The 112200-nt window shown below is 46.4% G+C and overlaps 3 protein-coding genes across 3 annotated transcripts; all 3 read left to right on the plus strand.

Moving 5' to 3' along the window:
- Positions 1–5092: 5092 nt before the first annotated feature.
- LOC133339189 (zinc finger protein 91-like) lies at positions 5093–46735 on the plus strand. Its single transcript, XM_061547343.1, has 13 exons — positions 5093–5170; positions 5479–5646; positions 9875–10978; positions 14130–14220; positions 15782–15815; positions 19922–19994; positions 22235–23024; positions 26427–26496; positions 26805–26865; positions 31316–33170; positions 36201–36243; positions 36487–36559; positions 40310–46735. Exons 3-13 carry the CDS (start codon positions 9903–9905, stop codon positions 41751–41753), a joined length of 5610 nt encoding a protein of 1869 aa, XP_061403327.1. The 5' UTR covers positions 5093–5170; positions 5479–5646; positions 9875–9902; the 3' UTR covers positions 41754–46735.
- A 4283-nt stretch (positions 46736–51018) lies between these two features.
- Positions 51019–54454, plus strand: LOC133339190 (gastrula zinc finger protein XlCGF71.1-like; the record flags this gene model as incomplete). Its single annotated transcript, XM_061547344.1, has 2 exons — positions 51019–51063; positions 54004–54454. A coding segment is annotated over exon 2 (441 nt), but the record flags the coding sequence as incomplete, so codon positions are not given.
- Positions 54455–65471: 11017 nt separating this feature from the next.
- On the plus strand, positions 65472–70304 carry LOC133339191 (gastrula zinc finger protein xLCGF3.1-like). Its single transcript, XM_061547345.1, has 2 exons — positions 65472–66606; positions 70267–70304. The coding sequence occupies exons 1-2, from the start codon at positions 65472–65474 to the stop codon at positions 70302–70304; spliced, it is 1173 nt and encodes a 390-aa protein (XP_061403329.1).
- Positions 70305–112200: the final 41896 nt, after the last annotated feature.

The raw sequence follows: 112200 nt of genomic DNA on the forward strand, positions 1-112200 counted from the left end.
CAACCCACGAGATAATACAGCGCAAGATACCCGACGCTCCCAAGTTAATAATTAACTTCACCATCAAGATAACAACTCCACGCAGCAGCGCACACACACAATTTGACACTCAGCAAATACAGCAGACTCTCCGTCCATTCTCAACACACGCACACACTTACATTGACACCATTAACAAGCAGATAGCGCGTTCATCGTTATTACACACACATACACACAGTCCGAACCGCGCTCCGCACAATCGAGTCATAAGAGAAAACCAAAATAGCCCCCCCGGCCCTCGAAAGATGAGTGAGGTGTGTGTTAAGGCCGGGTGCGTATCGTTATGACTCGCCCGGGGCTGCAGCAAGAAGAGGACAGCAGGGTGGCAACTTGAGACGCCTCGCAGAACTCGTTCGGCGACTTGACGGCTCCGTTGTCACGCACCCGAGCCAGGACGGGAAGCTCCCGCCCCAGCAGCTGCAGCATCGGCGTCTTCTCCTCGCAGCACCCCCTCGAAAAACAGCAGCTCACAGCAGGCTGCTCACCCCGCGGCACCTCCAGATGGCAGCGCAAGGCTGCCTCTCCGCCGCGATGTTGAAGATGGCGGCGTCCTCCCGCCGCGGTGAAGACAAGATGGCGGCTTCCCGCCGTTTCTCCCCTGCCACGCCCAAGATGGCGTCTTCGTGCCACGTGGCAATGGCGCTGGCAGCGCAGGAAAGGCAGAGGCCTGCGGATCACCACCGGGCCTCCCCGACGTCGTCCTCGGCGTGGTGAACTCACACAGTTGCGCCAGCACGATTTTCAAGGTCCCCATCTGCATCACCATCTGTCTCCATCGTAAGTTGGCATCCTCCGGCACAGACAGGTCCACCGACGCGGCGACACCTTGCTCACCCGGACCCGTACTCGTTCCAGAACGGATCTCCTCTTCCATCGCAGGCAGGTCCACTGTCTGAGGAAGGTCGTCGTCGTCGGATGATGTAGCAGGAATATTTTTTTTTCTTCTTTCTCTCAGTTGTTTTGAGATGCCGTTTCACTTCTGACTCCAGTGTAATAAAAGGACTCAGACACTTCTTTCTGTCTTCGTGTCCTTTATTTGGGGTTCGCGTTCTCCTTCCCACACGGCACTCCTCCTGAGACTCTCTCCCTGGCAGCCCCACATCTGCCTTCGCTCCCGTAGCCTTCCACGCTCCTGCAGCTCCGCTGCAGGCTCTTGGTACAGCCCTCTGGCTGCTCCCCCAGCAGCTCCATCGCTGCTCCCTGTTCCTCCGTGCGTGGCGATCTCGCCACCTCCCAACGTCAGCCCTTCGTGGCCTCTATGGCTATCTCGCCATCTCCTACCTCAATCCTCCACTCTCTCTTCCACCCCGCTGGCTGGCGCCGTCATGAGCCCCTCAGCCACCAGGCTGAGGCACGGCGACCACCCAACGTCTTCACCACCCTTCACTCCCCCGACTGCCCCAGATAGCTTCCTGTCTCCCCGCTATAACTTCTCCCCCACGTCACCCTGACTCCTCCCTCTCGGATCGTCATATCCGCCCCGCCCATTTACGCCCGCATTACACTAGGATAATGAGACACTGACAAGTAACATTAGTAGCTACTTGTGTTACTAGGATAATGAGACACTGACAAGTAACATTAGTAGCTACTTGTGTTACTAGGATAATGAGACACTGACAAGTAACATTAGTAGCTACTTGTGTTACTAGGATAATGAGACACTGACAAGTAACATTAGTAGCTACTTGTGTTACTAGGTTAATGAGACACTGACAAGTAACATTAGTAGCTACTTGTGTTACTAGGATAATGAGACACTGACAAGTAACATTAGTAGCTACTTGTGTTACTAGGATAATGAGACACTGACAAGTAACATTAGTAGCTACTTGTGTTACTAGGATAATGAGACACTGACAAGTAACATTAGTACCTACTTGTGTTACTAGGTTAATGACACTGACAAGTAACATTAGTAGCTACTTGTGCTACTAGGATAATGAGACACTGATAAGTAACATTAGTAGCTACTTGTGTTACTAGGATAATGAGACACTGACAAGTAACATTAGTAGCTACTTGTGTTACTAGGATAATGAGACACTGACAAGTAACATTAGTAGCTACTTGTGTTACTAGGATAATGAGACACTGACAAGTAACATTAGTAGCTACTTGTGTTACTAGGATAATGAGACACTGACAAGTAACATTAGTAGCTACTTGTGCTACTAGGATAATGAGACACTGACAAGTAACATTAGTAGCTACTTGTGTTACTAGGATAATGAGACACTGACAAGTAACATTAGTAGCTACTTGTGCTACTAGGATAATGAGACACTGACAAGTAACATTAGTAGCTACTTGTGCTACTAGGATAATGAGACACTGATAAGTAACATTAGTAGCTACTTGTGTTACTAGGATAATGAGACACTGACAAGTAACATTAGTACCTACTTGTGTTACTAGGTTAATGACACTGACAAGTAACATTAGTAGCTACTTGTGTTACTAGGATAATGAGACACTGACAAGTAACATTAGTAGCTACTTGTGTTACTAGGTTAATGAGACACTGACAAGTAACATTAGTAGCTACTTGTGTTACTAGGATAATGAGACACTGACAAGTAACATTAGTAGCTACTTGTGTTACTAGGTTAATGAGACACTGACAAGTAACATTAGTAGCTACTTGTGTTACTAGGTTAATGAGACACTGACAAGTAACATTAGTAGCTACTTGTGCTACTAGGTTAATGAGACACTGACAAGTAACATTAGTAGCTACTTGTGTTACTAGGATAATGAGACACTGACAAGTAACATTAGTAGCTACTTGTGCTACTAGGATAATGAGACATTGACAAGTAGCATTAGTAGCTACTTGTGCTACTAGGTTAATGAGACACTGACAAGTAACATTAGTAGCTACTTGTGCTACTAGGATAATGAGACACTGACAAGTAGCATTAGTAGCTACTTGTGTTACTAGGATAATGAGACATTGACAAGTAACATTAGTAGCTACTTGTGCTACTAGGTTAATGAGACACTGACAAGTAGCATTAGTAGCTACTTGTGTTACTAGGTTAATGAGACACTGACAAGTAACATTAGTAGCTACTTGTGCTACTAGGTTAATGAGACACTGACAAGTAACATTAGTAGCTACTTGTGCTACTAGGATAATGAGACACTGACAAGTAACATTAGTAGCTACTTGTGCTACTAGGTTAATGAGACACTGACAAGTAACATTAGTAGCTACTTGTGCTACTAGGATAATGAGACACTGACAAGTAACATTAGTAGCTACTTGTGCTACTAGGTTAATGAGACACTGACAAGTAACATTAGTAGCTACTTGTGCTACTAGGATAATGAGACACTGACAAGTAACATTAGTAGCTACTTGTGCTACTAGGTTAATGAGACACTGACAAGTAACATTAGTAGCTACTTGTGCTACTAGGTTAATGAGACACTGACAAGTAACATTAGTAGCTACTTGTGCTACTAGGATAATGAGACACTGACAAGTAACATTAGTAGCTACTTGTGCTACTAGGTTAATGAGACACTGACAAGTAACATTAGTAGCTACTTGTGCTACTAGGATAATGAGACACTGACAAGTAACATTAGTAGCTACTTGTGCTACTAGGTTAATGAGACACTGACAAGTAACATTAGTAGCTACTTGTGCTACTAGGTTAATGAGACACTGACAAGTAACATTAGTAGCTACTTGTGCTACTAGGTTAATGAGACACTGACAAGTAACATTAGTAGCTACTTGTGTTACTAGGTTAATGAGACACTGACAAGTAACATTAGTAGCTACTTGTGCTACTAGGATAATGAGACACTAACAAGTAACATTAGTAGCTACTTGTGCTACTAGGATAATGAGACACTGACAAGTAACATTAGTAGCTACTTGTGTTACTAGGTTAATGAGACACTGACAAGTAACATTAGTAGCTACTTGTGTTACTAGGATAATGAGACACTAACAAGTAACATTAGTAGCTACTTGTGTTACTAGGTTAATGAGACACTGACAAGTAACATTAGTAGCTACTTGTGTTACTAGGATAATGAGACACTAACAAGTAACATTAGTAGCTACTTGTGTTACTAGGATAATGAGACACTGACAAGTAACATTAGTAGCTACTTGTGCTACTAGGTTAATGAGACACTGACAAGTAACATTAGTAGCTACTTGTGCTACTAGGATAATGAGACACTGACACGTAACATTAGTAGCTACTTGTGTTACTAGGTTAATGAGACACTGACAAGTAACATTAGTAGCTACTTGTGCTACTAGGATAATGAGACACTGACACGTAACATTAGTAGCTACTTGTGCTACTAGGTTAATGAGACACTGACACGTAACATTAGTAGCTACTTGTGTTACTAGGATAATGAGACACTGACAAGTAACATTAGTAGCTACTTGTGTTACTAGGATAATGAGACACTGACACGTAACATTAGTAGCTACTTGTGCTACTAGGATAATGAGACACTGACACGTAACATTAGTAGCTACTTGTGTTACTAGGATAATGAGACACTGACAAGTAACATTAGTAGCTACTTGTGTTACTAGGTTAATGAGACACTGACAAGTAACATTAGTAGCTACTTGTGCTACTAGGATAATGAGACACTGACAAGTAACATTAGACGTAGGGGAGGCTCAGGACCGGCTCAGAAAGTGTCTCTGGCGGCGTTGGCCACGAGCGGGAATGGAACTCGGCTGGTCGGTGCGGAGCGCTGCGCTCAGCACGTCACTGCCAACAACAACAAACTTGAACTCTGACCCCGCCCTCTGACGTCACCGCTCAGCGTGACCTCATCGGCGTCAAACGCCACGGGGAGGTGTGCCTTGTTAGTGACGTCATGTGACCAAGGTATTCACCCAACTCACGCGCTCTTGAGCGTGACGTCACCTCCGCTCGGCCGATGTCTGTTCCAGTACTAATCCTTATTTGGGCAAAGCTACGCCCGGTGACTGGCGGCTCATTAACATAATTTATTTAAGTTGCAGAGCCGCTCGTTGTGGGAGGAGAGTGTCTTGTCCTGCAAGTGACGTCATGTCACCTCGTGACGTCACGAGGGACCAGGAAGTTGCCGCTCCGCGCTCGCACTGCAATCCGAGGTGAGAAATTCTCATCGCGGTTGTTGTGGTGGTTGTTGTTGTGGTGGTTGTTGTGGTGGTTGTTGTTGTTTACCGAGGTAGAGCCTTGCTCTCTCTCTCGTAGGGATGTCAATTGAGTAGCAGCGAGCATGGAAGCGATGTGCAGGGTGGAACTTTACAACGCGGGGCCTAGTGCCTCCTGCCCTCGCCTGATGGCGTTCGCTTCAATTCTCTCGCTTAAGTTTAATTTGTCTTGACCCGGATCGCCACTTTGTACCTTTGTTTAAATATTCTATACTAACACAGTTTCTTTTTTCATTTTTTACCAGGCCACGCCCGCTTGAGCTGCTGTACCGCTCTTGTTTTCAGAAGCGACCTGCCAACAACAACAACAAGGCAGAGGTGGGACAAAGTCATTGTTATGCAAGTCCAAGTCGAATCTGAAGTCATCAAATTCATGACTCGAGTCTGACTCGAGTCCACACCTCTGCAACAAGGTGAGGCTCGTCAACAGCGTGGCGGTGTTCACTTTAGACGCGTGGCGGTGTTCACTCTAGACGCGTGGCGGTGTTCACTTTAGACGCGTGGCGGTGTTCACTCTAGACACGTGGTGGTGTTCACTCTAGACGCGTGGCGGTGTTCACTCTAGACGCGTGGCGGTGTTCACTCTAGACGCGTGGCGGTGTTCACTTTAGACGCGTGGCGGTGTTCACTCTAGACGCGTGGCGGTGTTCACTCTAGACGCGTGGCGGTGTTCACTCTAGACGCGTGGCGGTGTTCACTCTAGACACGTGGTGGTGTTCACTCTAGACACGTGGTGGTGTTCACTCTAGACGCGTGGTGGTGTTCACTCTAGACGCGTGGCGGTGTTCACTCTAGACGCGTGGCGGTGTTCACTCTAGACGCGTGGCGGTGTTCACTCTAGACACGTGGCGGTGTTCACTCTAGACGCGTGGCGGTGTTCACTCTAGACGCGTGGCGGTGTTCACTCTAGACGCGTGGCGGTGTTCACTCTAGACGCGTGGTGGTGTTCACTCTAGACACGTGGCGGTGTTCACTCTAGACGCGTGGCGGTGTTCACTCTAGACGCGTGGCGGTGTTCACTCTAGACACGTGGCGGTGTTCACTCTAGACACGTGGTGGTGTTCACTCTAGACACGTGGTGGTGTTCACTCTAGACACGTGGTGGTGTTCACTCTAGACGCGTGGCGGTGTTCCCTCTAGACACGTGGCGGTGTTCACTCTAGACACGTGGTGGTGTTCACTCTAGACACGTGGTGGTGTTCACTCTAGACGCGTGGCGGTGTTCCCTCTAGACACGTGGCGGTGTTCCCTCTAGACACGTGGCGGTGTTCACTCTAGACGCGTGGCGGTGTTCACGCTAGACGCGTGGTGGTGTTCACTCTGGACGCGTGGCGGTGTTCACTCTAGACACGTGGTGGTGTTCACTCTAGACGCGTGGCGGTGTTCCCTCTAGACACGTGGTGGTGTTCACTCTAGACACGTGGTGGTGTTCACTCTAGACGCGTGGCGGTGTTCACTCTAGACGCGTGGCGGTGTTCACTCTAGACGCGTGGTGGTGTTCACTCTGGACGCGTGGCGGTGTTCACTCTAGACACGTGGTGGTGTTCACTCTGGACGCGTGGCGGTGTTCACTCTAGACGCGTGGCGGTGTTCACTCTAGACACGTGGTGGTGTTCACTCTGGACGCGTGGCGGTGTTCACTCTAGACGCGTGGCAATGTTCACTCTGGACGCGTGGTGGTGTTCACTCTAGACGCGTGGCGGTGTTCACTCTAGACGTGTGGCGGTGTTCACTCTAGACACGTGACGATGTTCACTCTAGACGCGTGGTGGTGTTCACTCTAGACGCGTGGTGGTGTTCACTCTGGACACGTGGTGGTGTTCACTCTAGACACGTGACGATGTTCACTCTAGACGCGTGGTGGTGTTCACTCTAGACACCTGGCGGTGTTCACTCTAGACACGTGGCGGTGTTCACTCTAGACGTGTGACGGTGTTCACTCTAGACACGTGACGATGTTCACTCTAGACGCGTGGTGGTGTTCACTCTAGACGCGTGGTGGTGTTCACTCTAGACGCGTGGTGGTGTTCACTCTAGACGCGTGGTGGTGTTCACTCTGGACGTGTGGTGGTGTTCACTCTAGACGCGTGGTGGTGTTCACTCTAGACGCGTGGCGGTGTTCACTCTAGACACGTGGTGGTGTTCACTCTAGACGCATGGTGGTGTTCACTCTAGACGCGTGGTGGTGTTCACTCTAGACACGTGGCGGTGTTCACTCTGGACGTGTGGTGGTGTTCACTCTAGACGCGTGGTGGTGTTCACTCTAGACGCGTGGTGGTGTTCACTCTGGACGTGTGGTGGTGTTCACTCTAGACGCATGGTGGTGTTCACTCTAGACGCGTGGCGGTGTTCACGCTAGACGCGTGGCGGTGTTCACTCTGGACGCATGGTGGTGTTCACTCTAGACACGTGGTGGTGTTCACTCTGGACGCGTGGCGGTGTTCACTCTAGACGCGTGGCAATGTTCACTCTAGACGCGTGGCGGTGTTCACTCTAGACGCGTGGCGGTGTTCACTCTAGACGCATGGCGGTGTTCACTCTAGACGCATGGCGGTGTTCACTCTAGACGCGTGGCGGTGTTCGCTCTGGACGCGTGGCGGTGTTCACTCTAGACACATGGCGGTGTTCACTCTAGACGTGTGGCGGTGTTCACTCTAGACGCGTGGCTGTGTTCACTCTAGACACGTGGCAGTGGTCACTCTAGACACGTGGCGGTGTTCACTCTAGACACGTGGCGGTGTTCACTCTAGACGCGTGGCGGTGTTCGCTCTGGACGCGTGGCGGTGTTCACTCTAGACACGTGGTGGTGTTCACTCTAGACGTGTGGCGGTGTTCACTCTAGACGCGTGGCGGTGTTCACTCTAGACACGTGGCAGTGGTCACTCTAGACGCATGGCGGTGTTCACTCTAGACGCGTGGCGGTGTTTGCTCTGGACGCGTGGCGGTGTTCACTCTAGACGTGTGGCGGTGTTCACTCTAGACGCTTGGCGGTGTTCACTCTAGACACGTGGCAGTGTTCACTCTAGACGTGTGGCGGTGTTCACTCTAGACGCTTGGCGGTGTTCACTCTAGACACGTGGCGGTGTTCACTCTAGACACGTGGCAGTGGTCACTCTAGACACGTGGCGGTGTTCACTCTAGACACGTGGCGGTGTTCACTCTAGACGCATGGCGGTGTTCACTCTAGACGCGTGGCGGTGTTCGCTCTGGACGCGTGGCGGTGTTCACTCTAGACACGTGGCGGTGTTCACTCTAGACGTGTGGCGGTGTTCACTCTAGACGCTTGGCGGTGTTCACTCTAGACACGTGGTGGTGTTCACTCTAGACACGTGGCAGTGGTCACTCTAGACACGTGGCGGTGTTCACTCTAGACACGTGGCGGTGTTCACTCTAGACGCGTGGCGGTGTTCGCTCTGGACGCGTGGCGGTGTTCACTCTAGACACGTGGTGGTGTTCACTCTAGACGTGTGGCGGTGTTCACTCTAGACGCGTGGTGGTGTTCACTCTCTACATGTGGAGGGGAAACCCGGGGATCGGCAGCTGTAGAAGTACGGCGCGCGAAGAGCCATGTGGTAGGGGGGTAAGCATTGCAGAGCGCTTAGCTCAGGTGTGATGCGGGTTGATGCCACATACGTCATGGTCATTTCCCCCCCCCCCCCCCCAAAATACAAAAGTCTATTTTTCTTTCCTGAAGGCATCAACACGTTCAGCGAGCGCGATGACGATCACACACGTCGAATGAAAAGCAAGGGACAAGTCCTTTCTTACTAACAACTCCTTTCTCACTAACAACTCCTTACTTACTAACAACTCCTGTAATTTTTCATTGCTGGAGGGGTTTCCCCCCCCTACCTGAAAATCCTGGCTCCACCTCTGAGTGTGTGACAGTGTCAAGTTTGTATTTGCAGTAAAGTCTATTAACTCTATTGAGCACAGAGGTTATATCAAAACAGTAGTTTATTTTATTTTTCCTCTGGAACTATTCTTTGGTTCTTTCGGTTAAGTCACGTCTAAAGATAAAATAATAAATTAAAATAAAAGCAGTATGCTTTTATTTTCATTCATTATTTTATCTTTAGACGTGACTTAACCGAAAGAACCAAAGAATAATTCCTGCAGTCACGAAAGCTCCATAATTAAGATTCCTCTGGAACTCTTTGTAAGAATGGAGTCAGGAAGTGATCACAGCACACACGTGCAGCAGCTGAAGTCGGAACTGCTCATCCCAGCAATCAAGGACATCTGTGCCTGGCTTCACACCTTTAAGTTGCGATTGAACATTAATTTATGCATTTGTGCGTGACACAAATAGTATTATTTTCAACACCCTTTGCTATGTCAGCTGAATTTAGCTTTCATAAACATTTATTTAGAAGCCAGACAGCTGAAATTGTGTGCTGAGTTTTGGGTTAACGTTCATTTTGAAGATACGAGGGCTTCCAGGCATGTTTATGACCATTTGGCCTCTCTTTGTGTGCCATAACAGCCCGTGTGATGAATTTGGGACACTTTTTTTTTACTATATCATAAATATATGAATAATTATAGACGTGTAAGTCACGTGTGACTGTGTATATGCATTCCTCTGGGCCTCGATACTGACGTGTAGATGGTGTGGATATTCTTTGTTTCTGTCTGCAGCTGTCGCTGCCTCTGCAGAAGTGGTCTCATGGAGCAAAGGCACTCGGCGCAGCTCGGTGCAAAAAGGCATCAATGCGACCGGTGTGCATACAGCACGGATCGTCCTGCACATTTGACACTGCACCAGAGAACTCACACTGGGGAGAAACCCTTCAAGTGCAGTGTGTGTGGGAAGGCGTTTGCACGGTCATCTACTCTTGTAGAACACCAGAGAACACACACGGGAGAGAAACCCTTCAAGTGCAGTGTGTGTGGGAAGACGTTTGCACATTCATCTGCTCTTGTAGCACACCAGAGAACTCACACGGGAGATAAACCCTTCAAGTGCAGTGTGTGTGGGAAGGTGTTTGGACAGTCATCTGCTCTTGTAAAACACCAGAGAACCCACACGGGAGAGAAACCCTTTAAGTGCACTTTGTGTGGGAAGGCGTTTTCATATTCATCTGCTCTTGTAAGACACCAGAGAACACACACGGGAGAGAAACCCTTTAAGTGCACTTTGTGTGGGAAGGCGTTTTCAGATTCATCTGCTCTTGTAAAACACCAGAGAACCCTCATGGGAGAGAAACCCTTCAAGTGCAGTGTGTGTGGGAAGGCGTTTTCACGTTCATCTGATCTTAAAATACACCAGAGAACACACACGGGAGAAAAACCCTTCAAGTGCGGTGTGTGTGAGAAGGCGTTTACACTTTTACCAAATCTTCAAAGACACCAGAGAACACACAAGCATCAGAAGATCCACCAGGAGTGGAGTCTGAAATCAGCTTGTGAAAGTCAAAGTTCTGCAATGAGCCCATCCCTCATGAAACAAGAACCGGAAGAACATCCCAGCCTGGACACTTTCAAAGAAATCGAGGTGAAATATGAAGAGGTGAAGGTGGAATGTGAAGACGTGATGGTAAAGAGCGAAGAAGTGAAGGTAAAATGTGAAGATGAAGATTCAACTCCAAAATCGGACTTTCACATCGATGGAGGCAACGTGAAGCAGGAGGAGAATTCTGACTGTGAGGCAGAGCGAGGCAACTCCCAGCAGTTTGTGGAAGTGGAGGTGTGGGTGGACTTCCTCCGAGACAGTACAAAGTCGAATGGAGACCCGGTAGATGTGTAAGCCTGAAACGATGTCGCTCCAATAGATGCACCTTTGTCACAGGCCTTTAATGACAATAATGTGAAGTTGAACACTCAGTTCCTAGGTGCAACCTGCAGGGTAAGAGCGGCCAGTCTTTGTGGACCTGTGTGTTGGGTAGATCTCTAACTAGGAGCGAGAGCCAATAAGCTCCCAAGCATTCACTATGTTATCATAATTGCATTTATATGGTGCTTGCTTAATTGCCTCGGCAATTCGGAGTTTTGTATCGTATCTCTTTTCAAACACTCTAAGAGCATCCCCAAGTAGCAGCTGCCCCTGTGTGGCACAAGGTGGTGGCCATGCACCGGCCTGCACGTGGACAAGAGCCTGTCAGTAGGGGGCGATGGTTGATGTGGCATCTCGGTTGTGGAGTTTGTAGGTAATGTTTAGAATTTTTTGATCAATTTTGACCCAGACGCCAGCATGCAATGGCCTACTCGTTTTGAATGGTGCATTAGTATGTTGTACATACACTGTTAAGCAGACGGTGCGTATTTTTTAAATTAGCTTGTTAATGCGATGTAACCTAATGCAGTATATTTCAGTGCAGTCATTAAATTTTGTTAATATGCCTGTCACGAATTTAGAATGAATACTTGTCTGATGGTGTGCGTACATGTAACCTTTTGTCTACAAGGGTCAAACTTTGAATGAGTCATGTTAGGACACAGTGTGTGTTTTGCAAGTAACCTGTACAGATAACTCAGGTGAGACTCATTGTTCTTGTGATACAGGTCAAAGGGTATTTTTGTGTTTTCAGGAAGCATCTCCCTCTGGAGCAACTCATTGTCTTTAAAATAGCGAGCACACTCGTATCATTCATCAGTTACAAGGCAAACCACTTAAAAGTTACACGTAGAGGAGATACATTCTCAACAACACGAATTATAATTTTGCATTACGTGTTGACGTAGATTTTGTCTAACTAGGACGAGAAATACTCCTTACTGATTAATGTCTGGATGTCCCTAACTATCGGTTGAAACAAGCCCGGCTGCTGTTGAGACGCTGTGCACCAATAAGGGTCCACATGTGGCTTGCACTGAATCAATGACGCGCTCCCAGAAGTCTGTGCTAGTTATAGTTTGTGTAAAACATTCATTTGTTTCGTGGAGAGATCGATAAATGAAAGATGTCGTGTCTGCTGATCTGCTTCATAGCAAGGAGGTCATTTTAAGAGCACATTTGGAATGCATTTTTGGTACAGATTTGTATTCGGTTACAAGGCAGAGCACATCTAGTAGATACATTCTCCACAACAACACTCATTAGAATTTTGCATGACGTCTTATATATGTTGGCGAACTAGGACAAGAAATGGTCCTTGCCGATTAATGTCTGGATGTTGACAACCATGGGGTTGAAGCAAGCCGGACCGCCTGCGGTGCCCCTCAACCGTTTACGGCCTTGGGCCAGGAAAGTCACGAAGAAAATTGTCCACGAACGACGCATCCACGCAAACACCCGATGCTCCGTTTTGAAGTTTTAAAATGAAACAACTTTGAATTGTATTATGTTTTTGAATTAGATAATTGTACTTAATTAAAAGCTTATATTTTACATCTGGAAGACTTCATTGAAAACGACATTTCGTGTGAATTTTCTCTAGTCGTGAAGTAGATGGCCTTGCCGGGGATTCGGTTCGATGCGGACTTTCACCTGGTTGGGATCGCGAGGTGGAGATGAGGCGACACAGAGCTGGCCGTGCCAGAAGACCGCCGTCTGCAGATCGATTCCAACGTGATCGAACGTCTGTCACTGTGCCTCCGTCGTTCATGCAGGGGGCGCGTAGGGTTACAGCGCCCCCTGCATGAAAACGACGGAAAGTGCAGCATTCATCACAGATAGATAAAGTTGTGCGCTTATATATAAGAGCATCGCCAGTGGGTTTTCAAAGTACCTTCGTCTTACAGAAATCAATTTCGCGTGAGCCCACCGCATTACAACAATGCTCAGCTGTAGCTCACGTGACTTCTGCCGCGACAATGTCTGGATGTTGTCGCCTGAGGACGACCGCTCGTGTTGCGATTGAAACTTCGTGATTTATTTATTATTTTATTTGTTCTACATATGTGACTTTACTGAAAGAACCAAAGAGTATGAAAGACGTCTTGTCTGCTGATCTTGTTCATGTCCGTGTACATCGATATCCCACATTGCTTACACTACACACCACACACAATGAAATTAATAGAAACGAGAACGACTTCTGGGGATGGGCAAAGATCGAGGAATCTCTTTCAATGGAGCGAGTTCAGTGAGTTCGATTCAACATCTCGCTGTCCGTCTGTGTCTGTTCGCCTCTATGTGTCTCTCTCTCTGCCTGTCTCTGTCTATGTCGTCTCTGTGTCTCTCTGCTCCTCTTGGCTGTGTCTGTCCGCCTGTCTTGTCTGTGTGTGTGTGTGTCTATCAGCGTCTTTCCCACCGGAGTCAACGACAGTCAGTAGCAGCAGGCGCCCGTTCAGCTCCCACGACTACACGCCACTCAAACTTGCTCCCAATACACAAAGACAAAGATCCCCAATACAGCCTTAACAGACTGTCGGGTCAAGTGCTGTTAGCGAGCACCTATGGACTAACACACACACACACATCGATGTACATACACACATCAACTGACACAGATAGACGCACACACAGTGACTCACATGAAGCCATGCACACACATGGACTAATATGCACACTTGGACTTACACACACATCGACGTACACACACAAACATCTGGCATTGCCTGGGCAAAAAAGACACAGATACTCCGACTTACACACACACATTTACCTAAACACACATATGGACTCAAATACACACACACATCGACTTACACAGCAATCCCCTGTGATGCCACAGCTAGAGCAATTTTCTCTCTCTGGCAAGCCTTTGCGAGGAGCAGTTTTAAAACAAAGGTCTTCCCAGTACTGGCAGGTGCATCAAGGATAAAAATGACTCGATTTGTAGTCTCAATGTCTTCCAAGATTTCCGTGTAGGCTTCTATTTGTGCATCCATCAGCTTTGGTTAATTTTCCTAAAGTTTTTAAGAATCTGTCAAGCATAATAGCATATTTCACGTAGTATCTCTTGAGCAAGAGCATGCAGGTTGTCCCTGTAGGGTGTTGGTGGTCCCATAGACGTGAAGTATTTCCCAGCAATGGAGTGCAGTTTGTCGTGAAGGAGGATGAGGGCCTGTTTGAAGATAACATCAGAAAAGTTGACGTCCAGGTTAGTATTTTGTTATTGAGCTCCGTGGAGGATGTCCTCTCTCATGCCCTCTTTGTATTTTTGCCAGAGTCCCATGGGGTTAGATGGGCTGCAAACTTGAAGAGTCATGCAGAAGAGCAATGTCAGTTGGAAAGGGGACTGACCAACAGAAGCTTCTGTCAAAGCTTTATGAATAAGGTGATCATGCGCAAGAATTGCACGAAGATTGCAAGCTTTCCTGTATGTTTGACAGACAACTCGTTCCACTGTTTATAGGTCTTGAAAAGATTTGTGCCCTTTGGCAACATGGAGAAGCATTGGGAGAAAGTAGCACTGCTGATTGTTGGGATGAACTGTGTAGACTCGTCCTAAGGCATCCGATTCACCGTCAGCAGCACTTCGCTTCCATGTTTTTAGCAGTCCGTGTATAGTCGGAGGGAACTTAATGGTAGAGCAGGTTGGCAGCAAATGTGTCACTTGGGCACAAAACCAAGAACGCCATCAGGTATCTTGTGGAGCCAGGGCCTGTTGTGGGGCATTTCCTTTGGTGACGTAGATGCGTTGACCATTTTGGAGGTGAAGTGCCAAATGGACGACTGTGGGGGGACGGTGATGGATGGGGAAGCCAAGAATTCAGCAAATGGCCTCATTGTTGCCGATGTATTTTGCTTGGAAAAAAAGTTTTGGGTCATGCACACTTTGCCCGTCTGTTTTGTAAGGCAAAGACATCCATGTCAGAGCCTTTTTACTTTTTTACGTAATATATAGGATACTAAGGCTAAGCACACCCGAGGATTGCACTTTTGTTGAAAAATGAAACTGTAAAAATTTGGCCATTATTGGCCAAAAACGGCACAGGTTAGTATGCCGATTTTCTGTTTGGGACGTGAACATTTCATCGTGAAATTTTCCACTTTTAATCTAATACATGGCATACTAAGGGTAAATACAATAGAGGAATTAACTTTCGTCCAAAAATAAAGCTGTGAAAGTTGAGCTTATTGAGCCTAAAATCGGCACAGTATGCCGATTAACTTTTTATATTCGAAAATTTAATGCATGAAATTCCCCACTTCTTAAAGTTATAGGCTACTCAGGCTAAACACAACCAAGGAATCCACTTTGTGTTTAAAAATAAAAAAAATTGGGCCAATTTTGCCAAAAACGGCCTAGGTTAATTATGCTGATTGTTTATGGACGTGACAATTTCATCGTGAAATGTCGCCAGCGGTGTGCTGGAGAGCCAAGCCACGACATCTACAAAGTGCTGCTCATAGCGAGCAGCACCGATCGATGGAGGTCGTCACGGCACACACGAGGGGGTGGGTGGCCAGCACCACGCCCGGCCGCCTTTGTCTCCCTAGTGGCGATGTTGACACACCGCACCGGGTACTCGTTTGAGGCTGAGTCGACGTAGGGGAGGCTCAGCACCGGCTCAGAAAGTCGTCACTGGCGGTGTTGGCCACGAGCGGGAATGGAACTCGGCTGGTCGGTGCGGAGCGCAGCGCTCATCACGTCACTGCCGCTCCTCTGCTGTCAACAAACTTGAACTCTGACCCCGCCCTCTGACGTCACCGCTCAGCGTGACCTCATCGGCGTCAAACGCCAGGGAAGGTGTGCCCCGCAAGTGACGTCATGTCACCTGCTGCCGCGTGACGTCGCGAGGGACCAGGAAGTTGCCGCTCCGCCCGTGAACTGCAATCCGAGGTGAGAAATTATCATCGCGGTTGTGGTGGTTGTTGTGGTGGTGGTGGTTGTTGTTGTGATGGTGGTGGTTGTTGTGGTGGTGGTGGTGGTTGTGATGGTGGTTGTGATGGTGGTGGTTGTGGTGGTGGTGGTTGTGGTGGTGGTTGTCGTGGTGGTTGTGGTGGTGGTGGTTGTGGTGGTGGTGGTTGTGGTGGTGGCGGTGGTTGTGGTGGTGGTTGTTGTTGTGATGGTGGTTGTTGTGGTGGTGGTGGTTGTGATGGTGGTTGTGATGGTGGTGGTGGTTGTGGTGGTGGTGGTTGTTGTTGTGATGGTGGTGGTTGTTGTGGTGGTGGTGGTGGTTGTGATGGTGGTTGTGATGGTGGTGGTGGTTGTGGTGGTGGTGGTTGTGGTGGTGGTTGTCGTGGTGGTTGTGGTGGTGGTTGTGGTGGTGGTGGTTGTGGTGGTGGCGGTGGTTGTGGTGGTGGTTGTTGTTGTGATGGTGGTTGTTGTGGTGGTGGTGGTTGTGATGGTGGTTGTGATGGTGGTGGTGGTTGTGGTGGTGGTTGTGGTGGTGGTGGTTGTGGTTGTGGTGGTGGTTGTCGTGGTGGTTGTGGTGGTTGTGGTGGTGGTGGTTGTGGTGGTGGCGGTGGTTGTGGTGGTGGTGGTTGTTGTTGTGATGGTGGTTGTTGTGGTGGTGGTGGTTGTGATGGTGGTTGTGATGGTGGTGGTGGTTGTGGTGGTGGTTGTGGTGGTGGTTGTGGTGGTGGCGGTGGTTGTGGTGGTGGCGGTGGTTGTTGTGGTGGTTGTGGTGGTGGTTGTAGTTGTGGTGGTGGTGGTTGTGGTGGTAGTTGTGGTGGTGGTTGTGGTGGTGGTAGTTGTGGTGGTGGTTGTTGTGGTGGTGGTGGTGGTTGTGGTGGTGGTTGTTGTGGTGGTGGTGGTGGTTGTGGTGGTGGTGGTGGTTGTGGTGGTGGTGGTGGTTGTGGTGGTGGCGGTGGTTGTTGTGGTGGTTGTGGTGGTAGTGGTTGTGGTGGTGGTGGTTGTTGTTGTGGTGGTTGTTGTGGTGGTGGTTGTGGTGGTGGTGGTTGTGGTGGTGGCGGTGGTTGTGGTGGTGGTTTTTGTTGTGATGGTGGTTGTTGTGGTGGTGGTGGTTGTGATGGTGGTTGTGATGGTGGTGGTGGTTGTGGTGGTGGTTGTGGTGGTGGTGGTTGTTCTTGTGATGGTGGTGGTTGTTGTGGTGGTGGTGGTGGTTGTGATGGTGGTTGTGATGGTGGTGGTGGTTGTGGTGGTGGTGGTTGTGGTGGTGGTGGTTGTGGTGGTGGTTGTCGTGGTGGTTGTGGTGGTGGTTGTGGTGGTGGTGGTTGTGGTGGTGGCGGTGGTTGTGGTGGTGGTTGTTGTTGTGATGGTGGTTGTTGTGGTGGTGGTGGTTGTGATGGTGGTTGTGATGGTGGTGGTGGTTGTGGTGGTGGTTGTGGTGGTGGTGGTTGTGGTGGTGGTTGTGGTGGTGGTTGTGGTGGTGGTTGTCGTGGTGGTTGTGGTGGTGGTGGTTGTGGTGGTTGTGGTGGTGGTGGTTGTGGTGGTGGCGGTGGTTGTGGTGGTGGTGGTTGTTGTTGTGATGGTGGTTGTTGTGGTGGTGGTGGTGGTTGTGATGGTGGTTGTGATGGTGGTGGTGGTTGTGGTGGTGGTTGTGGTGGTGGTTGTGGTGGTGGCGGTGGTTGTGGTGGTGGCGGTGGTTGTTGTGGTGGTTGTGGTGGTGGTTGTAGTTGTGGTGGTGGTGGTTGTGGTGGTAGTTGTGGTGGTGGTTGTGGTGGTGGTAGTTGTGGTGGTGGTTGTTGTGGTGGTGGTGGTTGTGGTGGTGGTGGTGGTTGTGGTGGTGGTTGTGGTGGTGGCGGTGGTTGTTGTGGTGGTTGTGGTTGTGGTGGTGGTGGTTGTTGTTGTGGTGGTTGTTGTGGTGGTGGTTGTGGTGGTGGTGGTAGTTGTGGTGGTAGTGGTGGTAGTTGTGGTGGTGGTTGTGGTGGTGGTAGTTGTGGTGGTGGTGGTAGTTGTGGTGGTGGTGGTAGTTGTGGTGGTGGTGGTGGTAGTTGTGGTGGTGGTGGTTGTGGTGGTTGGTGGTGGTGGTTGTGGTGGTGGTGGTGGTTGGTGGTGGTTGTGGTGGTGGTAGTAGTGGTGGTGGTGGTAGTTGTGGTGGTGGTGGTTGTGGTGGTTGTGGTGGTGGTGGTTGTGGTGGTGGTTGTGGTGGTGGTGGTTGTGGTGGTTGTGGTGGTGGTTGTGGCGGTGGTGGTTGTGGCTGTGGTGGTTGGTGGTGGTTGTGGCTGTGGTGGTTGGTGGTGGTTGTGGTGGTTGGTGGTTGTGGTGGTTGTGGTGGTGGTTGTGTTGGTTGTGGTGGTGGTGGTTGTGGTGGTGGTGGTGGTTGTGTTGGTTGTGGTGGTGGTTGTTGTGGTTGTTGTTGTTGTGGTGGTTGTTGTTGTTGCTTACCGAGGTAGAGCCTCGCTCTCTCTCTCGTAGGGATGTCAATTGAGTAGCAGCGAGCATGGAAGCGATGTCCACGTTGGAACTTTACAACGCGGGGCCTTGCCTCCTGCCCTCGCCTGATGGCGTTCGCTTCAATTCTCTCGCTTAAATTTCGATTTAAAGCTTTCGTGACTGCAGGGATTCATCTTCTTGGTTTTTTCGGTAAAGTCACGTCTGAATGAAACACCCCAGGGTCTTCCCGACAGACCTGGTCTTCACCTGAGGACGGCTGCTTGCGTTGTGGCCGAAACGTCGTGAGAATTGTATTTTATTATGTTTTATTTTTATTATTTCCCTTCTACGTGACTTTACCGAAATAACCAAGAAGATTATCTCGCTTAGTTTTGCAATCTGTGGAAGAAGGTAATCAGCCAGACGATGCGTTAGTTGTGTGTTGACCGACTCTCTGTGTTGTATTGCATTTCAAATTTGATTAAGTTTGTTTGATTAAGTGTCTCTCTCTCTCTCTGTGCAGTCACCAAACCTCCAAATCTCTCATTGACACAAGGCCGTAATTATAATATGTTATAATAATGTCATAATAATTATATGTTATAATAATTATAATAATCAATTATGCCCCTCCAATATGTTGCTGTAAAAATATTTGTAAATAATAATTGCGATGCTCTGTTAATAAAAACAACAATTTGCTAAACCTTGGCCACGAAATCTGGACTTGTTTTCATATAACAATACATAGATTTCTGTTTACATGATTGCGTTGTACTTTGTTAATTCCTAATCTCTGCCATTACATACTATAAAACAAGAAAATGTAAAAAAGAAAAAACAGCAATGTAATACAATACACTATTAGACATTATTGTATCAAATAAAACAAAGTCCATCCCATGTGCTAGTGAACTTTTACAAATATTTTAGGGAGGAAATGGCAGGAAATTAGTTTTCAAATTTAGATATTTTTCTGGGGGGGGGGACCCCAGACCCCCTGGAAGAATTGGTCCCCCCCAATGTTGACTCCATGGCTACGGCCTTGCATTGACGTGCTAGTTTCTCTACCCCCCCCCTCTCTCTACCCCCCTCTCTCTCTAAGGCCTCGACACAGAGGCGTTGTTTCTCTGTGTGCCTATGTGTGTGTCTCTCTCTGTGTCATATCTCTTTGTGTGTCTATGTGTGTGTCTCTCTCTGTGTGTCTTTGTGTCATCTCTCTCTGCTTATGTGTCTGTCTATGTGTCTCTGTGTCTCTCTCTCAAATTGAGCAATCTTTGGAAGAACGTTTTTAACCAGGTGGGGTGTTGACTGTTATGTTAGCCGACTGTTGTATTTCATTACATTTCTAAGTTTACTAGGTTTTTTTTCTCTTTCATTTGTGCCTGATGATGATTGCTTGTGTTGCAATTGAAACGTCGTATGCTATTATTTAATTTCTTTATTTATTCTACGTGACTTTACCGAAAGAACCAAAGAGTATCTTGCTTAAGTTTTAATTTCTCTTCACCTGGCTCGCTACTTTGTAACTTTGTTTTATTTTAAATATTCACAGTTTTTTTTCATTTTTTACCAGGCCACGCCCACTTGAGCTGCAATACCGCTCTTGTTTTCGGAAGCGACCTGCCCACAACAACAATAACAACAAGGTGAGGCTTGTCAACAGCGTGGTGGTGTTCACTCTAGATGCGTGGCGGTGTTCGCTCTAGACACGTGGTGGTGTTCACTCTAGACGCGTGGCGGTGGTCACTCTGGACGTGTGGCTGTGTTCACTCTAGACACGTGGTGGTGTTCACTCTAGACGCGTGGCGGTGGTCACTCTAGACGCGTGGCGGTGTTCACTCTAGACACGTGGCGGTGTTCACTCTAGACGCGTGGTGGTGTTCACTCTAGACGCGTGGCGGTGTTCGCTCGAGACGCGTGGCGGTGTTCACTCTAGACACGTGGCGGTGTTCACTCTAGACACGTGGTGGTGTTCACTCTAGACGCGTGGCGGTGTTCACTCTAGACACGTGGCGGTGTTCACTCTGGACGCGTGGCGGTGTTCACTCTAGACACGTGGTGGTGTTCACTCTAGACACGTGGTGGTGTTCACTCTAGACACGTGGTGGTGTTCACTCTAGACACGTGGCGGTGTTCACTCTAGACGCGTGGCGGTGTTCACTCTAGACACGTGGCGGTGTTCACTATAGACACGTGGCGGTGTTCACTCTAGACGCGTGGCGGTGTTCACTCTAGACACGTGGCGGTGTTCACTTTAGACACGTGGTGGTGTTCACTCTAGACGCTTGGCGGTGTTCACTCTAGACGCGTGGCGGTGTTCACTCTAGACACGTGGCGGTGTTCACTCTAGACACGTGGTGGTGTTCACTCTGGACGTGTGGCGGTGTTCACTCTAGACGCGTGACGGTGTTCACTCTAGACGTGTGGCGGTGTTCACTTTAGACACGTGGTGGTGTTCACTCTAGACGCGTGACGGTGTTCACTCTAGACGCGTGGCGGTGTTCACTCTAGACATGTGGAGGGGAAACCCGGGGATCGGGAAGGAAATCAACGCGACCACGGGGAGAGAGAGAGAGAGAGACACGCAGCCTCGGCTGTGTTGGTTGATCCTCAATGAATTACTTGGTGGAGTGAGGAAGCATTAATACTGAGCAGGTAAAGGTGGCCAGGCGTGGGTCTGGACACACCACCACCTGTGAACCGTGCCAGTGTGTGACAGTGCTTCAGCCAGTGGGGGTGGGGTGGCATGTGCCCCCCCAACGATCATTGGGGTTTATTAGTAACTAGCTTCACTACCCGGGACTTGGATTCTTGTCTTGGATTAAAACACGGCCTACGTGAAGTGTTTGGGGGGGGGGTGATGTCAGCAAGTATGGATTGTGTACAGTCTGGAAGCTATCCACATGCCATTTTTTAAGTTTGTTGCATGTCGGGAAGTATGCTAAACATTTATAACAGACACATTCACAAATTTCCCTTTTTTTACGACCCCCACCGCCACCGTGTGGCATGTTATTACGTGCCAGGGACTCTAAGAGGACAACAGTCCATGTCCATAATTGGCAACAAGTAACGGCAAAGCAGTTACAAGCGACTAGCAAAATTGTGCGCAGTTGCGTATACAGTACACGACTTCCCTGAAGACACCTTCAGTGAGCGCGATGCCAATCACACGCGTCGAATAAAAAGCAAGGGACAAGTCCTTAGTTACTAACAACTCCTTACTAACAACTATCATTTTTCATTGCTGGAGGTGTTACCCCCCCCCCCCCCACCTGAAAATCCTGACTCCGCCTCTGAATATGCGACAGTATGAAGTTTGTATTTGCAGTAAAGTCTATTAACTCTATTGAGCACGGATGTTATATCAAAACACTAGTTTATTTTTTTTTCCTCTGGAAGTCTTTGTAAGGTTAGAGTCTGGATTTTATCACAGCACACACGTGCAGCTAAAGTCGGAACTGCTCATCCCAGCAATCAAGGACATCTGTGCCTGGCTTCACACCTCTAAGTTGTGATTGAACATTAATTTATGCATTTGTGCATGACACAAATAGTATTATTTTAAACACCCATTGCTATGTCAGCTGAATTTAGCTTTCATAAACATTTATTTTGAAGCCAGACAGCTGAAATTGTGTGCTCTGAGTTTTGGGTTAATGTTCATTTTGAAGATACGAGGGCTTCCAGGCACGGTTATAACCATTTTCCCTCTCATTGTGTGCCATAACAGCCCGTGTGATGAATTTGGGACACTTTTTCACTATATCATGAATATATGAATAAGTATAGACGTGTAAGTCACGTGTGACTGTGTATATGCATTCCTCTGTGCATCGATACTGACGTGTAGATGGTGTGGATATTCTCTTTTTTCTGTCTGCAGCTGTCGCTGCCTCTGCAGAATTGGTCTGATGGAGCAAAGGCACTCTGCGCAGCTCGGTGCAATAAGGCATCAATGCGACCGGTGTGCATACAGCACGGATGGTCCTGCACATTTGACACGGCACCAGAGAACTCACACAAGAGAGAAACCCTTCAAGTGCAGTGTGTGTGGGAAGGCGTTTTCAGATTTATCTACTCTTGTAAAACACAAGAGAACACACACGGGAGAGAAACCCTTCAAGTGCAGTGTGTGTGGGAAGGCATTTTCACAGTCATCTACTCTTGTAGCACACCAGAGAACACACACGGGAGAGAAACCCTTCAAGTGCAGTGTGTGTGGGAAGGCGTTTGCATGTTCATCTACTCTTGGAGCACACCAGAGAACACACACGGGAGAGAAACCCTTCAAGTGCAGTGTGTGTGGGAAGGCGTTTGCACGTTCAGCTCATCTTGTAAAACACCAGAGAACACACACGGGAGAAAAACCCTTCAAGTGCAGTTTGTGTGGGAAGGCGTTTGCACTTTCACCAAATCTTCAAAGACACCAGAGATCACGCAAGCATCAGAAGATCCACAAGGAGTGGAGTCTGAAATCAGCTTGTGAAAGTCAAAGTGCCTCAATGAGCCCATCCATCATCAAACAAGAACCGGAAGAAAATCTCAGCTTGGACACTTTCAAAGAAATCAAGGTGAAATATGAAGAGGTGAAGGTGAAATGTGAAGATGAAGATTCAATTCCAAAATGGGACCTTCACATCGATGGAGACAACGTGAAGCAGGAGGAGAATTCTGACTGAGGCAGAGCGAGGCAACTCCCAGCAGTTTGTGGAAGTGGAGGTGTGGGTGGACTTCCTCCGAGACAATACAAAGTCAAATGGAGACCCGGGAGATGCGTAAGCCTTAGACCAGTGGTTCTTAACCTGGGTTCGGTCGAACCCCAGGGGTTCGGTGAGTCAGTCTCAGGGGTTCAGCGGACGTTAAGACACACAGCTGACTCATGATTGTGCACCAGTAAAACATGTTTTGAATTTGAAAAAATAATTTTCATTTTTCCAATTAAGAAGGGTTCTGTGAATGCGCATATGAAACTGATGGGGTTCAGTACCTCCAACAAGGTTAAGAACCACTGCCTTAGACGATGCCACTCCAATAGATGCACCTTTGTCACAGGCCTTTAATGACAAGAATGTGAAGTTGAACACTCAGTTCCTAGGTTCAACCTGCAGGGTAAGAGCGGCCAGTCTTTGTGGACCTGTGTGTTGGGTAGATCTCTAACCAGGAGCGAGAGCCAATAAGCTCCCAAGCATTCACTATGTTATCATAATTGCATTTATATGGTGCTTGCTTAATCGCCTCGGCAATTCGTAGTTTTGTATCGTTTCTCGTCTCAAACACTCCAAGAGCATCCCCAGTAGCAGCTGCCCCTGTGTGGCACAAGGTGGTGGCCCTGCACCGGCCTGCATGTGGACAAGAGCCTGTCAGTAGGGGGCGATGGTTGATGTGGCACCTCAGTTGTGGAGTTTGTAGGTAATGTTTAGAATTTGCTCAATTTTGACCCAGATGCCAGCATGCAATGGCCTACTCGTTTTGAATGGTGCATTAGTATGTTGTACATACACTATTAAGCAGACGGTGCGTATTTTTTTAAAATTAGCTTCTTGTTAATGCAATGTAACCGAATGCAGTATATTTCAGTGCAGTCATTCAATTTTGTTAATATGCCTGTCACTAATTTAGAATGAATACTTGTCTGATGGTGTGCGTACATGTAACCTTCTGTCTATAAGGGTCAAATATTGAATAAGTCATGTTAGGACACAGTGTGTGTTTTGCAAGTAACCTGTACAGATAACTCAAGTGAGACTCCTTGTTCTTGTGATACAGGTCAAAGGGTATTTTTGTGTTTTCAGGAAGCATCTCCCTCTGGATCAACTTATTGTCTTTGAAATAGGGAGCACATTTGGATCGTTCATCTGTTACAAGGCATACCACTCAAAAGTTACAGGTAGAGGAGATACATTCTCTACAACACGAATTATAATTTTGCATTACGTGTTGACGTAGATTTTGTCTAACTCGGACTAGAAATGCTCCTTGCTGATTAACGTCTGGATGTCAGTAACTATCGGTTGAAGCAACCCCGGCTGCTGTTGAGACGCTGTCCACCAATAAGGGTCCACAGGTGGCTTGCACTGAATCAATGACGCACTCCCAGAAGTCTGTGCTAGTTATAGTTTGTGTAAAACATTCCTTTGTTTCGTGGAGAGATCGATAAATGAAAGATGTCATGTCTGTTGATCTGCTTCATAGCAAGGAGGTAATTTTAAGAGCATATTTGAAATGCATTTTTGGTACAGATTTGTATTCGGTTACAAGGCAGAGCACATCTGGTAGATACATTCTCCACAACAACACTCATTAGAATTTTGCATGACGTCTTATATGTTGGCGAACTAGGACAAGAAATGGTCCTTGCCGATTAACGTCTGGATGTTGACAACCATGGGTTGAAGCAAGCCTGACCGTCTGCGATGCCCCTCACAACCATTTACGGCCTTGGGCCAGGAAAGTCACGAAACAAATTGTGCACGAACGACGCATCCACGCAAGCACCCGATGCTCCGTTTTGAAGTTTGAAAATGAAACAACTTTGAATTGTATTATGTTTTGAATTAGATAATTGTATTTCTTCATTAAAAGCTTGTTATTTTACATCTGGAAGACTTAATTGAAAACATTTAGTGTGAATTATCTCATCTTGAAGTAGATTGCCTTGCCTGGGATTCTGTTCGATGCGGACTTTCACCTGGTTGGGAGAAGACCGCCGTCTGCAGATCGATTCCAACGCGATCGAACGTCTGTCCCTGCACCTCCGTCGTTCATGCAGGGGGCGCGTAGGTTTGCAGCGCCCCCTGCATGAAAGCGATGGAAAGTGCAGCGTTCGTCACAGATAAATGAAGTCGTGCGCTTATATATTTACATATAAATTGTACACCAAAATCGGTCCACAGTTGACTTGCACTGAATGCTGCAGTAATTATTATATTTTGTGTAAAATATTCCTTTGTTTCGCGGAGAGACTGATAAATGAAAGTCGTCTTGTCTGCTGATCTTGTTCATATCTGTGTACATCGATATCCCATATTGCTTACACTACACACCACACAGGGAAATAAATAGAAACTAGAACGACTTCCGGGGATGGGCAAAGATCGAGGAATCTCTTTCAATGGAGCGAGTTCAGTGTGTTCTATTCAACATCTGTCCGTCTGTCTCTCTGTTTGCCTCTGTGTGTCTCTCTGCCTGTGTCTCTCTGTCTATGTCGTCTCTGCGTATCTTTCTCTGTCTCTGTGTTCCTCTTGTCTGTGTCTGTCCGTCTGTCTTGTCTGTCTGTGTGTCTATCAGCGTCTGTCCCACCGGAGTCAACGACAGTCAGTAGCAGCAGGCGCCCGTTCAACTCCCACGACTACACGCGACTCAAACTTGCTCCCAACACAAAGATCCCCCGTATAGCCTTAACAGACTGTAGGGGCAAGTGCTGTTAGCGAGCACCTATTAAGGGTGGGACAGCACACGAGGGGGTGGGTGGCCAGCACCACGCCCGGCCGCCTTTGTCTCCCCAGTGCTAGCGATGTTGACACACCGCACCGGGGACTGGTTTGAGGCTGAGTCGACGTAGGGGAGGCTCAGGACCGGCTCAGAAAGTCGTCACTGGCGGTGTTGGCCACGAGCGGGAATGGAACTCGGCTGGTCGGTGCGGAGCGCAGCGCTCACCACGACACTGCCGCTCCCCTTCTGTCAACAAACTTGAACTCTGACCCCGCTCTCTGACGTCGCCGCTCAGCGTGACCTCATCAGCGTCAAACCCCACGGGGAGGTGTGCCTCGCTAGTGACGTCATGTCACCAAGGTATTCACCCCACCCAACTCACGCGCTCTTGAGCGTGACGTCACCTCCGCTCGGCCGCTGCCGATGTCTGTTCCAGTGCCAATCCTTATTTGGGCAAAGCCACGCCCGGTGACTGGCGGCTCATTAACATAATGTGTTCGCGAAAGCCGTCGCGGGTTTATTGTGACGGGTTCCGCATCCACGGCCCATCCCTCCATGTTTTGGCCGGGTTCATTAACATAATTTATTTAAGTAACAGCCGCTCATTGTGGGAGGGGAGTTTTATTGTACACCGCAAGTGACGTCATGTCACCTGCCTCGTGACGTCACGATGTAACAGGAAGTTGCCGCTCCGCGCTCGCATTGAAATCCGAGGTGAGAAATTCTCATCGCGGTTGTTGTGGTGGTTGTTGTTGTGGTGGTGGTTGTTGTGGTGGTTGTGGTTGTTTACCGAGGTAGAGCCTCGCTCTCTCTCTCGTAGGGATGTCAATTGAGTAGCAGCGAGCATGGAAGCGATCTCCACGTTGTAACTACAACGCGGGGCCTAGTGCCTCCTGCCCTCGCCTGATCGCGTTTGCTTCAATTCTCTCGCTTAAGTTTAATTTGTCTGCACACGGATCGCCACTTTGTAACTTTGTTTAAATATTCTATACTAACACAGTTTTTTTTCTTTTTTTTACCAGGCCAATTCCGCTTGAGCTGCTATACCGCTCTTGTTTTCAGAAGCGACCTGCCAACAACAAGGTGAGGCTTGTCAACAGCGTGGTAGTGTTCACTCTAGACACGTGGCGGTGTTCACTCTAGACGTGTGGTGGTATTCACTCTAGACACGTGGTGGTGTTCACTCTAGACACGTGGCGGTGTTCACTCTAGACGTGTGGTGGTATTCACTCTAGACACGTGGCGGTGTTCACTCTAGACGCGTGGCGGTGTTCACTCTAGACGCGTGGCGGTGTTCACTCTAGACGTGTGGCGGTGTTCACTCTAGACGTGTGGCGGTGTTCACTCTAGACACGTGGCGGTGTTCACTCTAGACGTGTGGTGGTGTTCACTCTAGACACGTGGTGGTGTTCACTCTAGACGCGTGGCGGTGTTCACTCTAGACACTTGGTGGTGTTCACTCTAGACACGTGGCGGTGTTCACTCTAGACACGTGGTGGTGTTCACTCTAGACGCGTGGCGGTGTTCACTCTAGACGCGTGGCGGTGTTCACTCTAGACGTGTGGTGGTGTTCACTCTAGACACGTGGTGGTGTTCACTCTAGACGCGTGGCGGTGTTCACTCTAGACGCGTGGCGGTGTTCACTCTAGACACGTGGCGGTGTTCACTCTAGACGCGTGGTGGTGTTCACTCTAGACACGTGGCGGTGTTCACTCTAGACACGTAGCGGTGTTCACTCTAGACACGTAGCGGTGTTCACTCTAGACACGTAGCGGTGTTCACTCTAGACGCGTGGCGGTGTTCACTCTGGACGCGTGGCGGTGTTCACTCTCTGCATGTGGAGTGGGGACAACCGGGGGACACGGAGGGAAATCGACGCGACCACGGGGGGAGAGAGAGAGAGAGAGGCACGCAAACTCCAAATATACAGCAGGCGTCAGGGTTGGGATCGAACCCACGACTTCCTGTATGCCAGGAGAGGTAGTTAACATCTCACCACAGAGAAACACGCAGCCTCGGCTGTGTTGGTTGATCCTCAATGAATTCCTTGGTGGAGTGAGGAAGCATTAATACACCACCACCTGTGAACCATGCCAGTGTGTGACAGTGTAAAGGTTGTGTTTGCAGTAAAGTCTATTAACTCTATTGAACAGGGAGGTTATATCAAAGCTGTAGTTTGTTTTTTGTTTTCCTCTGGAGCTCTTTGTAAGAATGGAAACAGTCAAGAAGTTAACACAGCACACACATGCAGCTGAAGTCAGATCTGTTCATCCCAGCATTCAAGGACATCGTGAGCCTGGCTGGCTTCACACCTGTTGTATATGTTGGGCCTTGAAAAATTAATTAAAAAATAATACAAATTAATTGGAAATAGGAAAAATGTGTAATTATCTGAAATTATGCTAATTAGGGAGGTGATCTTATTAAGTTATGCAACTGTATGCAATTAAGCTAATGTATGTAGTTATGCTAATGTATGCAGTTATGATAATTATGCTTATCTTCGTTGCCTAGGGTCGTATTATCACTCGGGATAATACAATTAGTCTCGTTTTAACATTTACTGATTGTGTCTTCGTGTTTTATGTCAGGTCTCCAAATTCAAATCTCACCGCAGGATACAGTTCTCATAATTGAGATTATTACGCATGAACTTAGGAAACCACCACTCGGACTCTTTTGTGTTAAGCAATTTTAATTTCTAACCAAAAACATAACACTCTAATATTCGAACTCTTATGCTTGGAATTGTCAACACTGTACCCCTGGAGATGTTCTCATTGATCCGTACATTTAACCCTCAATGATTACGTTGTTAACTGGGTAACAGAACATTCGATTAATTCCTCAGAGTAACGCGAGCATATACGGCGATAGGAAGACGTCCTTAAACATGCATGCGACGATATTCATACGAACGGCAATAAAGAAACATTCCCTGAAAGCAAAAGTATACGTCAATTAATTCATTGGCAAGATTATGCAATCAACGAAAAGGAATGACTAAAATACTTCTGAACGACCGTATCCACGTAACTCAATGGGCAGTAAATGCTTTTTATCTTATTCGTCCCGATATGCGTGTTGTGTGCGTGTGTCTTCTTTGCCACTTGTTGACTTGGCGGATTACGCGGTACGGCGTTCCTTGTGCTGAAAATACCTCGGATTCCCAGCAGGGCCGCTGGGACGGCGTATGTGTGTGTGTAGCTGTGTGTACGTGTGTGTGTAGCTGTGTGTACGTGTGTGTGTGTGTAGCTATGTGTACGTGTGTGTGTGTGTGTAGCTGTGTGTACGTGTGTACGTGTGTGTGTGTACGTGTGTGTGCATGTGTGTGTAGCTGTGTGTGTGTGTATTAAACACACGGAACTCTTCCTCTTGGCGTTGCAGCTCTCTCCACTGCTGGTTGAGTTGGCGCGATGCTCGCCGTCGGCGGTGCGCGATGATTCCGTCGTCAGATAGCGCGCACAGCTTGTCTGCTGGTCGCCGCTCCTTACTCTTGCCTTGGTTCCCAGCTGGTACTGGTCAGTGTGTGTGTGGGTCGAACCCACGGCGCTCTCGCTGGCGCTGACACTCTTGCTCACGGGCGGCTGGTCAGGCTCTTTCCACTGCTCCGTGCTCTCTCCTTGATCGTGCAGCTGCCAGCTTCACACGGACACCCGCCCTTCAGGGCTTGCGCTGGCTCAGGCTCTTTCCACTGCTCCGTTCTCTCTCCTTTCTCTCTCCTTGCTTTCGCCCTTGGCGTGCAGCTGCCAGTTTTGTACTGGCATTGTGTTGCCTCTCTCGCCCTCACTTCGGGGCTTCGCCTTGTCGTTGCTCAACTTTCGTGCTCTCCACCTTCTTCCAAGAGGGCTGCTGCTGTGAGCTGCTCGTCGCTGGCTGGATCACTGACTCTCAAAACTTGTAAATTGTATTAGCACACCTCTTACACAACTCTGATAGCTTGGTACAATACAACTTATCGCAAACCCTCGATTCCACAAGCGACTCAAAACATCAGGATGAATGTAGAATAAACTTTCAGCGATACTCTGTCAGTTCATGCCGAACTCGGCTCTTAACAACACATCGTCCCTTCGCTCCACGAGACACGACACCCATGGTTGATCTCGAGACCATGCCCCGGAGTTTGCCCCTTTGCACGACTGAATTGCATGATCTGTGTCGTTGGTTATATCTGAAATTCCCTCCCCTCTCTGTGCGTCTCTTGCGAGAGAAAAAAAACAGATGCCCTCTGTCACCGTCCTCTCTCCGCGGCCGCGCCTGAATGCCCTCCACCCCTCTTCCCTTGATGACCCCGGACGGGCTGTTTTCCGTCTAAGTTTATGCTTGTTGGCATCCCCCCCACCCCCCCTTCGTTGTGTTTGTTAGCTCGAGGCCAGACACCCTTCATACGTAATTGTGGCTGCCATGTGTTTGTGTCAAATTGTTGGAAGACAAAGGTGGCCGGGGAGGCTTTGATTCCATGGAATACATATTATCTGGTCTTGTGTGTGTTGGACCTATTTCTTGTACCTCTTATGAGTTACCCCGGGTCTAATATCTCGTGGTTATTATTTGGTTCATGTTTAACCAAGATTCGTAATGCCCCTCGTTGTTACCATTATTCCGAGGGTTTTGCCAAGCTTTGTAAGTCTGTGTCACTAGGGATCGGTGTTTTATTTTGAGTTATATTTTGATATCCCGAGGCTGGAGATATAACCAAGCCCTCACTTGCTTATCTACCAGAATGCACATTCCTTGGTTCTCTTGGTGAAGTTACATGGATAGAAAGATACAATACAAAATATATACGAGTTGAATAACGGTGAAATAAAATAAATAATAATAAAGCCGCTCGTATAGACTGCAGTCTATAACGTCGATTTGTTCTTTTTGACGAGTTTCAAACTTTTACCGTTAAAGAAAATTCGAGTTGTAACGTCCGTTTGTCTCTGCTATGTGCTCTGGAGATTTGTTTGTGAACTGTCCAAAACGTCCGGGGAGGTCATGTCATGTGGTCATCTGCCAGCCTGGAGATTTCCAGATAGTCGCTAACCCCTCTTTGCCCCGAAGTTTGTTGTTTAATGTTTTTTTTGACCTCCAGATGCTTGGTGTGGCTAGAGGGGTAGCAGAGTTGAGTGTTGGTTTCATTTATTTATTATTTAGGGATAAAAAAATGGGTCGAATTATTCTTAATATAAATTTTTGGAAAAGGTCTATATATACAACACACCTCTAAGTTGCGATTGAACATGAATTTATGCATTTCTGCATAACACAAATAGTATTATTTTCAACACCTTTTGCTATGTCAACTGAATTTAGCTTTCATAAATATTCCTTTTGTAGCCAGACAGCCGAAATTTGTGACCATTTACCCTCTCATTGTGTGCCATAACAGCCCATGTGATGAATTTGGGACACGTTTTTTACTATATCATAAATATATGAATAAGTATAGACATGTAAGTCACGTGTGACTGTGTATATGCATTCCGCTGTGCCTCGATACTGACGTGTAGATGGTGTGGATATTCTTTTTTTCTGTCTGCAGCTGTTGCTTCCTCTGCAGAATTGGTCTTATGGAGCAAAGGCACTCGGCGCAGCTCGGTGCAAAAAGGCATCAATGCGACCGGTGTGCATACAGCACGGATCGTCCTGGACATTTGACACAGCACCAGAGAACACACACAGGAGAGAAACCCTTCAGGTGCAGTGTGTGTGGGAAGGCGTTTGCACGTTCATCTCCTCTTGTAGCACACCAGAGAACACACACAGGAGAAAAACCCTTCAAGTGCAGTGTGTGTGGGAAGGCGTTTGCACGTTCATCGACTCTTAAAAAACACCAGAGAACACACACGGGAGAGAAACCCTTCAAGTGCAGTGTGTGTGGGAAGGCGTTTGCACATTCATCGACTCTTAGAAAACACCAGGGAACACACACGGGAGAGAAACCCTTCAAGTGCAGTGTGTGTGGGAAGGCGTTTGCACATTCATCAACTCTTAAAAAACACCAGAGAACACACACGGGAGAGAAACCCTTCAAGTGCAGTGTGTGTGGGAAGGCGTTTTCACAGTCACCTGCTCTTGTAGAACACCAGAGAACACACACGGGAGAGAAACCCTTCAAGTGCAGTGTGTGTGGGAAGGCATTTTCAGTTTCATCAAATCTTCATGTACACCAGAGAACACACACGGGAGAGAAAGCCTTCAAGTGCAGTGTGTGTGGGAAGGCGTTTCCACATTCATCTGATCTTGTAACACACCAGAGAACACACACAGGAGAGAAACCCTTCAAGTGCAGTGTGTGTGGGAAGGCATTTTCAGTTTCATCAAATCTTCATGTACACCAGAGAACACACACGGGAGAGAAAGCCTTCAAGTGCAGTGTGTGTGGGAAGGCGTTTGCACGTTCATCTACTCTTAAAATACACCAGAGATCACACACGGGAGAGAAACCCTTCAAGTGCAGTGTGTGTGGGAAGGCTTTTGCACAGTCATCTACTCTTGTAGAACACCAGAGAACACACACAGGAGAGAAACCCTTTAAGTGCAGTGTGTGTGGGAAGGTGTTTGCACAGTCACCACATCTTCAAGTACACCAGAGAACACACACGGGAGAGAAAGCCTTCAAGTGCAGTGTGTGTGGGAAGGCGTTTGTACATTCATCTACTCTTGTAGAACACCAGAGAACACACACGGGAGACAAACCCTTCAAGTGCAGTGTGTGTAGGAAGGCGTTTGCACGTTCATCTGCTCTTGTAGAACACCAGAGAACACACACAGGAGAGAAACCCTTCAAGTGCAGTGTGTGTGGGAAGGCGTTTGCACTTTCATCTGCTCTTACAAAACACCAGAGAACACACACGGGAGAGAAACCCTTCAAGTGCAGTGTGTGTGGGAAAGCGTTTGCACTTTCATCAAATCTTCATGCACACCAGAGAACACACATGGGAGAAAAACCCTTCAAGTGCAGTGTGTGTGGGAAGGCGTTTACACAGTCATCTGCTCTTGAAAGACACCAGAGAACACAGAAGCATCAAAAGATCCACAAGGAGTGGAGTCTGAAATCAGCTTGTGAAAGTCAAAGTGCTGCAATGAGCCCATCCCTCATCAAACAAGAACCGGAAGTGTATCCCAGCTTGGACACTTTTAAAGGTATCGAGGTGAAACATGAAGAGGTGAAATGTGAAGAAGTGATGGTGAAGAGCGAAGAAGTGAAGGTAAAATGTGAAGATGAAGATTCAACTCCAAAATCGGACCTTCACATCGATGGAGGCAACGTGAAGCAGGAGGAGAATTCTGACTGTGAGGCAGAGCGAGGCAACTCCCAGCAGTTTGTGGAAGTGGAGGTGTGGGTGGACTTCCTCCGAGACAATACAAAGTCAAATGAAGACCCGGTAGATGTGTAAGCCAGAGACGATGTCGCTCCAATAGATGCCCCTTTGTCAGGCCTTTAATGACAAGAATTTGACGTTGAACACTCGGTTCCTAGGTTCAACCTGCAGGGTAAGAGCGGCCAGTCTTTGTGGACCTGTGGGTTGCGTTGATCTCTAACCATGAGTGGGAGCCAATAAGCTCCCAAGCATTCACTATGTTATCAATTGCATTTATATGGTGCTTGCTTCATCGCCTCGGCAATTCGGATTTTTGTATCGTATCTCGTCTCAAACACTCGAAGAGCATCCCCAAGTAGCAGCTGCTCCTGTGTGGCACAAGGTGGTGGCTCTGCACCGGCCTGCATGTGGACAAGAGCCTGTCAGTAGGGGGCGATGGTTGATGTGGCATCTCAGTTGTGGAGTTTGTTGGTAATGCAAAGTCCTACTCGTTTTGAATGGCGCAAAAGTATGTTGTACATACACTGTTAAGCAGACGGTGGTCATTTTAAAATAGCTTGTTAATACGATGTAACCTGATGCAGTATTTTTCAGTGCAGTAATTAAATTTTGTTAAAATGACCGTCAATAATTTAGAATGAATACTTGTCTGATTGCGTACGTACATGTAACATTTTGTCTATAAGGTTCAAACACTGAACAAGTGATGTTAGGACAAAGTGTGTGTTTTGGAAGTAACCTGTACAGATTACTCAGGTGAGACTCGTTGTTCTTGTGATACAGGTCAAAGGGTACTTTTGTGTTTTCAGGATGCGTCTTGAAATAGGTAGCACACTCGGATCATTTATCAATTACAAGGCATACCACTTAAAAGTTACACTTATAGGAGTTACATTCTCTACAACATGAATTATAATTTTGTATGGCGTGTTGACGTAGATTTTGTCTAACTAGGACTAGAAATGCTCCTTGCTGTTACTGTCTAGATGTTCGTAACCATCGGTTGAAGCAAGCCCGGCTGCTGTTGAGACGCTGTGCACCAATAAGGGTCCACAGGTGGCTTGCACTGAATCAATGACGCACTCCCAGAAGTCTGTGCTAGTTATAGTTTGTGTAAAACATTCCTTTGTTTCGTGGAGAGATCGATAAATGAAAGATGTTGTGTTTGCTGATCTGCTTCATAGCAAGGAGGTAATTTTAAGAGCACATTTGAAATGCATTTTTGGTACAGATTTGTATTCGGTTACAAGGCAGAGCACATCTAGTAGATACATTCTTCACAACAACACTCATTCGAATTTTGCATGACGTCTTATATGTTGGTGAACTAGGACAAGAAATGGTCCTTGCCGATTAACGTCTGGATGTTGACAACCATGGGTTGAAGCAAGCCTGACCGCCTGCGACGCCCCTCACAACCATTTACGGCCTTGGGCCAGGAAAGTCACGAAAATATTGCACACGAACGACGCATCCACGCAAGCACCCGATGCTCCATTTTGAAGTTTGAAAATGAAACAACTTTGAATTGTATTATGTTTTGAATTAGATAATTATATTTCTTCATTAAAAGCTTGTTATTTTACATCTGGAAGACTTAATTGAAAACATTTAGTGTGAATTTTCTCTCGTCGTGAAGTAGATTGCCTAGCCTGGGATTCTGTTCGATGCTGACTTTCACCTGGTTGGGAGAAGACCGCTGTCTGCAGATCGATTCCAACGCGATCGAACGTCTGTCCCTGCGCCTCCGTCGTTCATGCAGGGGGCGCGTAGGTTTGCAGCGCCCCCTGCATGAAAGCGATGGAAAGTGCAGCGTTCGTCACAGATAAATGAAGTCGTGCGCTTATATATATATGTATAAATTGTACACCAAAACCGGTCCACAGTTGACTTGCACTGAATGCTGCCGTAATTATATTTTGTGTAAAACATTCCTTTGTTTCGCGGAGAGACTGATAAATGAAAGACGTCTTGTCTGCTGATCTTGTTCATATCCGTGTACATCGATATCCCACATTGCTTACACTACACACCACACACACGGAAATAAATAGAAACTACAACGACTTCCGGGGATGGGCAAAGATCGAGGAAACTCTTTCAATGGATCGAGTTCAATGTGTTCGATTCAACATATCTGTCCGTCTGTCTCTCTGTTTGCCTCTGTGTGTCTCTCTGCCTGTGTCTCTCTGTCTATGTCGTCTCTGCGTATCTTTCTCTGTCTCTGTGTTCCTCTTGTCTGTGTCTGTCCGCCTGTCTTGTCTGTGTGTGTGTGTGTCTATCAGCGTCTTTCCCACCGGAGTCAACGACAGTCAGTAGCAGCAGGCGCCCGTTCAACTCCCACGACTACACGCGACTCAAACTTGCTCCCAACACAAAGACAAAGATCCCCCGTGTAGCCTTAACAGACTGTAGGGGCAAGTGCTGTTAGCGAGCACCTATTCAGGGTGGGACAGCACACGAGGGGGTGGGTGGCCAGCACCACGCCCGGCCGCCTTTGTCTCCCTAGTGGCGATGTTTACACACCACACCGGGTACTTTTTTGAGGCTGAGTCGACGTAGGGGAGGCTCAGGACCGGTTCAGAAAGTCGTCACTGGCGGTGTTGGCCACGAGCGGGAATGGAACTCGGCTGGTCGGTGCGGAGCGCAGCGCTCACCACGACACTGCCGCTCCCCTTCTGTCAACAAACTTGAACTCTGACCCCGCTAACTGACGTCGCCGCTCAGCGTGACCTCATCAGCGTCAAACCCCACGGGGAGGTGTGCCTCGCTAGTGACGTCATGTCACCAAGGTATTCACCCCACCCAACTCACGCGCTCTTGAGCGTGACGTCACCTCCGCTCGGCCGCTGCCGATGTCTGTTCCAGTGCCAATCCTTATTTGGGCAAAGCCACGCCCGGTGACTGGCGGCTCATTAACATAATGTGTTCGCGAAAGCCGTCGCGGGTTTATTGTGACGGGTTCCGCATCCACGGCCCATCCCTCCATGTTTTGGCCGGGTTCATTAACATTATTTAAGTAACAGCCGCTCATTGTGGGAGGGGAGTTTTATTGTACACCGCAAGTGACGTCATGTCACCTCCTGCCTCGTGACGTCACGATGTAACAGGAAGTTGCCGCTCCGCGCTCGCATTGAAATCCGAGGTGAGAAATTCTCATCGCGGTTGTTGTGGTGGTTGTTGTGGTGGTTGTGGTTGTGTACCGAGGTAGAGCCTCGCTCTCTCTCTCGTAGGGATGTCAATTGAGTAGCAGCGAGCATGGAAGCGATGTCCACGTTGTAACTTCAATTCTCTCGCTTAAGTTTAATTTGTCTTGACCCGGATCGCCACTTTGTAACTTTGTTTAAATATTCTATACTAACACAGTTTTTTTTCATTTTTTTACCAGGCCAAGCCCGCTTGAGCTGCTATACCGCTCTTGTTTTCAGAAGCGACCTTCCCACAACAACAACAACAACAAGGTGAGGCTTGTCAACAGCGTGGTGGTGTTCACTCTATACGCGTGGTGGTGTTCACTCTAGACACGTGGCGGTGTTCACTCTAGACGTGTGGTGGTGTTTACTCTAGACGCGTGGTGGTGTTCACTCTAGACGCGTGGCGGTGTTCACTCTAGACGCGTGGCGGTGTTCACTCTAGACGCGTGGCGGTGTTCACTCTAGACGCGTGGCGGTGTTCACTCTAGACGTGTGGCGGTGTTCACTCTAGACACGTGGTGGTGTTCACTCTAGACGCGTGGTGGTGTTCACTCTAGACGCGTGGTGGTGTTCACTCGAGACACGTGGCGGTGTTCACTCTAGACACGTGGTGGTGTTCACTCTAGACACGTGGTGGTGTTCACTCTAGACACGTGGCGGTGTTCACTCTAGACGCGTGGCGGTGTTCACTCTAGACGCGTGGTGGTGTTCACTCGAGACACGTGGCGGTGTTCACTCGAGACACGTGGCGGTGTTCACTCGAGACACGTGGCGGTGTTCACTCTAGACACGTGGCAGGGTTCACTCTAGACACGTGGTGGTGTTCACTCTAGACACGTGGCGGTGTTCACTCTAGACGCGTGGCGGTGTTCACTCTAGACGTGTGGCGGTGTTCACTCTAGACACGTGGCGGTGTTCACTCTAGACGTGTGGCGGTGTTCACTCTAGACGTGTGGTGGTGTTCACTCTAGACACGTGATGGTGTTCACTAGACGCGTGGCGGTGTTCACTCTAGATGCGTGGCGGTGTTCACTCTAGACACGTGGTGGTGTTCACTCTAGACACGTGGTGGTGTTCACTCTAGACACGTGGCGGTGTTCACTCTAGACGTGTGGTGGTGTTCACTCTAGACGCGTGGCGGTGTTCACTCTAGACGCGTGGCGGTGTTCACTCTAGACGCGTGGCGGTGTTCACTCTAGATGTGTGGCGGTGTTCACTCTAGACACGTGGTGGTGTTCACTCTAGACGCGTGGTGGTGTTCACTCTAGACGCGTGGTGGTGTTCACTCGAGACACGTGGCGGTGTTCACTCTAGACACGTGGTGGTGTTCACTCTAGACACGTGGTGGTGTTCACTCTAGACACGTGGCGGTGTTCACTCTAGACGCGTGGCGGTGTTCACTCTAGACGCGTGGTGGTGTTCACTCGAGACACGTGGCGGTGTTCACTCTAGACACGTGGCGGTGTTCACTCTAGACACGTGGTGGTGTTCACTCTAGACACGTGGCGGTGTTCACTCTAGACGCGTGGCGGTGTTCACTCTAGACGTGTGGCGGTGTTCACTCTAGACACGTGGCGGTGTTCACTCTAGACGTGTGGCGGTGTTCACTCTAGACGTGTGGTGGTGTTCACTCTAGACACGTGGTGGTGTTCACTCTAGACGCGTGGCGGTGTTCACTCTAGACGCGTGGCGGTGTTCACTCTAGACACGTGGTGGTGTTCACTCTAGACACGTGGCGGTGTTCACTCTAGACGTGTGGTGGTGTTCACTCTAGACGCGTGGTGGTGTTCACTCTAGACGCGTGGCGGTGTTCACTCTAGACGTGTGGCGGTGTTCACTCTAGACACGTGGCGGTGTTCACTCTAGACACGTGGCGGTGTTCACTCTAGACACGTGGCGGTGTTCACTCTAGACGTGTGGTGGTGTTCACTCTCTGCATGTGGAGTGGGGACAATCGGGGGACACGGAGGGAAATCGACGCGACCACGGGGGGAGAGAGAGAGAGAGAGGCACGCAAACTCCAAATATACAGCAGGCGTCAGGGTCGGGATCGAACCCACGACTTCCTGTATGCCAGGAGAGGTAGTTAACATCTCACCACGGAGAGAGAGAGACACGCAGCCTCGGCTGTGTCGATTGATCCTCAATGAATTACTTGGTGGAGTGAGGAAGCATTAATACTGAGCAGGTAAAGGTGGCCAGGAGTGGGTCTGGACACACCACCACCTGTGAACCGTGCCAGTGTGTGACAGTGGTGGAGCCAGTGGGAGTGGGGTGGCACGTGCCCCCCCAACGGTCCAATCGAAATCCCTAATTTCGATCGGATCATTGGGGTTTATTAGTAACTCGCTTCACTACCCGGCTTTGCCCGGGACTTGGATTCTTGTCTTGGATACATTTCAAATTTCATATTCCCTTATCTTTCACTGAACAAATTGATGCAAGAAAGATAAACGCCGAAACATATAAATTTACCAGAATCGAATGTTTTCACTCAAGGATATCCAACCTTAACCCACTTCTACGTAAGGTCGATTTTGACAACTCAGGAATGTAATGACGTGGCGAACTGAAAATAGTCGCGTTTAATTAGAAATTCCAGACCGCATAAGCTGTTAAAATTTCATGACGCCAGATCTCAGCGTTGGAGAGTTTTTGCTGCTTCACACAAACAAACAAATGTCATTTCTGCTTCATATGTAAGATAGCAGTTGTACCCGTTCTTCGCACGGATTTGTATTGAAACTCCGAGAAGCCAATGGCTTCATCGGCCTGGAAGGAAGCGCCACCTACAATCTCCCGACACGCTGCGAACAGCTGTAGAAGTACGGCGCGCGAAGAGCCATATGGTAGGGGTAAGCATTGCAGAGTGCTTAACTCAGGTGTGATGCGGGTTGACGCCACATACTTAATGGTAATTTTTCTCACCTTCTCCCCCCCCCCCCCCCCCCTAAAATACAAAAGTGTAATTTTTATACTTTTTACATTGTGTACAGTATGGAACCTACCCACATGCCAAATTTCAAGTGTGTGGCATGTTGGGAAGTATGCTAAACATTTCAAACAGACACGTATCCACACATTTCTCTATAAGATAAATCGGCAGTTTGCGACCCCCACTGCCACCATGTGGCATATTATTACGTGCCAGGGACTCTATGAGAGGACAACAGTCCGAGTCTATAATTGGCAATAAGTAACAGCAAAGCAGTTACAAGCGACTCAGAATTGTGCACAGTTGCGTATACAGTACACGACTTCCTTAAACCAAACGCCTTGAGCGAGCGCGATGCCGATCACACGCGTCGAATAAAAAACAAGGGACAAGTCCTTACTTACTAACAAGTCCTTACTAACAACTCCTTACTTAATAACAACTCCTATCATGTTTCATTGCTGGAGGGGTTGCCCCCCCTACCTGAAAATCCTGGCTCCACCTCTGATTGGGTGACAGTGTCAAGTTTGTATTTGCAGTCAAGTCTATTAACTCTATTGAACACGGAGGTTTTATCAAAACGGTAGTTTTTTGGTTTTCCGCTGGAAATCTTGTAAGAATGGTGTCAGAAAGTTATCACAGCACACGTGCAGTTGAAGTCGGAACTGTTCATCCCAACATTCAAGGACATCTGAGCCTGGCTTCACTCCTCTAAGTTGCGATTGAACATTAATTTATGCATTTCTGCATAACACAAATAGTATTATTTTCAACACCCTTTGCTATTTCAGCTGAATTTAGCTTTCATAAATATTCCTTTGAAGCCAAACAGCCGAAATTGTGTGCTCGGAGTTTTGGGTTAACATTCATTTTGAAGATACGAGGGCTTCCAGGCATGTTTGTGACCATTTGCCCTCTCATTGTGTGCCATAACAGCCTGTGTAATGAATTTGGGACACTTTTTGACTATATCATGAATATATGATATGTACAGTAGTGTAAGTCATGTTGACTGTATATGCATTCCTCTGTGCATCGATACTGACATGTTGATGGTGTGGATATTTCTTTTTTGTCTGCAGCTGTCGCTTCTTCTGCAGAATTGGTCTGATGGAGCAAAGGCACTCGGCTCAGCTCTGTACAACAAGGCAACAATGCGACCGGTGTTCATACAGCACGGATCATCATGGACATTTGACACAACACCAGAGAACTCACACGGGAGATAAACCCTTCAAGTGCAGTGTGTGTGGGAAGGCGTTTGCACAGTCATATGCTCTTGTAATACACCAGAGAACCCACACGGGAGAGAAACCCTTCAAGTGCGGTGTGTGTGGGAAGGCGTTTGCACTTTCATCTACTCTTGTAGAACACCAGAGAACACACACGGGAGAGAAACCCTTCAAGTGCAGTGTATGTGGGAAGGCGTTTGCACATTCATCTACTCTTGTAAAACACCAGAGAATCCACACGGGAGAGAAACCCTTCAAGTGCAGTGTGTGTGGGAAGGCGTTTGCACAGTCATATGCTCTTGTAGAGCACCAGAGAACACACATGGGAGAGAAACCCTTCAAGTGTAGTGTGTGTGGGAAGGCGTTTGCACAGTCATCTGCTCTTGTAAAACATCAGAGAACACACACGAGCGAGAAACCCTTCAAGTGCAGTGTATGTGGGAAGGCGTTTGCACAGTCATCTGCTCTTGTAATACACCAGAGAACCCACACGGGAGATAAACGCTTCAAGTGCGGTGTGTGTGGGAAGGCGTTTGCACTTTCAACTAATCTTGTAGAACACCAGAGAATACACACGGGAGAGAAACCCTTCAAGTGCAGAGTGTGTGGGAAGGCGTTTGCACAGTCATCTACTCGTGAAGCACACCAGAGAACACACACAGGAGAGAAACCCTTCAAGTGCAGTGTGTGTGGGAAGGCGTTTGCACATTCATCTACTCTTGTAATACACCAGAGAACCCACACGGGAGATAAACCCTTCAAGTGCAGTGTTTGTGAGAGGGCGTTTACACAGTCACATCATGTTGTAGCACACCAGAGAACACACATGGGAGAGAAATCCTTCAATTGCAGTGTGTGTGGGAAGGAGTTTGCACTTTCATCAAATCTTCATGTACACCAGAGAGCACACAAGCATCACAATATCCACCAGGGGTGGAGTCTGAAATCAGCTTGTGAAAGTCAAAGTGCCGCAATGAGCCCATCCCTCATCAAACAAGAACCGGAAGAAAATCCCAGCTTGGACACTTTCAAAGGTATCAAGGTGAAATATGAAGAGGTGAAGGTGAAATGTGAAGAAGTGATGGTGAAGAGCGAAGAAGTGAAGGTAAAATGTGAAGATGAAGATTCAACTCCAAAATCTGATCTTCACGTCGATGGAGGCAACGTGAAGCAGGAGGAGAATTCTGACTGTGAGGCAGAGCCAGGCAACTCCCAGCAGTTTGTGGAAGTGGAGGTGTGGGTGGACTTCCTCCGAGACAATACAAAGTCAAATGGAGACCCGGGAGATGTGTAAGGCAGTGACGATGCTGCTCCAATAGATGCCCCTTTGTCACAGGTCTTTAATGACAAGAATGTGAAGTTAAACACTCGGTTCCTAGTAGGGGTCGGCACGGTTTGGCTCAAACCACCAAACCGCGGTTTGAACCGAACCAAATCGGTTTGGTTTGGCTCTTTGAACTGGTTCGGTTTGGTTTGGGGCTACGAAAACCGACTCGGTTTGGCTCGGACAGGGTGGAACCGGCTCAAACTAGTTTGGTTGGTTGTAAAGGCCGAGTACAGCAATATCAAGGACATGATGACGGACATTCTCAACCAGCGCTACCCAGCGTTGACGACGGACGCGGCGCCGAAGGCGGCGCCGCGTGGCGGCATTAACATCCTCTTTGACATGGTCTACGCGCCCAACGCTCACGACGGCGCCGCCTCCGAGGTCGACTGCTTCCTGCTTGAGCCGACTCAGGACCTGAGCATGGACGTCGTCGAGTGGTGGAAGCTGTACGGCGGCAAGTACCCGCGCCTACGACGCGTGGCCCTCGACTATTTGCCTATCCCGGCGTCGTCCGTGCCCTCCGAGAGAGCAAACTCGGCCGCCAAGCGCTCCTTTCTCGACCGACCAAACCTGCACAAGTGCACGTTCAAGGCCGAGATGTGTGTGCGCTGGTGGGCGCGGATGTTGCCTAGTGTTGGGGTTTCACTGCCATTGAACTACCACACTGCGTTCAAGGACATTGGGCGTGCCAAGCTTGAGGAGATGGCTGTGGACGACATCGTCGTCCAGTACTTGCTAGTGAATCTCAATATGAAGAAAGCCTGCGTAGAAATTAGCGATTAATACACTTGATATTTGTATTGAATGCGAATATTGTTTGCCGCGCATCTTTTCGGTTCAAGCCAACTCAAGAGGTTTGGTTTAGCTTAGTTTGGTTTGGTTTTGGTTTGGTTTGGTTCAGTCGTCGCTAGTTTGGTTTGGTTTGGTTTGCTCAATTTGAAACCAGTTTGAGTCGGTTCAAACCGTGCCGACCCCTAGTTCCTAGGTTCAACCTGCAGGGTAAGCGGCCAGTTTTTGTGGACCTGTGTGTTGGGTAGATCTCTAACCAGGAGCGAGAGCCAATAAGCTCTCAAACATTCACTATGTTATCATAATTGCATTTATATGGTGCTTGCTTAATCGCCTCTGGCAACTCTGAGTTTTGTATCGTATCTAATCAAACACTCCAAGAGCATCCCCAAGTAGCTCCCCCTGTGTGGCACAAGGTGGTGGCCCTGCACCGGCCTGCACGTGGACAAGAGCCTGTCAGTAGGGGGCGATGGTTGATGTGGCATCTCAGTTGTGTCGTTTGTAATGTTTGGAATTTGCTCAATTTTGACCCAGACACCAGCATGCAATGGCCTAATCGTTTTAAATGGCGCAATAGTATGTTGTACATACACTGTTAAGCAGACGGTGTGTATTTTTTTAAATAGCTTCTTAATGCGATGTAACCTGATGCAGTATATTTCAGTGCAGTCATTCAATTTTGTTAATATGCCTGTCACTAATTTAGAATGAATACTTGTCTGATTGTGTGCGTACATGTACCATTTTGTCTATAAGAGTCAAACATTGAATAAGTCATGTTAGGACAACGTGTGTGTTTTGGAAGTAACCTGTACAGATTACTCAGGTGAGACTCATTGTTCTTGTGATACAGGTCAAAGGGTATTTTTGTGTTTTTAGGAAGCATCTCCCTCTGGAGTAACTCATTGTCTTTGAAATAGGGAGCACACTCGGATCATTCATCAGTTACAAGGCATGCCACTCAAAAGTTAAACGTAGAGGAGATACATTCTCTACAACACGAATTATAATTTTGTATGGCGTGTTGACACAAATTTCATCTAACTAGGGATAGAAATGCTCCTTGCTGATTAACATCTGGATGTTTAAGCTATCGGTTAAAGCAAGCCTGGCTGCTGTTGAGGCGCTGTGCACCAATAAGAGTTCACAGGTGGCTTGCACTGAATCAATGATGCACTCCCAGAAGGCTGTGCTAGTTATAGTTTGTGTAAACATTCCTTTGTTTCGTGGAGAGACCGATAAATGAAAGAGGTGTCCGCTGATCTTTTTTGTATCTGTGTCCATCGATATCTCACATTGCTTACCACATGTTTATTTAAATATGCAAAGCGTCCTCGGGAGACGTCCCCTCAAAGTCACGGGTGGGTGATGTCGGCGCCTCCCTGTCTCTGGTTTGTGACCTCGCCTCGTCCACGGGACGTGACGACTGTGCACTGTCTTGGAATTCATTCGCAGTCATTAAATCTTGACACATACCAAAGAACACAAGAGAAGCCCATCAGGTGTACTGCGTGTGGTAAGGCGTTTACAGGGTCATCAAATGTTCACAACCTCCGGAGAATACATGTACTAAAACCCTTAAAGTAAACTGTGTTCCGTCATGCCTTTGACGTGTTTTTTTTACTGAAAAACGCGTAAAGAAATCTACAAGGAGCCCAGTTTGAAATTGACGTGCGAGTCAAAAGTGCAACAATGAGTCGATCTCGTAACAACAACCAGAATACAATTCCAGCTTTGATACATGGCCAGGAGTGGAAGTGTCAAGCGAAGAAGTTGCGCTTAAAAGTGAAGAAGAAGATTCTGCTCCAGGACGCGACCTCCATGTGGATGCAGGCAGCGTGAAGCAGGAGCAGCATTCGGACAGAAGGAGAGTGAGACGACCCGCAGGAGTTTGTGGATATGGAGGTGTGAGTGGAGTTTTTGGACACAGCAGAGTAGAAGGGGCTTGCACGTGTGAAGTGGAGTCTGGGAAGGTCTGCAACCAGAAGCGTGACAATCTCCAAAGCATTAAACTCATTCACAGACTTCCCTCACGACAAGAATGGATGCAGCTGTAGGCGTCATCCAGTCGAGCTATGAGCTTTCAATAAATATGCAATCGCAGTGTAGTAAAATATTTTCGAATTGCAAAGAGTGCCTTTCATAATCGCTCATTAATGTTGGTCAGGTTACTAGTGCCTGTATGGTGGGTTCATTCGTGCGATTTGTTACGCAACTTGTGAGGTGACAGGTTATTAACGTTGACCGTTTAATTGTAGGCCAGTCGCCAACAATAACAGCTGCAATTTACCACTAAATGATGGTGATATCACCATGGCGCTTGTGCCAGACCTGGTGCATTTCGAGGCCCAGTGAAGTGTCGAAAGATCACAGAGAGGAGGTCATGGGACAGACCCAGGTGTCACGGGATCACAGGATATCTGACCGATGACTCGGATGCCCCCATTTCCACACGATAGCACAACTTTGAAGAGCAGGCCACACAAACACAGTATCTTACAAGTAGTAATAACCAAAAATATACATCCACTGAAACCTATGTCCGAGTGCGTTTCTGAACTCGTACACGTTTTGATCAGGCGACCTTAACCACCGTTATCCATTCGGGCTGTTTATCTCCATCCTGATATGGGAACATTCCCACTTAACAAAAGGTGTGCGACTCGCAAAGGGGTTCGCACTTTTACCCCTTGGGTCATCCAAACATTCTTTTAAAGCAGACACTCCCTTCCACGACAATTGCGACTGGGTGCTCCCACTGACTGTACGTGTCACCTCTGCACGATAGTACATGGCACTCGCCATCACTCCACAATTTGGGTTCGAGATTACTCGCTAATATTGATGTAAGCCACCTCGCCACACTTTAGTTATTCAATCACGGACCACTTCGGAGCCACAGCTGGGGGGAGAGAGAGGTGGGGGGGGCGACGGAGTTACCCTCGTGCTGTTATTGTCTGCGCAGTGCGCAATCTACCAGTGTTAAAACTGTACTTATGTATCTACCAGTTGTTACTTATTTATTGGACATTTGTTACTTATTTCCTGTTTTAAGTTCACTCGTTTCCGGTTAGTTTGCTTTATTTGTGCACGTTATGATTTTAATGTTAACAATTGATAGTGGAATGTATTACAAATGTAAACTTCGTATTAATGATGGAAATAAGCTGCGGTAACGATGTTAAATATATTAATGCATGAGGCGTATATGCAGGTGCGGGCTGAATTTTTTTTGACACAAAACGCTATTTTTGCGGGGTATATGAGTCTGTGGGTTATATGCGTATGCGGGAAAATACGGTACTTGGGAAGTTTATACAGGTAGGAACAATATGTTCCACACTGCCCACCAGGGATTTTTTGTCTGTCTGTCTCATGCATATTTGTCTGTCGTGCACGAATGCGCTGTCCAACCAAGTTCCTACCTGCCACTCCGAAGGAACGTGTTTTGATTTTGGCGGGTTTTAACGACACATTTATATATTTATGCGATCTAACTCAAAAAAACAACTCTTATGGATGTTATTGGTCGCGAAAGCCTGCTACGTGTTAAACGGATTAAATGTCCTGCACCCCAACCAGACGACCAGGCCTGGCTTTTCGCCGTAGTCCGCTCCTTTCTTTACTGCGAGATGGATATTGGCCAGAGATGGTCGTGGTTAGTTTCGTTATGATGTGGTATTTCCCCGCATCTCAAATGTGTGGGAGGGGTTTCTTTATGCAATTTCGGCTGGGTTTTGGCAAATGCCATTGGTTAATTTGCTCGTAAAAATAAGCCCTGCACCTGTTCTGAATGCAACAATGCACGCACTTCTCCACATTCTGAATCAATCTCGGTGCACGTGGTTCGTGTGATAATTACGTAACTGAAAGCGCATGCTGCACCGCTGATCCAATGGTCGCATGCATGGAACTCATCAATTCCTTCATCACTTGACAAACCCAGAAGCTGCTCTTCCTGTGCCAGTTCACCATCCCCCTCATTCGGACACGTGGCCGTGTGCCACGCTTTGATCCGAGGTGAAATGTTTTCATTATCGTCGTCGTTACGTTGCTTTACCCGGGAAAGCCTCGCCTCTCCTTTTCTTTGTGTGAATATCTATTGAATAGGAACTGTCAATCGATGCAATATTAAAATATCCCAATGTGGGGGCCCAGCCGTGCATTTTGTCTGGATTATCGCTTTACCTTATTGGAGAGAGCCTGCCCGAGTCTCAACTTTCTTTTTTCAGGAGGGTCCTGCCAAGTTTGTCGCAGGGGGGAGGCGATTTTACTGAATGCATTTACAATTTTGTAATATCTAGGTATTTTTTTTCATAATTGCGTTGCATTGGACAAAATCAGATGCATTATTTGTGGGTTTAGCTCCAAGAAGAAACCGGGAAACCTGGACGAATACTATGCAATACAGGGGGAGAACATAGAAACGCCACTTCCTCACGAACGCATAAGATAAAACATCGTCCTCTAGCCTTGGCAGACTGTTGCAGCAAGTTCCGTGAGGTAAAACCTCAGGAGGCTGGCATGGTACACAAGTGGGTGGGTAGCCAGCAATACACCCTAAGCATATCAATAAACCTTCACTTGCTCCTGATAATCCAACTAAGCAGTGGAGTCCATGTCCAGGTTGTAACATTAACATATTACAAAGTGGCGTCCAGCCATGCAGGACTGGCCTGCAACGATTACTGCTGTTATTGTGTTTGATTCTCGCGTAGTTTGTCTTAGTCTGATTACTTCACATCAAATGTAGGGCCTAATCTACGGAGGCCAAATACTCTGCACTATAAATCAAAACACTACACTAATGTGTGTTAGTACAGCCAGCAGCTGGGATCTACAGTCGGCTTGCAGAGAAACCTGCCATCATCATCATGTAGAATTCATAAAGTAATGTCAGGCTAAGACCAATTATATCGCCCTCAAAGGGATTAAAAACAAACAAGTGCAACAGTCACGCCCGACATTTGACATGTTTTTTTTTTAATTATGAATATGTATATAAAACCTAATATGTATATAATTGCTTTAAAAAAATAAAGTGCGTTAAAAAAAATGATAAAAGACCTTGAGAGCATGCAGAAAGGCACGGTTACACCTGAAGGCCACTAATAGCAATGTTCAACAGTTACCATTTATACTCGTTAATTGCATATGTAACCATAGAAACATATATTTTCAATAGGCACCACAATACTTTACATTTCAACGATTTCACTTCTGCACTAACTTATGTCATATATACAGCAAGCTCATGTCTGATTGGATGAGTGAAGCCTGTGAATAAGGCGGATGCTATGCAACCTCATTGTCTCGGTGACGACGAAATAAAGAAGTCCCCTCATCACATACACAAAGTCCTTGCCAGAATCTCACCTCATGTGAACTCTCTTTCACAATGATGGGTCCGGACAAAGCCCGCGTGTGAATGTATATTCGATGTGAGAGTGCATGTATGGGGGATATGTGGGTGTGCTTGAGAGTGCAATTGTTTTAAATGAAAGATAATTTTGGTGCCTGGGGTGTGCTGTCGCTATGCTACTACTATACACTGCAATCAATTCAAGCATTATAACTTTAGAACACCTGAACCCCTTTAACGGAACCCGCTTGCACCATTGAACACAACCACTCAGGATTCTAACCACAGCAACCACAATTGTTTAACACTCACAAGGACCGATTGACCATGATCATAGCTTAAGTACTGTACAACTGCGTGTGTGTGTGTGGAAACAGACTTCTCACCTCAGATCCAGCTGGCATTGTGTGTCTTGACAATGTACATTTGTTACCCACAATAGAGATGTTTCGGTTTAGATCGCGTAAATATAAATGTGTCCTGAAACGTTCCAGTACCTGACACAGCCAATTAGTAAGGTTTGTCACCTAAATAAAACACGCCAATTAGTTACTAGTTAAGCACTACTCGTTATGTTGGAGGGTAAACCACAGAAACATTGACAGGCTGTACGATGTTTTGCCGGTTATCACAACCAGCCTCATCAGGCGACAGCCAGAATTGTGGGTACAATCATCCTGATCCGGTCTGAGAGAGGGGGGGTCAATGTGATGTCGTCACTGTGAGCCAATCAGGTGCCAGGACCAGAGGTGGGCAGGTTAATGTCAAATACATCATCGTGCTTGTCCACCATCGCCACATGGAACCTCTTGTAGTAGCAGCTCTCTCGCTGGTTCAGCAGTTCCACTGCTGAATTATATTTTTCCGCCTTTGGACGACCGCTTGTGTTGCGATCGAAACGTGATTTATTTCACTTTTTTGTTTCATTTGATTTTTCTACCTACGTGACTTTACCGCAATAACCAAAGAGTATGGATTCCTGCAGTCACGAAAGCTTCAAATCAAGAATAAATCATAATGGCTTTCTACTATTCCTTGAATTATTCACGTTTAATCAACATACATCGTGTATGTACATTATGTGCGTACATTGCGTGTGGACACACAGACTTCTCACCTCAGACGCAGCCGGTAGCGAATGCGTCGTCCTGCCTCCACAATCCACGTTTGTCAAGCTGCGCGGCCCCCGGTGGCTGCCGTGGGCTGGCGCGTCCGTTGTCATCGACGTCACGGAGCGCTCGGCCACGTGACCTCAGGGGGTGAGGGTGGTGGGGGATTTAAATGGCGACCATTGCGACCACAGCCGCGCGGTGGAGCGGTGCTCGTGGTCGTCTCTGCTTGGCATCGCAGCGCCCCGCAAAGCAAACATCTGTGAGTCGTCGCGTCCTTACATGCTGGTTGCGGCGAAGTACATTCAGGGTTATGTTAATGAGCAGGAATTCAGTGCGGTACTGTATGGGACGAAAATAATTTTATTTTTGGCTCCATTATCAGGCACCTGGTTGCAGCCATTGTGCTGTTTGCAAGCTGCCTTGCTGACGACATTGCCGCACAGGAACGAAGGACGTAAGTTTATGGAGGGAGTAATTGTAGTGCTTGATGTGGGTATTAATAGTATGTGTGTGGTGGCGTGTGTACATGTAATTATTTTAACGCGAGTGTGTATGTGCATGCATTGTATTCCTTACCAGGCGATGTATACTTGATGTATTTAGTTGTAGCTTTTGTATAGCGTCTATGTTGTGTAGAAGGAGGTCTGTAGTGTTGGTAGGTAGATGTAAATATTTTAGAGTGGTATTTATTTTTTAAATAAACATTCCGGTGTGTTAGAGGTGAGCCGTGCACATGCAGAGAGGACAGTAAGGAGCCGGAAGTGGATGAATTTGGTGGCTAAAATGTAGGCCTGGTAACAGGGAAGGATATCGTGGTAAATATGAGAACAAATATAACAGTTCAGTGCAGACACTTCTGTTATGGTTAGTGCGTGGAATTGTAGTATATGAAATGTCATAATGTGTTTGCATGTGTGGCAAACCAGAAGTAGCGAGAATGCCCAGGGCTTAAACGCCATTACGTAGGTAAGGCTAAAGTATTGAATATTGTGCTTTTAGCTTTCGCGCGGCACTTTCTAAAAACGTGACCACTGCGATATTCAAGGGGCTGCTGTATTTTCTGTCGATCGACTACCACAGAGGAGTACGAATTTTCAGCAGAAATTATATCTGCTTTCTTGATGTAATTTAGGCCTATAGTACCATAAAGAGGCCTGGGGCTTTGGGTTGGTTTTTGTTTTCGATGTCTCTGCCTCCGCTCACATTCATTGAGGATTTTTTTTATTTTGGGCAGGCCCGTCTAAAGCTGCGTGACCAGGAGTCGGAGCCATTTCCTGTTCAACTTTGCTCATGACATAAATTATCTCTGGCGCCATGCACTACATTACATCTTCAATAATTACATAGTTAGAAAAGCTCACAATGGCCATTTAAATAAATTGCATTATTTATGGTTACAATGAAACGCTCATCGATGCCTGGTCAAAGTTAAGGGATGGTTCCCTGCTGGTTAACCATGTTACATCTGCTGATGATCTGGTAATGGCCGCTCCATGAGATGGAGTTGGATAATCTTGTTCTGTGTCCGGATAATTCCATCATGAAATGGGGCCTTGTGTATGTTCCACAAAAATAAATCGCCTGTCATGAAATTTCATGTCATACGGGCAGTTCTACAAGTGGCGGAGAAGCTCTCATAGCTGGTTAATGCGTTCACACCAAGCTCTGGCAGCCAAAGTCTCACTTCAAATTAGTCGAGCAGCATTCTTTCATTAGACTGTAACACTGTGGAAGCTGCCTGGACTTTTGCTGAATACAAATCTGCGAGTGTCTACCGCGAAGGTCTAGTTCATCGCACCCGCCCCTCACCATTTTTCCTGCGGATGGTGGGCGCACGTGATGCTGCCACGTCGCCGTTTTAGGCTGGGCCCGATCGAGTTACGTGGGTCACCCGGCCAAGAGGCGCTTGCTGGTGAACACAACCCCCTGGGCCTGGCTCAAGGAGTGATTTCGCCGTCCTACTTGCCATGCTGCCACCGTGACCCTCACCAGGACAAGCGGATTCATAAACGTATGAACAAAGCTGTGATTTTTCGATTTAAAGCTTTCGTGACTGCAGGGATTCATCTTCTTGGTTCTTTAGGTAAAGTCACGTAGAATGGAAATAATAAAATAAGAAAAATAAAACTTAAAAAATTCTCTTCCTCCTCCCTCACCTGAGGACGTCTGCTTGCGTTGTGGCCGAAACGTCGTGAGAATTATTTTATTATGTTTTATTTTTATTATTTTATTATTTCCATTCTACGTGACTTTACGGAAAGAACCAAGAAGATGAAAGCTGTGATTCTTCTGGGCCACAGATATTACTCCCCTGTGGATGCAAAATATGAACGTATTGAAATGACCGTCTGTGCTGGCTTATAGAATGAAGGCTGGCCTGCCTATGATCCAGCCTCTATTGAACCAGACTATATTGTATTAGAAGCTTAAAGATCCTTAATATAGAAATCTAATCGGTAAGTCTCTTTGGCAGGCGAGGCTGCATTGGTTTGTTCATGAATCCCGCATTCCCAGACACCGCATGCTCAAGCAGCTTCTGTTAGTCCAGACTTTAGCGGCTAAATAGGCATGGTATGGGCTCGAAGAGATTGGAGGATGTGGAGGTGATTGGACCTGCAGATGACTGGTGCCAGGAGTGTCGAGATCGGCCTCTGTGGAGGAGGCCCGCGAGGTATGCTGCAGGACAGTCAACGATATTTGCTCTCTAACAACGATGAGGTCGGAGGAGCGACGCTCGCATGAATGGGTGGACCGCTGGGTTCCTAAAACCCAGCAAGACAGTGGGAAGCACAGCTTGGTGCATCTGTCAGTAATCCCTTGACACCTGGACCGTTCCCATGACCGGCTGACAAGTGATACACTTAAATTGCCCCTAAAATGGCATTAGCACTGTGATAAGGTCACTTCCAATTCGTCATGAATGGTGGATGTTTTGTTTATATAATATGTTCATGATCCATGTGAAATGGATGTGTATTTAAGAGTCTATCTTCGTGGGGAGCGGTGGCGCAGTTATTTCACTGCATTGTGAACTTAATTAGTTTTATTGTAGCCGACAGCAAACATGATTGATGAGTGAAAGCTGAACTTATTGTGCACCTCTGCTATGTTGATTGATCGTCAATTAATTACATGGTGAAGTGAGGAAGCATTAATACTGAGCAGATGAACGTGGCCAGGCATGGTTCTGGACACACCACCACCTTTTTCCCATGCCAGTGTGTGACCGTGTAAAGTTTGTATTTGCTGTAAAGTATATTAACTCGATTGAAGACAGGTTACATCAAAACGATACTTTTTTTTCCCCTGGAACTTTTTATACGAATGGAAACTGGAAATTAACACTTCACATGCAGCTGAAGTTAGATCTGTTCATCCGAGCATTCAAGGAAATATGAGCCTGGATTCACACCTCTAAGTTGTGATTGAATATACATTTTTGCATTTCTGCACAACACACAGGAATATTTTCAACACCCTTTGCTATCCATACGATCTTTTTGGGTTAGATCGTATAAATATATAAATGTGTCGTTAAAACCCGCCACCACCCGACACAGCCAACTAGTAAGAGTTGTCACGTAAACAGAACGTGGCAACTCGTCACTAATACAGCACAACTAGCTTCATCAGGTGACAGCCAAATGTGTGGAGAAGTCTTACCGTATCGTTCCTTGTATAGAGGTGTAGATGTGGTGACCACCTTTCTGCGCTCTTGCACCACGTGGGGGGGGGGGGGATTACTGAGGCAACGTTCATTATGCATGTGCATTATGCGAGCCCTTTGAACTTGTCCTTCCTGTCTATTGTTTTTTTCTTTATCGCCCTACCAACAGTAATCCCTATTGAAGTACGCCACCCTTTGTAGGCATGCATTTAAACATGTATTATTTGATGATTCGCTTCCACGCAGCGCAGACGGTTATTTTGATTTCTTCCAATTTCGATAGATTCTCTAATTAGTCTTGTCCAGTAGTAGCTGGTTTTGCACAAAACATCAACATAATCAAAATGAATTGAGTGTCCTTGTTGGCATGCGTGTTCTGCTACTGCTGCTATTTGGGAGAATTGAATATTTCTCTGATGTTCTTTTAGTTTCGTGCTGATGATTCGTCCTGTTTGCCCAACATAACATTTGCCACACGTGCAGTTAATCCTGTACACACCTTCTATTGATAGCTTCGATAATACATCTTTTGGACCAGATATTAAATTCTGTATTTTATGTACCATGCCAAATCTGACAAGGATGTTGTGCTTTTTCCAAACATCTGGCTAGTTTATCAGTTACTCCCGCAATGTACAAAGGGCAGCGTACTTCAATAGGGATTACCGTTGGTAGGGCTATTTTAATAAACAATAGAAAGGAAGAACACGTTCAAAGGGCTCGCATAATGCACATGCATAACATACGTTGCCTCAGTGTGCAAGAGCGCAGAAGGGTGGTCAACACATCTGCGGCTCTATTTAAGGAACGAAACAGTAAGACTTCTCCACAAATATGGCTGTCACCTGATGAAGCTAGTTGTAGGTACTGGCGAAACGTCGTACTCATTTTGTAAATGTTGTGGCTTGGCTCTCCAACACACCGGTGTGCTGTACTAGTGACGAATTGGCATCTTCTGTTTACGTGACAACCCTTACTACTTGGATGTGTCGGGTGGTGGCGGGTGTTAACGACACATTCAGCCGATATTGTGTGCTTGGAGTTTTGGATTAACATTCATTTTGAAGATTATCAGGCTTCCAGGCATATTTATGACTATTTGCCCTCTCACTGTGTGCCCGAACAGCCCATGTGATCAATTGGGGAATATCTTGAATATCAATAAGTATAGACGTGTAAGTCATGTGTGACTATATAATATGCATTCCTCTGCCTCGATACTGCCGTAGATGGTGTTGTTGTTTTTGTCTGTATCTGTCGCCTCCTCTGACGCTTCCTCTGCAGAAATGGTCTGATGGAGCAAAGGCACTCGGCGCAGCTCGGTAACAACATGCAACAATGCGACCAGTGTGCATACAGCACGGATCATCCTGGACATTTGAAACGGCACCAGAGAATTCATACAAAAGAGAAACCCTTCATGTGCACTGTGTGCAAAAAGGCATTTGCATGCTCATCACACCTTCAGAGCCACGAGAGAACACACACGGGAGAGAAACCCTTCCAGTGCACTGTTTGTGAGCAGGCATATTCATCGTCATCAGTTCTTCAAATACACCAGAGAACACATACGGGAGAGAAACCCTTCCAGTGCACTCTTTGTGAGAAAGCATTTGCACAGTCATCACACCTCAAATTTCACCAGAAAACACACACGGTAGAGAAACCCTTCCAGTGCGCTGTTTGTGACAATGCATTTGCATATTCATCTTCTCTTAAAAGACACCAGAGAACACACAAGCATCAGAAGATCCACAAGGAGTGGAGTCTAAAATCGGCTTGTGAAAGTCAAAGTGCCGCAATGAGCCCATCAATCCTGAAACAAGATCTGGAAGAAAAACCCAGCTTGGACACTTTGAATGGTATCAAGGTGAAATATGAAGAGGTGAAGGTGAAACGTGAAGAAGTGATGGTGAAGAGCGAAAAAGTGGAGGTAAAATGTGAAGATGAAGATTCAACTCCAAAATCTGACCTTCACATCGATGGAGGCAACGTGAAGCAGGAGGAGAATTCTCACTGTGAGGCAGAGCGAGGCAACTCCCAGCAGTTTGTTTGTGGCAGGTGTGGGTGGACTTCTTAGACAATACAAAGTCAAATGGAGACCCGGTAGATGTGTAACCTTTAGACAATGAAGCTCCAATAGATTCACCCTTGTCACAGGCATTTAATGAAAATAACGTGAAGTTGAACACTCAATTCCTAGGTTCAACTTGCAGAGTAAGATGCGGCCAGTATTTGTGAACCTGTGGGTTGGGTAGATGCCCATCCAGAAGCGAGAGTCAATAAGCTCCCAAACATTTACTATGTTATAATAATATTTGCATTCATATGGTGCTTGCTTAATTGCCTCGGCAATTCGTAGTTTTGTATCGTATCTCGTCTCAAACGCTCGAAGAGCATCCCCAAGTAACAGCTGCCCCTGTGTGGCACAAGGTGGTGGCCCTGCACCGATCTGCATGTGGACAAGAGCCTGTCAGTAGGGGGCGATGGTTGATGTGGCATCTCAGTTTTGGAGTTTGTAGGTAATGTTTAGAATTTGCTAAATTTTGACCCGGACGCCAGCATGCAATGGCCTACTGGTTTTGAATGACACACCAGTAAGTTTTACATCCACTGTTAAGCAGATGGTGCATTTTCTTTTATATCAGCGCCTTGTATATACGACGTAACATGATTCATTAATTCAATTTTGTTAATATGCCTGTCAATTTAGAATGAATACTTGTCTGTGTGCGTACCTGGAACATTTTGTCTATAATTGTCAAATATTGAATAAGTGATGTTTGGACAAATTCCGTTTTTGGAAGTAACCTGTACAGATAACTCGGGTGAGACCTGTTGTTGTTGTGATGCAGGCCAAAGGTTATTTTTGTTTCAGGAAGCATCTGCCTCTGGAGCAACTTATTGTCTTTGAAATAGGGAGCACACTCGGATCGTTCACCAGTTACAAGGCATACCACTAAAAAGTTACGTATAGGAGATGCATTCTCCACAACACTAATTATAATTTTGTATTACGTGTTTATATAGATTTTGTCGAACTAAGACTATAAATGCACCTTGCTGATTAACATCTGGATGTTTGGAACAATGGTTAAAGCAAACCCGACTGCTGTTGAGACGCTGTGCACCAATAAGGGTCCACGGGTGGCTTGCACTGAATCAATGATGCACTCCCAGAAGGCTGTGCCAGTTATAGTTTGTGTAAAACATTCCTTTGTTTCGTGGAGAGACCGATAAATGAAAGAGTGTCCGCTGATCTTTTTTGTATCTGTGTCCATCGATATCGCACATTGCTTACCACATTTTATTTAAATATGCAAAGCGCCCTCGGGAGACGTCCCCTCAAAGTCACGGGTGGGTGATGTCAGCGCCTCCCTGTCTCTGGTTTGTGACCTCGCCTCGTCCACGGGACATGACGACTGCACTGTCTTGGAATTCATTCGCAGTTATTAAATCTTGACACATACCAAAGAACACAGAAGAGAAGGCCATCAGGTGTACTGCGTGTGGTAAGGCGTTTACAGGGTCATCAAATATTCACAACCTCCGGAGAATACATGTAAAAAAACCCTTAAAGTAAACTGTGTTCCGTCATGCCTTTTTGAAGTGGGTTTTTTTTACTGAAACGCGTAAAGAAATCTACAAGGAGCACAGTTTGAAATGGACGTGTGAAAGTCAAAGTGCAACAATGAGTCGATCTCGTAACAACAACCAGAATACAATTCCAGCTTTGATACATGGCCAGGAGTGGAAGTGTCAAGCGAAGAAGTTGCGCTTAAAAGTGAAGATGAAGATTCTGCTCCACGACGCGACCTCCATGTGGATGCAGGCAGCGTGAAGCAGGAGCAGCATTCGGACAGAAGGAGAGTGAGACGACCCGCAGGAGTTTGTGGATATGGAGGTGTGAGTGGAGTTTTTGGACACAGCAGAGTAGAAGGGGCTTGCACGTGTGAAGTGGAGTCTGGGAAGGTCTGCAACCAGAAGCGTGACAATCTCCAAAGCATTAAACTCATTCACAGACTTCCCTCACGACAAGAATGGATGCAGCTGTAGGCGTCATCCAGTCGAGCTATGAGCTTTCAATAAATATGGAATCACAGTGCAGTAAAATATTTTCGAATTGCAAAGAGTGCCTTTCATAATCGCTCATTAATGTTGGTCAGGTTACTAGTGCCTGTATGGTGGGGTCTTTCGTGTGATTTGTTACGCAACTTTTGAGGTGACAGGTTATTAACGTTGACCGTTTAATTGTAGGCCAGTCGCCAACAATAACAGCTGCAATTTACCACTAAATGATAGTTATCACCATGGCGCTTGTGCCAGACCTGGTGCATTTCGAGGCCCAGTGAAGTGTCGAAAGATCACAGAGAGGAGGTCATGGGACAGACCCAGGTGTCACGGGATCACAGGATATCTGACCGATGACTCGGATGCCCCCATTTCCACACGATAGCACAACTTTGAAGAGCAGGCCACACAAACACAGTATCTTACAAGTAGTAATAGCCAAAAATATACATCCACTGAAACCTATGTCCGAGTGCGTTTCTGAACTCGTACACGTTTTGATCAGGCGACCTTAACCACCGTTATCCATTCGGGCTGTTTATCTCCATCCTGATATGGGAACGTTCCCACTTAACAAAAGGTGTGCGACTCGCAAAGGGGTTCGCACTTTTACCTTTTGGGTCATCCAAACATTCTTTTAAAGCAGACACTCCCTTCCACGACAATTGCGACTGGGTGCTCCCACTGACTGTACGTGTCACCTCTGCACGATAGTACATGGCACTCGCCATCACTCCACAATTTGGGTTCGAGATTACTCGCTAATATTGATGTAAGCCACCTCGCCACACTTTAGTTATTCAATCACGGACCACTTCGGAGCCACAGCTGGGGGGAGAGAGAGGTGGGGGGGGCGACGGAGTTACCCTCGTGCTGTTATTGTCTGCGCAGTGCGCAATCTACCAGTGTTAAAACTGTACTTATGTATCTACCAGTTGTTACTTATTTATTGGACATTTGTTACTTATTTCCTGTTTTAAGTTCACTCGTTTCCGGTTAGTTTGCTTTATTTGTGCACGTTATGATTTTAATGTTAACAATTGATAGTGGAATGTATTACAAATGTAAACTTCGTATTAATGATGGAAATAAGCTGCGGTAACGATGTTAAATATATTAATGCATGAGGCGTATATGCAGGTGCGGGCTGAATTTTTTTTGACACAAAACGCTATTTTTGCGGGGTATATGAGTCTGTGGGTTATATGCGTATGCGGGAAAATACGGTACTTGGGAAGTTTATACAGGTAGGAACAATATGTTCCACACTGCCCACCAGGGATTTTTTGTCTGTCTGTCTCATGCATATTTGTCTGTCGTGCACGAATGCGCTGTCCAACCAAGTTCCTACCTGTCCACTCCGAAGGAATGTGTTTTGATTTGGCGGGTTTTAACGACACATTTATATATTTATGCGATCTAACTCAAAAAAACAACTCTTATGGATGTTATTGGTCGCGAAAGCCTGCTACGTGTTAAACTGATTAAATGTCCTGCACCCCAACCAGACGACCAGGCCTGGCTTTTCGCCGTAGTCCGCTCCTTTCTTTACTGCGAGATGGATATTGGCCAGAGATGGTCGTGGTTAGTTTCGTTATGATGTGGTATTTCCCCGCATCTCAAATGTGTGGGAGGGGTTTCTTTATGCAATTTCGGCTGGGTTTTGGCAAATGCCATTGGTTAATTTGCTCGTAAAAATAAGCCCTGCACCTGTTCTGAATGCAACAATGCACGCACTTCTCCACATTCTGAATCAATCTCGGTGCACGTGGTTCGTGTGATAATTACGTAACTGAAAGCGCATGCTGCACCGCTGATCCAATGGTCGCATGCATGGAACTCATCAATTCCTTCATCACTTGACAAACCCAGAAGCTGCTCTTCCTGTGCCAGTTCACCATCCCCCTCATTCGGACACGTGGCCGTGTGCCACGCTTTGATCCGAGGTGAAATGTTTTCATTATCGTCGTCGTTACGTTGCTTTACCCGGGAAAGCCTCGCCTCTCCTTTTCTTTGTGTGAATATCTATTGAATAGGAACTGTCAATCGATGCAATATTAAAATATCCCAATGTGGGGGCCCAGCCGTGCATTTTGTCTGGATTATCGCTTTACCTTATTGGAGAGAGCCTGCCCGAGTCTCAACTTTCTTTTTTCAGGAGGGTCCTGCCAAGTTTGTCGCAGGGGGGAGGCGATTTTACTGAATGCAATTTTGTAATATCGTCCTCTAGCCTTGGCAGACTGTTGCAGCAAGTTCCGCGAGGTAAAACTTCAGGAGGCTGGCATGGTACACAAGTGGGTGGGTAGCCAGCAATACACCCTAAGCATATTAATAAACCTTCACTTGCTCCTGATAATCCAGTTAAGCAGTGGAGTCCATGTCCAGGTTGTAACATTAACATATTACAAAGTGGCGTCCAGCCATGCAGGACTGGCCTGCAACGATTACTGCTGTTATTGTGTTTGATTCTCGCGTAGTTTGTCTTAGTCTGATTACTTCACATCAAATGTAGGGCCTAATCTACGGAGGCCAAATACTCTGCACTATAAATCAAAACACTACACTAATGTGTGTTAGTACAGCCAGCAGCTGGGATCTACAGTCGGCTTGCAGAGAAACCTGCCATCATCATGTAGAATTCATAAAATTATATCGCCCTCAAAGGGATTAAAAACAAACAAGTGCAACAGTCACGCCCGACATTTGACATTTTTTTTAAATTATGAATATGTATATAAAACCTAATATGTATATAATTGCTTTAAAAAAATAAAGTGCGTTAAAAAACAATGATAAAACACTTTGAGAGCATGCAGAAAGGCACGGTTAGACCTGAAGGCCACTAATAGCAATGTTCAACAGTTAACATTTATACTCGTTAATTGCATATGTAACCATAGAAACATATATTTTCAATAGGCACCACAATACTTTACATTTCAACGATTTCACTTCTGCACTAACTTATGTCATATATACAGCAAGCTCATGTCTGATTGGATGAGTGAAGCCTGTGAATAAGGCGGATGCTATGCAACCTCATTGTCTCGGTAACGACGAAATAAAGAAGTCCCCTCATCACATACACAAAGTCCTTGCCAGAATCTCACCTCATGTGGACTCTCTTTCACAATGATGGGTCCGGACAAAGCCCGCGTGTGAATGTATATTCGATGTGAGAGTGCATGTATGGGGGATATGTGGGTGTGCTTGAGAGTGCAATTGTTTTAAATGAAAGATAATTTTGGTGCCTGGAGTGTGCTGTCGCTATGCTACTACTATGCACTGCAATCAATTCAAGCATTATAACTTTAGAACACCTGAACCCCTTTAACGGAACCCGCTTGCACCATTGAACACAACCACTCAGGATTCTAACCACAGCAACCACAATTGTTTACAACTCACAAGGACCGATTGACCATGATCATGGCTTAAGTACTGTACAACTGCGTGTGTGTGTGTGGAAACAGACTTCTCACCTCAGATCCAGCTGGCATTGTGTGTCTTGACAATGTACATTTGTTACCCACAATAGAGATGTTTTGGTTAAGATCGCGTAAATATAAATGTGTCCTGAAACGTTCCACCACCGACACAGCCAATTAGTAAGGTTTGTCACGTAAATAAAACATGTCAATTAGTTACTAGTTAAGCAACTACTCGTTATGTTGGAGGGTAAACCACAGCAACATTGACAGACTGAGTACGATGTTTTGCCGGTAATCACATCCAGCCTCATCAGGCTACATCCAGAATTGTGGAGGAAATCATCCTGATCCGGTCTGAGAGAGGGGGGGTCAATGTGATGTCGTCACTGTGAGCCAATCAGGTGCCAGGACCAGAGGTGGGCGGGTTAATGTCAAATTATCATCGTGCTTGCCCACCATCACCACATGGAACCTCTTGTTGTAGCAGCTCTCTCGCTGGTTCAGCAGTTCCACTGCTGAATTATATTTTTCCGCCTTTGGACGACCGCTTGTGTTGCGATCGAAACGTGATTTATTTCACTTTTTTGTTTCATTTAATTTTTCTACCTACGTGACTTTACCGCAATAACCAAAGAGTATGGATTCCTGCAGTCACGAAAGCTTCAAATCAAGAATAAATCATAATGGCTTTCTACTATTCCTTGAATTATTCACGTTTAATCAACATACATCGTGTATGTACATTATGTGCGTACATTGCGTGTGGACACACAGACTTCTCACCTCAGACGCAGCCGGTAGCGAATGCGTCGTCCTGCCTCCACAATCCACGTTTGTCAAGCTGCGCGGCCCCCGGTGGCTGCCGTGGGCTGGCGCGTCCGTTGTCATCGACGTCACGGAGCGCTCGGCCACGTGACCTCAGGGGGTGAGGGTGGTGGGGGTTTTAAATGGCGACCATTGCGACCACAGCCGCGCGGTGGAGCGGTGCTCGTGGTCGTCTCTGCTTGGCATCGCAGCGCCCCGCAAAGCAAACATCTGTGAGTCGTCGCGTCCTTACATGCTGGTTGCGGCGAAGTACATTCAGGGTTATGTTAATGAGCAGGAATTCAGTGCGGTACTGTATGGCACGAAAATAATTTACTTTTTGGCTCAATGATCAGGCACCTGGTTGCAGCCATTGTGCTGTTTGCAAGCTGCCTTGCTGACGACATTGCCGCAAAGGAACGAAGGACGTAAGTTTATGGAGGGAGTAATTGTAGTGCTTGATGTGGGTATTAATAGTATGTGTGTGGTGGCGTGTGTACATGTAATTATTTTAACGCGAGTGTGTATGTGCATGCATTGTATTCCTTACCAGGCGATGTATACTTGATGTATTTAGTTGTAGCTGTTATATAACGTCTGGTGTGTAGAAGGAGGTCGGTAGTGTTGGTACGTAGATGTAAATATTTTAGAGTGGTATTTATTTTTTAAATAAACATTGCGTTGTGTTAGAGGTGAGCCGTGCACATGCAGAGGACAGTAAGGAGCCGGAAGTGGATGAATTTGGTGGCAAAAATGCAGGCCTGGTAACAGGGAAGGATATCGTGGTAAATATGAGAACAAATATAACAGCAGTTCAGTGCAGACACTTCTGTTATGGTTAGTGCGTGGAATTGTAGTATATGAAATGTCATAATGTGTTTGCATGTGTGGCAAACCAGAAGTAGTGAGAATGCCCAGGGCTTAAACGCCATTACGTAGGTAAGGCTAAAGTATTGAATATTGTGCTTTTAGCTTTCGCGCGGCACTTTCTAAAAACGTGACTTCTGCGATATTCAAGGGACTGCTGTATTTTCTGTCGATCGACTACCACAGAGGAGTACGGATTTTCAGCAGAAATTATATCAGTTTTCTTGATGTAATTTAGGCCTATAGTACCATAAAGAGGCCTGGGGCTTTGGGTTGTTTTTTGTTTTCGATTTCTCTGCCTCCGCTCACATTCATTGAGGATTTTTTTTTATTTTGGGCAGGCCCGTCTAAAGCTGCGTGACCAGGAGTCGGAGCCATTTCCTGTTCAACTTTGCTCATGACATAAAATATCTCTGGCGCCATGCATTACATTACATCTTCAATAATTACATAGTTAGAAAAGCTCACAATGGCCATATAAATAAATTGCATTATTTATGGTTACAATGATACGCGAATCGATGCCTGGTCAAAGTTAAGGGATGGTTCCCTGCTGGTTAACCATGTTACATCTGCTGATGATCTGGTAATGGCCGCTCCATGAGATGGAGAATCTTGTTCTGTGTCTGGATAATTCCAACATGAAATGGGGTCTTGTGTATGTTCCACAAAAATAAATCGCCTGTCATGGAATTTCATGTCATACGGGCAGTTCTACAAGTGGCGGAGAAGCTCTCATAGCTGGTTAATGTGTTCACACCAAGCTCTGGCAGCCAAAGTCTCACTTCAAATTAGTCGAGCAGCATTCTTTCATTAGACTGTAACACTGTGGAAGCTGCCTGGACTTTTGCTGAATACAAATCTGCGAGTGTCTACCGCGAAGGTCTAGTTCATCGCACCCGCCCCTCACCATTTTTCCTGCGGATGGTGGGTGCACGTGATGCTGTCACGTCGCCGTTTCAGGCTGGGCCCGATCGAGTTACGTGGGTCACCCGGCCAAGAGGCGCTTGCTGGTGAACACAACCCACTGGGCCTGGCTCAAGGAGTGATTTCACCACCCTACTTGCCATGCTGCCACCGGGACCCTCACCAGGACACGCGGATTCATAAACGTATGGACAAAGCTGTGATTTTTCGATTTAAAGCTTTCGTGACTGCAGGGATTCATCTTCTTGGTTCTTTCGGTAAAGTCACGTAGAATGGAAATAATAAAATAATTGAAATAAAATTATTAAATAATTCTCTTCCTCCTCCCTCCCAGCTTTTAAATAGAGGCTCCAAGCCTGGGGTGTGTCATTCAGACTGTCTTCTCGACAGACCTGTTCTTCACCTGAGGACGGCTGCTTGCGTTGTGGCCGAAACGTCGTGAGAATTATTTTATTATGTTTTATTTTTATTATTTTATTATTTCCATTCTACGTGACTTTACGGAAAGAACCAAGAAGATGAAAGCTGTGATTCTTCTGGGCCACAGATATTACTCCTCTGTGGATGGAAAACATGAACGTATTTAAATGACCGCCTGTGCTGGCTTATAGAATGAAGGCTGGCCTGCCTATGATCCAGCCTCTATTGAACCAGACTATATTGTATTAGAAGCTTAAAGATCCTTAATATAGAAATCTAATCAGTGAGTCTCTTTGGCAGGCGAGGCTTCATTGGTTTGGTCATGAATCCCGCATTCCCAGACACCGCATGCTCAAGCAGCTTCTGTTAGTCCAGACTTTAGCGTCTAAACAGGCATGGTATGGGCTCGAAGAGATTGGAGGATGTGGAGGTGATCGGATCTGCAGATGGCTGGTGCCAGGAGTGTCGAGATCGGCCTCTGTGGAGGAGGCCCGCGAGGTATGCTGCAGGACAGTCAAAGATATTTGCTCTCTAACAACGATGAGGCCGGAGGAGCGATGGTCGCATGAATGGGTGGACCGCTGGGTTCCTAAAACCCAGCAAGACAGTGGGAAGCACAGCTTGGTGCATCTGTCAGTAATCCCTTGACACCTGGACCGGTCCCATGACCGGCTGACAAGTGATACACTTAAATTGCCCCTAAAATGGCATTAGCACTGTGATAAGGTCACTTCCAATTCGTCATGAATGGTGGATGTTTTGTTTATATAATATGTTCATGATCCATGTGAAATGGATGTGTATTTAAGAGTTTATCTTCCTGGGGAGCGGTGGTGCAGTTATTTCACTGCATTATGAACTTAATTAGTTTTATTGTAGCCGACAGCAAACATGATTGATAAGTGAAAGATGAACTTATTGTGCACCTCTGCTATGTTGATTGATCGTCAATTAATGACATGGTGAAGTGAGGAAGCATTAATACTGAGCAGATGAACGTGGCCAGGCATGGTTCTGGACACACAACCACCTTTTTCCCATGCCAGTGTGTGACCGTGTAAAGTTTGTATTTGCTGTAAAGTATATTGACTCGATTGAACACAGGTTACATCAAAACGATACTTTTTTTTTTCTGGAACTTTTTATACGAATGGAAACTGGAAATTAACACATCACATATGCAGCTGAAGTTAGATCTGTTCATCCGAGCATTCAAGGAAATATGAGCCTGGATTCACACCTCTAAGTTGTGATTGAATATACATTTTTGCATTTCTGCACAACACACAGGAATATTTTCAACACCCTTTGCTATCCATACGATCTTTTTGGGTTAGATCGTGTAAATATATAAATTTGTCGTCGTTAAAACCCACCACCACCCGACACAGCCAACTAGTAAGAGTTGTCACGTAAACAGAACGTGGCAACTCGTCACTGGTACAGCACAACTCGCTTCATCAGGTGACAGATAAATTTGTGGAGAAGTCTTACCGTATCGTTCCTTATATGAAGGTGTAGATGTGGTGACCACCTTTCTGTGCTCTTGCGCCACGTGGGGGTGGGAGATTACTTGGCAACGTTCATTATGCATGTCCATTACGCGAGGCCTTTGAACGTGTCCTTCCTGTCTATTGTGTTTTTTTTTTAATCGCCCTACCAACGGTAATTCCCCCCCCCCCCCCCCACATTGTGCAAGAGCACAGAAGGGTGGTCAACACATCTGCGGCTCTATTTAAGGAACGAAACGGTAAGACTTCTCCACAAATATGGCTGTCACCTGATGAAGCTAGTTGTAAGTACTGGCGAAACGTTGTACTCATTTTGTAAATGTTGTGGCTTGGCTCTCCAACACACCGGTGTGCTGTACTAGTGACGAATTGGCATCTTCTGTTTACGTGACAACCCTTACTACTTGGATGTGTCGGGTGGTGGCGGGTGTTAACGACACATTCAGCCGATATTGTGTGCTTGGAGTTTTGGATTAACATTCATTTAGAAGATTATCAGGCTTCCAGGCATATTTATGACCATTTGCCCTCTCATTGTGTGCCCTAACAGCCCATGTGATCAATTGGGAAATATCTTGAATATATCAATAAGTATAGACGTGTAAGTCATGTGTGACTGTGTATATATGCATTCCTCTGCCTCGATAATGCCGTAGATGGTGTTGTTGTTTTTGTCTGTAGCTGTCGCTTCCTCTGACGCTTCCTCTGCAGAAATGGTCTGATGGAGCAAAGGCACTCGGCACAGCTCGGTAACAACATGCAACAATGCGACCGGTGTGGACATTTGAAACGGCAACAGAGAATTCGTACAAAAGAGAAACCCTGCAAGTCCACTGTGTGCAAAAAGGCATTTGAATGCTCATCACACCTTCGGAACCACCAGAGAACACACACGGGAGAGAAACCCTTCAGGTGCACTCATTGTGAGAAAACATTTGCATGGTCATCGGTTCTTCAAATACACCAGAGAACACACACGGGAATGAAACCCTTCCAGTGCACTCTTTGTGAGAAGGCATTTGCATATTCACATGCTCTTAAAATACACCAGAGAACACACACGGGAGAGAAACCCTTCCAGTGCACTCTTTGTGAGAAGGCATTTGCATATTCACATGCTCTTAAAATACACCAGAGAACACACACGGGAGAGAAACCCTTCCAGTGCACTCTTTGTGAGAAAGCATTTGCAAAGTCATCGGTTCTTAAAATACACCAGAGAACACACACGGGAGAGAAACCCTTCCAGTGCACTGTGTGCAAAAATGCATTTGCATGCTCATCACACATTCGGAACCACCAGAAAACACACACGGGAGAGAAACCCTTCCAGTGCACTCTTTGTGAGAAGGCATTTTCACAGTCATCTGCTCTTAAAATACACCAGAGAACACACACGGGAGAGAAACCCTTCCAGTGCACTCTTTGTGAGAAGGCATTTGCATATTCACCTGCTCTTAAAATACACCAGAGAACACACACGGGAGAGAAACCCTTCCAGTGCACTCTTTGTGAGAAAGCATTTGCAAAGTCATCGGTTCTTAAAATACACCAGAGAACACATACGGGAGAGAAACCCTTCCAATGCACTCTTTGTGAGAAAGCATTTGCACAGTCATCACACCTTAAATTACACCAGAAAACACACACGGAAGAGAAACCCTTCCAATGCACTGTTTGTGAGAAGGCATATTCACGGTCATCCTCTTTTAAAAGACACCAGAGAACACACAAGCATCAGAAGATCCACAAGGAGTGGAGTCTAAAATCTGTTTGTGAAAGTCAAAGTGCCGCAATGAGCCCATCACTCCTGAAACAAGATCTGGAAGAAAAACCCAGCTTGGACACTTTGAATGGTATCGAGGTGAAATATGAAGAGGTGAAGGTGAAACGTGAAGAAGTGATGGTGAAGAGCAAAAAAGTGGAGGTAAAATGTGAAGATGAAGATTCAACTCCAAAATCTGACCTTCACATCGATGGAGGCAACGTGAAGCAGGGGGAGAATTCTGGCTGTGAGGCAGAGCGAGGCAACTCCCAGCAGTTTGTGGAGGTGGAGGTGTGGGTGGACTTCTTAGACAATACAAAGTCAAATGGAGACCCGGTAGTTGTGTAACCTTTAGACAATGAAGCTCCAGTAGATTCACCCTTGTCACAGGCATTTAATGAAAATAACGTGAAGTTGAACACTCAATTCCTAGGTTCAACCTGCAGAGTAAGATGCGGCCAGTATTTGTGGACCTGTGGGTTGGGTAGATGCCCATCCAGGAGCGAGAGTCCATAAGCTCCCAAGCATTCACTATGTTATAATATTTGCATTCATATGGTGCTTGCTTAATTGCCTCAGCAACTTGGAGTTCTGTATCGTATCTCGTCTCAAACACTCGAAGAGCATCCCCAAGTAGCAGCTGCCCCTGTGTGGCACAAGGTGGTGGCCCTGCACCGACCTGCATGTGGACAAGAGCCTGTCAGTAGGGGGCGATGGTTGATGTGCCATCTCAGTTTTGGAGTTTGTAGGTAAGGTTTAGAATTTGCTAAATTTTGACCCAGACGCCAGCATGCAATGGCCTACTGGTTTTGAATGACACACCAGTAAGTTTTACATCCACTGTTAAGCAGATGGTGCATTTTCTTTTATATCAGCTCCTTGTATATACGACGTAACATGATTCATTAATTCAATTTTGTTAATATGCCTGTCAATTTAGAATGAATACTTGTCTGATTGTGTGCGTACATGGAACATTTTGTCTATAATTGTCAAATATTGAATAAGTGATGTTTGGACAAATTGCGTTTTTGGAAGTAACCTGTACAGATAACTCGGGTGAGACCTGTTGTTGTGATGCAGGCCAAAGGTTATTTTTTTGTTTCAGGAAGCATCTTCCTCTTGAGCAACTCATTGTCTTTGAAATAGGGAGCACACTCGGATAATTCACCAGTTACAAGGCATACCACTAAAAAGTTACGTATAGGAGATACATTCTCCACAACACGAATTATAATTTTGTATTACGTGTTTATATAGATTTTGTCGAACTAAGACTATAAATGCACCTTGCTGATTAACATCTGGATGTTTGGAACCATGGTTGAAGCAAGCCCGACTGCTGTTGAGACGCTGTGCACCAATAAGGGTCCACGGGTGGCTTGCACTGAATCAATGATGCACTCCCAGAAGGCTGTGCCAGTTATAGTTTGTGTAAAACATTCCTTTGTTTCGTGGAGAGACCGATAAATGAAAGGTGTCCGCTGATCTTTTTTGTATCTGTGTCCATCGATATCTCACATTGCTTACCACATGTTTATTTAAATATGCAAAGCGTCCTCGGGAGACGTCCCCTCAAAGTCACGGGTGGGTGATGTCAGCGCCTCCCTGTCTCTGGTTTGTGACCTCACCAAGAGCAGAACTCGCCTCGTCCATGGGACATGACGACTGTGCACTGTCTTGGAATTAATTTGCAGTCATTAAATCTTGACACGTACCAAAGAACACACAGAAGAGAAGCCCATCAGGTGTACTGCGTGTGGTAAGACGGTTCCAGGGTCATCAAATATTCACAACCTCCAGAGAATACATGTACAAAAACTGATCTTTCCCCTGCAGTTTCACATTCAGCTCGTGTGAAAATATGTCCACAGAAAACGCAAAGTCACTAAGCCAGTTCTTGTCGCTTAGCTCAGGGAATTCATCAGATTTCCCCATCAACTCCAAAAATGCGATGATATCTTCTTTCAGCTCCCACACTCGTTGTAACACTTTCCCCAAACTTAACCAGCGGACACGAGAGTGGTACAGCAAATCCTGATGATCCGCATCAGTTTCCTCCAGGAAGGTAATAAACTGACGGTGCTGAAGTCCCCTTGCTCGTATAAAGTTCATAAGTTGTACGACTGGGATTCACGACACGATTAAGCTGCAATACAGACTTACACAGGGATTCTTGATGGATGATGCAGTGAAGGAAAATAAGATCCTGGACAGGGTTTTCCTCTTTCACTTTATCCTGGATTCTTTTCAGCAGTCCAATATTTTTTCCAGTTAAATTTGTCGATCCACCCGTTGTGACATTGACAAGTTTACTCCAAGGTAGCGTCATTCTTTCGATGACAGCAGATACCTGGTTATACAAGTCCTCTCCCCGCGTTGTTCCTTTCAGGGACTCCATGGTCAAAAACTCCTCTTACCGCAAAACTGTCGTCAATGCCTCGGGTAAAAATGAGGAGCTGAGCAGTGTCTTTCACGTCCGTACTTTCATCCAGTGCTAGTGAATATAATTCAAAGGAATCAGACGTTTTGTTTAATTGACTGGCTATATTTTTATCAATCCGTTCCACACGACGAGTCAGTCCAGCGTCATGAACTGACTTTTTCAAATTTGCTTTTGATCTCCGGACACAAGATGTCTGCTGTCTGTACCATGTATTCTTTTACAAATTTGCCTTCGGAGAAAGTGGTAATGTTGGTGAGAAGTTTTTAAAGAACATTTTTAAATCGAAGTGAAGAATGAAATTATGGAAAAGTTTGTATAATTAATGATTTTTCAAACTTTAATTATGTTTTCTGTGCTTAAAACTCTTTAAAAAATTGTGGGGTCTAGAACGAACTCGTGAAATTCGGAGAGAACTCTGAGGTAAGTTTTGTTTGTTTTGCTGAATTACACAAAACGTAACAGTTATGTATATAACTTTTGTTATATAAAATACCTAGTAAGATTAAGTTTGTGATGTAATCATACCCCTCCCCCTCATTCAAGACGTAATTGAGAGAGCGAAAGCACCGAGAACGTAAATCGCTAACATAAGAACCCGTTAATCTCTTCTCGCATCATTCATACGATGATGCGGTGAAGTAAACGTTCATACGATATTACAATGAATGCTTCCAAAAACAATACTGTACCCAAATATTACTATTAACTTTCAATAGAAACATGAATTGCTCATACGAATATTCTCTCTCCCGGTCAAAGTGCGACATCTATTGGGGAAGTGGGGGCATTACAGGAGGAAGGTAAATTTTTATTTAATATTTGGACGTTTGGCGGGCCGGATTAAAAAGCCCAACGGGCCGTATACGCCCCACGGGCCGTGCTTTGCCCATGTCTGGCCTAAACCTGAACCCCTAACTCTAATCCATATACCTTTAAACGCGTCTCAGCGAGATGAGTTGAATTGTATATGGCTCGACTCTGTCGAGTAGAGTCGAAGGGCACACACCACTTGCTTGTGTGACTTTTGGAACCGGGGCGGCATTTTGCATTGAAGTCAATGATGGGTGTGATTGATGCCGATTTGAAGCGCACTGTTTGGCAATGCAGTGCGTTTCACTATGTCAGCACCGATGTTCACCAAATATACAACGGTGTAAACGTATGGGACAGCTTGGTGTACAAGTGCAGTACCACAAGCATTCAATTCGTGGTGAAGTCTGCTATGTGGTGGACATGTGCAGTGTCGGCCAACACAGTTCGCCAGCAGTTGCCGCTGTCAGGCGTCACCCCGCGCGTTCCCCGCAGTTGTGAGTCGCTGCTGCTGCTGCGGCGTCCTGGCGTGAGTCCCAAGCGGGTTGGCGGCGATGAAGCCGTGAAGACGCCGCACAGCGCCACTGCTGCTGTCACCGCGCCAGGCACTGCAGTTGTACCACGTGACCACACGGTGGCGATACAGAACCATGTTGTATTATATTCTTGGTTCTTTCGGTAAAGTCACGTAGAAGGGAAATAATAAAATATAAATATAAAACAAAAAACATTTTACGACGTTTTGACTGCAACACAAGCAATCGCCATCAGGTGTGAAATCCACAGCAATAATTTTTGAAAATACTGTAGTAAAATGGGAAGGTTATTTATTTATTTATACACGCTGCACGACAAACCGCCACGCAGGGGCGCTCCAACCAACCTGAGCGCGATGACGTCACCACGCAGCGGCGCTCCAACCAACCTGAGCGCGATGACGTCACCACGCAGCGGCGCTCCAACCAACCTGAGCGCGATGACGTCACCACGCAGCGGCGCTCCAACCAACCTGAGCGCGATGACGTCACCACGCAGCGGCATAATGAACGTTGCCTCAGTAATCCACCCCCCCTCCCCACGTGGCGCAGAAGGGTGGTCACCACATCTACGCCTCTATATAAGGAACGAAACAGGTGGACTTCTCCACAAATCTGGCTGTCGCCTGATGAAGCTAGTTGTAATTACTGGCGAAACATCGTACTCGATTTGTAAATGTGGCTTGGCTCTCCAACACACCGGTTCGTGCTGTATTAGTGACGGATTGGCCACGTTCTGTTTACGTGACGACCCTTACTATTTGTCTGTGTCGGGTGGTGGCGGGTTTTAACGACACATTCATATTTACGCGATCTAACCCAAAAACCTAAATTATGGATAACGTTAACTTTGGAGCTTTCGTGACTGCAGGAATTATTCTTTGGTTCTTTCGGTAAAGTCACGTAAAAAGAAAAAATTATTATTTAATTTATTATTTTTTCTTTATACGTGGCTTTACCGAAAGAACCAAAGAATATGGATAACGTTTCATCCGTGGGGCAAGGGGGCGGCTTCTAGCGCCATCCTGCGGTGGGAAGGAGCGGTGCAATGATTTCAGCCGAGCACACGGAAGACACGAATCCGCGGTCACTATCTGACTCGTGTGCTAAGTCTGATGTCGTAATTGTGGCTCCGAAGTGGTCTGTGATTGAAAAACTAAATTGTGGCGAGGTGCCTTACATCAATATTAGCGAGTAATCTCGAACCCAAATTGTGGAGTGATGGCGAGTGCCATGTACTATCGTGCAGAGGTGACATGTACAGTCAGTGGAAGGGGGTGTCTGCTTTAAAGGAACGTTTGGAAGACCTACGGGCCACTCGCACTCCTTTTGTTAAGTGGGAACGTTCCCATATCAGGATGCAGATAAACAGCCCGAATGGATAACGGTGGTTAAGGTCGCCTGATCAAAACGTGTACGAGTTCAGAAACGCACTCGGACATAGGTTTCAGTGGATGTATAGTTTTGGTTATTACTCCTTGTAAGATACTGTGTTTGTGTGACCTGCTCTTCAAAGTTGTGCTATCGTGTGGAAATGGGGGCATCCGAGTCATCTCAGTCAGATATCCTGTGATCCCGTGACATCTGGGTCTGTCCCATGACCTCCTCTCTGTGATCTTTCGACACTTCACTGGGCCTCGAAATGCACCAGGTCTGGCACAAGCGCCATGGTGATATCACCATCATTTAGTGGTAAATTGCAGCTGTTATTGTTGGCGACTGGCCTACAATTAAACGGTCAACGTTAATAACCTGTCACCTCACAAGTTGCGTAACAAATCGCACGAAAGACCCCACCATACAGGCACTAGTAACCTGACCAACATTAATGAGCGATTATGAAAGGCACTCTTTGCAATTCGAAAATATTTTACTGCACTGTGATTCCATATTTATTGAAAGCTCATAGCTCGACTGGATGACGCCTACAGCTGCATCCATTCTTGTAGTGAGGGAAGTCTGTGAATGAGTTTAATGCTTTGGAGATTGTCACGCTTCTGGTTGCAGACCTTCCCAGACTCTAATTCACACGTGCAAGCCCCTTCTACTCTGCTGTGTCCAAAAACTCCACTCACACCTCCATATCCACAAACTCCTGCGGGTCGTCTCACTCTCCTTCTGTCCGAATGCTGCTCCTGCTTCACGCTGCCTGCATCCACATGGAGGTCGCGTCGTGGAGCAGAATCTTCTTCTTCACTTTTAAGCGCAACTTCTTCGCTTGACACTTCCACTCCTGGCCATGTATCCAAGTTGGAATTGTATTCTGGTTGTTGTTACGAGATCGACTCATTGTTGCACTTTGACTTTCACACGTCCGTTTCAAACTGTGCTCCTTGTAGATTTCTTTACGCGTTTCAGTAAAAAAAACCCACTTCAAAGGCAATACAGAACAGTTTACTTTAAGTTTTTGTACATGTATTCTCTGGAGGTTGTGAATATTTGACGACCCTGTAAACGCCTTACCACACGCAGTACACCTGATGGGCTTCTCTTCTGTGTGTTCTTTGGTATGTGTCAAGATTTAATAACTGCAAATTAATTCCAAGACAGTGCACAGTCGTCACGTCCCGTGGACGAGGCGAGTTCTGCTCTTGGTGAGGTCACAAACCAGAGACAGGGAGGCGCTGACATCACCCACCCGTGACTTTGAGGGGACGTCTCCCGAGGGCGCTTTGCATATTTAAATAAATGTGGTAAGGAATGTGAGATATCGATGGACACAGATACAAAAAAGATCAGCGGACACCTCTTTCATTTATCGGTCTCTCCACGAAACAAAGGAATGTTTTACACAAACTATAACTGGCACAGCCTTCTGGGAGTGCATCATTGATTCAGTGCAAGCCACCCGTGGACCCTTATTGGTGCACAGCGTCTCAACAGCAGTCGGGCTTGCTTCAACCATGGTTACAACCATCCAGATGTTAATCAGCAAGGTGCATTTATAGTCTTAGTTCGACAAAATCTATATAAACACGTAATACAAAATTATAATTAGTGTTTTCTTGTTTCTTTCGGTAAAGTCACGTAGAAGGGAAGTAATAAAATAATAAAAATAAAACATAATAAAACAATTCTCACGACGTTTCGGCTACAACGCAAGCAGCCGTCTTCAGGTGAAGAATGAGACACTACCAAACTAGGAGCTTATATATAAGCTGCATTGGGGGTTGAAGAGCGCCTTAACAAAAAGAATGTGCATGTGAAGAGGAATTTAGCATATTCATGGAAAATGCGTAGGCGTTGGGCGGGGGGGTGTCAAAGTCATATTATGCCCATGCATTATGCAGGATCAGCAGCAACCAAGGGGGGTGTAGGGATTAGCAGTAACAAAGGAAAGGAATGTTAATGATATGTAGCTGCAGTTACTCAACAACCACGTAGAAAACTAAAGTATAAACTACATAAAAAACTAAAGTATAAACTGCATCGCACCATCAGTATACTTACTATACTCTATAATAAGCTGAGTTACTAACAGCAAGTAATACATTACAATTCTACCTCGTAAAAATTCTATAATATGCTTCCATCTAAACCTTATTCTCTTACATCACACGAGCATATACCGTACTATATACTGCCATAGATAAACCCAACATTAAATTATATACTGTATTGCTGTAAACCAACCTATATCTTATACATTTAATATAACACTATGTATTATTCTACACACCCTAATGTGTATCGAAATGGTTTATTACGTCCTTCCAATGATTGCTGAGCCAGAATCCATCTTCTCGGTTAAAATTGTCTTTGTGTTTGTATATGTGGATCGCCTCATGAACGAATCTCTCATGATAGCCAGATGGCTTGCAGAGAACCTCTGTCTTGGAGAAGTCAATATCATGTGAGCCCACTGAGTTGTAACAGTGATCTGCCACGGCTGAGGTGTTTGTCCTACCGTGTTTCAGGTCAGCTTTATGTTCACGGATGCGGTCCGAGACATGTCGTTTGGTTTCCCCAATGTAACTGCTACCACAGAGGCAACTTAGTTTGTAGACGCCAGGGTACTGTATGTCTGGAACCACATCTTTTACAGACGGTACCAGATCACGGATTTTATGTACTGTGTTGAATCGGACCTGGATCTTGTGTTTAATCAGGATTTTGGAGATCTTTTTTGTGACCCCAGCAATGTAGGGTAAGGTGATGGTCTTGAAAGGCTCCTCAACAGGATCCTTCTTGATGGTTGGAGTGATGGCTTTGCGGATTGTATAGTCGGAGTAACCATTTGCCTTAAGAGCTTGGCGTACGTGTTTGAGTTCACTGGAAATGTGTTCATGGTCGGAGATGCATTGGGCTCTATGATATAGAGTCTTGATGAGGGAATTCTTCTGGGATGGATGGTGGTGGGAATCCGGTTTTAGATAAGCATCCGTGTGGGTGGCTTTCCTGTAGACAGAGTGGCTCATTGAACCATCAGGTCTCCTTTTGATTAGGACATCCAAAAAGGGTAGCTTGCCATCATTTTCGACTTCCATGGTGAATCTGATGGCTGGGTGTATGGAATTGATGTGGTCGAGAAATTGGTCTAGAGCAGGCCGGCCATGTGGCCAGATGACAAAAGTGTCGTCTACGTACCTCTTCCATAAGGTCGGGCGTAGAGTGGCAGTCTGGATAGCGTCCGTCTCAAATTTCTCCATGAAGATGTTGGCTACAACCGGAGATAGGGGGGAGCCCATTGGGGTGCCCTCAATTTGCTTGTAGAAGGTTCCATTCCAGGTGAAGTATGTATTGGTTAGGCAGTGTCTCACCAGGGGGGGTACCCCAGCATTCAGTCCTTGATGAACCAAGTCTTCAATGATTGCGATGGTGTCAGGCACAGGTACCTTGGTGAACAAGGAAACCACATCAAAACTGACAAGCAGGTCGTCTGGGGACAGGGCAATCCCCTTGATTGTCGATACCAGGTCAGTAGAGTTTAGTACTGCAGAGGTGGTTTTTCCAGTGAAAGGCCGTAGGATTTCGGACAAAAAACGAGCCAGTTTGTAAGTGGGGGAGTTGATAGTAGAGACAATGGGACGAAGAGGTGTATCTTCTTTATGTATCTTTGGCAAGCCGTACAATCTTGGTGGTCTGGCTGCAGAAGGTTTCAACGAGAACTCCTCTTCGTCCCATTGTCTCTACTATCAACTCCCCCACTTACAAACTGGCTCGTTTTTTGTCCGAAATCCTACGGCCTTTCACTGGAAAAACCACCTCTGCAGTACTAAACTCTACTGACCTGGTATCGACAATCAAGGGGATTGCCCTGTCCCCAGACGACCTGCTTGTCAGTTTTGATGTGGTTTCCTTGTTCACCAAGGTACCTGTGCCTGACACCATCGCAATCATTGAAGACTTGGTTCATCAAGGACTGAATGCTGGGGTACCCCCCCTGGTGAGACACTGCCTAACCAATACATACTTCACCTGGAATGGAACCTTCTACAAGCAAATTGAGGGCACCCCAATGGGCTCCCCCCTATCTCCGGTTGTAGCCAACATCTTCATGGAGAAATTTGAGACGGACGCTATCCAGACTGCCACTCTACGCCCGACCTTATGGAAGAGGTACGTAGACGACACTTTTGTCATCTGGCCACATGGCCGGCCTGCTCTAGACCAATTTCTCGACCACATCAATTCCATACACCCAGCCATCAGATTCACCATGGAAGTCGAAAATGATGGCAAGCTACCCTTTTTGGATGTCCTAATCAAAAGGAGACCTGATGGTTCAATGAGCCACTCTGTCTACAGGAAAGCCACCCACACGGATGCTTATCTAAAACCGGATTCCCACCACCATCCATCCCAGAAGAATTCCCTCATCAAGACTCTATATCATAGAGCCCAATGCATCTCCGACCATGAACACATTTCCAGTGAACTCAAACACGTACGCCAAGCTCTTAAGGCAAATGGTTACTCCGACTATACAATCCGCAAAGCCATCACTCCAACCATCAAGAAGGATCCTGTTGAGGAGCCTTTCAAGACCATCACCTTACCCTACATTGCTGGGGTCACAAAAAAGATCTCCAAAATCCTGATTAAACACAAGATCCAGGTCCGATTCAACACAGTACATAAAATCCGTGATCTGGTACCGTCTGTAAAAGATGTGGTTCCAGACATACAGTACCCTGGCGTCTACAAACTAAGTTGCCTCTGTGGTAGCAGTTACATTGGGGAAACCAAACGACATGTCTCGGACCGCATCCGTGAACATAAAGCTGACCTGAAACACGGTAGGACAAACACCTCAGCCGTGGCAGATCACTGTTACAACTCAGTGGGCTCACATGATATTGACTTCTCCAAGACAGAGGTTCTCTGCAAGCCATCTGGCTATCATGAGAGATTCGTTCATGAGGCGATCCACATATACAAACCCAAAGACAATTTTAACCGAGAAGATGGATTCTGGCTCAGCAATCATTGGAAGGACGTAATAAACCATTTCGATACACATTAGGGTGTGTAGAATAATACATAGTGTTATATTAAATGTATAAGATATAGGTTGGTTTACAGCAATACAGTATATAATTTAATGTTGGGTTTATCTATGGCAGTATATAGTACGGTATATGCTCGTGTGATGTAAGAGAATAAGGTTTAGATGGAAGCATATTATAGAATTTTTACGAGGTAGAATTGTAATGTATTACTTGCTGTTAGTAACTCAGCTTATTATAGAGTATAGTAAGTATACTGATGGTGCGATGCAGTTTATACTTTAGTTTTTTATGTAGTTTATACTTTAGTTTTCTACGTGGTTGTTGAGTAACTGCAGCTACATATCATTAACATTCCTTTCCTTTGTTACTGCTAATCCCTACACCCCCCTTGGTTGCTGCTGATCCTGCATAATGCATGGGCATAATATGACTTTGACACCCCCCCGCCCAACGCCTACGCATTTTCCATGAATATGCTAAATTCCTCTTCACATGCACATTCTTTTTGTTAAGGCGCTCTTCAACCCCCAATGCAGCTTATATATAAGCTCCTAGTTTGGTAGTGTCTCATTCTTCACCTGAAGACGGCTGCTTGCGTTGTAGCCGAAACGTCGTGAGAATTGTTTTATTATGTTTTATTTTTATTATTTTATTACTTCCCTTCTACGTGACTTTACCGAAAGAAACAAGAAGATGAATCCCTGCAGTCACGAAAGCTTTAAATCGAAATTTAACCGCCTCTACGGGGAGGGTTTCCACATAACTTTGAGATCCTTCAACAAGCTCCGGGATAAGAAGGCTCAGCTAATCGAGTCTCTCACCTTTCTGAAGAGATGCCGCGACTCTAAGGTAATACCAAACGCATTTACACTAACATCTGCTGCTGTAACTTCTTCTAATGCGAAACGAATTCTGTCTAGAACTAGCTTAGCTCTTATCTCAGAGAAAATCAGACTTACGCGCACCGAACTAGATCAGTTAGACAAGACACTCTACAAATCACACTTATCTTTGAGTGTAACAATGTCCACATCGGATTGGGAACATGTGGAAAAAATGACTGCCTCTTCAGCTGCCGCTATGTCGACTAAATGTAAGGACAACTTGATTTCCAAATTCAATCGCCTCTCAAACAAGAAACCGGACCCACACATTGAAAAGCTAGATATTAACAAAGTCGTAATTAATCGCAGTAACAGTCCTATTTCTGAAGGTTTGAAATCCGTTTTAGCTAAAGGACTAAACTTTGCAGTCACACCTAGACACATACCAGTTAATGATATAATTGCTCGAGTAGATGTAGCTCTCAAGGGCTTGAGTCACATCGCTGCAGACGTAGCAAGATCTGAAATCTCTGTAACCCTCAAAAACGCTAAGATGCCAGCTAGCAACATCAGCAAAGAGGAGCGTTTTGAATTAGCTCAATTAAAAAAGAGGGATGACATTGTCATCCTCTCAGCCGACAAAGGCAATGCCACTGTCATCATGGACAAAATAGAATACAACAACAAAATTCAAGAACTATTAAACGATGGCAGCTATACAAAAATAAAAAGAGACCCCACCAACAGCCTCGTCTCCAAAACCAACAACATCATTTCTGCTTCAACCGCATTAATTGATCAGACCAAACAGTTCTCGTTGAAACCTTCTGCAGCCAGACCACCAAGATTGTACGGCTTGCCAAAGATACATAAAGAAGATACACCTCTTCGTCCCATTGTCTCTACTATCAACTCCCCCACTTACAAACTGGCTCGTTTTTTGTCCGAAATCCTACGGCCTTTCACTGGAAAAACCACCTCTGCAGTACTAAACTCTACTGACCTGGTATCGACAATCAAGGGGATTGCCCTGTCCCCAGACGACCTGCTTGTCAGTTTTGATGTGGTTTCCTTGTTCACCAAGGTACCTGTGCCTGACACCATCGCAATCATTGAAGACTTGGTTCATCAAGGACTGAATGCTGGGGTACCCCCCCTGGTGAGACACTGCCTAACCAATACATACTTCACCTGGAATGGAACCTTCTACAAGCAAATTGAGGGCACCCCAATGGGCTCCCCCCTATCTCCGGTTGTAGCCAACATCTTCATGGAGAAATTTGAGACGGACGCTATCCAGACTGCCACTCTACGCCCGACCTTATGGAAGAGGTACGTAGACGACACTTTTGTCATCTGGCCACATGGCCGGCCTGCTCTAGACCAATTTCTCGACCACATCAATTCCATACACCCAGCCATCAGATTCACCATGGAAGTCGAAAATGATGGCAAGCTACCCTTTTTGGATGTCCTAATCAAAAGGAGACCTGATGGTTCAATGAGCCACTCTGTCTACAGGAAAGCCACCCACACGGATGCTTATCTAAAACCGGATTCCCACCACCATCCATCCCAGAAGAATTCCCTCATCAAGACTCTATATCATAGAGCCCAATGCATCTCCGACCATGAACACATTTCCAGTGAACTCAAACACGTACGCCAAGCTCTTAAGGCAAATGGTTACTCCGACTATACAATCCGCAAAGCCATCACTCCAACCATCAAGAAGGATCCTGTTGAGGAGCCTTTCAAGACCATCACCTTACCCTACATTGCTGGGGTCACAAAAAAGATCTCCAAAATCCTGATTAAACACAAGATCCAGGTCCGATTCAACACAGTACATAAAATCCGTGATCTGGTACCGTCTGTAAAAGATGTGGTTCCAGACATACAGTACCCTGGCGTCTACAAACTAAGTTGCCTCTGTGGTAGCAGTTACATTGGGGAAACCAAACGACATGTCTCGGACCGCATCCGTGAACATAAAGCTGACCTGAAACACGGTAGGACAAACACCTCAGCCGTGGCAGATCACTGTTACAACTCAGTGGGCTCACATGATATTGACTTCTCCAAGACAGAGGTTCTCTGCAAGCCATCTGGCTATCATGAGAGATTCGTTCATGAGGCGATCCACATATACAAACACAAAGACAATTTTAACCGAGAAGATGGATTCTGGCTCAGCAATCATTGGAAGGACGTAATAAACCATTTCGATACACATTAGGGTGTGTAGAATAATACATAGTGTTATATTAAATGTATAAGATATAGGTTGGTTTACAGCAATACAGTATATAATTTAATGTTGGGTTTATCTATGGCAGTATATAGTACGGTATATGCTCGTGTGATGTAAGAGAATAAGGTTTAGATGGAAGCATATTATAGAATTTTTACGAGGTAGAATTGTAATGTATTACTTGCTGTTAGTAACTCAGCTTATTATAGAGTATAGTAAGTATACTGATGGTGCGATGCAGTTTATACTTTAGTTTTTTATGTAGTTTATACTTTAGTTTTCTACGTGGTTGTTGAGTAACTGCAGCTACATATCATTAACATTCCTTTCCTTTGTTACTGCTAATCCCTACACCCCCCTTGGTTGCTGCTGATCCTGCATAATGCATGGGCATAATATGACTTTGACACCCCCCCGCCCAACGCCTACGCATTTTCCATGAATATGCTAAATTCCTCTTCACATGCACATTCTTTTTGTTAAGGCGCTCTTCAACCCCCAATGCAGCTTATATATAAGCTCCTAGTTTGGTAGTGTCTCATTCTTCACCTGAAGACGGCTGCTTGCGTTGTAGCCGAAACGTCGTGAGAATTGTTTTATTATGTTTTATTTTTATTATTTTATTACTTCCCTTCTACGTGACTTTACCGAAAGAAACAAGAAGATGAATCCCTGCAGTCACGAAAGCTTTAAATCGAAATATAATTAGTGTTGTGGAGAATGCATCTCCTATACGTAACTTTTTAGTGGTATGCCTTGTAACTGGTGAACGATCCGAGTGTGCTCCCTATTTCAAAGACAATGAGTTGATCCAGAGGCAGATGCTTCCCGACACAAAAAAATAACCTTTGGCCTGCATCACAACAACAGGTCTCACCCGAGTTATCTGTACAGGTTACTTCCAAAAACGGAATTTGTCCAAACATCACTTATTCAATATTTGACAATTATAGACAAAATGTTCCAGGTACGCACACAGACAAGTATTCATTCTAAACTGACAGGCATATTAACAAAATTGAATTAATGAATCATGTTACGTCGTATATACAAGGCGCTGATATAAAAGAAAATGCACCATCTGCTTAACAGTGGATGTAAAACTTACTGGTGTGTCATTCAAAACCAGTAGGCCATTGCATGCTGGCGTCCGGGTCAAAATTTAGCAAATTCTAAACCTTACCTACAAACTCCACAACTGAGATGCCACATCAACCATCGCCCCGTACTGACAGGCTCTTGTCCACATGCAGATCGGTGCAGGGCCACCACCTTGTGCCACACAGGGGCAGCTGCTACTTGGGGATGCTCTTCGAGTGTTTGAGACGAGATACGATACAAAACTACGAATTGCCGAGGCAATTAAGCAAGTACCATATGAATGCAAATATTATTATAACATAGTGAATGTTTGGGAGCTTATTGACTCTCGCTCCTGGATGGGCATCTACCCAACCCACAGGTCCACAAATACTGGCCGCATCTTACTCTGCAAGTTGAACCTAAGAATTGAGTGTTCAACTTCACGTTATTTTCATTAAATGCCTGTGACAAGGGTGAATCTATTGGAGCTTCATTGTCTAAAGGTTACACATCTACCGGGTCTCCATTTGACTTTGTATTGTCTAAGAAGTCCACCCACACCTGCCACAAACAAACTGCTGGGAGTTGCCTCGCTCTGCCTCACAGTGAGAATTCTCCTCCTGCTTCACGTTGCCTCCATCGATGTGAAGGTCAGATTTTGGAGTTGAATCTTCATCTTCACATTTTACCTCCACTTTTTCGCTCTTCACCATCACTTCTTCACGTTTCACCTTCACCTCTTCATATTTCACCTTGATACCATTCAAAGTGTCCAAGCTGGGTTTTTCTTCCAGATCTTGTTTCAGGATTGATGGGCTCATTGCGGCACTTTGACTTTCACACGCCGATTTTAGACTCCACTCCTTGTGGATCTTCTGATGCTTGTGTGTTCTCTGGTGTCTTTTAAGAGAGGATGAATATGCAAATGCATTGTCATAAACAGCGCACTGGAAGGGTTTCTCTACCGTGTGTGTTTTCTGGTGAAATTTGAGGTGTGATGACTGTGCAAATGCTTTCTCACAAAGAGTGCACTGGAAGGGTTTCTCTCCCGTATGTGTTCTCTGGTGTATTTGGAGAACTGATGACGATGAATATGCCTGCTCACAAACAGTGCACTGGAAGGGTTTCTCTCCCGTGTGTGTTCTCTCGTGGCTCTGAAGGTGTGATGAGCATGCAAATGCCTTTTTGCACACAGTGCACATGAAGGGTTTCTCTTTTGTATGAATTCTCTGGTGCCGTTTCAAATGTCCAGGATGATCCGTGCTGTATGCACACTGGTCGCATTGTTGCATGTTGTTACCGAGCTGCGCCAAGTGCCTTTGCTCCATCAGACCATTTCTGCAGAGGAAGCGTCAGAGGAAGCGACAGATACAGACAAAAACAACAACACCATCTACGGCAGTATCGAGGCAGAGGAATGCATATTATATAGTCACACATGACTTACACGTCTATACTTATTGATATTCAAGATATTCCCCAATTGATCACATGGGCTGTTCGGGCACACAGTGAGAGGGCAAATGGTCATAAATATGCCTGGAAGCCTGATAATCTTCAAAATGAATGTTAATCCAAAACTCCAAGCACACAATATCGGCTGAATGTGTCGTTAACACCCGCCACCACCCGACACATCCAAGTAGTAAGGGTTGTCACGTAAACAGAAGATGCCAATTCGTCACTAGTACAGCACACCGGTGTGTTGGAGAGCCAAGCCACAACATTTACAAAATGAGTACGACGTTTCGCCAGTACTTACAACTAGCTTCATCAGGTGACAGCCAAATTTGTGGAGAAGTCTTACTGTTTCGTTCCTTAAATAGAGCTGCAGATTTGTTGACCACCCTTCTGCGCTCTTGCACAATGTGGGGTGGGGGGGGGGAGATTACTGAGGCAACGTATGTTATGCATGTGCATTATGCGAGCCCTTTGAACGTGTTCTTCCTTTCTATTGTGTTTATTAAAATAGCCCTACCAACGGTAATCCCTATTGAAGTATCGTGCCCTTTGTACATTGCGGGAGTAACTGATGAACTAGCCAGATGTTTGGAAAAAGCACAACATCCTTGTCAGATTTGGCATGGTACATAAAATACAGAATTTAATATCTGGTCCAAAATATGTATTATCGAAGCTATCAATAGAAGGTGTGTACAGGATTAACTGCACGTGTAGCAAATGTTATGTTTGGCAAACAGGACGAATCTAAAAGAACAGAGAAATATTCAATTCTCCCAAATAGCAGCAGTAGCAGAACACGCGTGCCAACAAGGACACTCAATTCATTTTGATGATGTTGATGTTTTGTGCAAAACCAGCTACTACTAGACAAGACTAATTAGAGAATCTATCGAAATTGGAAGAAATCAAAATAACCGTCTGCGCTGCGTGGAAGCGAATCATCAAATAATACATGTTTAAATGCATGCCTACAAAGGGCGGCGTACTTCAAAAGGGATTACCGTTAGTAGGTCGATAAAAAAAAACAATAGACAGGAAGGACAAGTTCAAAGGGCTCGCATAATGCACATGCATAATGAACGTTGCCTCAGTAATCTCCCCCCCCCCCCACGTGGTGCCAGAGCGCAGAAAGGTGGTCACCACATCTACACCTCTATACAAGGAACGATACGGTAAGACTTCTCCACACATTTGGCTGTCACCTGATGAAGCTAGTTGTGCTGTATTAGTGACGAGTTGCCACGTTCTGTTTACGTGACAACTCTTACTAGTTGGCTGTGTCGGGTGGTGGCGGGTTTTAACGATACATTTATATATTTATACGATCTAACCCAAAAAGATCGTATGGATAGCAAAGGGTGTTGAAAATATTCCTGTGTGTTGTGCAGAAATGCAAAAATGTATATTCAATCACAACTTAGAGGTGTGAATCCAGGCTCATATTTCCTTGAATGCTCGGATGAACAGATCTAACTTCAGCTGCATGTGTGAAGTGTTAATTTCCAGTTTCCATTCGTATAAAAAGTTCCAGGGGAAAAAGTATCGTTTTGATGTAACCTGTGTGTTCAATCGAGTTAATATACTTTACAGCAAATACAAACTTTACACGGTCACACACTGGCATGGGAAAAAGGTGGTGATGTGTCCAGAACCATGCCTGGCCACGTTCATCTGCTCAGTATTAATGCTTCCTCACTTCACCATGTAATTAATTGACGATCAATCAACATAGCAGAGGTGCACAATAAGTTCACCTTTCACTCATCAATCATGTTTGCTGTCGGCTACAATAAAACTAATTAAGTTCATAATGCAGTGAAATAACTGCGCCACCGCTCCCCAGGAAGATAAACTCTTAAATACACATCCATTTCACATGGATCATGAACATATTATATAAACAAAACATCCACCATTCGTGACGAATTGGAAGTGACCTTATCACAGTGCTAATGCCATTTTAGGGGCAATTTAAGTGTATCACTTGTCAGCCGGTCATGGGAACGGTCCAGGTGTCAAGGGATTACTGACAGATGCACCAAGCTGTGCTTCCCACTGTCTTGCTGGGTTTTAGGAACCCAGCGATCCACCCATTCATGCGAGCGTCGCTCCTCCGACCTCATCGTTGTTGGAGAGCAAATATCTTTGACTGTCCTGCAGCATACCTCGCGGGCCTCCTCCACAGAGGCCGATCTCGACACTCCTGGCACCAGTCATCTGCAGGTCCGATCACCTCCACATCCTCCAATCTCTTCGAGCCCATACCATGCCTGTTTAGCTGCTAAAGTCTGGACTAACAGAAGCTGCTTGAGCATGCGGTGTCTGGGAATGCGGGATTCATGACCAAACCAATGCAGCCTCGCCTGCCAAAGAGACTCACTGATTAGATTTCTATATTAAGGATCTTTAAGCTTCTAATACAATATAGTCTGGTTCAATAGAGGCTGGATCATAGGCAGGCCAGCCTTCATTCTATAAGCCAGCACAGACGGTCATTTCAATACGTTCATATTTTGCATCCACAGGGGAGTAATATCTGTGGCCCAGAAGAATCACAGCTTTCATCTTCTTGGTTCTTTCCGTAAAGTCACGTAGAATGGAAATAATAAAATAATAAAAATAAAACATAATAAAATAATTCTCACGACGTTTCGGCCACAACGCAAGCAGACGTCCTCAGGTGAAGAACAGGTCTGTCGAGAAGACAGAGTCTGAATGACACACCCCAGAGGCTTGGAGCCTCTATATAAGCTGGGAGGGAGGAGGAAGAGAATTTTTTAAGTTTTATTTTTCTTATTTTATTATTTCCATTCTACGTGACTTTACCTAAAGAACCAAGAAGATGAATCCCTGCAGTCACGAAAGCTTTAAATCGAAAAATCACAGCTTTGTTCATACGTTTATGAATCCGCTTGTCCTGGTGAGGGTCACGGTGGCAACATGGCGAGTACGGCGGTGAAATCACTCCTTGAGCCAGGCCCAGGGGGTTGTGTTCACCAACAAGCGCCTCTTGGCCGGGTGACCCACGTAACTCGATCGGGCCCAGCCTAAAACGGCGACGTGGCAGCATCACGTGCGCCCACCATCCGCAGGAAAAATGGTGAGGGGCGGGTGCGATGAACTAGACCTTCGCGGTAGACACTCGCAGATTTGTATTCAGCAAAAGTCCAGGCAGCTTCCACAGTGTTACAGTCTAATGAAAGAATGCTGCTCGACTAATTTGAAGTGAGACTTTGGCTACCAGAGCTTGGTGTGAACGCATTAACCAGCTATGAGAGCTTCTCCGCCACTTGTAGAACTGCCCGTATGACATGAAATTTCATGACAGGCGATTTATTTTTGTGGAACATACACAAGGCCCCATTTCATGATGGAATTATCCGGACACAGAACAAGATTATCCAACTCCATCTCATGGAGCGGCCATTACCAGATCATCAGCAGATGTAACATGGTTAACCAGCAGGGAACCATCCCTTAACTTTGACCAGGCATCGATGAGCGTTTCATTGTAACCATAAATAATGCAATTTATTTAAATGGCCATTGTGAGCTTTTCTAACTATGTAATTATTGAAGATGTAATGTAATGCACGGCACCAGAGATATTTTGTCATAAGCAAAGTTGAACAGGAAATGGCTCCGACTCCTGGTCACGCTGCTTTAGACGGGCCTGCCCAAAATAAAAAAATCCTCAATGAATGTGAGCGGAGGCAGAGACATCGAAAACAAAAACCAACCCAAAGCCCCAGGCCTCTTTATGGTACTATAGGCCTAAATTACATCAAGAAAGCAGATATAATTTCTGCTGAAAATTCGTACTCCTCTGTGGTAGTCGATCGACAGAAAATACAGCAGCCCCTTGAATATCGCAGTGGTCACGTTTTTAGAAAGTGCCGCGCGAAAGCTAAAAGCACAATATTCAATACTTTAGCCTTACCTACGTAATGGCGTTTAAGCCCTGGGCATTCTCGCTACTTCTGGTTTGCCACACATGCAAACACATTATGACATTTCATATACTACAATTCCACGCACTAACCATAACAGAAGTGTCTGCACTGAACTGTTATATTTGTTCTCATATTTACCACGATATCCTTCCCTGTTACCAGGCCTACATTTTAGCCACCAAATTCATCCACTTCCGGCTCCTTACTGTCCTCTCTGCATGTGCACGGCTCACCTCTAACACACCGGAATGTTTATTTAAAAAATAAATACCACTCTAAAATATTTACATCTACGTACCAACACTACCGACCTCCTTCTACACACCAGACGTTATATAACAGCTACAACTAAATACATCAAGTATACATCGCCTGGTAAGGAATACAATGCATGCACATACACACTCGCGTTAAAATAATTACATGTACACACGCCACCACACACATACTATTAATACCCACATCAAGCACTACAATTACTCCCTCCATAAACTTACGTCCTTCGTTCCTGTGCGGCAATGTCGTCAGCAAGGCAGCTTGCAAACAGCACAATGGCTGCAACCAGGTGCCTGATCATGGAGCCAAAAATAAAATTATTTTCGTCCCATACAGTACCGCACTGAATTCCTGCTCATTAACATAACCCTGAATGTACTTCGCCGCAACCAGCATGTAAGGACGCGACGACTCACAGATGTTTGCTTTGCGGGGCGCTGCGATGCCAAGCAGAGACGACCACGAGCACCGCTCCACCGCGCGGCTGTGGCCGCAATGGTCGCCATTTAAATCCCCCACCACCCTCACCCCCTGAGGTCACGTGGCCGAGCGCTCCGTGACGTCGATGACAACGGACGCGCCAGCCCACGGCAGTCACCGGGGGCCGCGCAGCTTGACAAACGTGGATTGTGGAGGCAGGACGACGCATTCGCTACCGGCTGCGTCTGAGGTGAGAAGTCTGTGTGTCCACACGCAATGTACGCACATAATGTACATACACGATGTATGTTGATTAAACGTGAATAATTCAAGGAATAGTAGAAAGCCATTATGATTTAATCATGATTTGAAGCTTTCGTGACTGCAGGAATCCATACTCTTTGGTTTTTGCGGTAAAGTCACGGTAGAAAGATCAAATAAAACAAATAAGTAAAATAAATCACGTTTCGATCGCAACATAAGCGGTCGTCCAAAGGCGGAAAAATATAATTCAGCAGTGGAACTGCTGAACCAGCGAGAGAGCTGTTACAACAAGAGGTTCCATGTGGCGATGGTGGGCAAGCATGATGATGTATTTGACATTAACCCGCCCACCTCTGGTCCTTGCACCTGATTGGCTCACAGTGACGACATCACATTGACCCCCTCTCTCTCAGACCGGATCAGGATGATTTTACCCACAATTCTGGCTGTCGCCTGGTGAGGCTGGTTGTGATTACCGGCAAAACATCGTACTCAGCCTGTCAATGTTGCTGTGGTTTACCCTCCAACATAACGAGTAGTGCTTAACTAGTAACTAATTGACATGTTTTGTTTACGTGACGAACCGTACTAATTGGCTGTGTCGGGTACTGGAACGTTTCAGGACACATTTATATTTACGCGATCTAAACCAAAACATCTCTATTGTGGGTAACAAATGATCATTGTCAAGACACAATGCCAGCTGGATCTGAGGTGAGAAATCTGTTTCCACACACACACACGCAGTTGTACAGTACTTAAGCTATGATCATGGTCAATCGGTCCTTGTGAGTCTGAAACAATTGTGGTTGCTGTGGTTAGAATCTTGAGTGGTTGTGTTCAATGGTGCAAGCGGGTTCCGTTAAAGGGGTTCAGGTGTTCTAAAGTTATAATGCTTGAATTGATTGCAGTGTATAGTAGTAGCATAGCGACAGCACACCCCAGGCACCAAAATTGTCTCTTTTATTTAAAACAATTGCACTCTCAAGCACACCCACATATCCCCCATACATGCACTCTCACATCGAATATACATTCACACGCAGGCTTTGTCCGGACCCATCATTGTGAAAGAGAGTTCACATGAGGTGAGATTCTGGCAAGGACTTTGTGTATGTGATGAGGGGACTTGTTTATTTCGTTGTCACCGCTCGTGCACCACAGCAACACACGTTATCAAACCAACCCTGTTCCCTCATTTCTGTCCCTTTTACATCTCCCCTTCTCCACCATTCACCCTTATCCAATTTACGGCTCTTCTACAATCCGTCTCTCTGCAACAATCTGATCAGTGTGTCATCCACTCACGACTCGGATTGCGTGTTGTGCACATCAGTGCTCACACCTATGATCTTCATTACCTGCCCGAGCGTACTGTGTGCGTGTGCCGCCAGTAACCTGTCCTTTGACCATTCCCTGGTGCACACACTCACACACTCACACACTCACTCCCTCACACACTCACTCACTCACACACTCACACACTCACTCCCTCACACACTCACTCACACACTCACTCACACACTCACTCACACACTCACTCACTCCCTCACACACTCACTCACACACACACACTCACTCCCTCACACACTCACTCACACACTCACTCCCTCACACACTCACTCACATACTCACCCACACACTCACTCACACACACACACTCACTCACACCCACACACTCACACACTCACTCACACACTCACTCACACCCACACACTCACTCATACACTCACTCACACACTCACTCACACACTCACACACTCACTCACACCCACACACTCACTCACACCCACACACTCACTCACACCCACACACTCACTCACACACTCACTCACACACTCACACCCACACACTCACTCACACACTCACTCACTATTACACTCACACACACACACTCACTCACACCCACTCACCCACACACTCACCCACACACTCACTCACCCACACACTCCCTCACTCACACTCCCTCACACACTCACTCACACACCCACACACTCAGTCACACACTCACACACTCACTCACACATACTCACTCACTCACACTCACAAACTCACTCACACACTCACTCACCCACACTCACTCATACACTCACACACTCACTCACTCAACAACAACAACCGCCATTCGCCACTAAGTGGCGGTGACATCACCACGACGCTTGTGCCAGGTCATGTGCACCTTGAGGCCACGTGAAGTGTCGAACGCCCGCTGGCAGGTCACGGGGCAGACCCAGGTGCCACGGGTCGACTGACTGAGATGACCGAGATGACTGGCTGATGCACCACCTGTGCCCCCTACTGTGCCAACTTGCTGTGCTTTAGCCACCCGGCGCTCCGCTCGTTGTTGTGAGCGTCGCTCCTCCGCCCTCCGTTATTGCTGGAGGGCGACTGCCTCCAACTGCCCAGTAGCGTCCTTCACGAGCCTCCTCCACAGAGGCCGATCTTGACACCGCTGGTACCAGTCATCGGCAAGTCCATTCAGCTCCACGTCCTCCTGTACCACATCACTCCATGTCTTCTCTAGCCCATGCCGCGCCCGTTTAGCCCCCTTGATCCGGCCGAACAAAAGATGTTTAGGCATGCAGTGGCTGGGCATGTGGGCTACATGACCCAGCCAACGCAGCCTTGCCTGCCAGAGGAGCTCACCGATGGGACTTTGCCCAGATCTTCAAGGATTTGTGAGCTCCTCACACAATCCAGCCTGGTTAAACCCAGGATGGATAGTAGGCAGGCCAGCCTAAATGTTTCCAACCGGCGAAGATGCTCCATTAGGGGGGTCCACGTTTCGCAAACGTAGAGAAGGGAGGGAATGACTGTGGCCGAGAAGACCTGAAGCTTCGTGTGGAGCGACAGACCAGGTAGCTTCCACACAGCGTTACGCAACCGATTAAAAGATATTGCCGCTCGACTGATTCGGAGTGAGACCTCTGCTGTTAAATGGTAGCCGGTCATAAGCACACTGCCCAGGTATGGGAAACTCTCCACTCTCTCCACAACTTCCCCATCACCGATTGGGAGTTGTGGGGGTGGAGTGTCCGATAGTACAAAATACCCAGGCAGGTGCTTAGTTTTGGTGGGGCTGATGGTAAGGCCCCACCTCTTAGTGGCACGCTCCAGTCTCAGCAGCAGCGTCTCCAACTCCTCTGAATGAGCAGCTATTACCAAATCATCGGCATACATAACGTGGTTGACCAATAGGGAGCCATCCCTTGATCGCACCCGGGCATCGATCAGCCACCCATTATATCTGTACCAGATGGAAATTCCCCCGGTACAGATATTGAAGGCTTCACGAACTACGTGGTCAAAATAGATGTTAAATAATGTGGGAGCCAGAGGACATCCCTGTCGCACCCCAAGGTGTACAGGGAAAGGCTCTGACTCCCGGTCACGTAGTTTTACCTGGGCCCGCTCACCATCACTCCCTCACACACTCACTTACAGACTCATACACTCACTCACACCCACTCACTCACACACTCACTCACACCCACTCACTCACACACTCAATCACTTACACACTCACTCACACACTCACTTACAGACTCACTCATAAACTCACTCACACACTCACTCACACACTCACACACGCAGGGGGCTCTCTGTCCATACAGCTCCTCTCGGAGACAGTCCGGGCACTCAGAGCCCTTTGGAGACTCAGCAGCAGTAGCATCATCATCATCAGCAGCAGCAGCATAACCAGAATCATCACCAGCCCAAATCATCACCACCACCACCACCATCACCATCATCACCACCATCATCATCATCACCAGCAGCGTAACCAGAATCACCACCAGCTCAAATCATCACCACCGTCACCACCGTCACCACCGTCACCACCACCATCATCAGCACCAGCAGCAGCAGCATAACCAGAATCACCACCACCCCAAGCCATCACCACCATCACCACCATCATCATCACCAGCACCAGCAGCATAACCAGAATCACCACCAGCTCAAGTCGTCACCACCATCACCACCATCATCATCACCAGCAGCATAACCAGAATCACCACCAGCTCAAGTCGTCACCACCATCACCACCATCATCATCAGCAGCAGCAGCATAACCAGAATCACTGCCAGCCCAAGTCGTCACCACCATCATCATCAGCAGCAGCAGCGGTCCCTGCCAGATGGGACCGCTGCTGTCACGCGACCACCTCGTCCTCTTCTCCTCCTTGTCCGAGGACCCGGTCGGGAAACATCAGCGCTGGGTCGTCCTGCGCCGTGGCCTGCGGAGTGGGGGGCACGGTGGGGGGGAGGCCCACTCCGAGAGCCAGCATGTAGCCTGGTGAGGGGGGGTGAGGAGTGGTGAGGGGTGGGTGAATGGGTGGGAGAGTGAGTGGGTGGGTGGTGAGTGGGTGGGTGATTGTGTAGGTGGGTGAGTGGATGAGTAGCTGGGTGAGTGAGTGGGTGAGTGAGTGGGTAAGTGAGTGGGTGAGTGAATGAGTGAGTAGCTGGGTGAGTGAGTGGGTGCGTGGGTGGGTGGATGAGTGTGTGGGTGGGTGATTGAGTGAGTGTGCGTATGGGTGGGTTAGTGGGTGGGTGAGTGAGTGGGTGAGTGAGTGTGTGAATGAGTGGGTGGGTGAATGAGTGAGTGTGCGTGTGGGTGGGTGAGTGGGTGAATGATTGGGTGAATGAGTGGGTGAGTGAGTGAGTGGGTGAGTGAGTGTGTGAATGAGTGGGTGGGTGAATGAATGAGTGGGTGATTGAGTGGTTGGGCCAGTGGGTAAGTGACGGACTCATCAAGTAACACCGAGAGAGAGAGAGTCTCACATTCCCATCCTGACACTGACCACGCATTCAGTCACCCCCCACCCATCCGCCCGACCGCTTGCCCACTCCATGTTACCAGCGAGGCTGTGTACGTCCAGGCGCTGAGACTCCAGCTGCTCTAGACGAGAATCCAGCTGGGTCTGGGCGTCCGCCAGACGCTCCAACTCAGTCTCTTGCCAACGGAGACGGTAGTCTGTGGGGAAGGGAGGGGGGGGTGGTCAAGGGGGGGGGTCAGGGGGGGGAGTCAAGGGGGGGGGGGTCGGGGGGGGGTGATTGGGTAGAGGTAAAAGCGCACCCCTTTAATTAACATCTCTGCTGATTCTGCTGCTGACGATGGTGGTGATGATTCAGCACGAACCACTAGCAGGACTACGACTAAACTCAGTGTACTGTATTGTAACTATTAGTAGTAGTACCAGTAGTACTACTAGTAGTACTACTGGTACTACTACTATACACTACACTACTATACACTCCACTACTATACACTACACTACTATACACTCCACTACTATACACTACACTACTATACACTACACTACTATACACTACACTACTATACACTACACTACACACTACACTATACACTACACACTACACTATACACTACACTACTATACACTACACTTTACACTCCACTACTATATACTACACTATACACTACAGTACTATACACTCCACTACTATACACTACACTACTATACAATCCACTACTATACACTACACTACTATACACTACACTACTATACACTACACTATACACTACTATACACTACACTACACACTACACTATACACTACACTACTATACACTACACTTTACACTCCACTACTATATACTACACTATACACTACACTACTATACACTACACTACTATACACTACACTATACACTACAGCATGTAGCCTGGTGAGGGGGGGTGAGGGGTGGTGAGGGGTGGGTGAGTCGGTGGGAGAGTGAGTGGGTGGGTGAGTGGGTGGGTGAGTGGGTGGGTGGGTGATTGTGTAGGTGGGTGATTGTGTAGCTGGGTGAGTGAGTGGATGAGTGTGTGGGTGGGTGATTGAGTGAGTGTGCGTGTGGGTGGGTGAGTGGGTGAGTGTGTGAGTGAGTGGGTGAGTGAATGGGTGAGTAGCTGGGTGAGTGAGTGGGTGCGTGTGTGGTTGGGTGAGTAGGTGAATGAGTGGGTGGGTGAGTGAGTGGGTGAATGAGTGAGTGAGTGGGTGAGTGGGTGGGTGAGTGAGTGGGTGAGTGGGTGAGTGGGTGGGTGAGTGAGTGGGTGAGTGAGTGGGTGAGTGAGTTGGTGAGTGAGTGGGTGATTGAGTGAGTGAGTGGGTGAGTGAGTGAGTGATTGAGTGAGTGGGTGAGTGAGTGGGCGGGTGAGTGAGTGGGTGAATGAGTGGGTGAGTGAGTGGGTGAGTGAGTGGGTGGGTGGGTGAGTGAGTGGGTGAGTGGGTGGGTGAGTGAGTGGGTGAGTGAGTGGGTGAGTGGGTGAATGAGTGAGTGGGTGAATGAGTGAGTGGGTGAGTGAGTGGCTGGGCCAGTGGGTAAGTGACGAACTCACCAAGTAACACCGAGAGAGAGAGAGTCTCACATTCCCATCCTGACACTGACCACGCATTCATTCACCCACTCCTCCCCCACCCGTCCGCCCGACTGCCTGCCCACTCCATGTTACCAGCAAGGCTGTGTACGTCCAAGCGCTGAGACTCCAGCTGCTCTAGACGAGATTCCAGCTGGGTCTGGGCATCCGCCAGACGCTCCAACTCAGTCTCTTGCCAACGGAGACGGTAGTCTGTGGGGAAGGGAGGGGGGAGTCAAGGGGGGGGGGTCAGGGGGGGAGTCAAGGGGGGGGGGTCAGGGGGGGAGTCGAGGGGGGGGGGTCAGGGGGGGAGTCAAGGGGGGGGGCAGGGAGGGGGTGATTGGGTAGAGGTAAAAGCGCACCCCTTCAATTACCATCCCTGCTGATTCTGCTGCTGACGATGGTGGTGATGATTCAGCACGAACCTCTAGCAGGACTACGACTAACCTAAGTGTATTGTAACTATTAGTAGTAGAACTACTACTGGTACTACTAGTAGTAGTAGTCCATGTGTGTGTGTTAGTCGATGTGAGTGTATGCCTCCATCTGAGTGTGTAAGTCAATGTGCGTTTGTGTGTCTATGTGCGTTACTCGATGTGTGCGTGTACGTCGATGTGTATGTGTGTGTCAGTCCATGTGTGTGTGTTAGTCCACGTGTGTGTATTTCAAGTGGATGTCTATGTGTGTGTGAGTCCATCTCTGTGTGTGTAAGTCGATGTGTTTGTGTGCGAGTCAAAATGTCTGTGTGTGTCTCAGTCCATGTGCGTGTGTTAGTCGCTCTGTGTGTGTGGCTCCATGTTAGTCAGTGGAAGTCCATTTCTTTGCGCGTCTGTAGGTCCCTGTGTGCGTGTTCGTTCATGTGTATGCTTTATTGACCTGCTCAATGCCTATGATACCATCAGTAGGCCTGGGCTCTGGGTTGTTTTTCGTGCTTTCCGAGTCCCTGCCCCACTGCTCACGATCCTTAAAGACCTTCATGATGCTGAGCGGCCCCGTGTCAAACTACGTGGCCGTGAGTCAGAGCCATTCCCTCTACACCTTGCGGTGCGACAGGGATGTCCACTGGCTCCCACATTCTTTTACATATATTTGGACCACGTCGTTCGTTAAGCCTTCAATGGCTGTACCGGAAGAATTCCCATCTGCGACAGATACAATGGGAGGTTGATCGATGCCCGGGTGCGGTCAAGGAATGGCTCCCTATTGCTTAACCACGTTATGTATGCCGATGATCTGGTAATTGCTGCTGAGTTGGAGATGTTGTTGCTGAACCTGGAGCTTGCCACCAAGAGGTGGGGCCTTACCATCAACCCCATCAAAACTAAGCACCTGCCTGGGGATATTGTACCATTGGACACTCCACCCCCACAACTCTCAATTGGTGATAGGGCAGTTGTAGAGAGAGTGGAGAGTTTCCCATACCTTGGCAGTGTGATCATGACTGGCTACGGTTTAACAGCAGAGGTCTCACTCCTAATCATTCGAGCGCAATTATCTTTTCATCGGTTGCATAATGCTGTGTGGAAGCTACCTGGTCTATCACTCCGCACAAAGCTTCAGGTCTTCTCGGCCACGATCATTCCCTCCCTTCTCTCCGCTTGCGAAATGTGGACCCCCTAATGGAACATCTTCGCTGGTTAGAAACATTTAGGCTGGCCTGCCTACGATCCATCCTTGGTTTAACCACGCTGGATTATGTGAGGAGCTCACAAATCCCATCGGTGAGCTCCTCCGGCAGGCAAGGATGCCTTGCCTCAGTCATGTAGCCCGCATGCCCAGCCACCGCATGTCTAAACAGCTTTTGTTCTGCCGGATCGAGTGGGCTAAACGGGCGCGTCACGGGCTAGAGAAGACATGGAGTGATGTAGTACAGGAGGACGTGGAGCTGAGTCAACTTGCCGATGACTGGTACCAGCGGTGTCAAGATCGGCCTCTGTGGAGGAGGCTCGTGAAGGACGCTGCTACTGGGCAGTTGGAGGCAGTCGCCCTCCAACAACAGCGGACGGCGGAGGAGCGACACCCACAACAACGAGCGGAGCGCCGGGTGGCTAAAGCACAGCAAGTTGCCACAGTAGGGGGCACAGGCGGTGCATCAGCCAGTCGTCTCAGTCAGTCGACCTGTGCCATCTGGGTTTGCCCCGTGACCTCCTGCCAGCGGGCGTTCGACACTTCACGTGGCCTCAAGGTGCACATAGGCTGGCACAAGCGTTGTGGTAACGTCACCGCCACTTACTGGCGAATGGCGGTTGTTGTTCAGTCTATGTATGTATGTATGAGTCGTTATGTGCGTGTAACTTTAAGTGTGTGTGTGACTCGATTTGTGTGTGTAACTACATGTGTGTCTAAAGTCGATGTCTGTGTGTAAGTCCATTTGTGTGTCTGCCTTTTTCGCCCGGGCAACGCCGGGTACTTACCGCTAGTACACTATACTTGTAAATGTAGTAGTGGGTTTACTCTCCAACACATCGGTTAGTGCTGCACTCGTAACGAATTGGCACGTTCTGCTTTTGTGACAAATCCTAACGTATTGGCTGTGTAGGGTGGTGGTGGTGGCAGGCTTAATGATGCAACATTTATATTGACGCGATCTAACCCAACAAAAACCTCCATTTGTGGATAGTTTAACGTCATATATATTATCAGTGTGTTTTTTGTTTGCATTTTGACCACAAGTATCGTGGTTAATGCAGACATGATTCCTTGTAAGAAGGTTTCAGTTTTGTTGCCAGAAAAAAGGGGAAAACCCCCTATTATAATAGTTTAACGTGTTCACGAAACACACACGACGGGCAAGCTGACCGTAAGATGGCCAGTGGCTTACTCGACATTCTGACACTCTGACAGCGATGACATTTCGTACAACACGGCCAGGCACTTTGCTACCCTGAACTTTAACAGCAAAGGGTGAGTGCTTGTCTGTCATTAGCGATTAAAACAATATACAAGACCTCCGCTCCTGCCTTGCCTTGCCACGACTTGCTCTGAGTGATGATGTATCGACACCCCTAGCCCATCGTGGCGGGCCTATAAATAAAATAAACTGTTAAAACTACTTTCATATGTGTAAAGGAGAGCCGACACAAGATTGCAGGGGTTTCGTCTTTTAATCCTTTTCTCCCATCCACACCTGTCCCCAGCCGTCCCAATCTCGTTCCCGCCAAAGACCCTTTCTTCCCGCCCGTTCTCCCCTCATATCTCCTCGATTGCCCCTCCCACTAACCCTCCTATTGGTGGGAATCCTTCCCCTGACAGCCCTACATATGTAGCAGGTAACGCGCCGCTTAGCTGCGTGGCTCCTTTCATTTACACGCTTTTATTTAACTCACTCTGTCTGTTGTTGTTGTCGTTGTATCCTCAAATCTTGTAACTTAATTTTTACCCACTCCCAAAGTTCAAAGTTCATTTATTAGGTATAGCCCTGTGAGCCATTCGGCTCTTGAATCGGGTGCAACCGCAACAAACAAAAAAACATGAACAAGAAAACATCTTGTAGAGACTATGCGGTATCGACTGCAAACTTGGTATAGTTATGTAATACTGATGATAATACCATATTCTATCATAAAAAAATAAAAACCAAAATTTTCAACGATCTTTTTACACGCTTTCTATGAACTCTGTCTGTTGTTGTTGTCATATACTCAAATCTTGTAAATCAATTCCAACCCACTTCCCAATGTGGTATCGACTGTAAATTTGCTATACTTGTGTCATACTGGTGACAATACTATATTCTATCATAAAAACATATATTCTAAAACATTATTTTTTACATGTTATGTTTCGGCTTGGGTCTAATTGTCCACGGTAAACTGACGTTGGCTGTAAATCACCACGCTCCCTTACGTCATGGCAAGCTTCGGGGCCACTTCCTGGAGTCGTGGAGTTCTGCCATTACTACTACGGTACATTTCATTAAAGCGTCTTTTTTAAAAGTATCTTTGAATATTACTTATTCAGAAGCAACGTGGCGATCGCAAATGAAGTGGCTGATGTTTTCGTTATGGTGTGAAAATGTAGAACAGCAGCCAAATACTCTACTCTGATTGGGTGTCTACAGACTCATAGAGACCCACAGAGACCCAGACTCATAGAGACCCACAGAGACCCATACTCAGAGACCCACAGAGACCCATACTCATAGAGACCCATACTCATAGAGACCCACAGAGACCCATACTTATAGAGACCCAGACTCATAGAGACCCACAGAGACCCATACTCATAGAGACCCACAGAGACCCATACTCATAGAGACCCACAGAGACCCATACTCATAGAGACCCATACTCATAGAGACCCACAGAGACCCATACTTATAGAGACCCATACTCATAGAGACCCACAGAGACCTATACTCATAGAGACCAATCGAGACCCATACTCATGAAGACCCACAGAGACCCAGACTCATAGAGACCCACAGAGACCCATACTCATAGAGACCCATACTCATAGAGACCCACAGAAACCCACACTCATAGAGACCCACAGAGACCCATACTCATAGAGACCCATACTAATAGATACTCACAGAGACCCATACTCATAGAGACCCACAGAGACCCATACTCACGAAGACCCACAGAGACCCATACTCATAGAGACCCATACTCATAGAGACCCACAGAGACCCATACTCACAGAGACCCATACTCATAGAGACCCACAGAGACCCATACTCATAGAGACCCATACTCATAGAGACCCACAGAGACCCATACTCACAGAGACCCATACTCATAGAGACCCACAGAGACCCATACTCATAGAGATCCATACTCATAGAGACCCACAGAGACCCATACTCACAGAGACCCATACTCATAGAGACCCACAGAGACCCATACTCATAGAGACCCATAATCATAGAGACCCACAGAGACCCATACTCATAGAGACCCACAGAGACCCACACTCATAGAGACCCATACTCATAGAGACCCACAGAGACCCATACTCACAGAGACCCATACTCATAGAGACCCACAGAGACCCATACTCATAGAGATCCATACTCATAGAGACCCACAGAGACCCATACTCACAGAGACCCATACTCATAGAGACCCACAGAGACCCATACTCATAGAGACCCATAATCATAGAGACCCACAGAGACCCATACTCATGAAGACCCACAGACACCCAGACTCATAGAGATCCATAGAGACCCGCGTAATGTTGATTCTAAATGTGGAGGGAAAAACCGGAGGACCCGGAGACAAATCCACGTGACCACTACGGAGAGACAGAGAGAGTCGCAGACTCCACATAGACAGCAGCAGGCATCGTCAGGGTCGGGATCAGACCCACGACCTCCTGCACACCAGGCGAGGGAGACAACATCTCCTGGCAACACCGTGGCAACATCGGGGGTGGTCCACGAGGCCGCGCCACAGTGGCCAGGAGATGGGTTCGATCTTGGACCCTGTGAGATGTTGACTACCTCGCCTGGTCTACAGGAGGTCGTGGGTTCGATCCCGGACCCTGTGAGATGTTGACTACCTCGCCTGGTCTACAGGAGGTCATGGGTTCAATTCTGACCCAGAAGATGTTGACTACCTCGCCTGGTCTACAGGAGGTCGTGGGTTCAATTCAGACCCAGGAGATGTTGACTACCTCGCCTGGTATACAGGAGGTCGTGGGTTCGATCTCGACTCCTGTGAGATGTTGACTACCTCGCCTGGTATACAGGTGATCGTGGGTTCAATTCCAACTCAGGAGATGTTGACTACCTTGCCTGGTATACAGGAGGTCTTGGGTTCAATCCTGACCCTAACGCCTGCTGCTGTCTTTTTGGAGTTTTGCGAGTCTCTCTCTCCCCGTGGCCGCGTGGACTTTTTTGTTCTCCTGGATCCTCCGTTTTTCCCCCCTTCCACCTTTTAGAATCGACGCCACGCGTTCAGGGCGCGTGGCCGCTGCTATAAATGTCCACGCGATGAGCCGTGCTCATTACGCGTGGTGAAACATCCAAAACATCTCCAAAATAAAATATGAACAATAGTTTGATGGTTGAGAGGGTTTATGCGCTCACCCATCTTGAGGATGACCTCCTGCAGCCATGCCGGGATCTCCTGTTCCAGGTCGCCAATGGTGGCCTCCTCCTCCCCCGCCACGGACTGCCCCCCCGGGCCACTCACAGTGAGGGTCGCCAGCAGCGCCGTGATGGCCGCGTAGCAGCAGCGGGGCCGCATCCTTCCCTGTGGACAGCTCCAGCTGGGGCAGCTGTAGTAGTTGTAGTAGCAGCAGCTGTAGTAGCTGCAGTAGCAGCAGTAGCAGCAGTAGTAGTAGTAGCAGCAGTAGTAGCAGCAGCAGTAGCAGCAGCTGTAGCAGTTGTAGTGGTGGCAGCTGTAGTGGTGGTGGCAGCTGTAGTAGTTGTGGTGGTGGTGGCAGCTATAGTGGTGGTGGCAGCTATAGTAGTTGTGGTGGCAGCTGTAGTGGTGGCAGCTATAGTAGCAGCAGCTGTAGTAGTTGTAGTGGTGGCAGCTGTAGTGGTGGTGGCAGCTGTAGTAGCTGTAGTGGTGGCAGCTGTAGTGGTGGTGGCAGCTGTAGTAGTTGTGGTGGTGGTGGCAGCTATAGTGGTGGTGGCAGCTATAGTAGTTGTGGTGGCAGCTGTAGTGGTGGCAGCTATAGTAGCAGCAGCTGTAGTAGTTGTGGTGGTGGCAGCTGTAGTAGCTGTAGTGGTGGCAGCTGTAGTAGCTGTAGTGGTGGTGGCAGCTGTAGTGGTGGTGGCAGCTGTAGTGGTGGTGGCAGCTGTAGTAGCTGTAGTGGTGGCAGCTGTAGTAGCTGTAGTGGTGGTGGCAGCTGTAGTGGTGGTGGCAGCTGTAGTGGTGGTGGCAGCTGTAGTAGCTGTAGTGGTGGCAGCTGTAGTAGCTGTAGTGGTGGTGGCAGCTGTAGTGGTGGTGGCAGTCACACACATATGAAGGTCTGAATGATAATAAAGTTGCTGATAGAATGTAATGGCGAGTTGACAGCTCCACGCAATTACTGTCAGCACCACGCCCGCACGGCGATGTTGAGTTGTTGACACACGGAAACATCTCCCCGTGTCGCGTGAGCAGCGTGTCGAGGCAAGTGCTGTTAGTGGCTGGCCAGCACCGCGCCCGCCCGACCCCCTTTGTCTCTCCCCAGCACCAGGGCACTGCAGGAGCTGATACTCTCTCTGTGTGTAACGTTGAACCTGTGATGAGGGAGAGGCTGCAGTGCACACTACTATACACTACACTATACACTACTACACTATACACTACACTATACACTACTACACTATACACTACACTATACACTACACTACACACTACTACACTATACACTACACTATACACTACACTATACACTACACACTACACTATACACTACTACACTATACACTACACTATACACTACACTATACACTACTACACTATACACTACACTATACACTACTACACTATACACTACACTATACACTACTACAATATACACTACACTATACACTACACTATACACTACTACACTTTATACTACACTATACACTACATTATACACTACACTATACACTACTACACTTTATACTACACTATACACTACACTACTACACTTATACTACACTATACACTACACTATACACTACTACACTTTATACTACACTATACACTACATTATACACTACACTATACACTACTACACTTTATACTACACTATACACTACACTATACACTACTACACTTTATACTACACTAGAAACTACACTATACACTACACTATACACCACACTATGTACCACACTATACACTACACTATACACTACACTATACACTACATTATACACTACACTATACACTACACTATACACCACACTATACACTACACTATACACTACACTATACACTACACTATACACTACATTATACACTACACTACACACTACTACACTATACACTACACTATACACTACACTATACACTACACACTGCACTATACACTACTACACTATACACTACACTATACACTACACTATACACTACTACACTATACACTACACTATACACTACACTATACACTACTACAATATACACTACACTATACACTACACTATACACTACTACACTTTATACTACACTATACACTACATTATACACTACACTATACACTACTACACTTTATACTACACTATACACTACACTACTACACTTTATACTACACTATACACTACACTATACACTACTACACTTTATACTACACTATACACTACATTATACACTACACTATACACTACTACACTTTATACTACACTATACACTACACTATACACTACTACACTTTATACTACACTAGAAACTACACTATACACTACACTATACACCACACTATGTACCACACTATACACTACACTATACACTACACTATACACTACATTATACACTACACTATACACTACACTATACACCACACTATACACTACACTATACACTACACTATACACTACACTATACACTACATTATACACTACACTATACACTACACTATACACCACACTATGTACCACACTATACACTACACTATACACTACACTATACACTACACTATACACTACACTATACACCACACTATGTACCACACTATACACTACACTATACACTACACTATACACTACATTATACACTACACTATACACTACACTATACACCACACTATGTACCACACTATACACTACACTATACACTACACTATACAATACAATACACTATACAATACACACTGCACTACACTATACACTACACTACACACTACACTATACACTACACTACTATACACTATACACTACACTATACACTACACTACTATACACTATACACTACACTATACACTACACTACTATACACTATACACTACACTATACACTACACTATACAATACAATACACTATACAATACACACTGCACTACACTATACACTACACTACTATACACTATACACTACACTATACACTACACTACTATACACTATACACTACACTATACACTACACTACTATACACTATACACTACACTATACACTACACTACTATACACTACACTATACACTACACTACTATACACTATACACTACACTATACACTACACTACTATACACTATACACTACACTATACACTACACTACTATACACTATACACTACACTATACACTACACTACTATACACTATACACTACACTATACACTACACTACTATACACTACACTATACACTACACTACTATACACTACACTATACACTACACTACTATACACTATACACTACACTATACACTACACTACTATACACTATACACTACACTATACACTGAGCTGCTGCTCATTGGGTCGTCTTGCAGGAAGCTCTCGACCGTGTTGACCCGCTCCTTGAGGTTTTTACCCTTCACCTGCTTCATCAGGTTATTGCCCTGTTCGCGAATATTCTGCTTGAGAGAAGAAAAATAGTGAAGTGTTAGGTTACATGCACACTAGCGTAGAGAAATAGCAACGCACAAATGTGTGCTTACAAACAGCAAGAACCTGAACGACTAGTCAACTTCGTGACCGGGAGCTGACCGCCACCACAATCTCGAGCACACGGGCGACGAGTGCTGCAAGACATTTCTCGCGCTCGGCCTACCTGTACGTGTTCACGTGCGTGTTGAACTGTTGTGGTTCTTTGTTATTTTAAAGATGACAGTTCTGCTGTGTATTCTACTGCTGTCGCTCCCGGCCATATCTAGTGCCAAACACAACTCCACCACTGGCAGCCCTCGTTATTTCTCGTCCATAGTTGATGCTCCATTTGCCACTACACCTGCTAGTGAAACAGCTTATAGCCACTTCTACACTACATCATTGTATCCTTTTAACCCTGTCTCTGTCCTATTACTTCACCAGCACTGCTTCCTAACTTCATTCTGCTCTTAAAAATGTCGCCATACGTAAGCAGTCGCTCTCCATCCTTTCACAGAAAATACTTGTGCAAACTATTAATTCTACTTTTCTTATTTCTGGGAGGTATTGAGCTTCACCCTGGCCCAAATGTAAAGAACTCATTTAATTCTGTCGATTTTTCTGGTAGAAAAGGTGTCGGTGTTCTACACGTCAACATCAGAGGGCTTGTGATTAAATGAAGCAACTAAAACTAGAAGTGGCAAATCTGGACTCGAACTTTTCCTGCATTACAGAAACATTTCTCACTCCGGCCGTCAATGACTTGCAGATTACGATTGACAACTACAACCTTTCTCGATTTGACCGAGGGTCTAAATGAGGTGGAATTACCATCTATGTTCGTAGCATGTTCATCATCTCATTTCTTGTTAAAGAAATATTGCTTTGAAGGTCTGGCTCTCAGAATCACTCTCGCTAAAAATCAACAGATATTGGAAGTGTGCTGCTATAGACCGCCTCGTGGGAAGGATGTTGAAGCTGCACTGAGAGAGCTTCTTGGGGGCCTTCCTAAAGGTGAAATCAATTGGAATTGGCCACAACTTTTGCAGATTAATTTAACCTGTTTCAATTAAAAAATGTCCCCACAAGACCCAACCTAAAAACCTGGGACAGTCATCTTTGCTTCTGCTTGACGTCCTATTAACAAATGGTCCTCACAATTTCGTGCTGACTGGTGTTCTGAGTAATAACCTTAGTGATCACTCCTTCATATTTGGGGTGAGATCATCAGCCAGACCCAAAGCCCCCCCTAAATTGGTTGAGAAGCACTCCATGAGACACGTCAGCATTTAGGCATTTACTAATGATGTGCTTCACTCGGATATTGACAAAGTCTGTGATATCCCCAACCTGACTACGGCTTGGGAGACCTTCAGGTTACACGTTTCTCCAAATTCTTAACAAACATGCTCCGTTGGTTAGATTTAAAACTAAAGGCAACCGCCCACCATGGTTGATCCCTTGATTACTAAGCTCATGAAAACTAGGGACAAGGCTTGGGCATGTGTTTATAAAAGTAATTTGGTCCATGACTGGCTAGAATACAGGATTTTAAGGAATAGATGCGTCAAAAAAATACGGCATGCAAAAAATTCCTACTTTTCCTCCACTCTCCTGGAATCACATGAAAATGCCAGGATCTTCTTGAAAACAATCAAAAGTATCGAAAAGGCATCTAACACAGATAATCTGCCCGTTGAGCTTAACCGAAATGGGGAATATTTTTCAGAGCCCCAAAAAATAGTTGACAATTTTAACCTTCATTTTTCTGAAGCTGGTGACCTTTTTGATAATGTATTGGGAGTCACCCCTGCGCATGCAAATTCCTACACCCCTGTCCAAATATTAAACGAATTTAGTTTCCAGCCAATGCACGAAAGTAATGTTCTGAAACAACTGTCCTACCTCAAAGGGTCCTCCTCTACCGGAGCAGATAGTATTCCCGTCTTTGCTCTGCTAACTGTTGGTCACCTAAAATACAAACCTATAGCCCATATTTTCAACCTGTCTATCAAAGAAGCATCAATACCTGTAGAATGGAAACATTCCTATGTTCGTCTACTTCACAAAGGGGGCCTTAAAGATGATCCAAATAACTACCGACCTATCTCAATTTTGTCCCCGTTGATGAACATTTTAGAAAAATTATTGAACTACCAAATTAGCAGTTTCCTGTCCGACAACAATCTATTACATCGATAACAATCTGGGTTCCTAAAAAAATACAGCACTACATCTGCTGCATTAGACTCTCTGATTCACATTTACAGTAGCCTTGATAATAAGCTGTACTGCGCCAGTCTTTTTCTTGACTTGTCCAAAGCCTTTGATACAGTGGACCACAACACCCTGCTTAGTAAACTAAGTTGCCTTCATTTCTCCAAACACGCAGTAAAATGGTTAAACAATTACCTCTCTTCTCGCACCCAAACTGTATTCACAGATGGTTGGAGGTCAAACAGTATTAAGATGACAAAAGGGGTTCCACAGGGTTCAATCCTCAGCCCCCTCTTGTTCTCTCTTTATGTCAATGAATTGGGCACTGACCTGGATTATTCCAGGGTAAATCTTTTTGCAGATGACACGATACTGATTACTGCTGGCCGCTCTCCGGATGACGTGATTGCTAAGCTCCAGGGTGATTTCAACAAACTACAACATCAGCTAGTTGCTCTTAAACTCGTCCTGAATACCTCCAAAACCAAGGTGCTGTGCATCTCACCAGGACTAAAGCAGGACGTTATTTTTCCCCAATTACATTCCTTAAATAATGATAAAATAGAGCAAGTCAAGATCTATAAGTATCTTGGGGTCATTCTTGATTCAAAACTGAATTTTGAAGATCACATTGATTATATTGGTAAAAAGACTAAAATAAAAATTGGTTTTCTGTATCGACACAAGCACTGCTTCCCCCCTATGTTCCGTTTGGAATTGATAAAAGCTACCATACTGCCTCTACTTGATTACTGTGACATCGTGTATAAATCAGCCCCAAGTACTGTACTGAAGAAGCTTGACTCAATGTATCACTCGGCCTTAAGATTTGCATTGAACTGCCCATATAGGACTCACCACTGTGATCTCTACATTGGGTCAAACTTAACATCTCTCAATGTTCGACGGCTTGTGCATCAGATCTCATTTATTCACGATGTACTTACAAAAAAAATCCGCAGATTACCTGCTGGATCTCCTCTCTGTTTCAAATAACAAATGTGACCTCAGGTCTTCGCTCATTTACCAGCTTCTCATTCCCTATCGCCGCACAAATACTGGAGGAAGGGCCTTTGCTATTGATGCCCCCAGGGTCTGGAATGCTATTGCCAATAAACTTGAATCACTACCTGTGAGATCTTCACTCAAAACTGCTCTAGAGGAGTTGTACACCCCTAGCTGCCACTGCAATTCAGTGGCCTAAAATAAAATGTTTTGCTCCGGATGACCGCTGCAAAGTATGTTCTGTGTACTCTTAGGTTTTTTCGGTGAAGTCACGTAGGTAAAAAAAATAAAAATATAATTGAAATAATAATAGAAATAAAATAATAAATCACGACGTTTCGGAGGCAACACAAGTCTGTGTCATCAGGTGGGACCGTCACAGCCAGATTTACCATATCAAGTGAGGCAAAATTTCAAGGGACAAGCTCTTAAATACAAGTTGAGGGGGAGGGGGGGAGGAGTGGCTTATCTGAATGTGGTAGCCAATGAATGGGACGGGGTGGGCGGGGCTAAAAGAGAACAATAGGCGCAACATGTTTTTTACTCGGTGTTGGTTGACAATCAAAATACAACAAAGGAGAGTTGTTGTTAAACGCTGGGGATGTCAACACTCGGTAAAGTAGAATAGTACCTGTCAAATAAGATGGTCCAAATATGTTTAGTTAAATCTTTTGGCTACCACATTCAGATAAGCTTCTCCCCCCCCCCCCCCCCCCTTAACTTGTATTTAAGGGCTTGTCTCTTGGAATTTTGCCTCTCTTGATACGGTAAATGTGGCTGTGACGGTCCCACCTGATGACGGAGACTTGTGTTGCCTCCGAAACGTCGTGATTTATTATTTTATTTCTATTATTTTTGCTTTTATTATTTATATTATACCTACGTGACTTTACCGAAAAAACCTAAGCGTATGAATCCTTGCAGTCACGAAAGCTTCAAATATAGAATTATGATCTGTGTCTTGATTTATTGTGCTGATCTTAAAGGTGCATTGAAAAATGTTGATACTCCGACTGATACTCCTGCTGTTGTGGAGTGACTCATGCAGCCAGCTATGGCTGCAGAGTTTGGTGGTCCATGTTGTTAACGTCGTTTATTGTGAAAATTCGGTCACAGTTCCTATGATCACTGTTTCATTGCTTTCATTGCTTTATTTTGTTGATTTTCGAAAAGTTTTGTGGTTTGGCAATGCTTGTTTGTTGTAGTACGGAGTTAGACTGATGGCCTTAATCTAAGTTGTCTTGTGGTTGTTGTTGTTGTTTGACTTGTATCCCACTGTGATTTTCGCACACAGTGCTGATGTACGGTGTTTTTCTGCAATATTTTGCTGTCTTTTCTTGGATTTTCTGTTTGCGCTCAGTCACATATTCACTTTAAGATGTTTTCTTGTTCATGTTTTTGGTTTTTGTTTGTTGCCGTTTCACCCGATTTAAGAGACGAATGGCTCACAGGGCTTTACCTAATATATGTACTTGAACTTGATACACTACACTATACACTACACTATATACTGCACTATATACTACACTACACAACATACACACAACATAGATACAACATACATACAACATACATACAACATACATGCATATGTGGTGAGGTGCGATCGCCACCTTGGTTTCTTAATGATCGTGAGCAACGGGTCAGGGACTCCGAAAGCACGAAGAACAACCCAGAGCCCAGGCCTACTGATGGTATCATAGGCCTTGGCCAGGTCAATAAAGCAGAGATGTAGGTCTTGTTGGAATTCCCTACACCTCTGCTGTAGCAGACGGACAGAAAATATGGCGTCTGTGCAGGACCACCCTTTCCTGAAACCGCATTGGGGCTCCGCAAGCCTTTCCTCAGCGTGCCTAGCAAGGCGATGTTGTCAGTTTTGTACCAGTTTAAAAGGGTAAAAACCTACTACTATATTTTGCTACTGGTAAAAGAGATCTCATAGTGTAAATGCTTACCCCGAGCTCTCAATACTCTGATATTGCACTGTTTGAGTTGTACGCCTTCTGGTGTCATCTGGTCCAACACCAATGGGGACTAGGCTCTAAAGAAAGCCGTCTCGGGTGTGGACCAATCAACTTCAAGGACAGTGCATATTATTATCATTATCAGAGTTGCTTCTTTTTGTTTGCTTTTTTGACTACTTGTGTTGTGGTTATTGCAAACATGATGCCTTGAATAAAGGTGTCAGTTTTGTACCAGTTTAAAAGGGTAAAAACCTACTACTAGATGTTGAATAATCCTTGCCAAGACCTTTCGCGGCCTCACACTGAGGAGTGAGATGCCCCTGTAGTTGTTACAGTCTGTGCGGTCCCCCTTCTTTGTCCGTTCGGCTGATGTAGATGCAGTCAACAACTGCAATGTCCCATTCAGGTGGTCAAGTCGGATAACAGCGTCAGGAGCAAGCGGAGTCGTTGTATCATCATCATTGCCGTGATGTGTCCTTCGTATTTTTTGAGCGGGCATCGCGTAGTTTATACATTGTGCGGTCCGTTCTGGATGAACACAGTCGCACAACACGACTGGAGACTTTTGAATTTTCCATTTGTGCATCAGTGCGCTAACCACTGCGCCACCACTCACCTCACACACACACACACAGTGGGCTAACCACTGCGCCACCACTCCCCCCACATACACACAGTGCGCTAACCACTGCACCACCACCCCCCCCACACACACACGGTGCGCTAACCACTGCGCCACCACTCACACACACACAGTGCGCTAACCACTGCGCCACCACTCACACACACAGTGCGCTAACCACTGCGCCACCACTCACCGCTCACACCCATATGAAGGTCTCAAGGTGAAGAGTTGTCGGTAGAATGTATTGGACAGTTTTGATTGACAGCTACACGCAATTTCAGTCAAACACCACACCCGTACGGCGATGTTTACAAAGGCAAACACCCCCCCGTGTAGCCTCAGCAGTCTGTCAGGGCAAGTGCTGTTAGGAGCAGGCTGCCGCTGTGGCTACACGAGGTAAAGTCACGTAGAAGGATGTTCCACCACACAACTTGCTACTAAAAATTGGGGCACCTGTGTTGCTATTGAGAAACTGGGAACCACCTAGACCAGGGGTCGGCAACCTACGGCTCCGGAGCCGCATGCAGCTCTTTACGGGCTGCTTCTTGACGATATGTACGTATGTACAGTATGTACTCGGATGCATTGCGGCTCTTGAAATACTGAATTTTGTACCGAATTGGAAAGAAATGGCTCTTCTTGTTATTTTGGTTGCCGACCCCTGACCTAGACTATGTAATGGCACAAGGTTAATTGTGAAAGAATTCCATTGAAATGTTATCAAAACTACAATAATTACAGGCAATTCTAAAGGTGAAGACGTCTTTCTCCCTCGCATACCTATAATCCCAAATGGCAGTCTTTGAATGTTAGAGGCTTCAATTCCCTGTCCAGCTCAGATGTGCGATGTCCATTAACAAGGCTCAAGGACAATCTTTAAAAGTGGCGAGACTGAATTTGGCATCCCCGTGCTTTTGTCATGTTGGATGGTCTCGTGTAGGCAATGGAAAACATTTACATTACTTTGCACCAGCAGGCAAGACCAGGAACAGTGTTTACTAAGCGGCTCTTTGATTTGGGGTGGAAAGCTGCCTGGAGCAGCCATCCGCTCCCTCCCCTGTCCATCCGTTCATCTCCCACCGTATTCTCCTTTTTCCCTATTTTTCAGTTTTATTTGTTTTATTATTTAGGAGAGAGGCCCTATTTTGTGTTTCATTATTTTGGAGAGGCTCTTGCTTTGGTTGGGGGCGTCTCTCCCCTCCCACGTGTGCCGCTTGGCCCCGCACCTACTGAGAGGCAGTACGGCTGTTGGCGTGTGGTCGCTGAGCCAATTCCACCACTCGCCACCCTGTCCAGCCGGCACGTCGCTTCCTTCCCGGACCTCCTGCTTGCCCCTGCTGGGCACCATCTCAGCGGCTGATGGTGGTGGCATTCATGCAGCGCGGCTTCCACGCCATGCCACATCTCACCGCCCCATCCCCAAGTCTCCTGCCTGTCCCTGTGCCTGTCGGGTGTCCTCTCGACGATCTGTCTGTCTGCGGTGGTTTGCGGCACCGCCCGCCGTCCCGTGCGGCAGGTGGGTTGCTCCGATGCCTGCGTCAGGCAGCTCTTTCGCTGCGCCACGCGGCCATCGGGTCTATGGAACATCACGACGGCCGTGACGGGAGTGGCCTGCGATCGGACTCTCGCTGGGGGAGGGTCTCCTCTTCGTCGGCGTGCTGGGCAGTTTTGTGTCCGCGCGGCGGTGATCCGCCTCTGCAGAGTTAGCGCCCACCCCGTGCTCCCGTGCTGCTGTGCGAACAGCTCCTGCATCTCTTTCTCTCTCCCCTTTTTAAATCCTTTATATTAAGTTCGCTTGCTTGCGTGCTTGCTTGCTTGCGACCGTGCAAATCTTTCGGTCGTTTTTTAACCCACTTCCCGTGATCCAATCGAGCTGACATTTTGCACACAGACTCGTTGTGCGTGACAATGTATTTTCGTGAAAAAATGTTTACACAATTTAACACTTTTTAGGGAAATTGTTTTAAATATTTAATTACCAATTGCTTAATGGTGGCAGACAATCATCTGACCCATAGGTGGCAGCCATCTCAAGCCAGAGGACGAGAGGACTCTAGCCGCCCCGATGCCACGCATATAAAGGATTTATAGTGAAAAACTTTGTTTTTACGGGTTAATTTTTAAATCCTTTCTATTAAGTTCACTTGCTTGCTTGCTTGCGCGCTTACGACCGTGCAAATCTTTCGGTCGTTTTTTAACCCACTTCCCGTGATCCAATCGAGCTGACATTTTGCACACAGACTCGTTGTGCGTGACAATTAATGTTCGTGAAAAAAAATTCCCAAATTTTACACTTTAGGGAAAACAAATTAAATATTTAATTACCAATTGTTTAATACTGCAGACAATCATCTGACCCATAGGTGGCAGTCATCTCAAGCCAGAGGACGAGAGGACTCTAGCCGCCACGCATATAAAGGATTTAGAGTGAAAAACTTTGTTTTTACGGGTTATACTTATTCATTTCCCCCTTCATACCGTCTCGGCCATTACCTGTCCTACCTCCCTTCTCCCCATTTTCCTCTTCCCAATTATATACCGTCTGTGTTTTGTAACGTGCCTCGCTAAAGGCACTAAATTAATATGAACTAAAATGAAATGCAGTTATTTCTGTTTTAGTATTCTTGCGTATGGCATTATTTTGGGGAGCTAAATATCAATGTTGAGGTCTGCTAGCAACGAAGGCGCTTCAGGAGAGAGCTCATGTAGTCCTGCTATTCCTCCATTGAAGAGACACAGGGCACAGTGGTTTATTACTTGTTCCATCGTTTGGGTTCTATGGTCACAGTTACATTACATATTTAGTATTAAGAGTTGATATCACCCACCGACGGACGCACTCACCCACTCACCCACCCACTCACCCACTCACTCACCCACCCACTCACTCATCCACTCACTCACCCACGCACTCATCCACTCACCCACTCACTAACTCACCCACTCACCCACTCACCCACCCACTCACCCACTCACTCATCCACTCACCCACCCACTCACCCACCCACTCACCCACCCACTCACCCACCTACTCACCCACTCACTCACTCACTCACCCACTCACTCACCCACTCACTCACGCACTCATTCACTCACTCACCCACTCACTCACTCACCACTCACTCACTCACCCACTCACCCACCCACTCACCCACTCACTCACCCACTCACGCATTCACCCACAAGACAAGACATACACAGCTCTAACGGCTCTGATTATTGTCCTGTTAGCAAAGGCGCAGAGCGATGTTCCACAGTCAGCGGGATGCACAATG

Source organism: Lethenteron reissneri, unplaced genomic scaffold (genome assembly GCF_015708825.2).
Source record: "Lethenteron reissneri isolate LAM-NWPU_2019-01 unplaced genomic scaffold, ASM1570882v1 scaffold_1643, whole genome shotgun sequence".
Lineage (NCBI taxonomy): Eukaryota > Metazoa > Chordata > Hyperoartia > Petromyzontiformes > Petromyzontidae > Lethenteron > Lethenteron reissneri.

Excerpts from the sequence above, each read along its gene's own strand:
- LOC133339189 (XM_061547343.1), top strand. The coding sequence starts at position 9,903 with ATGGAGCAAAGGCACTCGGCGCAGCTCGGTGCAAAAAGGCATCAATGC. Across the intron at positions 26,497-26,804 it reads CGCTCGCATTGAAATCCGAG|GCCAATTCCGCTTGAGCTGC; the intron begins GTGAGAAATTCT and ends TTTTTTTACCAG. Across the intron at positions 36,244-36,486 it reads CGCTCGCATTGAAATCCGAG|GCCAAGCCCGCTTGAGCTGC; the intron begins GTGAGAAATTCT and ends TTTTTTTACCAG.
- LOC133339191 (XM_061547345.1), top strand. The coding sequence starts at position 65,472 with ATGGAGCAAAGGCACTCGGCACAGCTCGGTAACAACATGCAACAATGC. Across the intron at positions 66,607-70,266 it reads CAGCTTGGACACTTTGAATG|TTGTGAGTCGCTGCTGCTGC; the intron begins GTATCGAGGTGA and ends CGTTCCCCGCAG.